The 144,179-nt window shown below is 39.1% G+C and overlaps 1 protein-coding gene and 1 long non-coding RNA gene across 2 annotated transcripts; one reads left to right on the top strand and one right to left on the bottom strand.

Annotated features, from left to right (window-relative positions):
• Positions 1–12,179: 12,179 nt before the first annotated feature.
• ext1a (exostosin glycosyltransferase 1a) lies at positions 12,180–110,318 on the bottom strand. The gene is made up of 11 exons (XM_007233718.4): positions 107,581–110,318; positions 43,336–43,429; positions 31,046–31,153; positions 27,428–27,547; positions 24,913–25,045; positions 22,575–22,693; positions 21,263–21,358; positions 19,776–19,865; positions 19,524–19,684; positions 18,392–18,563; positions 12,180–17,620 (listed from the first exon to the last, which is right to left on the bottom strand). The coding sequence occupies exons 1-11, from the start codon at positions 108,516–108,518 to the stop codon at positions 17,435–17,437; spliced, it is 2,217 nt and encodes a 738-aa protein (XP_007233780.1). The 5' UTR covers positions 108,519–110,318; the 3' UTR covers positions 12,180–17,434.
• Positions 86,043–86,937, top strand: LOC125784401 (uncharacterized). Its single transcript, XR_007427192.1, has 2 exons — positions 86,043–86,316; positions 86,819–86,937. It is a non-coding gene; the product is annotated as an uncharacterized LOC125784401 (long non-coding RNA).
• Positions 110,319–144,179: the final 33,861 nt, after the last annotated feature.

A 144,179-nucleotide genomic window follows, 5' to 3' on the forward strand; every position in this document is an offset into this window, starting at 1 on the left:
TATCCTCAAGTGCAGTCGCAAATACAATAAAAAAATGTTATGTTGAAACTGGCATTAATCAGAACCGCCCCAGGAAAGGGAGAGCAAGAGTTTCCTCTGTTGCACAGAATTCATTAGATTCATCAGAGTTACCAGCCTCAGAAACCGCAAGTTAACAGCTTAACCCCAGATAAGAGCACCTAAATAAGAGTATTTTGGTTTGTTTAACTCTTTTAAATTACTTCATAGTCTGGATCACTTCAGTATTCATTTACAATATAGGGAAAAAAATTAAAGCATAGAAAGAGAAAGTGTGTCCAAATTTTGTGTATTTCTAAGTGAGTTAAAGCAGATTATCTCTCCTTTTATTAAAAAGACAGTGCACTCCGGAGAGAGGGTGCTTTTCGTGGCGGGGGTGCTGAATTTGGCACAACACGGCATGCCCACTGAGCAGTGAATGACCTAAGTGTGCTCAGGCACGGATTGTTTAAACGTAGTGTGAGTGCAGACCAGCAGGGGAGTCCAGCACGATTCAACCAAACCGTGCTTAATGTGAGTACACCCTTACTGTATATCTACAGAGTTCCAAAGAAAAGAAGCTGCGTCTGTGGTGGAAGGAGCTAAACTTAAAACATCTTCGCAAACGTCCACACATCGGATCTTTGCATTCAGTGGAGGGAACTTGGTTATAAAGCTTTGATAAAACTGATGCTGTGGGTCCGAAGAGGCTGATGGACGCTAGAAAACGGTAGATTAAGACCTAAAGTACTATTATAAACTATGTTTAATTGGGTTGTTTAGTATCAATGTGGGGTTCAATCTATAGCAATAATCCACTGTTGCACTAAATAAACAAATGTTGTAAACTCTATGTCATCATGCAAATAATGTAAATGGGGCACCGTATCACATTTACTCCACTGGTGGAGCATTACTTCATTAGAGGAACTTCTAACTGGGCACTTCATCATGTTTTTCTCACCTGTAGGTAAACCGTATGAACTGACAGGTGTGGGGAGGGGTATAGTCTATAATGGGCCTTTAGGTTTGAGAGCAGGGAGGGGAACACTCACCTGTGCATTCACACCTACCTCATGAATATTCAATGTGTCAGCCACTGGCTTTGTAAATAGTAGTACAGGGTCAGATCAGAGTTCAAGGCCTGTTTTTGCTGGTAACTGGTTTTCAAAGGTCTAATCTTGGTCAGCTTTGGTTGGCCAAATAAGTGCACTATACTAAACACTAGACTTTACTAAACAAAACCACTACACTGCAATACAACTAAATCTAAGTGATATTTTCTCATTTTAAGGTAAGAAATCTTTTTTTTTTCTCTTCTAAGACCTTTTACCCTACCAAGATTTGTGCAGCTGTAAGATTATTTTGCTTATTTTAGGAATAGTTGATCTTAATCACTCTTACTTTACTTACTTTCACCTTATTTTAAGTCATTTCAACTCAAAATACGCATAAAAAGTCACCAATTAACCAAGTTATTCTGACTTTTGTGTCTAAATCTAAGGCAAAAAAACAATCAGTGATTTTTGCTTTGATTAAATGCTTACTTTACTCATTTTGAGACTTTGTGATTGTTTTTTTTTTAAAGAACTTTTAAAAGAAAAATTTGCTTACCCCATTGGCAGATTTTATTTGCTTAGTATAAGCATATATGTCTAAATTTACATATATTTTTTCTAATTCTGTCCAATGGATTTTTTGCAGTCCACTGCAAATAGAAATGAACTAAATCGAAAATAAAATAGAAATGAACTAAATTTTGTCAGATTTTTGCAACATGTCTGTAATTTTCTCCTGCATGTCTGTTTTGCATGAAATTTTGTGTTTTTTTTTATTTCTTTAATAAAAAAAAACACAAAATTTCATGCAAAACAGACATGCAAGAGAAAATTACAGCCATGTTGCAAAAATCAGACAAAATATACAAAATTGAGATGTATATGCTTATATTAAGCAGTAACACATTTCAACAGGGTAGACATTTTTTCTTAGTAAGACTTCTTTAAAATAAGCAACCCCAAAAAGAAGTCTCAAAATGAGTGAAGTATAACCTACATTTTTTGGCTTAAATTTGGACACAAGAATCAGAACATTACACTGCAAAAAATCCATTGGCAAAAACTAGACAAAATATATGCAAATTAAGACAAATATATGTATATTAAGCAAAAAAATCTGCCAATGGGGTAAGCAAAATTTTTCATAGTAAGATTTTTTTACAAAAAGCAATGGCAAAGTCTCAAAATGTCAAAATGAGTGAAGAAACACCTAAATCAAGCTAAAAAGTCACGGTTTTTGGACACAAGAATCGGAATAACTTGATTGCTGCTTGATTGTGCTCAAATTTTGAGTTCAAATTACTTAAAATAAGGTACAAATTCTTACCAGTAAGAATGGTTAAGATAATTAATCATAAAATAAGCAAAATAATCTAACACTTACACACAATGCTTAGTAAGATAAAAAAAAGTCTAATCAGAGAAGAAAATAAGATTTATTGCCTTAATATTGCCTAGTATTGTTTGATTTTAGTTGTAGCCCTTATCATAAGAGTTCTTCTAAATTAGCGGCTAATGCTAAATGATGTAAATTTCTATCGCCACCACTATAATCACACCCAGAGTGGCAGGCAGGCAAATCTGATCCAGTCCTGAATCAGCTCTGTAAAGCTCCTATCACATTATGTGAAACACCCAGGTTGGATTATGATGGATATCTGAGCCTAGAAAGGCTTAGCATGTTAGATAACACTCAGAGCACTGCTATCAGGGGGCAGCGATCATCAGAAAACTCTCTTATCTCTCGCTGTTTGTGCTGTGAATACACTGGATTGATTCGGTAAGAGTCGTTATATCATCCGTTCAGATTAGAACACGCAGTAGAGAGGGATTAGAGAGACGCTGAGTATAAACCTCTTCATAAAATGAACAGTTCTGACCACGAAATCTGATAGAGTCCACCAAGCCATTGTTAATTATCCAATATACACAAACATGACTGGGTGAGTTTCGAATTAAAGTGGTAAAAAGGCCAATTTTCTATTGTTTTCTGTAGTATTTACTCTCTTACCTTTACTTGTGTAACATTTCCCAACATTTCTCAACTTCTATTTATCCCTTTATTAATTAAATAATCTGTTTTGTTACTGTACCAACAAGACTGATATACACACATATAAGCAAAAAAGTATTGGGACAGTATTGGGAAAGTATTGGGGATTTTCTTTGAAAATCAAGGCTATTAAAAAAGAGTTTATCCTGCTTTTGTTGGAGTAACTGTCTCTACTCTCCAGGTGAGACGTTCTACTAGTTTTTTTGTACCATGAATGAATGAGAATGAGAAGAGCAGCATTAGTAAAGTCAGATCCGATACACCAGCTCACAGATGCCTTGTGCTGATCAACATCACCCTAGGAGTGATTAGGGTAAAGAGCGCCATCTACTGTACCCACCCAGACAGCGCAAGACCAAATGTGCTCTCTCAGAGCTCCGGCAGCTGATGGCAAGCTGCATGACCAGGATTCAATCCAGCAATCTCCCAATCATAGTGGTAGAGCTTTAGACCGCTGGACAAATCTAGCCAGATGCTGCCAGTCATGATCATTTCCACCAACTGCAATGCTGTCCACTGTGGGTGGTAATGCCTTATATGTAGGGCTGTCGACTTTAAAGCGTTAATGCATATGATTAATTTGATTAATTTAATGTAATTAATTTCGCCACCAAGTTTGACCCCAACGTCAGCCATAATCTGCTGTAAAAAGTATGTGAACCCTTTGAGATTACTTAGATTACTTGGATTTCTGCATAAATGGGTCATTAAATTTGTTCTGATCTTCATCTAAGTCACAACAATAGACAAACACAGTCTGCTTAAACTAATACCACACAATTGTTTTTTGTTTGCATGGTTTTATTGAACACAATATGTTAACATTCACAGTGAGGGGAGGAAAAAGTATGTGAAACCCTAGCCTAATGACTTTTCTAAGAGTGAATTGGAGTCAGGATGTGATGAGATTGGATGTGTTGGTTAAAACTGCTCTGACCTTTAAAAAAACACAAACCAGTTTTGAGGTTGCTGTTCTTTAGAAGCACTGCTTGATGTAAATCATGCCTCAGCACAAAAGATCAAGCTCTCGGAAGACCTACGTTGAAGAATTGTTGACTTGCATGAAGCTGGAAAGGGTTACAAAAGCATCTCTAAAACCCTTGATGTTCATGTGTCCACGGTATACCAGACGGTCTACAAATGGAGAAAGTTCAGTTCTGTTGCTACTCTCCCTAGGCGTGGTAAAGTCCTGTAAAGGTGACTGCAAGAGCACAGCGCAGAATGATCAATGAGGTGAGGAAGAATCCTAGAGTGTCAGATAAAGACTTACAGAAATCTCTGGTACATTTTTGCTGACAAATCTACAATAAGCAAAACATTAAACAAGAATGGAGTTCATGAGAGGACGCCACGGAGGAAGCCTCTGCTTTATTCGTTTTAGTTTAAGCAGACTGTGTTTGTCTATTGTTGTGACTTAGATGAAGATCAGAACACATTTATTGACCAATTTATGCAGAAATCCAAGTAATCCCAAAGGGTTCACACACTTTTTCTTGCAACTGTACTGTCCCATGACTTTTGGCATATCAGAATACGCACTTTTTAGATATGGGAACGTTGTTTATACACTCCGCTGCCTGCTGGTAATAATGACTTCACTGCCTGCCAGAAGGTTGTTTATTGCGACTGTAAGTAATAATATCAGTGAGCATTGATGTATTTGATGGCACTGTACTTTGCCGCCTCTGTAGATGCAATAAGCCGGTTATGATTGCTTTATTTCGCTCCTCAGTCAGAGTCGATGCCTCTCGAGTGTCCAGGCGGCGACAGCTCGGAGTCTGCAGCCTCGCGGAGCTGCTTTCGGAGAGGAGATGCGGGATCATGTTCTGAGCACTCAGATCCTACGATCAATTCATACGAGCTGAAGGAGGAAGCGGGGTCATGTGTACACAGCCTCTCTGAAGTGGAGAGCTAATCTGGGATTGTTTTCTTTAATTCTCACATCCCGACGTGGACCTTTGATCAGAATCCCGTAAATTGCGGAGAGATGCTGTGGATGGATCTTGCGCTGTTTCCCAGAATGAGTCACGAAGCCCAGTTTTTCTCTTGTACTGTTACTCCTTTCCTTCTGTGGTTTTTAAGCAAAAAGTCAATGAAAATCATGAGTAAGCAGTTAGCATTACAGTCAAATGAGACCATGCTAATGCTAACGCTAAATGTAGCATTGTTGCTTGTTTCAAAGATACAGTGGATCATAAGTTCAAATCCCATCAACATCAAATGCCTTCAAAGGACTCTATAGAAGTAGCACAGTGGCTTAGTGGTTTACGTATTGTTGCTGTCTAATGAAAGTCAATGGAAAGTCAATGGGAAGTCAATGTTTAAATGGAAGTCAATGTAAAAATTCATTTTGAAGTATTTCTATTGGTCCATTCATCAAGAAATTTTGTCACAGTATGAGAGCCAGTTAGTCTGTTCAAATTATGTAGTAAACTAAAAATCAACAAAAATGGAGATACTTGTTTTACATTGGATAGCGACGATATGAACCTTCCAGTGCTTGGTCCCAGGTTCAAGTCCCTATCTGGGTATAGTTTCCATGTTGTCCCTGCTTGGGTTTTCTCCAAGTCCTATAACAGGCTACTCTAAATCAGGGGTGTTCAAACTTTTTTTTGTTGGGGGCCAGAAGGAGAAATATATTTGAAGTCACGGGCCACAGACTCTGTAATAAAACAAATAATGAAATATACCACTTTAAATAATACTTTTTCCTGATTATTTCATTTACACACCATTTTACTTGACTTACTATCTTTATCTTTGACAGTGTTGTGTAAACTAAGACTTTTCTAATTGATGTTTAATTTCATGATGTGTCTTAATATTAAACTCCTTAATCACGGCAACTTTTAGACTCTTTGGCCCGTTTTTCTGCGCTAGAAATGCGCACTCTCTCCGCTTTTGGACTCTTTGCCCCGTTTTTCTGCGCTAGAAATGCACACCCTCTCCGCTTTTAGACTCTTTGGCCTGTTTTTCTGCGCTAGAAATGCGCACTCTCTCCGCTTTTGGACTCTTTGCCCCGTTTTTCTGCGCTAGAAATGTGCACTCTCTCCACTTTTAGACTCTTTGGCCCGTTTTTCTGCGCTAGAAATGTGCACTCTCTCCGCTTTTGGACTCTTTGTTCCGTTTTTCTGCGCTAGAAATGCGCACTCTCTCCGCTTTTAGACTCTTTGGCCCGTTTCTGACACCTAGCGTTCAAACTTTGAATCTCACATTATAAAAACCTGCTTAACAGCGGGCCAACTTTCATTCTATTTCTAAAATACCTCGCGGGCCGCTCCAAAAAAGGAAACAGGACGCAAATGTCCCGCGGTATCAACCAAACAAATGGACTCAAATTCTCATTCAATATTCTCCTTTTTTTGCTTTGCTTCCTACATTGTAAATGAATAATAAAGTCATCATGTAGTAACTAAAAAGTGTTAAACAAACCAAAAATACTGAAAAAGCATTTAGGTGCTCTAATCTGGGGAGCTGTTTGTTAACTTGTGGTTTCTGAGGCTGGTAACTATAAAGAACTTATCCTGTGCAACAGAGGGAGCTCTTGGTCTTCCTTTTCTGGGTTGGTCCTGATGAGAGCCAGTTTCATCATAATGTCTTTGGGCATTTTCACACCAGCACTATTTGGTCTGGTTTAAACGGAGGTGTGAAAACAGTCCTCGCACTCTGGTGTGGATCTAAACAACCCGTCTCAGTTCAGTGCCAAACTAATTCTAGATCGGTTCGCTTGTGTTGAGAATGTGATCTAGTCTCAAACTAACGCAGCTATCAAAAATACTCCATTTATTTGAGCTAAACTGCTGATAAAGCGCAGTTTAATTTGATATATTAGCCAGATAATATACTGCTATGAACAAACACTGTCTCTGCTGCTCCGTGCTGTTTACAGACTAAGAGCGTGGTCTGTACTGCATCCACTGGTAATCAATTAGACTTTAGCACAAGCATTTTTTTCATCTACTACAATGCTAATTGCTTACTCATGGTTTATGAAGTCAAGATGTTGGATGATGATTATCACCACTTCATCCAGGATTCTTGCTCCATTTTAAAAGTCAATTTTAATGCTTTTAAGACCTCAATAAACAGAATTTAAGACCCACAAATGTGGTCATAATAAATGACTGTAATGTAGAAAATAAATTACTGTATTGAGAATTACATTTCTTGATTTTTTTTTAATCAATTTTCTTTTTCAATTTTGTTCTATTGTGATGCAAAACATGTTAGCATGTTCGCTAGCTCACCACTAATGTTAGCTAGCACATCCCTAATGATAAGTTCTCTCCCCAGTAATGTTAACTAGCTCACCGCTAATGTTAGTATGTTGGCTAGCACGCCGCTAATGTTAACTCTGCTAACCTTAGTTCTCATCCCTTTAACATTAGCTAGCTCTCCGCAAGTTTTAGCTAACCCTACGCTAACCTTAGTTCTCTCCTCGGTAAGTCACCGCTAATGTTAGTATGTGCTTTTCCACCAACATCTAAAAATTTAATACCCACAGCAAATTTACAGTAAATTTTAAGCCTTAATTATCAAGATTTTAATTTAAGGCATTTTAAGGACCCGCGGGAACCCTGTCACCCCCAACCAACGTATCTCTTACGTATCTCAAAAGTACTGGATGGAGCTCCATCATTTCAGAGAACACAGTTTAACCACTGCTCAACAGCTCAATGGCATTATAGCCATGGTTCCAATAGGTACAGTGTACATAGGTACATGCAAGCTGTGTATGTGCATTTGCACATCTATGTCAGCAATGGGTGCTAGAACTTAAAGGAGCTGAATGCATTTAATTGATAGGGTGTCTGTCCACAAATATTGGGACATACTGTACACTACATACTGTATATTGAATGTAAATAAGACTGTAGTCGATAACCCAGCGTATGCAGCTGTTTTATTTGCACGATAGAAACCTAATTAAAGTTTAAAATCCTCACAGATCCTTCCGTGTATGATTTTCATAGCATGCAAAGCTTGGTTTTTGCCCGTGGTCAGAAAACACACACCAGCACACTCCGCACAAATATTAGGACATATGCATCGCACGTCTTACCACTCGCCTAATGCATTTAATCGTAAGATATTTAATTAGGATTCCTGGGGTGTTATCTCCCAGCGAGCCGCTCTCCTGCGGTGACTCTCTCTCCGAGCGGCCTCGCGCATTAGCATTTTTTTCATTAAAAACCCCCGGCGCGAGCCGAGCGATGCCCCGGCCGATTACGGTAAGCCGCAGTGGTCATGTTCAGACACCGCCGAGCCCAGCGGGCTGCCGAGGCCCACGTCCCCGGAAAAGATCAGCCGGCACCGCTGATGTTATTTATGCGTGTCTGAAGCAATAGCTGGGAGATTTGCATGCGATTCGGGTCAACGTGAACATGCTGGGTTTTTGTGATTTAGTTAGGTTCCATGCAACGCACTGAAAAAGCAGTGTAGATCCAACCAACCATGCATATATATATATAAATATATATATATATATATATATATATATATATATATATATATATATATATATATACAGTGCCCTCCATAATTATTGGCACCCCTGGTTAAGATGTGTTCTTTAGCTTCTCATAAATTGAGTTTTGTTCAAAATAATATAGGACCATGATGGAAAAAAAGAGTAAAGTCCAACCTTTAACTCAAGTAAATTTATTCAGTAGGAAAAAAATCCCACATTAAGAAATAATTATTTAACATCAAATCATGTGTGCCACAATTATTAGCACCCCTGATGTTAATACTTTGTACAACCCCCTTTTGCCAACAAAACAGCACCTAATCTTCTCCTGTAATGTTTCACAAGATGGGAGAATACAGAAAGAGGGATCTTTGACCATTCCTCTTTGCACATTCTCTCTAAATCATCCAACGACCTGGGTCCTCTCCTCTGCACTCTCCTCTTCAGCTCACCCCACAGGTTTTCAATGGGGTTGAGGTCTGGGGACTGAGATGGCCATGGGAGGAGCTTGATTCTGTGTGCGGTGAACCATTTCTGTGTAGATTTGGCCACATGTTTAGGGTCATTATCTTGCTGAAAGACCCAGTGACGACCCATCTTCAGCTTTCGGGCAGAAGCCACCAGATTTTGTTTTAAAATGTCCTGGTATTTTAGAGCATTCATGATGCCATGCACCCTAACAAGGTTCCCAGGGCCTTTAGAAGAGAAACAGGCCCACAGCATCACTGAACCCCCACCGTATTTCACAGTGGGCATGAGGTGCTTTTCTGCATACTCAGCTCTTGTGTTACGCCAGACCCACTTAGAGCATTTGTTGCCAAAAAGCTCTATCTTTGTTTCATCTGACCAAAGCACACGGTCCCAGTTGAAGTCATAGTACCGCTTAGCAAACTCCAAACGTTTGCGTTTATGATTGTGAGTGAGAAATGGTTTCTTCCGTGCATGCCTCCCAAACAGCTTGTTGGCATGTAGATAGCGCCTGATGGTTGTTTTGGAGACTTTGTGACCCCAAGAAGCTACCATTTGTTGCAATTCTGTAACAGTGAGCTTTGGAGAACTTTTTATTTCTCTTATCATCCTCCTCACTGTGCGTGGTGGCAAAATAAACTTGCGTCCTCGTCCAGGCTTGTTTACCACTGTTCCAGTTGTTTTAAACTTCTTAATAATTCCTCTGACAGTAGATATGGACAGGTGTAGGCGAGTAGCGATTTTCTTGTAGCCATTGCCTGACTTGTGAAGGTCAACACACATCTGCCTCACTTGAATGGTATGTTCCTTTGTCTTTCCCATGTTGAAGATAAATGGCCTCTGTGTCACGTCATATTTATACCCCAGGGAAACAGGAAGTTGTGAATTACTAATTAAATGTTCCTACATACTCTGATCAACTTCGTAAACTACTGTAGAAGTGACAGAAATACTTTTATTAAATTTATTTCCTAAGAATTGTTAGGGGTGCCAATAATTGTGGAACAGGTGATTTTATGAAGAATAATTATTTCTTAGTCAGGGATTTTATTTCCCCCTTAAAATTTACTTGAGTTAAAGGTTGGACTTTACTTTTTCTTCCCATCGTGGTCCTATATTATTTTGAACAAAACTCAATTTATGAGAAGCTAAAGAACACATCTTAACCAGGGGTGCCAATAATTATGGAGGGCACTGTATATATATATAAATAGGTAGAGTAGACTTGTGCAGCATGCTCTGTAGAACATGGTAAAAACAGTACGAATTGTTCATTTAAATTGCCAAAGAGCCGTCAATGATTTATGAGTCAGTGAAGTTTGGCTTTCCCGTCAACTGTACCTAATCTTTTACAAAAAAAATTAAAAAGTGAAGGTGTTCCACTAGGAGGCTGTGAGGGATCACAGTACGCTGTAGTATGCTGTACATGCTGTATGCTGTAGATTTGAGAAGGTAGATGTAATGAGCTTTAGCCGAGAGAAGACAGATGCATGTCTGAATGGTGTAGACATACGGCTTCTTCTTTGAGAAGTGAAATGAAGTTTATAGGATTTACAGAAAGTGTGCAATAATTCTTTAAACTAAATTAGGCAGCAGCATATATTTGGGCCCCAACAGAAAAATGACATCAATATTTAGTAGATCTTCCTTTTACAGAAATAACAGCATCTAAACTCTTCATACACTGTAGCTTCCAATGAGAGTCTGGTTGAAGCTTCTGGTTGAAGGTATTTTGGATCATTCTTCTTAATAAAACAATAAATCTCCAGTTCAGTCAGGTTTGATTCAGGTTTCTGATCATGAACAGCTGCTTCAAATCACACCACAAAATATATTAAAATACTATTCAGGTCTGGATTGAGGACTGAGATGATCTGAGATGATCACGTTGTACTTCTGTGTTCCTCTGTATGAATGTTTTAGTAGATTTTGAGCAGTGTTTAGTGTTTAGGGTCGTTGTCTTGTTGAAGGATCCAGCCCCGGCACAGCTATAACTTCAACTTTCTCACTGATTCTTCAACATTGTTCTCAAGAATCTGCTGATATTGACTGGAATCCATGAGATTCTTAAATTTAACAAGATTCCCAGTACCTGCACTGATCACACAGCCCCACAGCATGATGAACCACCACCAGATTTTACTGTGGGGAGCAGTAAAGTGTTTGTGTTGGAATGCTGTGTTCTTTATTTTCCACCATGCATAAATAACCATCCTCCAAATAACTCAATTTTAGTTTTAGTCCACAGAAACTTAATATTAAGAAGCTTGACCATATGTTATTTAGCATACCTCAAGAGACTCTGTTTGTGGCGCAGAAAAGTCATTAACATTATCAGGGGAGCACAAAGGTTTTCATACCACTGTATGATGGAATATGCAAAACATTTTCTCATTATTTTCCACCATTTTCAGACATGGTTTTTCATAGATTTCACATATTCTTTCTCTCTAAAATGCTCTTTTTTATCTATATAAACTTTTTGGAGATGCACTGCTGCCATTAAGTTTAAATAAAATTTATATTTAAATTATCTTATGTTTATTTTTTAATGAACAGGTAAAATATACATTATTAGCCCTTGTGCAACAAACTGAATATTTTAAAAAGGGCCATTAATTAGCCCGAATTGCATTGATACAAACTCAAACAGTCCCTTTTCTGATGGGACTGCAGAAACAGGATTGGGCTCATCAGAGCAGTTACTTATTTTTAGGCAGTCATGTGTACAGACCACCAGTGTGGACCCCCTAAATGATTGGTTTGTCTCAGCCATAAGGGCACCAGGTTGGACTGTATTCCCCAAACCTTCCCTCCCGCTTGAGGTCCAAGCAATGGGTTAATATTTTGAGCTCAATTAAAACAACTCTGCATATCTCCCCATCTCATTATTCTCCTCTAAACAGGTTTTCCATACTTACTATTACACATTACTGTGCTTCATTTTTGGGTTCATTAATGGGTTGCCATTAGGAAATAAAGTGTCTAACAGACCACCTGAATTACATGGAGTAGCTGAGTTTTGGTCAAGTCGTCAGTCAACTATCTACTTAATTATACTTTTATTGATCATGTGGTTCAGTGCTGGATGAAATGTACCTCTTTATAATGACAGAAAGGACACAAACACGAGTTTTACCAAACATTATTTAATTCATTTTTTATAAAACCATTCTTACAAAACTGTAAGTTACCTATTATTGTTCTTAGCTCTGTAAAATAAGGTCTTTTAATTACATCGGTGTCCGCACTGGGCAAAAGGGTAGCGATACAACGAGTCCACATATCTGATAAATACACAGAGAAGTATGGTCACAAAAAAGAAACTGTTAACGAAATGAAACCGAGAAAGACGCCACCCAGATAGTTTCCTACGGAACCTGGTAGGAATGTCAGATACAGCATAACATTGGTATTGAATCTCCCCCCAAAAAAAAGAAAAAAAAAAGAAAAAAGAAAAAAGTTCCAGTGTTAGACAAAGTAAACTAGAGTAAACTACTGCGTATTGAGTATTTATACTGGATAATAAGAACAGAGATCGGTCGGGCGCTCATCGCTGACGCAATACAGGAATGGGAGCATGTTTTTTTTTGTTAAAGGCGAAAAAAAATGTATGTAAAATAAAACAAAAATGAACAAAACAATAAAAAAAAACCCTCAGACGTGTCTCAAGAAAGGCACATTTGTGTAATTAAGAGATCTGTGTGTTTCCTTTTTAATGCCAGGTAACATGGTTGAATGTGAGAATGTGCAAGCTCAAGAATGACGTAATGGTGGTGTAAAACCACATTTTTACTGGATTTACTGGAGATTTTACCCCCTTTTACCACAGCACAACACTTTATAGACACTTCCAGACATACAAAAAAAAAATCTAACTCTCTCTCACACACATGCACCCTGTGCTTTGAATAATACTAAGATTCGATTCAGTTTCTGTTCGTTTTTGTTGCCCAGCAATTCATTTTCCTTGATTATGAGGAAAAGAGCATATGTTGCATTTGTGATTCTGGCAGTAAATTCAGGCTAATTTTGAGAACAGAGGGAATGGCACCATATGGACAAGAGAGGAATAAATGATGGGAAGATTTTTGAGAAAAGAATGAGCTTTGACTGGGATTCTGTTCACTGGGATGTTGCAAAATCAATGACAACATAATTAAAAACAGACAGTTAACACAATTAAAGGTTTAACAGTCTTCAGAGCTGAACCTTCAAGACACATTTTGGTTAAAGTATTTCTGGCCACAATCACAAAACGTGTCGAATTTTTCAATGGAAGTCATTCTGTACCATGAAACAGTATTTAGGATGTAGTTTTCATCAAATATTATATAGATTTTTAGATTTAATTAGAGACTAGAGCAACAGCAGCTCTACTCAATTATTGTAAATGAGGACAAAAGCTAGCCAGGATGTCCAATCATAGCACTTTTCCACCAAAAGAACTTCCTTTCAAGCTTTTCTTTTCAGTGAACCGGCCTGTTTTAGTTAAACCTACTTTTGTGGGTGGAAACGGTGGAAACACAGCGAACTGGTTTAAAACTAGGTTCCTAAACCAGGAAACGATGCCAGTTTCACATCAGTGGAAAAACGGTATCTGTAGCTGCTCTGAACTGTTCATATTTAGCAAATGCTGGATTGACGTACTCTTCATCACCCACTGTTACATATAATTTTCTGCTCACCTTGATTTAAAATGGGACATTTCTGCCATTTGTCTCCTACCTTAATCATCCATATCCTCAGTACACTTTGTACTACAGCAAAAATAAGACTAGTGTTTAAAACGTCAGCTTCACATACAGGTGCATTTAAAAAAAACAAACAATGAATATCATTGAAACGCTACTTTATTTTAGTAATTCAGTTCAAAATGTGAAACTTTTATTATTGATGATTATGGCTTACAGCTAATGAAAACCCAGCAGATGACCTGGAACTCCAAACCATCATTGACCATTGACCATGAAGTTTCCATTTTACGGATTTCATTTTCCATAAGGACTTGGCACACTGCCCACACTGAAAAGTACCAATTGGTCTTATAATATAATATAATAATCTAATTTTCTGATACACTAATTTCTGGGTTGTCATTGGCTGTAAGGCATACTCATCATCAATAAAATAAATACACTTAAAATAGATCACTATGTGTGTAATAGGTCTATATAGTGAGTTTCACATTTGTAACTGTAATACTGAAATAATGCAACTTTTTTATGATGTTCTACATTTTTTGAGATGCACCTGTATCTTCAACATGTGCAACACATCCAGTTGCGAAAGACTGGAATTTTGATATTGGGGAAAAACAATGGTGAAAAGGGGTTTGAACTAGGGCTGCAAAATATATCGTTTCATCGTTGTCATCAGAATGGAATAACGATGCGCGGCTGTGGACGAATGTCTATTTTATTAAACGCATCCGAACGGGACTAAAATTACCTTACGATCAAGGAGTTCAGCTAAAAACAGTAGATAATTCAGCCTGTAATTTTCTCTCAGAGGACGTCTGAGAAAAAACACATACATGGTCATCTGGACGGGAATAAAATCAAAGAGGACCCCCAATAAAAGAGAAAATTACCCAAGAACCCCCTGAAAAACAAATCCCATCCAGATAGGGCTATAGAAGGCTAATATTACCACCCACAGTGGACAGTAAGCACAGTGGGTGGTAACGACGGTGACCGGTGGCATCTGGCTAGAATTGTCCATGTGAACGAGAAGCAATTCTGGCAGAAATCAGTCACATCCACATCTACCTTTAATGTAGGAGATCCCACACACAAAAATCCCACAGGTCAGCGTAGTGTTCTTTAGCGTTGATGGAACATGGTGCTAACTTTTGCATTTTCTTTAAATAACTGCAACATATTTAGCATAAAAAATGACAAGTTTTCTCCTCCAATATTGTGCAGCCCTAGTTTGTACATTAAAATTGTAATAATGGGTATTGTAGTGTTTTAATTTAATAGAAAAGCACTAAAAGCACAAACAAAACAGAACCAAGGGGCATCAGGAACATCCAGACTGGATTTGCTGGTAAGCAAGTCACCAGGCTTTATGGCCATGAAGTCCTAAACCTTCATGTTTTCAGTTTAAATTCATATTAAAATGAAATAAAAGAAATAAAACAATGACCATTTCACAAACACTAAAGGTGCCATATCATAGAAGGATAATTTTGTTTCCATAGATAACCATTTAAAACTGAAATTGGTACAAGACTTCTATGGCAAGGGTATCCAATTTTATCTGCAAAGGGATGCATATTACACTATTTCCAGTTTTCATTCCAAACAACCTGCAGCACACCAGATTCCACCTGCTTGCAACCACACCGGTCCTTTCACAAATAAGACTGGATACCCCTATTGAGAGACTCCAGATTAAAATTATCCTTAAAATGATCTGGCTTATTTAGAGTATGTATTTCTCTTAATAAATGAGCATTGTTCTTGTAAATGAACAAATTAATGAAATTCTATGGCACTGTGGCTGCAAAGAAAAAAGTGTCTCCATTTTTTTGTCAACATTTATGATGATAAACCAATCGAAATGCTTAAAAATGACTTCCACTGGAAGTTAGAATGTTTCTACCTTCTATAGTAAAGTTACCATTTTTGGAGATACATTTCTCTTTGGACAGCAAAGGTTTGATTTGTGAAATGAAGCTCCATTAAAGAAGTAAAACTTTGATGCTTTCAACAAATACTATGAAAAAAGGCCAACAAAGAGTTCTGTGAGTGATGCCACTAAATAAAACAAAAAAACATTTATGGTTTCAATAAAGAGGCATTTAAACATGTTTTTAATTGGTAAAGTAATTGGTACAGTACTTCTTTATCAAATTAAGAGCTCACTTAAAACCGTTCTTTTTGTGATATAAAGATGGTTCTTTTGTGGCAGTGGAAACCAACATTATCCACTTGTGGCAGGTTTTTATTCTAAACATCATCTGATTCCACTTGATAAATCAACTGGTTAGCCTCCAAACAACTGATTGCATGTGCTTCTGATTGGCTGGAAGGAAAACGAACAGGGTGCCACTAAAAGAACGCTTTGTCGTTTTATTTTGTTGCTGCGAAGAAGAACGTGCATCTCCATTTTTGTACTTTTTTTGTAGTTTAGTTTGCTACACCATTTGAAATTTGACTACAAATCCCATGATCAATGGATCAATAGAAGTGCTCCTACTACTGAAATGTTTTAACGTTTTAAGATACGTTATTCTCTGGGCAGCAACGGTTTGTAAAAGCAAACAGAACATTTTCCGCTTGCTAATCCCAAAATAAAATTCCAGAGATGATCAGCGAAGAAGAGAGAACGAAAAAAATAAAATAAAATAAATGGAAACCAATAAGAAGAAGGAAAAAGAAATGAACAGCTTTGGGCAAATCCGAGAAACTCTTTTGACTTGTTCATGTTCATGTTACCAAAACACAAGCAGCATGAGCAAGGGTTCTAAAAGGAAAAAAAAAAGAAAAACCCTTCGGACTCCCAGACGCACTCGGTTTTGAAAGGTCAGGCACTGTGACATTGTAGTTCTTTGTAGGAGAGGCTTTGTCAGCCACCTCGGCAGGACGCGACCGTCCTGCGACTTCAGGGAGGGAAGTGCTGCTTGCAGGAGCCGGCAGGAGCCAGCAGGAGCGAGGGCGAACAGAACAAACTCGCACGGCGGGCGGGTAACCTCTGTGTGGCTCGGCCCACCGTGCCGGGTTTCGACTTTTAATAGGCCTGCCAGCATTCTGCCACAAAAGCCTTCAGTCTTTGAGCATTTTGAGCATACCGTTCTCGTGCTGTTGTGGAGGAGGGGGGGCTTGAAACTGTGGTCCAGGACCCAGCTGTGCGTGGCACAGCTTGGGTCAGGTTGACCCTGTGTTGCCTTTGGCAGAGCATTCCTCGAGAGGGGGAAGACTATGTTGTACTTGCTGTGTTATACGTTGACGACGTGCTGATGTGTACAGCAGTCAAACTGCCAAAAACTTGCCAAAAACTTGCCGAAAATCTAAAGTAGTGTAAAATCTACGTGCTCTTCCTTTGGTTAAAGTAAGGATTGTTGGTTTGGATGTTGAAAAAAGGCTAATTAGACTTTGTATTTTTGTATTTCTTAACCCAAGAATCTCAACTAAACCAATCGAAATCTGTTCAATTGGTTCAGGTACAAGTTTTTGACAGTAAGGACTTAAACATCAAGCACAAACATCAATCACACTCCTTTTCCCCACCCATTCCCCCACCCTCCACCTCCCTGCTGGCTCACTTCCCAAGGGAATCCACTGCCCCATATGCCCCGAACGCACGGCGCAAGACTCCAGGGTGCCCCCTTGTTGCACTTCCTCTTCCCGTTTCCTCAGAGGAAGAGGCGTCTCCGCTTCATCAGAGTCTCTCAATGTCTCTGTATTTCTTGCGCAGTATAGACACCTGGTCCTTGAACAGAACAGGGTCCAGCCTCATCTGGGAGTGGACCAGAGGCATGGTGCCAAACCAGCTGGCAAATTTGTTCATGCAAGTCTGCCGCTGGGCGAAGTGGTCAGGGTCCGCCCAGCGAGAGGCTCTCGACGTCTGCCGGGAAGAGAAAGAAAGAAAAAAAGAAAAGGAGAACAGTCAGTGAAGTCGCCTTGACAAAGACATTGGATTTTAATGCAAAAAAAAAAAAGGAAAAATCTTGATTTATTTTTTCTCATTCTGCTTGGAGATAAGGTTACGAGTATCTAGATAAATATTTTGCCTGTGTGCGAGAGAGAGAGAGAGAGAGAGAGAGAGAGAGAGAGAGAGGGGGCGTAATGGAAGGTGAGACATCTGTTGAAGTCATTAGTGCATTAAGTCAGATTTTGGAAAGAGAACAATAAGATGAACTTGGCATCATATCAGGGTTGTGCCCTTCCCAGAGTTTCCATGCTCAGATCCATGGAGGAAAAACAAACGTTTTATCTTCTGCCTTTAGACAAGAGGTCTAGATTTATTTCTATATGAATTAAACACTCTAAGTCACTCTTCATTCATTAATTATTGATATTACAAGAACAAGAATGTTCATTATCATCATTTCTAAATAAATATATAGTCAACATTTTGGACACACCTTCTCAAATTCAATGATTTTTTTTTATTTCTTAATGTAATTTATCTTCTACACTGTAGATTACTATTAAAGACCTGAAAACAATTAAGAGACACATATGGAATTATGTAGTAAACAGTAAAAAAAAGTGTTTGTCCTCCACATTAATCCCCTGATCTAAACCTGATCAACTGAGAGGGTGATTTAAGGTGATCTGGAATGAGCTAGCATTAAAGCATCAACTATTGTTCAGCACCTCCAGAAACTCATACCTGTCCCATCATGGTCTCCTTGTACTGCTTCTTCTGGGTGACCTTGATGGGCGGCATCTTGGTGACAGCAGACACGAGGAAGTTCATGAGGATATCTTCACAGTTTGATAGCTGGTCAACCATGCTCTTCAGGCTGGCTGGCAGGTAATTCGTATACAAGTAGTTGTAGTATCTAGGAAGAGAATGGAGGCAGGTGTGAGCTGCAACTGTGACAATGTCTCAACACTTGAGTACAAATCTATAAACTCTATAAGATTATAAGATCTTTACTCTACTTGACCCCGGACTCTACACCACAAAGATAAACTATGTTCTTGTAGCATGGCCCTGGGTGGTCACTGGATTGGCTGGTTAGATCAGCTCATTTCAAAAGACAGACAGTTTGGTCAAGATGAACATTATCTGGGTCTATAGAGTGCTCTTAAACTTTTTATCCATCTATACCGCACCAGTAAATTACATAGCATGCCGCTGGATTTAGGGGCGTGTCGGTGTGTCAAAAAATACGCCTTGCGGAGCTCGAAACTCGAAAGGCATGTACTAATTTCTTAATTAATCATGGGTGTGTTTTGGGCATAACATGAAATAAACCAATAAACCAATAAAACCAAGATACACCAGCAGTTCATTTAAGGGAACAGTAAATGTTATTTTATTCCTTATTTTGTTTGTTGTTGATGTAAAAGCTGGATTTGCACACTGCAGTGCGTTTATTTGTATGTGTAACATGCGCTGAGTGTGAACAGTGCACACGGCGCTCCTGCATGGCTAAGATAGGATTGCGCTGCTGACTGTTGTCAGGGTTTTAATCAGTCAGTGGACCTGAAATGTACCTGAACACACCTCACTCCTAGACCACAATCTATATATATGTGTAGATTTATTTCTAATTTTTAATAGCACGAGCGCAAGGTAAATAAAAGTGCAAAAATAGACTGTTGACAGGGTGTAGGATAGCAATAAGCATTGTGCTTTGCGCAGGGTGTATGATCTTTCTCTGCCTTTCTTTTTATACTCAAAAAGGCTGTCTTTCCAAGCTAAGTGGAACACTGCCAGCTTAGTTGATCGCAATTTCCACTCCATTTTTTGAATGTCAATAGAACACAAATATTTTTGCAGTTTAGTGACCAACCTGTGGTAGAAAGCAGCTCCTGTCAGCACCATTGAATAATCGTTGGTCCACTTGGAGGTGTAGCCCCACCGCTCCTTGTTGGCGTCCCAGAAATGGCTCCGAGCCGGGTAGCCCACGATCCGCTCAGGGAAACTCTGCCAAACGGTGAAGGCAAAATCCACCTGCAGGACAGAATACGATATGATCCTGATACTGTAAAACTCCTATTTTATTCAGTAAATACCAGATAAAAGCCTGAAACCTGCCACTCACCTCAGTGGTGGAGAGCACCGTGTCCTCGTCCAGGCTCAGCACAGCGTCAGTCACTATGCTGCTGTACGGCAGGAAGCGGCTGCTCATCACCTGAACACAACAGAACAGCATTACAGCACATCTGAAACACAGCCGTCCCTTCATACTAAACACCTGCACTGTGTTTCTCAACACACACAGAGAGTCTTCTCAGCCTAATAACCATCATTATGAAGATTATTTAAAAGATCATAACAGTCAAGCTACAGAAGTCTGAGAAAATCTGAGGAAGTCTGAGAAAGGAAGGAAGGAAGGAAGGAAGGAAGGAAGTCTGCCGAAGTAAGACTGAGGAAGGAAGTCTGAGAAAGGAAGTCTGAGAAAGGAAGTAAAAAGAAGTAACTCTGTGGAAGTAAGACTGAGGAAGGAGGTCTAAGAAAGGAAGTAAAGTAGTAAGTCTGAGGAAGGAAGTATAAGGAAGGAAGGAATTTTGAGAAAGAAAGTTTGAGGAAGCAAGTCTGAGCAAGGAAGGAAGCCTGAGAAATAAAATATGAGGAAGAAAGGAAGTATGAGAAAGGAAGTCTGATAAAGGAAGGAAGTCTGAGAGGAAGTTTGAGGATGGATGTCTGAGAAAGAAAGGAAGGAAGTCTAAGGAAGGAAGTAAGGTACTAAGTCTGAGGATGCAAGTCTGAGGAAGAAATGATTTTTCAGAAAAAAAAAAACTGAGGAAGCAAGTCTAAGCAAGGCAGGTAGTCTGAGAAAGAAAGTCAGAGGAAGGAAGTAGGTAAGTGTAAGAAAGGACGGCTGAGGAAGAAAGTCTGAAGAAGAAAGGAAGGAAGGAAGGAAGGAAGGAAGGAAAGAAAGTATCTTCTTTGAAACACTGGCACTCTAAACTCCCTAAGGTGGAGCTATAATGAAATGAATAGGGTAAACCTGCAGTGAAGAATATTGGTTGTTAAATTCTTTGAAAGTGACACCATTAATTCCATAATTATTGGAATTTACTTGTTTCGGGGAGAATTACCTTGCGACATATTGAGTATCATGATTTTATCGGTATTATTTGCAATGTTTTGTGATAAAATTAGTCATTATTACAAAAAAAAAATGGCTTATGAGTCCAATATTGGAATTATAGTAACCAGTAACCTGCTCATATTCATCATGCTGGTGGTGGGCTAAAGTCACTGAAGTAAAAAAGATAAACATCATTCTGATTTCTTTGTATAAAATTTAAAATTACACCAATATTACAAAACAAAATAAAAACAACTACAAGAACTCTATACACACAGACACACACACACACACACACACACACACACACACTCTTGAGAGTTCTTTAATGGTGCTTTTCAAAGGCAGTGGTTAAAAACAGAACCATAACAACTCAAATATAATAATGATTTAAGACGCACAACAGCTGGCACTGGTAACATCAAGGTGATAATTATAGGAAAATATGCCATTCTCTCCATTCAGACAAACATTCATCGACTGAAGGGTCTTACCTTACTCTCTCCCTCGATCACGACGACCGGCTGAGGCGTGGCGGGCCAGCGGTGCTTGGCAGGAAGAGGCTTGTCACAGTTCCACAGGACAATGATCTAAAACACAGAGCCAGAAATAATCAAAGACAGGAAGACACAATCAAAACAAGCATTAACTAATCATGACAAAAGAAAGATTGGGTCCAGAAAAAAACATAATGAAGACCTTCAGAGGATCTGTGGAGCTCATGTGTTTGACATTTAGTTACATAACTAACGAACTCAGACTCCAGTCTTGGACAGAAACACGACTGCTGTTGAGCTTAGGGATTTCCTTATTTCAAATCAAACGACTTAAACTAGGTAATGTATGAAAAGGGACTCAGATGAGACCAAAGTTGTACGCTTTGGCCTAAATGCAAAGCACTATGTGTGGTGCACAAATAACTCTACTCATCACCCTGAACACACTATCCTCACTGTGAAACATGGTGGTGGGAGCGTCATGCTATTGGGATGCTTGTTTTCAGCTGAAAAAGGGAAGCTGGTCAGCTAAAGTTGATGGTAAGATGGATAGAGCTAAATACAGGGGAATCCTGTAAAAAAAAAAAAAAAAGCTGTTGGAGGCTGCAAAAGACTTAAGACTGGGAAGGAGATTGACCTTCCAGCAAGACAATGACCCTAAACATACAGCGCTACAGAGCTCCAGTGGAATGGTTTAGATTCCACAAACATTATTCATGTGTTAGAACGGCTCAATCAAAGTCCTAAAGACCTAAATCTCAGTTTGTTTGCACTGTGGGCAGTGTGCCAAATCCTGCTGGAAAATGAAATCCTCATCTCTATAAAAGTTGTTAGCAGAGGGAAACAATCACTGACTATCAGCAAAATTTGCATTTCATGTGTAAATCAAGGGAGCAGAGTCTGGAGGAAGAGTGGAGAGACACACAGTCCAAACTGCTTGAGGTCTAGTGTGAAGTTTCCACCAATCAGTGATGGTTTGGAGAGACATGCTGATCATCTGCTGGTGTTGATCCACTGTGTTTTATTATCAAGTCTAAAGTCAGTGCAGTTTTGTTTTCCCACAAAATCTTACAGCACTTCATGCTTCCCTCTGCTACTGACAATTTCCATAGAGATGCAGATTTCATTTTCCAGCAGGACTTGGCACACTGCCCACACTGTAAAAAGTATCAATAGGTCTTATATGATATTCTAATTTTCTGGGACACTAATTTTTGGTTTTTTATTGTCTGTAAGCCATAATCATCAACAATAAAAGAAATAAATGCACTAATAAAATAAATTGAGATGCACTAGTATATTGAAATACCTGGGCACAGTACTGTGATTTGGCCACGGCCACTAGCAGCTTGAGGATGGGTTGAGACTGGGACACCAGGGGTGTTACTGCGTGAATCACTGCTGTGAACTTGGGGTTTGGTTTGATACCTGTGGGGAAAATAAAAAGATAATGATGTTCATGTGATTAGAAGTGAAATACAACAACAGAAACTCTTCTTTAGTGTTTCAGCATCAAAGTTTCCACATTTTATCCCCTCAGAATTGACTCCAGTCCCCATGAACGTGTAACGTCAGGAACAAAGGCATGGTAATTCTTCCTGAGAACCCAAACAGAGCACAAAACCAGACCACAGGGCTCGAAAAACACATGCTTTAATGCGTATTTTTACATCAATGAGAAGAACGGCGGTCTAGACTGTGACTCATCTGCCCTTTGGAGAGAGGGACAGCGGAAACAGCGCAGAGAGACGGGCCCTTTTCCTCCAAACACCACAGCCCAGTCCATATAATAAAGCTTTTCATTTAAGAACCGAGCACTTTGGGTAATTAAGCACAGCACAGATAGAGGGCTTAATATTATTAAAATAAAATATTATTATGAGCAGGTGGCACACTGTAACATACACTTCACTATCTGCAGCCAGGTTTAATTGGTACTGTCTCGTCTTGAGTCGCCTCATTAAAAAAAACATCCAAACACACACACACACACACACATTACACACACCATCATCACTGTTTACCTACAAACTACACAATAATTCTGCTTAAATACATTTAAACAAGTGTATTACTTACTGTGGGAATGACAATTATTATAATAATAAACCCTATTTTTAGAGATAGGAGAGATACATCTCTTATTTAGGGTTTTAATGCATCTAATTTTCTAACTTAACCAATAGTCTCACCCATTCAGCTGCTACTCTGCTGTATATCCCCCTATTACTAGTGATGCCAAAACACCAGGAGGGTAAAGACTAGCACACGCCTCCTCCGACACATGTGACACAACTGCTGCTGATGAATCATTGCCGAGTAGCATCATATCGCACTTGGAGGAAACATAAGCTCACAGACCAGCCTCGGCTGATCAACATCACCCTTTAAAGTGATGAAGGGAATTGTGCTCTCTTAGGGCTCTGGCAGCTAATGGCAAGCTGCATGACAAGGATTTAAACCAGTAATCTCCTGATTATAGTGGCAGCGCTTTAGACTGCTGTTTTTTTTTTTTTTTTAGCAAAACTCCTTCACTGAACTAGTTTTCACCATTTAGAGCTCATCCACACTCAGTAAATGAGGAGATACTTACTATAATATAAAGTTAACTTCTTATTAATAAAGGATATAGGTCTTTATGTAAATACAGTAAATTTGTTTAGTCGGGTTTTATTATGTTTGTTTGTCTGTATTTTAGTCCTGTCTTTTCAGTCAATATTTTAAAAAAAATTGCAGTAATTTAAAAAGTAAATAAGTTACTTTTAAGATACTTTTAAGATACTTTTAAGTTACTTTTAGGTTACTGCCACCTCAATGTAACAGTTTTGCCAAAACTTACTTTACTGGAAGCTAGAATACACGAACATCATTCCTCTCTACAGTGTACAGTGCAGAAGAAGGGAGGCTTGCTGTGTGCGGGGTGTGTGTCTGTGGGTATGTATGTATGTATTAGGTGAAATGTTAAACTGCTACTAAAATGGTAACTGTTTTCTGTCTTTTCAGTCAATATTTTAAACATTTTGTAGTAACTAAAAACAATTAAGTTACTTTTAGTTAAGAAACAGAAGAACGGAGGCTCGCTGTGTGTTTGTGTGTGTGTGTATGTCTGTAAGTGTGTTAAGAAGCAGAAGAAGGGAGGCTGCTGTGTGTGTGTTTGTGTGTGTGGTGGAGAGAGCGCAGGGTCGCTGTGTGTGTGTGTGTGTGTGTGTGAGAGGTGGAGAGAGCACAGGGTCTGTGTGTGTGTGTGTAATGTGCAGAGAGAGTGGAGTGTGTGTTGAGTGCAAGTGCTAGTTTTAGCATATTAGCCTGTTAGCTCACTAGCCTGTTGTTTTTTTTTGGCGTGGTTGACATCTTTCTTGTCCATACTTTCAACACGTCCAGCCGGAAGCTACATTATCTTTTTATGACAAAAAAGTAACACACAGTGACTTGAATATATAACTTTAATCTGATTACTGGATTGGATATAGAAAATGCATTAGATTTACTCGGTACGGAAAAAAAAAAAACGTTACTAAGTAACTGACATCACTGGGTAATAATCTTAACTGTTTATTAGCAATATTAGCATGTTCAGTTTTATGACTGTTTTAAAGCTGTTGCTGAAATCTTCTCGCTGGGTAAATAACAGGGTGTAGGTCACTCACCAAGTGGAGCATAATGGAAAGGAAAGTGTCCCAGGTATGAGGAGTACTGTGGCAGTGTGAAGAGACCCCCGGGGAGGCTGTTCCACATCAGATTGCTGCGCCCGACGTGCTGCAACACCCGGTCATGGATGATCTGAGAGAGGAGACACTGTGATCAGCTTCCAGAAACCCACTGACATCCAAGAAACACAGTTCTTACTAATGTAAACACACTGCTGGAGCGAGAGCTAGCAAGGGCTGAGGTTATCACAGGCTTTTATTGAGCGGGTCTTCAGGTGAAGTCATCTTTAAAGCATGCTTCCAATACGTGCCCTGCACTGAATGCCAGTCACCTTTCAATATTTGCTTTTACCTCATACTGACATTCACATTCAGCTTTCAGCCTTCACCTGAGACATGAATGTTTGAACCCAAAATACAGAGAAAAATATCACTGTTTTGGAAGGCAGGTGCTTGAGGAATAAAAAGGCTACATACTTTTACTAAGTGAATTCCAAAAAAGTTGATATATTGTGTAAAAATGTACATTAATATTTTTATTTTACTAACTGCAGAAAAAAAATACAAATCAGATGCTAAAAGTGGAAATTTTTACCATTTCGAGAAAAAAAATTCTTTTGTTTTTGCATTTTTGTCATACATTCTTTTTCAGATTATTAAAAAACACTTTATTATCAGACAAAGATAACCTGAGTAAATATAAAAAGCACTTTTTAAATGATGATTTCGTTTATTAAGTTGGAAAAAAACTATTAAAACCAATCTAGCACTGCGTTAAAAAGTGTTCAAAAAGAGTTCAATTTCACTACTAACAACAACCAGGCCTGATTACTGCCAGACCTGTAGAATCAGGAAATCACTTAAATAGAACCTGTCTGACAACATGAAGCAGATAAAAGATCTCAAAAAGCCACACATTATTATACCCTGAAAATCAAAAACAGATGAGAAAACAAAGTCATTGATCATCTATCAGACTGGAAAAGGTTATAAATTCATTTCTAAAGCTTTGGGACTCCAGAGAACCACAGTGATTCACTATTATTCACTAATGGAGAAAAAACATGGAACACTGGTGAACCTTCCCAGGAGTGACCGGCCGACCTAAGTTACTCCAAAAGGGCATGAACTACTCATCCAGGAGGTCAGAAATGATAAATAAAGTTTTTGGAGTGGCCTAGTCAAAGTCTCTGATTTGAGATGCTGTGGATGATCTTAAACAGACTGTTAATGCTGGAAAATCCAACTCCAATGTGTCTGAATTAAGAAAATTCTGTAAAAAAGAATAGAACAAAATTCCTCCACAGAGATGTGGACGACTCGTTGCCAGTTATCAGTAATTCTTGATTGCAGTTGTTGCTGCCAGGGACGGCACAACCAAGTGGATATTCTTTCCTTTAATTAATAAAATTATTATTTAAAAAGTGTTTTTTAAAAACTGTTTTTAATGCAGAGCCACCTGAGGGCCTGAAGATCACCAGCATCAAATAATGACCATTGGCCTTCAGTCCCTTAAACTGGGGATTTTTTCAGATTCTCTGATTCTTCTAATTATATTATGGGCTGTAGATGCTACATAGATGGGATATCCAAAGTCTTTAGAATTTTACGTTGAGGAGCATGAAAATGTTTTACTGCTATTTTTAACTCACTAAAATCTCTTTTTATACCCTAATCCTTTTGCACACTACCTGCCAGACTACTGTACCACTGGGGAGCCAGCTACTGCCTTACTAACTTAATATGGGATCTATATAGAGAAACTGGATCTCTGGCCTAATGGTTGTAGCGTATGTAATAAAATGCATGTATCCTGTGTAATCGTTCATGGTTAGAATTGAACAAGTGCCAAATGGCGGCTTCTTCTTCTTCTTCTTCTTCTATAAGTGTGTATAATCTATGCTTCAGTCAGCAGATCTTCTGATGACAGATGAAACCGGCCATGGTCAAACGTTCCAGACGGAAAAGTCTCTGAAAAACACTGGAGTATTCCTTTAAGGAGCTTCAATGTCACGGGTTTCCACGGCCCTGTGGTCTGCAGCTGTGCCTCCTCGGACACCTGTTCCGGCTATCTGCTATAGATCTTCATGGCAGAGCCGGGTTTGGGTGTCCCATTACTCCCCAACACCAATCCGACAGGCCACAGGGGCGTCGACGCTTCCTCTGGAGTAAAGGAGTGTGAAACTGAAGCCAGAGCAAGGCCTGCGTATGACTGTATGTCTTCTCCTTCAGGAATAGCTCAACACAGTGATTGATTGACCAGACAACGCACTGACCGATTCCACAGTATGCGATGGCGCTGTACAGTCTCGGATTGGGTCTAATGGAAACGGTCAAAGCCTGTGATGCTGCAGAGCAGCAGAGACTGAGGAGATGGAGGAGGTGGGGGAGGTGGGCTGGGCGCCATTACTGGTGGAGGGTCATGAATGTTTAATGAGAGTGTGTCTTAAGCGAAGTGAAGGATGTTCATTGATTAGGGGGTGGTAATTCAGTGGAAGGAGGCGTGTTACTGTACCTCCAGTGTAGTGAGAACGATCTTCTCCACAGAAGAGAAGTACGCCTCCCACAGGAACTGCGTCTGCTGGCGGAGAGACAGGATCTTGTCCTGGTGTATGGAGCGGACGGTGGAGGGGATCTGGCAAAAGAGAGAGAGAGAGAAAGAATGTTAAAGAAAATTATTGAACTAAAACTGAACTCAATCTAACCCCCAATCCTCAACCTCAATTCAACCCGAGGCTCAATCTACAAACCTCAATCCAATCCAACACTCAACAACATCCAACCCTTAACACAACGGTCAACCTTTAACACAATGCCTAACCTTGATTCAACCAAACCCCCAGTCCTCAACTCAAACCTCAAGCCTTAATTCAACCCGAACACTCAACCTTTAGGCCAACCCAACCCTCAACCCTCAATTCAACACACCACCCTCAATCCAACTCAAGAGTCAATCCGAAACCTCAATCCAACACCCAAACCTCAATCTTCACTTCAAACCAAAATTCAAACCGCAAATCTCAATCCAACCAAACACTCAAACCTTAACCCTTATTCAACCCAACACTCAATATAACCAATCCCTCAGTCAAACTCAACTCCAACCCTCAAATCCAACCCAATCTTTAACCCCAACACTCAATCTACAAACCTCAATCCAACATTTAACACCACTCAACACTCAACCAAACCTCCATTCCTTAACTTAACCCTCATACCAACCCAACCCTCAATCTAACTAAATCCTCAATCTAACTCAACTCCAACCCACAAAGCCAAGACAATCCTCAATCAAACCCAACCACTGACCTTCAAACCCCAACCATTAATCTGCAAACCTCAATCCAACATTTAACAACACCCAACCCTCAACACTCAACCAAACCCCCAATCCTCAATCAAACCCTTATTCCAACCAAACAAAAGCAACTAAAACTTCAACCCTCAATCAACTTAACACACCACCCTTAATGCAACCCAACCCTCAATCCAACCAAACCCGTCGCGCTAATTCAACCTACCTGTCAATTCAACAAAACCCTAAATCTAACTCAACGCCTGACCCTCAAATTCAACCCAACCCTTACGCAAACCCAACCACTCAATCTGCACATCTCAATCCAACATTTAACAACATCCAACCCTCAACACTTAACCAAACCCCCACTAAAGCCTTACTCCAATCCAACCCTGAATTGATAGATAGATAGACAGACAGACAGACACTTTATTTATCCCGAAGGAAATTTAGGAATCCTTAACTCAACACAACACCCTAATTCAAGCAAACCCTCAATCCAACTCAAATCTAACCCAATCCTTAATCAAACCCAACCACTATGTCCAACATTTAACAAAGCCCAACCCTCGACCCTCGATCCAATCCAACTCAACCCTCAATCCTCAACTCAACACACCCCCCTTATTCAACCAAACCCTCAAATCCAGCTCAACCCCAAACCTAAATCCAACCCAATCCTCAATCTAACCCAGTTATCGACCCTCAACCCTCAACCAAACACCCAACCCTCACACTCAACCAAACCACCAACAACTGATTTACATGCATACACGCTAAGGTAAACATATAGGGGCCCTATCTTAAAGTACATTCTTGATTTTCTTTGTTAAAATGAACAAATCCATATCTGGTTGAACATTAAAAATAAACATGTACAACGTCAGCATACACAAAACTTATTTATTCATTCATTTATTATTTCACACATGTCTGTTACGATTATGATCACAGTGAACAATATTGTCATTCAGAATCTTTTCAGTACCTAATCAAATTTTAATACACAGGAACATAGGAACAAAACTGAGCCCAACAGTCAGTCAGTCAATCTGGGAAACAGATTGATTATAAAGTGTATAAAGTCTCAGCAGGGACATGTCTGAAGGTCTGAAGGCTGTAAAGCATCACTCAGTCAGGTTTATATCGTCTTTATTCAGCTTGTAATGGTGCTGGGATGCAGCGTGCGGTCAGAGGCGTATTAAGTATAGAAACCTGGTACTCCACTCAGACAGATCCTGTCAGTATCGTAACCCCACAGTGTCCTTTAGCCTCACACTGTAAGCGTGAGACCTGGGTCCCGTTTCAATCACACTGAGGCGTGTTCTTAAACCTCACACACAGGTTTAATCAGCAGTGCTCTGAGTTATAACAATCAGGAGAGGCATTTTAGTATTAAATATAAAAGATTATTTTTATAGGTAAGAAACTGAACAACTGAAAAGTAAACAATGAGGTCGGCTAAATTATGTCAGCAGCTGGTCTAAACATGTATTAAAAAAATAATTGGATTTTTTTAATTTAAGGTGTGCTTGAATAGAATAATGAATTTCAGCTGTGGTCTATGGGGAAAACAAGTCTGCAGGTATTCTGGTTTAATATTGGTGATTCAATATTACCATATTTTTTACACTATAAGGTGCAAATAGAATTAATTTATTTTCCCAAAATCTTCAGTGTGTTTTATAATGCGGTGCTCCTTATGTATGAATTCTACCAGTTCGGTATTAAGGAGCAGTAAAGCCACTCTGCTGAAGTACAGAGTTATACAGGAATTTCAGTGAAGTTTCTCCAGCACCAAGACTGGAGCAGTATTAGCATTAGCCACTAAACGCGCTAAGCGCTAACACTTTCGTTATTCAGAGGCGAGTATACTGAACTGTAGTCTCTGCATGTTTACCATATTAACACAAGCTACGTCGCTCTGGCTCATCAGAACACTCAGGGTTCCTTAGTGTAGCGCTGTCAGGCAGCATTTACTAGCGCTAACAGCAGCTAGTGCTAGCAGTTAGCCGCTAATGCTAATGCTGCTGCTGCATCCAGCCTTAATGGAAATCTGGAAATTTAAGCTTACTGAAAATAAACTGAAGTGATTTACTCACCCAAATAAACAGTTTTCAGGAGAGACATCTGTGTAGATTAATATCCTGCGCTCGTTTGACTTTAAAAGAAAATGTTCAGCATTTCTGGTCTTATTATTACTATTTAATGGTTGAATTTGGCTTTTTCAACTGATTTCTATTCAGGCGTAGCAGCTTTGATGTTTAGTTAACTGAGTTCATCAACTACGCAAACAAATATGTCAAGAAATCTGGACCAATAAAAACGTTATGATGAAACTGGCTCTCATCAGGTGCGCTCCAGGAGAGGAAGACCAAACGTCACCTCTGTTGCACATAAATATTAAAAGCAAGATCTATTATAAATGTAGGCCATTTAAAAACAATCATATCACACGTTTGGCAGTGTGGGCAGTGTGCCAAGTCCTGCTGGAAAATGAAATCCCCATCTCCATAAAAGTTATCAGCAGAGGGAAGCATGAAGTGCTGTAAGATTTTGGACTTGAGATAACACAGTGGAACAAGATGCAGATTTCATTTTCCAGCCAAAACTTGCCAAAAGTATTGGTCTTATATAATATTCTGATTTTCTGAGACACTGATTTTTTGGGCTTTATTGGCTATAACCATAATCATCAACAATAAAAATGTAATACATCTATATAATATATGAGTTTCACATTTTGAACTGAATTACTGAAATGAAGTATCTTTTCAATTATATTCTACTTTTGTTGGAGATGCACTAGTACTGTGTGTGTGTGTGTGTGTGTACCTGTAGAAGCAGCCTCTCGTCCCCGATGACAGCAGCGGTGTTCCAGTCGATGACCTCCGAGAAGGGAAGCTCCCAGCCGTTACTGAGCATGACAGGAATACAGGCAGCCTGAAGAACACAAAACACTACAGTTCAGATCTTCAGGATCTCCTGTACTGTAGAAATATAAAAGCACTGTGTCTCTCTGTTATAATAGCCTCCACTCTTCTGGAAAAGCTTTACAGTACATGTTGGAATGATTTGTTCAGCTCAACTTCAGTTCAACCCACAGGTACTGAATGAAGTTCCATCATTTCAGAGAACAGAGATCTGCTGCTCCACAGCTCAGTACTTACTGGGGGGTTGGGGGTTTATACGCCCAGGGTCTGCTACAGGGTGTCCCATTCTATTAGCAATGCTTTACTGTACAGTGGTGCATGAAAATGTGTGAACCCTTTAGAATTTTCTGTATTTCTGCATAAATGTAACCAAAAATGTCAGATTTTCAAACAACCCCTATAAATAGACAAGAAGAACCAAATCTCAGGCTGCTGCTGCCTGAGAAGTGTGAGGGGGAGCACCGAGTGAACACGAGGTAACCACATGGTTGGGCACATGCTTTTAAACGTGGGCATGTGTTGAAAGCTGTGCACCTCAGTCCAGAACAGTTTTGCATTGCAGATATTTCCAGTTACAGCTGAATTCACACTTTTAATTCTAGACAAAAAAGCTCTTATTTACCTTTTAAAAAGCCATTTAAATGCCTGATTAAAAGGGACGATTACTGTAGTTTTGCTGTTTTTCTAAGGTTTTGAGAGCTCACCGCTGACTGAGCTCTTGATTGGTCCAGCCGCGAGGGGTGGGGCTGGTGACATCATGTGCCCTGCATTGTTTAACCCTGCTGTTATGTTACAGGTCAAATTGACCCAGTTTAAAGTTTAAAGATCTATGAAAAATAGTTAAAAGTATTTTTTCAGTATGAAACTTCTTCTGCTTGCCTTGATTAGAGTAATCAACATATACAGTAATATGAAAATGGTTAATCTCACATATTTGCAACCACCCCCTGCAAAAAACTAAAACTAAAACTAAATTGCAATGTTATGTTTCAATGTTATGTAGAACTAATGTTTTATATGTTGGTCTTTTAAAAGTAATAAAGTAGGGAAACAAAAAAAAAAGATTAAACGTATTTTTTTTATGAAAAATGTGTGAATAATCCTATTTGAACCATTACCTGTTAGAGGTAAGGAACACCAGTGCACTAAATATTGATATAATAATTAGTAATGGAGTTAGAAAAGAAATATTTACACTGCTTGTTAGGATTTTTTGGATGATTAAACATGCACCAGGTCAATATGACCCGGAAACAGCATTGCTGTTCCTGACAAATTAACATAATAATAGGAGGTTTAATACTGCCATATATATGGTCAAAAAATGAACTTTGCAATGTCAATTTTTTTTCCCAATATCGTGCAGCCATAACAGAAACGACAAAGATTAAGTCTCTTCTTTTTAGCAAAGCTACAGCAGAATTATCAATCACACTCGTTTCTCACATCCAAATCTAAAAGTCTCTCACAATCACAACAAAAAAAAGAGCAGAACATGCAGAACAGAAGATCAAAGTGGAGAAGAGCGATAGACTGCAGCACTTTCTACACAACACTGACTGAATAAAAAGCTGAATACAGTGAGACCGCTGAAGGCACTGAAGGACTGAAGCAGCTGAGAGACAATAGATAAAGGAGATAAAGCTGATGATACGAGAGGAATGGTGATCCAGGGGTGTTAAATCTGTAGCTGTGGGCGATGATTTTATGACTGGAATAACAGCGTGCCCATCCAGCCGGCAGACGAAATCTGCTGTAATTGTGCGGCGGGATCGTAAATAACGAACGTAGCGTGTATAACGTGCCCGTGCACAGTGCACAACACGCAACACCTGTGTTCGAATACGATGTATAAACAAAGCACTTGACGATGGACTGATAGACAGGCTGGCACGGCTCCGTCTGCAGGAGTCAGACGACTCTGCCTACCTGGCCGCCGACGTCCTGATGGACATTTGTACCGGAAAAGCTAATTTATGTCCACGCGGCCATTAGATCCTGAAACAATGCACCATCTGTCTGCAGCGGCCGTGGGTTATTACGCTGTTTTTGGAAAAAACAAACGGGTTCATTTACATGGATTTTTTTGGGGTGCACAAAACATTAAACTAGACATTTATGTCTAGACATGACACATTACAAAGAGCAATAACAGCTAATGAACAGCTTATTGTTTAGAGGTACAACAAGCATAATTTGTTGGGAAAAATGTATTGAAAATTGTACTTTCCAAAATGATTTAACATTTATTTCATTTCTGAAATAAAAGGGTGTCCTGCAACTTTTGACTCACTGGGTATATTGTAATAGTATATTGTAGGGCTAGGGATGTTTTTCACAAAAATAAACAAAGCCTTGCCCATTTCAGTGTATATTTTCTTGACAAAATACAGCTCTGGAAAAAATAAAAGACCACTTAAAAATGATGAGTTTCTTTGATTTTCCCAAATTGAAAACCTCTATAATATAATCAAGGGGAAGATGGAAGATCACAAGCCATCAAACCAAATTAAACTGCTTGAATTAGTCACCAGGAGTGTAAAGCATAAAGTTACCCAAAAGCAGTGTGTAAGACTGGTGGAGGTGAACAGGCCAAGTTGAGTGAAAAGTTCTTTGCATTATTTGAGTTCTGAAAGCTCTGCATCTTTTTTGTTATTTCAGCCATTTCTCATTTTCTGCAAATAAATGCTCTAAATGACAATATTTATATTTGGAATTTGGAAGAATTTCTGACCGTACTTAATAGAATAAAACAACAATGTTTATTTTAGTCAAACATTTACCTATAAATAGCAAAATCAGAGAAACTGATTCAGAAACTGAAGTGATCTCTTTTTTTCCTGAGCTATTGATTAATTTGTGTGTACTCTGTGACTTTTGACTTGATAAAACACAGTGGACCAACACCAGCAGATGACATGTCTCTCCAAACCATCACTGACCATCAGTAAATTTTACATTTCATTTGTAAATCAAGGGATCAGAGTCTGGAGGAAGAGTGGAGAGACACAGTCCAAGCTGCTCGAGGTCTAGTGTGAAGTTTCTACAATCAGTGATGGTTTGGAGAGACATGTCATCTGCTGGTGTTGATCCACTGTGTTTTATTATCAAGTCTAAAGTCAGTACAGTTTTGTTTTCCCACAAAATCTTACAGCACTTCATGCTTCCCTCTGCTGACTACTCACTTTTATGGAGATGCAGATTTCATTTTCCAGCAGGACTTGGCACACTGCTCACACTGCCAAAAGTACCAATTGGTTTTATATAATATTCTAATTTTCTGAGACACTGATTTTTAGGTTTTCATTGGTTTTAAGCCATAATCATCGAGAATAAAAGAAATAAACACGTAAAATATATAACTCTGTGTGCTGTGTGTTTAATACATCTATATAATATATGAGTTTCACATTTAGAACTGAATTACTGAAATAAAGTAACTTTTCAAAGATATTCAAATTTCAAATATTTTACACTCTACATTTAAAGGTTTGGGTTTTGTGAGTGTGTGTATCTGCGTACATGTCCTGCTGCTAATCTGTTAAGCTGGGTGTGAGTATGTGATTGGCCCCTTGCGTTCCCCCTGTGCTGCAGTATCATCCTGCCCCCCATCCTAATCCCCTCAGTGTCATTAACCAAGCCTCCAATCTGCTGAAATACATACACACCGATATAAACCATGGGGGGACTAAAGCTGCCACGTGCTCAGTGTGTGTGTGTGTGTGTGTGTGTGTGTGTGTGTGTGTCTCACACACACAAATTCACGTTTAAAAACATGCATAGCCAGACTGGCCAATACTGATGCTACTTTCATTGCTTTTCTGAGCCCATCACTGGCTTTATCAGTGCATTCATAAAAACAAGTTTATTGAGATGAGAGAGTATAAAAAAAAAAAAAAAAAAAAAAAAATTACCAAAAATCATCAGTGTGCCTTATGATCCGGTGCGTCTTATGTATGAATTCTATCAGTCAGGTATTAAGGAGCATTAAAGCCACTCTGGGCTTAGTACAGCGCTATACAGGAGTTTCAGTGAAGTTTCTCCAGCACCAAGGCTGGAGCAGTATTAGCATTAGCCGCTAACCGCTATTTCACCGTTCAAAGATGAGTATTATCGGTCTGTAGCCTGCTCCTAACCCCGGCTAGCACTGCTGGAGCAGCATTAGCATTACTTGGTAACCGCGCTAGCTCTTTAGTCGAGCAGAGGGAAGTATATTGGACTGTAGTCTGTGTGTTTACCGTGTTAAAAAAAGCTATGTGTGACGAACCACTATCTAATATTAACCTGGTTTACTGGAACACTCAGGGTTCCTCAGTGTAGTGCTGTTGGGTGGCTCTAGCCGCATTAGCTAGTGGTTAGCCACTAATGCTAATGCTCTAGCCTTAGAAATTGGAGAAATTTGAGAATCTAAGCTTATTGTAATGAAACAAAAGTGCTTTACTTAATCAAATAAACAGTTTTCTGTGTAGATTATCATCCAGGGCTCATTTGACTTTAAAAGAAAGTCTTTTTTATTATAGCTTTGTTGTAACTTAATTAACTACACAGCTACACAGTTAGCAATTACTCATTCTCACCAGAGAGGGCCCTAAATCTCAAAACTTACAGACATCAAAATAAAAAGCAAAAATCACCCATAAAGTCATTGCTGGTGATGCACTGCTTTTTCGTAGTTGGAACAGGATGAGAATTTCAGTAACTTCGCAGGTGAATTTAAAGCTGCAGCTACTTTTTAAACTACAGACCTAAGGTATGACTCTTTTCTCAAGTATGGAGGCACTCAAGTAGGCACGTAGTTTCATAATAAATGGCACAGGGTCTCCAGGTTCTATATATGGTGTACAGAATTTAAACCCTAAAGGACCAGCCAAAGGACTCCTCAGATGCATAAAGATTTTGACAGTTTTATGAAAGTGTAGCCTTTATAGCATTTATATTAGATTTGCGGGGTGACTGCAGTACATAAATGGAGTAGCTACTCCCATCTCAAGTGTTTAAGCTGACATTGCTTAACCTGTGCAAATCAGATATATTATTTAGAGTAAAATTACGTTAGTCCACCTCCCCTTGTGAAACTAATCCTGTCCAAATAGGGTTTATTATGTAACAGCAAGTGTCAAAACCAGTGAAATTAGTACATAATAGATGCCTTCAAATAAGCTAATTGATGATACGCTGGATGCTACAAAGATAAACCAACATGTCTAGTGTGTTCCAGAAATTTTACGGATAAGATCAGACACCAAAGCTGTGGATTATGTTCTTCTAGCCAACTGTACAGTACATATAGTAATGACACACAGTGGATTCGGCTGTGGAGGCGTTAGCTTACAGCTGCTGTATATTGTGAAGATGTCAGAGTGTGGTACAGCTATATTCCTGCCATATTGCCCACCCTCACACACACGGCTCTGTTCCACACATCCACGCTGTTACAAAAGCCACAGTAGACGCAGCCGTAGGAAGACCATAGGCACGGGTACACCCACACTGCTGGAGACCTGAGCGAACACACTGCAGAGGAAAGCCCAGCATCAGCATCACCTACAACTCAACCAAGCTCAGCCTACAGAACCAGATTCACACCCACAAGCCAGCAGCTCACACTGCAGCACCTGCACACAACGGCATTTAACAAAGCAGCTTTCTGACTGTACATCACCCCCAGCTCATGTTACACCATTACTATAGCCAAACCTCACAATTAAACCACTACTTCAAAGTCAAAGTCAAAAAGTCAAAGTGGTTTTTATTGTCATTTCAGCTATATACAGAGTACACAGTGAAACGAAACAACGTTCCTCCAGGGACCATGGTGCACATAAACACAGTGTAGACAGAACAATAAGTGCAACAGTACAAAAGTGCAGACAGACAATACAACACCATACAGACAAAGAATAATAAATAACAAGACAGTGTGCAAATTTTGCAGTGTGCAAAAAAGACCAGTGAGGTAGTAATTACCTCTATTACACAGTGTGCAATAGAGTCCAGTGAGGTAGTAGGGTTTTTGGTGCTTCCATTTTCTGGGGTAAGTGGGGTAAGAGTGTGTGTGCATGTACAGAAAAACCATCAGTTCAGTCTCTGCAGTTGAGGAGTCTGATGGCTTGGGGGTAGAAGCTGTTGCAGAATCTGGTCGTGCTGGACCGGATGCTGCGGTACCTTCTTCCCGAAGGCAGGAGGGAGAACAGTTCGTGTGAGGGATGGGTGGGGTCATTCACAATGCTGGTTGCTTTGCGGATGCTGCGGGTGGTGTAAATGTCCGTGATGGAGGGGAGAGAGACGCCGATGATCCTCTCAGCTGTCCTCACAATACGCTGGAGGGTCTTGCGGTCAGAGACGGTGCAGGTCCCAAACCAGGCAGTGATGCAGCTGCTCAGGATGCTCTCAATGGTCCCTCTATAGAAGAGTGTGAGGATGGGTGGAGGGAGACGGGCCTTTCTCAGCTTCCGGAAGAAGTAGAGACGCTGCTGGGCTTTCTTGGCTGTAGAGCTGGTGTTCAGGGTCCAGGTGAGGTTATCTGCTAAGTGGACACCAAGGAACTTGGTGCTCTTAACAATCTCCACAGAGGACCCGTCAATGTTGAGTGGAGAGTGGGTGTGTTGTGCTCTCCTGAAGTCAACAACCATTTCCTTTGTCTTGTCCACATTCAGGTGAAGGTTGTTGACTGTACACCAGTCTGTCAGCCGCTGCACCTCCTCTCTGTATGCTGACTCGTCGCCTTTGGTGATGAGACCCAGCACGGTTGTATCATCGGCGAACTTGATAAAGCTGTTAGAACTGTGTTTTGCAGCACAGTCATGAGTCAGCAGGGTGAACAGCAGAGGACTCAGGACACTGCCCTGGGGGGCCCCAGTGTTCAGTGTGATGGAGCTGGAGGTGCTGCCCCCGAACCGGACTGACTGGGGTCTCCCCGTCAGAAAGTCCAGGATCCAGTTGCAGGACGAGCGGACGAGTTGAGGACGAGCGAGCTTAGCTTCCTGATGAGGTTCTGTGGGATGATGGTGTTGAATGCTGAACTGAAGTCTATGAACAGCATTCTGACGTAAGTGTCCTTCTCCAGGTGGGTGAGGGAGAGATGAAGAGTAGTGGTGATGGCATCGTCCGTGGAGCGATTGGGACGATACGCAAACTGCAGGGGGTCCAGTGAAGAGGGCGGTTGTGTCTTGATGTTCCTCATGACTAGCCTTTCGAAGCACTTCATGATGATGGGTGTAAGTGCAACGGGACGGTAGTCATTGAGGCAGGACACTGTTGACTTCTTCGGCACGGGAACGATGGTGGTGGACTTGAGGCACGTTGGGACAGTGGCGCTGCACAGGGAGATGTTGAAGATGTCCGTGAGAACATCTGTCAGCTGGTCTGCGCACTCCCTGAGCACTCTGCCGGGGATGTTGTCTGGTCCTGCAGCTTTCCGTGGGTTGACTCTGCGCAGAGTGTTCCTCACGTCCACTGCAGTCAGGCACAACACCTGCTCGTCCGGCGAGAATATCACTAATGTGCTGCAGAATTATTATATATGTATTTTTTTTAACAATACGTTTATTGGGGTTTTATATGGAAGCCCATTCCGGCCACCTAAAAAAATAAAAATAATCCAGCACATTTTTCAGTATTATTAATAAGTAAACTGCTATCTCAATATTTTGAGATACTATCGCATTATTTTGAGATAGTATCTCAATATTTTAAGATACTATCTCAATATTTTGAGATCCTCTCTCAATATTTTGAGATACTATCTCATTATTTTGAGATACTATCTCAATATTTTGAGATCCTCTCTCAATATTTTGTGATACTATCTCAATATTTTGAGATCCTCTCTCAATATTTTAAGATACTATCTCAATATTTTGAGATCCTCTCTCAATATTTTGAGATCCTCTCTCAATATTTTGAGATCCTCTCTCAATATTTTGAGATCCTCTCTCAATATTTTGAGATCCTCTCTCAATATTTTGAGATCCTCTCTCAATATTTTGAGATACTATCTCATTATTTTGAGATACTATCTCAATATTTTGAGATCCTTTCTCAATATTTTGAGATAGTATCTCATTATTTTGAGATACTATCTCAATATTTTGAGATACTATCTCATTATTTTGAGATACTATCTCATTATTTTGAGATACTATCTCATTATTTTGAGATACTATCTCAATATTTTGAGATACTCTCTCATTATTTTGAGATACTATCTCAATATTTTGAGATACTATCTCAATATTTTGAGATACTCTCTCATTATTTTGAGATACTATCTCAATATTTTGAGATACTATCTCAATATTTTGAGATCCTCTCTCAATATTTTGAGATCCTCTCTCATTATTTTGAGATCCTCTCTCATTATTTTGAGATACTATCTCAATATTTTGAGATACTATCTCAATATTTTGAGATACTCTCTCATTATTTTGAGATACTATCTCAATATTTTGAGATACTATCTCAATATTTTGAGATACTCTCTCATTATTTTGAGATACTATCTCAATATTTTGAGATCCTCTCTCAATATTTTGAGATACTATCTCAATATTTTGAGATACTTTGAGGAGGCTGAATCTACACAATCCAGAGCAAGATGAGTTTGCCAACCTCTACCATGGCAAGCAATGATAAGTCATACTCTGAAAGTAAATCAGCTAATAAATACGTTTGGAGTATTTTTATTGTTTGCACATTATAAGCCCATCCCTAGGTGTGAAGCTCACTCGGGTTGCCAAGTTGAGGAGGCTGAATCTACACAATCCAGTGAAATCTGGAAATCTAAGCTTACTGTAAATACACAGAATTTTTTTTTTAAGAATTACAGTTTTGTATACTTAGATTAGCTTTTTAGGTCTGCAGTGAGACCTGCTGAATTAGAAGGAAAACATGGCGACACCCCTGTTCCTTACTAGTGTCACATAATGCGCCTTATATTCCAGTGCACCTTATGTATGAAAATAGACCAGAAAATAGGCATTAATTGATAGTTTGCTTTATAATCCGGTGCGAAAAATATAGTTCATATTATATTCCACAACATTTTATCCAACATGCTGTCCATTCACTGGAACATTGTGATAAGCCTTTCCCCCATTTACAGCTAATAACTCATAGACAGCCCTCTTTACAGCGATATACACACTCGAGTGACTGTAGAAACAGCTGTAGACTGGATAGACCCAGACTGGGGGAGGGTGGGGAAAAACACAGAGAGCTGAAGGGTTCACTGGGTTCATCAATGGACTAATAGCCAATAAACTGAACCCTAGCCCCAGAAGACAGCTGCTGATGTAGCAACACCTGCAGCCGCAGCCTGTTCTCCACCAGCTCAAGTGCAGCCCTGCTGAGCTGCCAGTCAATTACATGTTAGGACACTTCACGTCAGGGTGCATCACGCTACGAGTCAACAGTGCGGGGGATCTCAAACATCACGCTGTACGAGCACGCTGCTTTAACTTCAGCATGGGAAGAAAAATGTACCTTAAATACATTATAAAATACAATAGACACTAATGCAGTGCCTCTTAAACTGGGGCCAATATATACATTTAATATATCTCTATATAAAATTGCTGGTTTTGTTAATTTAGCAACCACTAAGCAATACCCAAGCAGCCACTTAGCAACCATTTAGAAACAACATAGCAACCAACACAGATACCATATTAACACCTTAGCAACCACCTAGCAACCGCTTAACAACACCATAGCAACCAACAAAGAATCAGCACTGCAATCACGCTTGCAGTTTCTGCACGACCTGTAATCTTGCTCAGACCTCATTTTTATAAAAATAATTCAAATAAAAGTTTTAAAATACACAATAAGAAAAAATTATCTGATTCAATTGTAAATTTGGTCTGGACTATAAGTTAAGAAAATGCTGTAATAATTTTCTCAATTATGTAATACATAATTAAGGCTGTTAATTTAAAGACACTTTTAAATAATGCAACATCTTAACATATTGGGATATTGTATTTTTAGGAAAAAAAAAAAAGTAAAGCCCCAAAAAGTAATAATTGCATAAATAACAAAAATCATGTACTAACCCTTAAATATGTAATAAAATCCAATAATCTAATTAAGAAAATATATAAAGTGTTGCATCTGATTTTCACATATGTATCACAATACAATAACGTTGTAATTTACTACAAATAATTCACCTTAAAATGGAATAAATTCACAATATTGTTATACTGTTTTAAGGTATTTTAAGTATTGGTAAGCAAGTTTTTTTTTTTCAATATTATTCTACATCATTAGACAAATTATTATGTTACTAGGTTTATTACAGTTTTGACTGTATGAGCAAAGTGCACAGCTGTATTACATCCAGTATCTTATACATTTCTGGTAAAAATACATTAATGGTACAATACAGTTTATTCTAATATGCTCACAAACTCAAAGCAGTCAAGTGTATTATCTTTAATAACTTTACATTTAAGTGTTATTATTACATTATGCAGAATTTATTATTACAATATTAGGAGCTTCTATAGCACTACTTCTGTGAATTTTGTAAAAATGTAAAAAATAATTAGAAAAGTGCAAAAAACTTTTTTTGCTTTTGTGTTGCCTTATTTGTCAATATTGTGTTGATGAATAAACCTACTAGTTTAGCATTATCTATTGTATTGTCTATACTGTATAAATATATATACTTTTTTATAATGTGAAACCATAACATAGATAGATAGATAGATAGATAGATAGATAGATAGATAGATAGATACTTTATTGATCCCCGAGGGGAAATTCTTGACTACACTCTCCTCCTCCGCTCTGTCTCTCTCTACAGACATACTTACATATTGGGATATTGTAAGGAAATAAAAAAATAGTAATAAAGCCTTAAAAACTAATAATTTCCGTAAATATAAAAAAATTATAATTTTAAATTACATTTCCTACCACCTTCATACAGCCTGTACCCGTTTTACTTAGCCTTATTTATTATTAACTTTTATTTTTATTTTATTTCTTCTTAGCTCTTCATTTCTTTTTTTATACTTATTTAATAGTTTTGTACTATTGCTCTTTAACTTATTTTGAGTTTCATTTATTATTATTATTATTATTATTATTATTATTATAATTATTATTAGTTCATTTATTTATTTGTATTTTTTTATTGTATTATGTAAAAGTTAGTTTTAGCTTAATTTTAACATTTTTTGTCTTTTGATCTTAATTTCTTATCAATTAATTATTATTATTATTTTTATTATTAATATTATTATATTTCATATTTTATTTATTGTTATTTTAAAATGATAAAATATAGTTTATTAATTATAGTTTAACAGTTTAGGGTTTTTTTTGTCATGTCAATCCCTGTTTTTTTGTAAATGCTACACTGAAAATGAGGGTTGCCCTTAATGTCGTCGTTGTCGGCATTCCTTCCGTCTCGTGAGCCGATGGTGCAACTCCTGGGACTAACTGCACTTCCGAGAATGGCTGTTTAGTCCAATTCGTGAATGAGTCAAAATAAAGGTTGACTGATTGATTTCCGAGTGTTATTACATTATGCAGAAAATGCTGTGACAATATTAGGAACTACTATAGCACTACTTTTGTGACATTTAAAAACCTTGCTTTGCTTTGTAAAAATGTAAAAAAAAAAAAATGTAAGTGCAGACAACATAGTTTTTGTTTTGCTTTATTTGTCAGTGTTGTGTATCTACCAGTTTATATGTATCTACCAGTTTATGCTGTCTATATTTTTATGGACAGGAATGTTTGAAAATATATCTTCCAATTATCTTGTATATTCCAAGAATTACAGCTTTAAAATGCAGACTGATGCAAATAAAATAATGAAAAGTGAAATTGAGTTAAGAGTTGTATCCCTGTGAGCCGTGGTGTGCGGGCTGTGAGGTGTGCGGAGTGTGGAGAGGAATCCTAACACAGTGATGGAGGTAATCACCAGTCTGTACCTCCATGCTGAGCTCTGGCAAAGGGCAAAGGCCTGGAAGGTGACCAGAAGTCTGCAGTATCAGACACATGCCCACCGGGACGAGGAGGTTTTACTAATTAAGGGAAAATGAAGAGCAAGTAAACTCCATACTAGAGGCAAATCAGTGTGTGTGTGTGTGTGTGAGTGTGTGGTGAATAGTGAAGAGCAGAGAGCTCTACACGGCTGTATCTGATCCACTGAGAGAGGAGGAACAGAGGAATTACCTGCAGAGCCTCGAGGAAGCGGAAGGAGCCCAGGCGGCGTCCTCTAGGCACCAGACAGAAAGTGGAGTTGTGCAGCATTTCTTTATAGTCATATCTTCAGGGAGAGAAAAAGAAAGAAAGAGAAAATAAATGAGTGAATAAAAGAATCTCATCTTCTAAAAAGGAGTAAATTACAGCTGTTTTAGCTAGTTTTTCTGAGCTGGATTTCTCACAGAAAGTTGATGACAGGCCGAGTAAGTCTGTAGGTTATTCTGTACCTGTGTTATAAACAGGTTATATAGAATAATGACCAAGCTGCTTTTAGCCATGCTGCGCTGACTTTGCTGATGCAGCATTGTCAAGTAGCATCACAGCGCACTGGGAGGAAAGCGCAGCGACTCGGTTCTGATACATCAGCTCACAGACGCAGCCTTGTGCTGATCACCATCACCCTAGGAGTAATGAGGGGAAAGAGTGCATCTACCCACCCAGAGAGAGAGAGCAAGGCCAATTGTGCTCTCTCTGGGATCTGACAGCTAAGGGCAAGCTGCATAACCGGGATTCAAACCAGTGATCTACCGATCATAGTGCCAGTGCTTTAGATTGCTGGACCACTCTTTGCCCTTATTGTGCACTTTTGCAATAGCAATTACTAACAAACAGTGAACAGTTATATGTGTATTTTAGACAGTCATGCTTTAATAACCAATCAGTGTTTTAATAACTGTGACTTCATACACACAGTGTGAACTGCAGTAAGTGAAAAATATATAAAAGTTAATATTTTTTTTTATTTTCCGATTTTGATTTTTAATTGAATTTCAAATGAATGAATGATACACGGATTATTGTCCATATTGATGTATTGTCCCAGAAATGATTGCGATATATGATATTATTGTCATTTTAACACCATTAATTGCCACTGATATAATTATAATAGCATAGCATGTTTATATAAATCATACAATTGGGAAATATATACTTTATTCTTCACCTACTGCAGTCAATTCACACTGTTTTTGGTTTTATATTCAAAAATGAAAAAAATATTATTTTTTTCTTCAATTGAATATCAAAGGAACGAAGGATACATGGATTGAAAAATATCACAAAATGATAAGAAAATGGCAATTATACACAGGAAAAGCCACACAAGAAGAGTGAGAGACCGAATGTAACCAAGTTAAATAGAGATGAAAGGCACTAAACAACATTAATAGCCTGTAGAATACATGTTAAAATGCACAAATGCAGAAACAACAGAGTGCTAAAGCCATTAAACTGAAGCCCGCAGACCCCCGTCTCCGTCTAACAGAGGGTAACAACCATACGAGAACAGAAACACGGGGAAAATCTCTTTCTTCTGAACCCCAGGGCACACAGAGCCGTGACCCCGCTGACCCGGCCCCATTCCCCCTGCAGGCAAGGGGGGAGGAAGAGGAGACTCCGGCAAGGAGCGAAGTTTCACTCAGCACTCGGATTAAGAGGCTGTTTGGAATTCCTAATTTAACATTCCTTCTCTTTTTCAGTGCCGGGACCTGTGTGCTTCAGACTGCTGCTGCCCCTCCCTCTCCCCCCACACAGCCTTAAAGGAGCAGCTCCACCACATACTGGTTTCAGTAATTCAGTCACAAATGTGAAACTCATATATTATATAGGTGTATTACACACAGAGTGATCTATTTTAATTTTTTATTTCTTTTATTGTTGATGATTATGACTTACAGCCAATGAAAACCCAAATAACATTATATAAGACCAATTGGTACTTTTTTTTGGCAGTGTTGGCAGTGCCTGCTAGAAAATGAAATCCACAAGTTAGTGGAAATTGACATCTGTAGCCATTTCACACAAACCAAACAATGGATAGAGTTTTCTGTCCCACCCACTCCTCCCCAGATGAGAAGCTCACATAGGTTGCCAGATTGACACACAATGGCAATATATAGGGAGATATATAGGAAGCGAGAGAGTGAGATAGAGAGAACGATAGATTGAGTGAGAGAAAGAGAGAGGAGAGAGATACAGAGAGAGCGAGAGTTAGAGAGAGAGAAAATGCAAGCTATATAGAGAGAGTTAGAGAAAGATAAAAAAAGAGTAATAGAGTAAGTGCGATAGCGAGCACAAGAGAGAGAGAGAGAAGGAGAGATATAGAGAGAGATACACAGACAGAACAATAGATTAAGAGCAATTTTCAAAATGTGGTAATCAACGTTGTACATATTTACACACAAAAAAAATCTTAGAATATTAATGAAAAGTTATTTTATTTCAGTAATTCAGCTGAAAATGTGAGACTCATATATTATATAGATGTATTATTTTAAGTATTTTAAGCATTTATTTATTTTATTAATAATTATTATGGCTTATGGCTGATACTTTTTTCAGCAGTGTGGGCAGTGTACCAAGTCCTGCTGGAAAATGAAATGCACATCTCCATAAAAATGTATCTCTCCAAACCATGACCACCACTAGTGTAGTAGAGATGGGAATTTTGGACATTAAAATATATATATTCACTGATCAGCTACAGAGTATGACTCAACGTTGCTTGCCATTGTGTTTCAATCTGGCAACCCATGTGAGCTTCGCATCTGGGGAGGAGTGGGTGGCAGAAACTCAATATCCATTGTTTGGAAACTGGACTCCTGTAGCCAATTCACATACTAATTCACATATTCACGTTTATTACTGATTGTTCCTTTCATTTAATATTTTTTATTTAGTTTTTTCCAGCTCTGATAAAAGCATTCTGATAGAACTTATGGCAGCTTCTACTTTTAAAGATGTACAATCTCGATTATCCCATTTTTGTAAAATCATTTAATAACAGTAATTAATCAAATTAATTCGATTAATTCAATACATTTCCCAGCACTGTGTATAATTATCAATATTTTTATTAAAACATGGGCTCTCTAACTTTCCTAATACATGCTATCTGATTTGGCGTACTAAAGCTACTGCTTCATTGATCCATGTGGTGGCGCTAATCATATGAATAGGGTAAACCCTGAGATAAATGGGGAAATCTGGAATAATACCAAGCTATAATCAAGAGTATTCTGCTGGTCCTGTAGGACTTGACTTGTTTCTTTATTTTTTTGGTTGTTTCACTATAAATTGAGAGAATACTGTTGTGTAAATGTCCGTCACGCTGCTGTGCTCTCCTTCAGACGCTCTGAGGGCTGGAGAGCTCTCGCTGTTCTGCTGGAGTTTGGCAGAGCAAGTGCAGGTCAAGTCCTGTTGTTCTATAATGTTTCAGAGTAAGGCTAATGTATCACAGCTCGCCGCCTCCGCAAGAACACACACACACACACACACACACACACACATACACAATGGGGGTAATGTGTACGGCTGATGTTTCCACCAATAATACACTGTATGAGAGCAAAAGCGAGAGAATGAAAAGATGGCAGAAAACACCAACTATTCATCTGGTACTCCAGCAGGGTTATCTGAAGCCACACCACCCAACTCAGAAAGAGAGAGAGCAGGAGAGAGTGACAGAGATACAAAGAGAGAGAGAGAGAGTGAGAGAGAGAGAGCGAGAGAGGGAGAAAGTGAGAAATATAGTTAGTGTGAGAGAGAGAAAGAGAGCGGGAGAGAGATAGGGAGAGAAACAGTGAGAAATATAGGTAGTGTGATGGTGTGAGAGAGAAAGAGAGAGAGAGAGAGAGAGAGAGAGATAGGGAGTGAAAGAGAGAAAGAGCGAGAAATATAGGTAGTGTGAGAGAGAGAAAGAGAGCGAGAGAGAGGGAGAGAGATAGGGAGAGAAAGAGTGAGAAATATAGGTAGTGTGAGAGAGAGAGAAATATAGGGAGCAAGAGAGAGACAGAAAGAGAGAAAGTGAAAGATAGAAAAATAGATTAAGTGAGAGCAAGAAAGAGGAGGGAGAGAGAGAGAGCGCGAGAGAGACAGAAAAAAAGAGAACAATTGATTAAGAGAAGGAGTGAGAGTTACAGGGAGCAAGCGTGAGAGAGAGAGAGAGAGAGAGAGATAGAGAAATATAGGGAGCTAGAGAGAGTTGGATAAAAAAAAAGATTGAGTAAGAGAGCAAGAGAGAGGGGAGCGATAGAGAGAGAGTGCGAGCGAGAGGGAGAAAGTGCCAGTTATAGAGAGAGAGAGAGACAGAGAAAAAGTGAATAGAGAGAAAGAGGGAAAAAAGTGATAGAGCAAGAACGATAGAGAAAATGAGAGAGAGAGCTAAAAGATAAACACACACAGAGAGGGAACGATAGATTGAGTGAGAGCAAAAGAGAGAAGGAGAGACATACAGAGAGAGCGAGAGAAAGTTAGAGAGCAAGAAAGAGAGAGAGATCAAGGGTGAGAAAGAGAAAAAAGTACTAGAGGAAGAGCGATAGAAAGAGCAAAAAAGAGCGAAAGAGAGAGTGTGAGAGAGGGTATGAGTGAGAGCCCACGAGAGAAGGTGTGAGAAATAGAGAGAGGCAGAGAAAGAGTAAGAGAGAGTGAGCAATAGAGAGAGAGAGAGAGAGAGAGAGAGAGAGAGACGGGTGCAGCAGCTGCTGAAACACCAGCACATCCAGCACCTGTCCAATTAAAACTATACACCTGAAATCCAGCTGGACAGACAGAGGGAAGACTGAAGGATGGGGGTCTGAAAAAGCGAGTGGAGGGAAATTTCTAATGTAAAATATTCCGAAGTGATTCGGACTGTGTTAGACTGAGCAGAAACAGTAAGTGCTGCAACGCATTTACAATGGCTTCTACTATAGCAATCTGGCAACCCTACTCTTAGAGCAAGTTCACGTTAATATTTCCACTCTATTTTTATGTATTAAATTAGGGCTGCAACAACTAATAAATAATGATTATTAGAATAGTTGGCAACTATGGTCTACGTTAGTATACACATAAATAATGTTGCTACCCCCTAATGTGTGGCAGTAAAGCACCATTAGCCTGGATGCATGATGGAACCATGGATAAAGGAGATTCAAGGTAAGTTAAAAGTAAATTAGCATTAGCATTCCCTCCCAGAGTTTTTCCTTCCACCTTAAATTCCACCTTAAATGTGGACTCTTGACCAGTTTGTTCCAGCTTGTTTTAGTCAAGCTAACGTTATAATATATACTTTTCACTTTTCTGTTCCACCTTAAAAGCAGCGGCAGATGCTTTCATAGTAAAATCAATCCAAACATTTTTTTTATTTATAAATTTAAAACCTTTTTTAAGGTCTTTTCAAAGTAAATAAAAACAAGTGATTTACCTTCTCTAACTCAGCAACCTTGCTATATAAGACTTATATAGGCTAAAATATGAAAATACATCAACAGGCTCTAAAAAAAGGAAATTATGGCCAGACGTCGAGGCCAAAATTGGTCAAAATATGAATCTCTAGCATAGCTAAATATACAGCATTACACATGATGTAAATGTCACAGTGTCGTGGTTAAGCTCAGGGTCACAGTATTGACCCATAGCTTTGTCACATGCAACAAAGCCAGTAATAAACAGATACATATAGAGACTGCCCTAACTGCCCGGGAGTGTGTGCAATGCATCTGTGTGTGTGTATATGTGTCGGTGTGTGTTTGAGTGTATTTGTCTGTGTGTGCGTGTATTTGTGTGCGTATTTGCATGTCTAAGTGTATGTGTGCGTATTTGCGCATATTTGTGAGTATTTGTGTTTATGTATGTGTGTGTATTTGCGTATATTTCTAAGTATGTGTGTGCGTGTATTTGTGTGCGTATTCGCATGTCTAAGTGTATGTGTGTGTATTTGTGTGTATGTGTATTTGTGTGTATGTGTATTTGTGTATGTTTGTGAGCATTTGTGTGTATATATATTTGTATTTGCGTACATTTGTGAGCATTCGTGTGTATGTGTCTGTGTATTTGCTTATATTTGTGAGTATGTGTGTGCACTCGTATTTGTATTTGTATATTTGCGTGTCTAAGTGTATGGGTGTGTATTTGTGTGTATGTGTATTTGCGTACATTTGAGTGTGTGTGTGTGTGTGTGTGTGTGTGTGTGTGTGTGTATTTGCGTATATTTGTAAATATTTGTTTGTGAGTCTATGTGTATGTGTGTGTATATTTGTGTGCGTATTTGCGTGTCTAAGTGTATGGGTGTGTATTTGCGTGTATTTGTGAGTATTTGTTTGTGTGTGTATGTGTATATTTGTGAGTATTTGTTTGTGTTCCTGTATTTGTGTATATGTGTCAGGGTTCATACACTTTTCAACCAATAAGTTTTCAGAACTTTTTCATGCCTTATATGTTCTTGAAAACATCAGTATTGACATTGCAAGAAACAAAAATCAAAAAATGTCATGTCAAAATTGTTATAGTATGCCTATATTATCTCACTTAAAATGAATTACTAGTATTTATAGTAGTGCTGGACGATATGGCCAAAATTTATATCACGATATATTCCATAATTTCGGTCGATACGATATAATTTCGATATCGACATAAATATTTTGAAGGCCTAAGAAAAACTTAAGTCTTTAAAGCCTCCTTTCACAAAAACTATATAATACTTTAGAAATAAAAAATGGTCAAAATAAACCAATGATCACTTTTAATCACTTATAGCAAAATAAAAACATGACATCTCTGTCAAACACAAGCCTATAACCTATATACAGTACAAGCCAAAGGTTTGGACACACCTTCTTATTCAATGCGTCATGAAATGAAAGAGTCATTAAAATAAAGAAAACGCATTGAATAAGAAGGTATGTCCAAACTTTTGGCCTGTACTGTACATATTACCAATATAAATAACTTTACATTTACAACAGAGGCAAAGCTTCTTATTCTTCCTTAAACAAATTTAACAGATCAAAACAAAAGTGCTTCAACCAGGATAAGGAAAAAAAGCCTTTATATACATAAAAGGAACATGATATCACAGTCAAATAAGCAAACCTGTAGGCTTTTATAACTATAAATAACTTAGATATAACATAAACTACAAAAGTGTTTCAGCCAGAATAAAGAAATTTAGGAGATTCTAAAAGGAGATTTTATATGCTGACCGGAGCGCGGCCGAGTTTCAGCGCGAGAGATTTTCAGCGCGAGAGATTTTAGATGCTGACCGGAGCGCGGCAGAGCTTCAGCGCGAGAGATTTCAGCGCGAGAGGTTTTAGATGCTGACTGGAGCGCGGCCGAGTTTCAGCGCGAGAGATTTTCAGCGCGAGAGATTTTAGATGCTGACCGGAGCGCGGCCGAGTTTCAGCGTGAGAGATTTCAGTGCAAGTTTCAGCGCGAGAGGTTTTAGATGCTGACCGGAGCGCGGCCGAGTTTCAGCGCGAGAGATTTTAGATGCTGACCGGACCGCGGCCGAGCTTCAGCGCGAGAGATTTCAGCGCGAGTTTCAGCGCGAGAGGTTTTAGATGCTGACCGGAGCGCGGCCGAGTTTCAGCGCGAGAGATTTTAGATGCTGACCGGAGCGCGGCCGAGTTTCAGCGCGAGAGATTTTAGATGCTGACCGGAGCGCTGACCGGAGCGCGGCCGAGTTTCAGCGCGAGAGATTTTAGATGCTGACCGGAGCGCGGCCGAGCTTCAGCGCGAGAGATTTCAGCGCGAGTTTCAGCGCGAGAGGTTTTAGATGCTGACCGGAGCGCGGCCGAGTTTCAGCGCGAGAGATTTCAGCGCGAGAGGTTTTAGATGCTGACAGGAGCGCGGCCGAGTTTCAGCGCGAGAGATTTTAGATGCTGACCGGACCGCGGCCGAGCTTCAGCGCGAGAGATTTCAGCGCGAGAGGTTTTAGATGCTGACCGGAGCGCTGACCGGAGCGCGGCCGAGTTTCAGCGCGAGAGATTTTAGATGCTGACCAGAGCGCGGCCGAGCTTCAGCGCGAGAGATTTTCAGCGCGAGAGATTTCAGCACGAGAGATTTTCAGCGCGAGTTTCAGCGCGAGAGATTTTAGGGGCCGAACGGAGCGCAGCTGAGCCGTGTTTCTGTAAATAATACATATCGATATGACACGAAAATGATATCACCGTTATTGAAACATTTCTTATCGCGATAAATACCGTTATCGAATTATTGTCCAGGCCTAATTTATAGTATATAGTATTTATGTTTGTGTGTTAGTGCTGGGGGGAACTTGAACTGGTAGGCGTTTTTCTCATACCACCATACCACTAGAGGGCGCTGCAGAGAGCCGTGCGGAAACAGCACCGTCAGAGAAGAGACTCAAACGCTGGTCTAACTCCTGTATGAGTGTTTTTATCCCAGTAAAATAGAGCAGTAACTACAGCCCTTTAAAATATATTAATACTGTTGCTTGAAGGATGAATGTATTTGTTAACTGGAGAAAAAAGGGAATTGTAGATGATTTAAATACTGTAATGCCTCTAATGGCTTCATAAATAACATATAATACGTGGATATTAAACTGTATCTAAGTTGTGCAATAGAGCTTTTAAGAAATATCTCTTTGAGTACTTAAACATTGAGCATTTTAGGTTTGTTTATAGTTTTTATGGAACTATGTATTAAAATATTTAATTTTGTAAAGGAAGTTGTGTTAAATTCGTTAGCGTATCTATTTTTAAGGTCCACTGTTAACATTCTTTAGGTATTTTTTTGATAATAAAGTCTGACTTCATATAGTCTTCATAAAGTCTTCATATATTGATAATTTTTTTGACACAGTAAATCCAATACTAATCAAAGCAGGCACGTGCCTACTTTGTATCGTACGTGATATCGCCAAAAAATTTTAATATTGTGAACGATATTATACCCTGAAATATCGTGCCATATCACTTTACAATAATTATCACATCAGGGTACTACTTTTTTGCCCTTTTTAGCAAAAGAAAAATTCAAACTGTTTTCATTTCTCATAATATATCTACTAGAGACAGAATAAATCTGTCCAGTGTCATTTATTTTACTTTAATCCTGAATATAAGGAGATATTTGGAGTGCATTATTATTAGTATCATGACATTCTGAATCATTGACTTCTGTTACAAATCTGATAAAATATATTTTTTTAATATCTCAGTTAGCCATATCATATTGCATGCCATAAAATTCTATATAATTTTTCTAATTCAGTGTTTTGTCATATCGTTATAGTGAAAATACCATGAAATATCGTGATATTATTTTAGAGCCATATCACCCACCCCTAAATCAAAGCCTTAATTTAAAGCCTTGGTGTTTTATATTATATGTACTCCTAACCGTACAGTAACTTACAAACATATGTTAAAGCTCAGTCATGCAAAAAATAATAATAAAAAAATAAAAGATATTGTGATATACCGTGAAACCATGAGAATTTTGAAAAATACCGTGATATGCATTTCGGACATACTGCCCAGCACTATTTTGAGGGGGATTTAGTGATATAAAATGTGCTGCTAGTCTGAGGTATGCAGACGAGTCTTCAGCGTGCTCTCTCAGCGGTGGGCCGGTGGGTTTAAATCCTCTTACTCTGATGAGCCGGTGAATGGAGGAAGTGGTGCTGAGTAATGGGCTGATCACATGATCTGAGAAAAACGAAAATAAACCACGAAAAGGAAGCAGAAGAGCTCCAATAGCGTCTGCTTTGTTTATAGTTGGCACATTGTTACCCTCGCAACCAGCAGTCGTTGGTGGCATAGCATAAATCAGATTATCGGAAATGAAGACTCACTTGGCAACTGGTGGGCTCACCACACACACACTCAGAAAAATACACACACACACACACACCCAGGCACTACTGCCAACCTGTTTGTAATGACTGTGTAATTAGAACAAGATTAAACCCACACTTATCTCCTCAGCAGCACTAAAGACATGCACACACTCCTGAAGAAGAAGAAGACACACTCGTGATGCACTCCCGCTCACCCCACCATCATTATCCACGCTAACACACACCAACATGACTGAGACAAAGCCAGGATGGCACACATCATCTCACCACAGCCATCGCGACACATTCTAAGTGAAATTACAGGCTATGAAATTGGGGGTCAATGGGAAATTTAACACATACATGTCAGACCTGCAGTGTGGGCAGAAGCATGTGGGCCTGCTCCATTATAATCAGCCATAATGATGATTCTTCATGCTATGGGTGGATAGAGAAACCAGTTCTTACACTAGAGCCTCCCTTTAGCTCTACTGAACGAGAAACACTGTACTTATTTATGCAGTAGGCTGTTAGTTTATACAGCAAATGTGTACTGTAAACACTAGTGCATCTTAAAAAACATTAATATCATTGAAAAGTTGCTTTATTTCAGTAAATCAGTTCAAAATGTGAAACTCATGTATAATATAGATGTACTACACACAGAGAGTGATCTATTTTAAACGTTTAGTTATTTTATTGTTGATTGATGATTATGGCTTACAGCTAATGCAAATCTAAAAAAAACAGTGTCGCAGAAAATTTGATTATTGTATAAGATATGCAAGTCCTGCTGGAAAATGAAATCCACATCTCTATAAAAGTTGTCAGTAGCAGAGGGAAGCATGAAGTGATTCTGTAAGATTTTGTGGGAAAACAAAACTGCACTGACTTTAGACTTGATAATAAAACACAGTGGATCAACACCAGCAGATGACATGTCTCTCCAAACCATCACTGATTGGTGGAAACTTCACGCTAGACCTCGAGCAGTTTGGACTGTGTGTCTCTCCACTCTTCCTCCAGACTCTGCTCCCTTGATTTATAAATGAAATGTAAAATTTACTGATGATCAGTGATGGTTTGGAGAGACAAGTCATCTGCAGATTTCATTTTTCAGCAGGTCTTGGCAGAATGCCCACACTGCCAAAAGTACCAATTGGTCTTATATAATATTCTAATTTTCTGAGACACTGATTTTTGGGTTTTCATTGGCTGTAAACCATAATTATCAACAATAAAATATATAAACGCTTAAAATAGATCAATCTGTGTGTTTAATACAGATATATATAATGTATGAGTTTCACATTTTGAACTGATTTACAGAAATAAAGCAACTTTTTAATGATATTCTCATTTTTTGAGATGCGCTAGAATACAAAGAGAGAGACATATTGGAACACGTAACGTTTGTTTACTGTTATTGCAAAGAAAGGTAATATATATATATATATATATATATATATATATATATATATATATAGCACGGTTATGAAAATCTGAAGTAATCTAGAAGTGAAATGTGTAATTTTGTGGCATTATTATTTTGTATAAAATATTTAATTTTACTGTAGTAACTTTTATACATGTAGTTGTAACGTTCCTCCTCAGTTTCTTTAAAACAAATCCTTTTAAAATCACTTTGCATGCATATGTATGTTTAAATGGGTTTTTGAATGCTATTTTTTAAAAATACATTTGTTTGGTTTGTATTCTATTGAAGTGGGTCGTGACTTAATAATCATGAGAAAATGTGGGTCCCGGTCTGACACCAGTTGAGAAATGAATGAATGAATGAACGAATGGATGAATGGATGAATGGGTTATTGATCCCAGAGGGGAAATTCTAACAAAAGGATTCCTTGCTGCTCAGTATATTTATGCTAAAAATATCCTTAGGATATAAATAAAATGCAAACAACACCTTTAAATGTAAAACTGTAGAAAAATCAGTATTCTAAGATGAGTTAAATTTCTAATGCCAATTCAATGCTTTCCATGTCAAATACTGCCCTGCCATCAGTTCCAGCTCTGAAAGGATTCTTGTTCTGCAATGTTTAGCGTTTTCTCTTCTACCCGACTCAACTCACGGCCGGGTAACTAGCTGTTTGTTAAGAGTTGTGCGTTTTCAGTCAGTTGTGTTAGAGCAGGGAAACCACTAGAGCGTAACAGAGAGAGTAAAGCCCAGCAGAGCTGAGAAATAAAGAAGTGAAGAACAGCGAGAAACAGAGGAGCAGAAATGATGGCCGTGTGTATCCATGCGCTTCCCCCAGCAAGCATCAATACACTCAATAAAACTGCAGGGCTGATGCCATTTGGCATCTAGACAAAAGCAGCTTCCGACTCGGCGGCAAATGATCACAAATCTTTCTCTGTGATATAAAGCGTTCGTATTTTAGTCCGCGTCCACTTCCCTCAATTCCCCTGTATCCAATAATCCCTCTCTCTCCTCTTCTGATAGAGAACGAGGGGAAAAGGCTTTTCAGAAGCGCACGCAGCTATTCCAGTATTCCAATAAAGCTGAGTGAATAAAGGAGGACAAATCAGAACGCTCCGTCTCTGCGTGCTACAATCATACATCACCATTATACTAATTAGATTTTTGCAGAACCTATATATACAGCTCTGAAAAAAAAATGTAGAGAGCACTTCAGCTTCTGAATCAGTTTCTCTGATTTTGCTACTTGTAGGTTTATGTTTGAGTAAAATGAACATTGTTGTTTTATTCTATAAACTACAGACAACATTTCTCCCAAATTCAAAATAAAAATATTGTCATTTAGAGCATTTATTTACAGAAAATGAGAAATGTCTGAAATAACAAAAAAGATGCAGAGCTTTCAGACCTCAAACAATGCAAAGAAAACAAGTTCATATTTATAAAGTTTTAAGAGTTCAGAAATAATCAATATTTGGTAGAATAACCCTGGTTTTTAATCACAGTTTTCATTCATCTTGGCATCATGTTCTCCTCCACCAGTCTTACACACTGCTTTTGGATAACTTTATGCTTTACACTCCTGGTGCAGAAATTCAAGCAGTTCAGTTTGGTTTGATGGCTTGTGATCATCCATCTTCCTCTTGATTATATTCCAGAGGTTTTCAATTTGGTAAAATCAAAGAAACTCATCATTTTTTAAGTGGTCTCTCATTTTTTCCAGAGCTATATACAAATATACATATGTGGTTTAATATATGTAAATTACATTATATACACTGGCGTGAAAAAGTATTTGCCCCTTACAAATTTCTTTTGTTTCTGTATTTTTGTCATACTTACATTTTTCAGATTATGATGAAGATTTCATTTATTAAGGGTAGGGGTGGGTAATATTGTAATATTTAATGATATTTTCGTGATAATGACAATCTTGGCGATATGACAAAACACTGATCCAGAATGTCATGACACTAGTAATGCACTCCATATATCTACATATATCCAGGATTTTTTTTCTAGCTTCACCTATATATATATATATATATATATATATATATATATATATATATACACATATACATATATATGTATATACACATACATACACATACATACATACATATATATACATATATATACATATATGTGAAGCTATAAAAATGGACAAAGGTTGGTAATATTATGGCTGATGGATGTGTCTATTAAAAATATGCTGAAACGTGATTCATATTTACAGAACAATACAATGATAATATGTTCATTCACTGCAGTTGACCCATACACTCATATATATAGAGGTACTGGGATAAAGGTAATTAACTTCCCAAGGTCCCCTTCCTCTCTCCCCAGCTGTGCTTAAAACACTACCTGAGGGTCCGAACAGTTCAAGGGTGAACTTCGGCAATTAATCATCTACTCTACTGTTAAGCCATTCATTAATCATAACCGCAGCCAGACACAGGTTCACCCAGAGTACCACAGGGAGCTGGAGGTCCTGTGGGTGATAACCGGCCACCAAACCAGAGGCAAGCCTCACCAAAGCAAAAATCAATACCGACCTTTCAGCAGTGAACAACACTGCTGAATTTCTTCCATGCATTTCCTTTTATGCAGAGACTTAACTGCATGTTTAATATCTTTTAAAAAATGTGTGATTCTGCGATATTCAATCTTTCGTAGTGTTGGGATTTATACCGGTACATCTATACTAAAACACTGCAAATCAAGCATTTTTCATATACTGCTACAGGCACTGCGTAGCGCTGTGTAGAATAGCAGTGCCAAAGAAGCAGATACAGCTTGCTAACTAATGCTAGCCAACTAGCATAACAAGCTAACACACTACAGTAATGGTAGTTTGGCTCTGTGAAGTCGTACTGATCTCGCTCTGTCCTGCCTGGAGAGAAATGAGAACATCACTTTATCTGAGGAGCTCCTGCTGCTGTTCCTCACTGTATGAGTGATTTTATCCAAGTAAAATAGAAAAACAACAGCAAACAGCAATTGTTCAATCCAATCAATCCACAGAGAAGTTCCTCTCGTGCCCCATTTATTCAGTACAAGGGATAAAACTCACTAAAACTGCAAACTATACTATACTAAACTTCAACTATAGCCTGATTAAATACATTAAAACTGTAACTGTAGCTCATTTTAACTGGAGAAAGAAGAGAATTGTGGCTGATTTTAATAATCACATGCCTCTAATGGATTCAATAATAACATATTGTAAATTGATAATAAATGTGTGTCCTACTTGTGTAACAGAGCACATGAAAATGAGCCCATTAACAGACTTTTTAAAACAAACACACAGAGACAAAGTTAAAGAGGAACTAAACCCCTTGATTTTAGCTGGCTCCACAATCAGCTTAAATTTGAAAACAAAAAAAAGGTGGGTTGGGAGGGGCACTGGGTGATGTATGGGTTTAGAGGCAGGGCAGGAGAGCCAATTGGCCGAGCTGCAGCAACAGCAGTAGTATGTTTGACTCTAATTACTTCAATGGAATATATATTCGAGCTATTAATGGAAAGAATATGGTTTAAGGTTTATTGCCTCTTTAAGATCAATTTTGTGATAACAAAAGTTACAAAAAGCACAACAGCATTATTAAGTTTATAGATTTTTATAGAATAAGCTTGTGATTCTCGTATTTTCTGACAAACTAAAATAAGTTTCACGAACAAAACTGTATGTGTTCATACACTGAAAACGGGTTTCAGTACAAAACTGAGGTTATCTAACAGATTTTTCTATAAAAAAGTGTTTAGAATAAGAATTTACAATATTTTAGACACATAAAGGAACAAATTGAATAATTTATTCCATTTTAGGAGCTTCTAATGGATCTCTGGTATTCTTAAAAGCAAGTAATTGCATTATAATGCCATTACATTACAATGATGTTGTTTTTCACAATTATTTCTGGGATGGCCAATTTTTGTGATTGTCCATTTATAGGACTTTCAATCTGTCTTTTTTTTCAGAACAAGTGTTCTTTCTAAACATAAAGGGATGTCAAGAAGATTTCCATCACAACAGAGACAAGAAAATAGCCAAACAACGCTCTCTTCAAATGAAAAATCTGTCCTACATTTCTGTTCAAAAACATTTATAAAACAGGTCCCAAAACAAACAAAATGACTTCCATTAAATTTTTTATGTTTTATTCCAAATAAATGCCAAAAAGGACCCAACTATGTTACGGTTCATCGAAAACTACCATCTGATTTGCACTTGAGAGCAGCTTCAGACCTTCAGACTTCCATCTCCAAACCTCCTGCAGTGAGAAAAAGCCAAAAACATGGACTGGTGCTATTTAAAATTGGCTCGAGCTCAATTAAAAAGCAATACGGCGAGCGCTGAAAGAGCAGCGGTTCAAAGTTGAAGCTCAATGAAAGTGATAAATGGACACTTAAACCAGAGTAAGTGCTAAAAACCCTCAACAACTGCCTGCTAAATGTAAACCTCACAGACTATAAATGGCACTCCACTCGCTTCACAACGCTGATGTTTAGAGTAGAGCTGCCATTTGGAATCCACCTGTAACCATGGTTTAGTCACCGAGAACACCGTCCACTTTCATACACAAAACAGACCTCAGGACCGTGGAGGGAGTGGGACTGTTGGATAAGTGAACTTTTAAAGGGAATATTCATTTCTTTACAGAAAGCTGGATAAAACTCTGTGAATGTCCACCATCAAAAAACTCTTTCCACCATACCAAGAGGAAGATGGATGATCACAAGCCATCAAACCAAACTGAACTGCTTGAATTTTTGCACCAGGAGTAAAGCAGCATAAAGTTATCCAAAAGCAGTGTGTAAGACTGGTGGAGGAGAACATGATGCCAAGATGCATGAAAACTGTGATTAAAAACCAGAGTTATTCCACCAAATATTGATTTCTGAACTCTTAAAACTTTATGAATATGAACTTGTTTTCTTTGCATTATTTGAGGTCTGAAAGCTCTGCATCTTTTTTGTTTTTTCAGCCATTTCTCATTTGCTGCAAATAAATGCTCTAAATGACAATATTTTTATCCAGAATTGGGGAGAAATGTTGTCTGTAGTTTATAGAATAAAACAACAATGTTCATTTTACTCAAACATAAACCTATAAATAGCAAAATCAGAGAAACTGATTCAGAAACTGAAGTGGACTCTTAATTTTTTCAAGCGCTGTATATATAAGGTTTTAAAGTTCTGCAAAAAAAAATCTAATTAGTATAACGGTGATGTATGATTGTGGCACACTGAGACGGAGCTTTCTGATTTGTCCTCAATATTCACTCAGCTTTATTGAAATACTGGAACTGTAACTGCGTGAGCGTCTGAAAAGCCTTTTCCCCTCGTTCTCTATCAGAAGTAGTCTCTTTATTTTTTCCAGAGCGAATGATCACAATATTTTGTGATTAACTGCGATTAATCGCACTTGTTTTTCTTAAGACAAAAGTTTTTATAGTGGATATTTAAATGCTTTCGAACAGTGTTTTCAATGGGACGTGCAGCGCAAATGCATTTAAATTTGCGTGGCTGCGAGCAGTGCACGCTGCACATACCTCGCACTTAGTGTGTAAACAACATGGAGCAGCAGCAGAGACAGCTTTGTTCATAGCAGTATATTATCTGGCTAATATATATATATATATATATATATATTAGATTAAACTGTGCGGTATCAGCAGTTTAGCTCTGATCACTCGAGTCAGATAGAGACCAAATTACAGATTGTGAAGAAAGTTGGGGTCAAACTTTCTGCCGTAATTAACTGCATAAAAAAAAACGACGCTTTAATGATTGCTTCATCTTCCTTCCAAAATGATGTGAAACGATTTGTGCAAAATCTCTTTCCCCTGAATCCAGTTGGGTTCTATCAGGATTGACATTTCCACAGCTGTCAGAAAGCAGCTGTTTTTAGACGCGGGGTGAAAAGGAAACCTGGAGAGAGCTCGGGGCTCTGAGAACTCTCGTCTTAATTAAAAGCCCCGGGAGTTGAGGGGGGTGTGGGAGGGCGAGGGCTGGGGGTTCAGTGATCCCTACAGCTGGAGGATAGCAGTCTGCCTGGAGGAGGGCGAGCCGGGTCACTGCAACTGCCTAACGAGCTCACTCGTCCTGTTGGGCCAACAACTGGGGCCAGACACCAGTAATGGCTCTGCCAGCACACATGGAGCTCAGCGCAGGAGCCTCAATTAGGAGCCTCGAGATGTCTGTGGTGCTGTGGATCATGTGTCTGGACGCATGTCTGTGCTTATCATTATAGAAACAGAAAATTCCTGAATGCAGTCAACCAGCCAAGACAAATCTGGCAACCAAAGGGCTTTTTTGGCTTATTTCTTGTGTAAATGAGAATTTAAACCATTTTAGCTAATATATAATGCTAAGAAATAGTTCAAATCATGAATAAAATCCAGGATTGCTCTTTTACCAGATACTGGATGTGCCTAATAAACCTTTTCCCATGATTTCTCAGCCCTCATTGAACAGACAGTATAATACTGACATTATTCAAATAATATTTATCATACCACAGTTAGATCCGACCCTGCAATGCGATTGGCTGAGAGGCGTTTTTTATGAGTGACATTATCAGCCGATAACGCACTGTAACCGAAACTCTCCATGTATCACTCCGCCACATACAGATAAAATACTAGCAATGATGCAGCGCTTACAAACCAAATACAAATCAAATGCGATGTCATTTGTCCCCTTTAACTCAATCTTTTAATAAATAGCGATAGTTAAACTCTTTAGATATTTACTTAAAACTACACAGAAAATTGATATTTGAAAACAAATCATTAAGGTGCTGCCACTATGATCGATCAGTAGATCCCTGATTCGAAACCCAGTCGTGCAACTTGCCATCAGCTGTCAGAGCCCTGAGAGAGCACAATTTGCCTTGCTCTCTCTGGGTGGGTAGATGGTGCACTTTCCCCTCATCACTCCTAGGGTGATGTTGATCAGCAGAAGGCTGCGTCTGTGAGCTGATGTATCAGAACCGAGTCGCTGCGCTTTCCTCCGAGGGGGCTATGATGCTACTCGGCAATGTTGCATCAGCAGCAGTTGGAAAAGAGGCGGAGTCTGGCTTCATATGTGTCGGAGGAGGCATGTTCTAGTCTTCACTCTCCTTGTGTTGTGGGATCACTAGTGATAGGGGATATACGGCAGTAGCAGCTAAATTAGTGGTGGGAAATAGAAAAAAAGAATATAAAGTATAAAATGTATAGTATATATATTCTGGTTTAACACTTTTTGTTTAATCTGTGTCCCTGTATAGCTTTAAGAAGTCCTCAATATTAAATTTGCAACGTAGAAAATAATAAAAATAAAGAAAACACATTGAATTGCAAAGGTGTGTCCAAACTTTTAGATATATTTGAGTATTAAATTCATAATCTGGGTGGAAAAATTCAAGATCCTAGTACAAAAATGTACTAAAATTGCATTTATTCCAAAAGCATTGCTTAGTGTGACTGTTAAATGATTAAAGACTGTAGGTATTTTGTTTTACAGTAAATAAAAAAATAATTATGTCTCTAAATAAGGTCCAAAAAAGGAAAATGTTAAAATTCTGTTCGTTCAATTAGTCCTTAAAGTTTAACATTTTTTATGGTAAAGTGAGAGGGAGAGTAACAGGAAAAGAGGAAAAAAGACAGCAGGGGAGGACATGAGTTTCAGTCAGTGTCATGACCCATGCTGCCCCACGCCATCTGCTTTCCTCATATCATTTTTTTTTTTTGCACTCTCTCTGCACGAGACACGAGGCTCCTCAACCTAGAAAAGGTCACGGAGTTCAAGCTATATTACATCATGCATCAAAAACCTGTCTACTTTAGTTTTTTTCCTTAATGTGTTTGTTTTCCAGTTCAACACAAAGAGATGAAAAATCATATTTGGGACACTATCTATCTTTGATGAGCCACAGCTATGTGTGAAAAACTGACAGGGAATATATAAACTCTTTTTCCTGAGAGACAGTCAGTCAGGTCCTCAATTACATTACATGACACGACACGTGCCATCCATTTGGGCTGGGCTGATAATACTGCATATATATATATATATATATATATATATATATATATATATATATATATATATATATATATATATATATATATATATATATATAATCTGTAATTAGTTGGTTAAGTGTTCAATCAGAACTGATGAAGTATACTGTTGCTGTGATAAGAAAATTTTGCCCAATACAATAAAATATCATATTGGCCACCCACAGGTTGGGCAATATATTGTAAATATTGATATATTTAAAGCCATTATTAAGTAGAAACATTGTAATAAATAAAAAAAAAAAACACAGCATGACAATTTTCTATTAGCTATTGTATCATCTGTCTGGGAAATAGGGGTGGGCGATATGGCTCTAAAATAATATCACAATATTTCAGGGTATGTTTGCGATAACGATATACTTGGTGATATAGGAAAACTAAAATAATTAATTAATTTCGGGAATAAAGTATAATAGTATAACAGAATAATCATAATGTGGCAAAATAAATAATATAGCATAACAATATAATGCAGCAAAAAATATTGCAGAATATTTAGTGCATGCATATAAACTGCAAACTAAAACAATTATACAATAAATACACCTAAAGCTTCACAGTAAATAATAGACTACTTTTAAGACAGAACAGCCCTATTATCACGATATGGATTTTTAATATCATGATATTTCTGTGTCACGATATATTGTATATGATATAACATTGCCCACCCCTACTGGGAAACTGACCCAAATTTTTTTATTTATGGTATTACTAGTACATACTGACACTGTAATATTATACTTTGTTAGGGTTTATCATCATATCATAAAAGATCAAATCCAGCCTGTTCTATGAAACGCATTGAGATATGAGTTTTTATTCATATTGATATTGTTATGATTCCGTTATTTCCTGGATTTAAAAAAAAAAAAAACTCGTTCCTTACAAATACAACCCTATTTAAACTGTTGGGACATAAATATGTTTAAATGGTCCTGAAACAATTCCATTTAACTGGGCTAATCCACCAGCTGCAACATATCCACAGCATTTTAGTCTTGAGAGAGAGAGAGTATACAGCACATTATAGAAGCACTACATGATGATGCATTACCTAGTTTGCTGCCCCTCAACCACAACTGCCAATTGAGTTAAAAAGCAATCTCCCCCCAAAAAACATTGATCGGGCAATCTTAAAGAACTACAAAATACAAACAAAATTCAAGTTTAACCCCTGACAAAACACACCTTTTGCTTTTGACCTTATTCCTCTAACTGAACTAAACTGCAATGCTCACTAAAAGGTTCATTTCAATATGAGGCGGCAGTAGAGGTGAGCGATGTAAAAAATACTAATATTAATAATCTCGATATTCTTTAAATATATCAGCGATTCTCCATTATGATTTTGAACTTTAGTTCTTACATAGCAATCAATTTTTATAGTTTTTATTTGTACACAAACAGCACCATTTAAAGCCCCACTGGGTAGGATTTTTTTGTTATCATTTTTTTAAAGAAGTAAAATTACAGCTTGAAACTCACTGCAGCGCTGCATTGAGGCGGCCACGACCAACGTTCACGAGAACTGCGACCTGCTTTCCGACCTTTAGTTCTAACAGTTCTACAAGGACTACTGGTTCATTCTTTACAAACTAACATCGAATCGAATCGAATATGTCTGTGAAAGCCAGAAAACAAGAAAGAGAAACTAATCCGCCTGAAACATTTATTACACTCTGCAACTGTAGGGGGAGCCCACGAGCACAAAATCTCAATCCTACCTAGTGGAGCTTTAAAGTGGTGAGCAAGCTATTGTTCCCTTTACATTTAATTTCAATCTACCATGTCTACCAACCATGTCTAGCAACCCTATTAGCATCATGGGAAGAAATCAGACTCCAGCTATAGACAAAAATGCTTGAGGATGACCCTTCTTCCATTTACATGGGTATCTCTCAATCTGATGCCCTCCCTCTGGATTTATATATAATCATCATTTTCTCAGTATTTCTTAGTGTGACTGGTGTTCCAAAAATTCAGTCAGCTCTTCCCCAGCCATCTAAACTGAACTGATTCCATTTGATCACGCTGGGAGAAGAACGGAGTGAGCAGCTCTTCCTCAGATGAAGGAATGAAGTCTCTCTGCAGGAGACATCATCTTTAGGGCAAACCCTACGATTAGTCACGCTGCTTCCCCCCGAGGGGAACGGAAACAAAGCAGAATCAGACACAGTCCTTCGGAGGCTTTTGTGACGAACATAGAACCAGCCTGCCAAACATCAGACCCTGTGCAGCTAAAAAAATAACAAAGAACGCTGAGGATGTGAGGAAGAAATTGGGATGGAAGGCAATTGTGAAGTTTTTAAAACTTCCCCAAGCCTTCCCCAGCATTAGGCTGGCAACCAGCCAGGGCCGGTTCTGGAGGGGTGGGCTGAGGGGGGCATTGCCCCCCCAAAAATTTGTTTTTGCCATTTCATTTTTGTATATACATAGATTGTTTGTTGAATGTGCTCTATATGTTTTCTATATACTTTAATTTACTAATCCTATTTATACTCACTTTTTCCTATTTCCATTACATTAAATATTATATTCTCAGCCTATGTCTAGATACTTTTTTACATAAAAGTTGTTCTATTAGTAATTAAGAAAATAGAAATTAACCACTGTTAGATCTTTTTTTTCTTAATTTTTAATTTACAAGTAGGCCTGTCACAATAACTGCAATATCGATTTATTGTACAATAAATGAACATGAATGAATTTTTGAAAATCTTGCATTTTTGATATCATCTATTGTGTTTATTTAGCATGTTTGTTCACACACATAACAGTGAACAGTATTTTAGCCAGTCATGCTTCAATAACTGTGACCATAACATTACACACTGTGTGGACTAAAGTAGGTGAAGAAATAAGTATAGAATTTCCAAACTATCTAATTTTGTTGTCTTTAAAAAAAACTGCTTTTTTATGCTATTCTGTTATCATTATGTCAGTGGCCTTTAATATTGTGTATCGCAATCATTTCTGGGACAATATACCGTTCACAAAAAAATATTATCGCGTCAGGCCTATTTACAAGCAAAGTACAGGGGTTGGACAATGAAACTGAAACACCTGTCATTTTATTGTGGGAGGTTTCATGGCTAAATTGGAGCAGCCTGGTGGCCAATCTTCATTAATTGCACATTATTGCACCAGTAGAGCAGTAAGAGTGTGAAGGTTCAATTAGCAGGGTAAGAGCACAGTTCTGCTCAGAATATTGCAATGCACACAACATTATGGGTGACATACCAGAGTTCAAAAGAGGACAAATTGTTGGTGCACGTCTTGCTGGAGCATCTGTGACCGAGACAGCAAGTCTTTGTGATGTATCAAGAGCCACGGTATCCAGGGTAATGTCAGCATACCACCAAGAAGAACCAACCACATCCAACAGGATTAACTGTGGACGCTGTAAGAGGAAGCTGTCTGAAAGGGATGTTCGGGTGCTAACCAGGATTGTATCCAAAAAACATAAAACCACAGCTGATCAAATCACGGCAGAATTCAATGTGCACCTCAACTCTCCTGTTTCCACCAGAACTGTCCGTCACCACAATCAATTATTGTGGTCTAAATCCAGGTGTTTTAGTTTCATTGTCCAACCCCCTGTATACTCTTTAATGATTATGCTTTAGTATGAAGTTGCAACCAGCACAGGAATATGAGGTCTATCGTAGACAGAAGCAATCTCAGAAAAAATATCAAACATCAAGGACGAAGACAACGGCGGCTGGAATTAAAGCTCAGCGTTCTCTAAAACAAAGTGAAGAGCTGCATTTTAACGCCCTGGGCTGTTCTGGGAAGAGTCCTCACGCTGAGCCTGTGTGTGTGTGTGTGTGTGTGTCAGGCCAGCAGTGCTTTAATCCCTCACAGAGCTCTCTGCGTTGCTAAGAACATGAGATCCAGCCAAAGGAATGTCCGCCTCAAAGGGAAACACTGAAAGTGTGTGTCATCGGTGCGGCAGTCAGCAGACAAGCACACACAGAGCGCTGACAGTCACCCACCGCCACCTTCTCCTCAGCCTGCAACTCAGATTTATTACATTTACAGCTTCAACGCTTCGGCCTTCCTCTATTCACCATCACTTTGTATTTTTTATTATGAATGTTTTTGGTTGGCAAATATTTAGCGCAGCTTTTTAAAGTGTTAGTCAGTTTTATTTTCTTTCTAAACTGAAAGCTGAAGCATTTCTGAGTGGTAAAAGTATAAAATATTGTGTTTAATGGTACCAGTGTGCTGAGAACGACCATCCCTGCTAAGCCTAATACTGTATATTGTCGCTGTCCTAGGGAAAAAAAAAAAAAAAAAAAAAAAAAAAACCTCCATTTTTGTCAATTTTAAGTTTACTACATAATTTGAACAGACAAACTCTCCCTGACACTGTGCCAAACTTTCTTGATGAATGGACCAATAGAAACTCTTCAAAATGACCCGAAATAAACTCTTTTTACATTGTCTTCCATTGAAAGTTTACAAGGTTTTTTTTTTCTCTTCTGTAAACCTGATGTTTTGGAGATAAGTGTTTTTCATTGGACAGCGACGGTATTCATTCTAAAAACTGAGGTGTCGGGTCACTTTTCGAAGTTCTTCAAGTTCTTCTTCTGAAAACATCACGCGTCTTTACGTACTTATGTCACACGTACAGCCTCTAAAAAAAAAAAGGATCTGGCTCAGTTTTACTGAACGCGAGCGGCTGGTGGAGCAATGGAGACTTCAGAAGAGGAAACTCAGAGCTCAGTAGCTCATTCACTCATAGTAAATAAAGTTTGTAGTTCAAATTAAGTTTCTGACTGAGCGTTTTCTCTCTCTCTCTCTCTCTCTCTCTCTCTCTCTCTCTATGACTGAACATAACCTGGAATCAGATTCATCCGCTCTAAAAAGAAGACCGCATCACACCCGCCCAGTTTAAAATTATTCTTCCGCATGCTCTGTGCAATTACCTATTCCCACCAAAAAGGGCTTTAAAGTATGTTCTCATTTTAGCTGATGTTTAATAATATATAATATCACTGCCTAATTTTGACTAACTCCCTTATTTTAAAGAATTACCCTAACTGGGCAAGTCAACCGGATGGAACACATTCACAGCATTTTCATTCAATATATTTCTAAAAAGTAAAACACATTTAATACTGAGAGAGTGTACAGCTCATGATGAAGCCCTGCATGACGATGCATCACCAAGTGTGCATGGAAAGTTTCCTGTGGAATCTAGTCCCACCCTTGATTACAAAATGCGATCAGCCAATTGTGTTACAAGAGGATAAGCCACAAATAAACTGATCAGTCCATCTCTAATTTAAACAAATAAAACATTTGTATATCATTAAAAATACTACCAAATATAAACAAAAACAAAATAACAACTAAATCCATAAATCCAAAATTTATTAATAAATCCTCTTCAGATTTTGATGTGATTTCCTTCATTGAAATAGAATTAATGCAATGCTTACTGAAAGGGTAATTTCAATATGAGGCTGCAGTAGGGCTGGGCAATGTTGCAAAAGGTAAATAACCTCAATATTCTTTAAATATAAAATTGAGTGATTCTCAATTATAAAAAGTCGATCATCCTCAAATAAACTTAGCAGTCCATCTCTAATCCAAACAAACAAAAAATTTGAATAACACTAAACAATATTATAAAAAAGGAACAAAACGATACAAATACAAACAAAATCATTAATCATTTAAAAACTTTTGTTAAGTTGCTGTAATATAAACGTAAATCGAAAAACTAATAAAGAACCTTCACAAGCCTTTAAAGATCCTTAAGGAAAAGTACATGGAACCCTGAATCAGCGTCTCCAAACACAATACAAAGATCTGTACTCATTTCAGCTGCTGTTGCTTCAATAAACACCACGTCACTATCATTTTCCTAAAACGAGGACGGAGGGGAGTCTCTAGTTTCCGAGATTCAAGGTTTTGGTATTTTCCCAAGCTCTGAGTCTCTGGAACGTTACAGTCATCACAATAGGAAAAATCTTCCCTCCATCCAGTCGGGTGGGAGAAAAACATTTCCTGTGGGATATCGAAAGAAGAGAAAGTGGAAAAGCAGAAACGCCAAAAGATAACCTGGCAAAACAATACAATCTCAGCTAAATCACTATTCCTCCTCAATCTGCTAACTGCAGGCCAACTGTTAGGGCTGGATAATAGTTTAATATCAATATGCTCTACCGCCTGCTGTTTAGTAGTTCAGTAGCAGTGCTGTATGACCCAGACAATCTGCTTTCTTATTTTCTCATATTAACCACTTTATTACTGCTCAGATCTGTCTCTAATTCTTCTCTTCACTGCTGAAACTGAGAGATGTTGCCATGTGGGTCAGCCAAACGAGACAAACAGTTCCCAAGAGTCTTTTGAAGGTGTAGGAAACATCTAAAATCCTTTAATTTTCCCAAAATCGCCAGTGCATCTTATGTATGAATTTTACCAGTCGGGTATTAAAAAGCAGTAAAGCCCCTCCACTGAAGTACAGAGTTATACAGGAGTTTCAGTGAAGTTTTTACAGCAGTTTTTTTTCGTCATTCAGAGGTGAGTATATTGGACTGTAGTCTGTGTATTTACCGTGTTAAAGCAAGCCATGTTGGACGAACCGCTAGCTGATAGCACCTTGGCTTACTGGAACACTCGGGGTTCCTCAGTGTAGCGCTGTCGGCTGATGTTTACTAGTGCTAAGTGCTGCTAACCGTGGATAGTGCTGCTGCTAACCGCGCTGTTAAAAAAATATTCGAATTCTAAGCTTACTGTAAAAAGACTAAAGTGCGTTATTCACCCAAATAAACAGTTTTTAGAGAAGAAACCTCTGTAGGATACTGTGCGACACCTTTGTTCCTTACTGTAGCCGCTTAAAATGCGCCTTATAAGCCACTGAGCTTTGTAGTCCAAAAAATATTCTGTAAGAGTTCTTTTACCGTTCAGAGGTGAGTATAATTGGCTTGTAGCCTGCTCCTAACCCGACTAGCACTGCTGGAGCAGCATTAGCATTACCCTCTAACTGCACTAAGCGCTAGTTTGCTCTTTCGCCATTCAGAGGTGAGTATTATTGGACTGCGGCCTTCCCGTTTACAGTTTTAAAACAAGCTACGTGAGATGATCCACTAGCTAATATCACCCTGGCTTACCAGAACACTCAGGGTTCCTCAGTGTAGCGATTTTGGGCGGCATTAGTGGAAATCTGGAAAGCTAAGCTTACTGTAAATAAACAGAAGCACTTTACTCACCCAAATAAACAGTTTTCAGGACAGAAATATGGGTATATTTGCACCCAGCACTCGTTCGACTTAAAAAAATAATAACGCGCCTTATAATCTGGTGCGCCTTGTGTGTGAAAATAGACCAAAAAAAATAGATGTTCATTAACAGTGTGCTTTATAGTGTAAAAAACATGGTAAATGCTGCAGTAGAGGGTGCAGTAACACAATCTTCCACCACAGTTCCACCACCGATTTACTACAGACAAAGGCTTTGAACAGTCTTATTTTTACTGCATCCATTCTCAAAGCTCAGTTCATTTCCATTTCCAGTTGTAAGTAGTCATTTAGTTTGCTTCTTTTTTTGTAGTTTTTATTGTTAAAAGCACTGACAGTTAACTGCTAACTTTTGTACCATTCAAGTTCTCTGAACTTTGTACCAATTTCAGGTTATTTTTTGAACCGAATTTTTTGAAAAAAAAAGAGCAAAAGCAAAACTGGGGGTGTTTTACCACTTTTGACCTGTAGTGTAAATCACAATAGAAATAGTTCTATGATTAAGAGGCTTGCAGGTCCTTCAAGAAAGACAAAGCTGAAGCTTAAAGCTGACCACTGCAAATATTGTAATAAACAGGAAGTACACAAATATTTTGGCTTCTACACATTGTAAGTAATAAACAGGAAGTACACAAATATTTTGGCTTCTACACATTGTAAGTAATAAACAGGAAGTACACAAATATTTTGGCTTCTACACATTGTAAGTAATAAACAGGAAGTACACAAATATTTTGGCTTCTACACAAAAAAACCCACAAGAAAAAACAAAACAGATTTGGAATATATTAAATCTAAAACCCGTTATGGCTTAATATCATTTACAGCTCCCCAAAATGAAAATAATCATAAAAGAAGGTATCAAAGCTCTCTCTGAGCGGAGAGGTCCCGGGTTCCTGGAGCGCCGGATGAGTTCAAAGCGGGATTCATCAAATATTTAGAGCAGCTCAGAGCCGAGGCCCTCCCTGCCGCTCTGTTCTCTCTGACCCCGGGTTAATTTATCTAATTGCAGCACAAAGGAGTCGCATTCGCCTCTTTCAGCGTTCCCTCAATCCAGCACTGATTCATCACTGCTTTCTTCCACTTCCAGCTTTCTCTGCCTGAGCAGCAGCAGGTTCAGCTCGGAATTAACAAAAAAAAATATCTTAAAGTAACAATTTGCATGCAGATTAGGGAAGCGGAGAATTAAACATTTTTGGCCGAAACCAAAAGCAAACAAACAAAAAATAAATAAAAAAATAAACTGAATACTGAGCACATTTTCCCCTGATTAACTTTTCTTTAATTTTGCCATGTTTTCACCACTGCAAAAATATATTTATGCCTTGCTTTTCAAAAGGCAAAACAATTCCATAACCAAAATTCAACAATATTTAATTGATTATCAAGTTGGTTTAGATTTGATTGAGTCAAAAAAAATAATAAAAGAAAGCATCATTAATCAGTTAAAGACATTTAACAATTTTCACTTTTCTGGCCGAACACTAAGTGATTTTTTGGGATATTTCAAACAAATAGTTTTAACGTCGTCACATATTCAGTCCATCGCTAAATGCTAATCAAATGTTAGTGAACTAACCAACAGATACATTTGTGGTTTGGTTGCATTCAAACTGCAAGCATGAACAATCAGTTTAAGTCTTTAATTTACCATATTTTTATGATTATAAGGTGCGCTATCAATAAATGTCTATTTTCTGGTCTATTTTCATATATAAGGCTTACCTATTTATAAGGTGCATTAAGCGACACTAATAAGGATGCCTAAATCGAAGTGAGCAAGGGTGTCGCCATGTTTCCCTTCTAATGCGGAAGCTAGGGGAAGCGCCTAAGCCAACAAAACTGTAATTCTTAATAATAAAAAAAAACATTTTGATGTTAATCTACACAGATTTCTCTCCTAAAAACAGTTTATTTGGGTGAGTAAAGTGCTTCTGTTTATTTACAGTAAATTTACATTTCCAATATTTTGTTTAAGGGTGAGTTTTCAGTAAAGTTTCTCCAGCACTAAGGCTGGGTGCAGCAGCAGCAGCATTATCATTAGCTGCGTAAATGCCGTCTGATAGCACTAGACTGAGGAACCCTGAAGGTTCCAGTAACCAAGGGCGCTATGAGCTAGCGGTTCGTGCCATGTAGCTTGTTTCAACACTGTAAACATGCAGGCTACAGTCCAACATACTAGCCTCTAAATGGCGAAAGAGCTAGTTAGCGCTGGTTAGCAGCTAAAGCTAATTCTGCTGCTGCTGCACCTAGCCTTAGTGCTGGAGAAACTTCACTGAAAACTCACTCTTATAACTCTGTACTTCAGCAGAGTAGCTTTACTGCTCCTTAATACCTGACTGGTAAAATTCATACATAAAGCGCATCAGATTATAAGACGCAATGTCGATTTTGGGAAAATTAAAGGATTCTAAGTGCATCTTATGGTGCGAAAAAAAAACAGTATGTAGAGGAGGACAACACTCTTACTGTACGTTCACACCGAACGCGATAAAATCGCTCTGTGTCGCCTGTCCAACAGGCGACGAGTCGCTTGGGGGCGTGTCTCACTCAGAACAAGCTGTCGCTGGTGGGCGTTTTCCAAATACGGCACGTACAGAAACAAGGGTTCAGCCTCTCTACACAATTCCTAAACATTAAAAACTTTTATAACTATTTTAAAGTACAATTATTTAACATAATCATTTCATATTACAATAAATAGGTTTACTTAAATATAATACATTATTTTCCTTAATGTAGTAAATCATTCTCTTAATTTGTCCATAATTTCAAATATTGTTAACTTAATGTAATAAATAATTTCTTGGATGTAATTAATATGTTTACTTAAATATATTAAATCATCCTCTTAATTTAATAAACAGTCTTTCTCTTAATTTAATAAATAATTCCCTCAGTTTTAATAAATCTTTCTGTAAAATGTAATGAATAATTCCCTCAGTTTTACCTAAATCGTTTCAAATTCCATACCTCAGTTTGAACAAACTGTTATATTAAATGTATTAATTACTTTCTTCAGTTGTAATAAATCGTTATGTTAACTTTAATAAATAATTCCCTTTGTTTCAATAAAAGGTTCTGTTAATTTAAAAAAAATCCCTTAGTTGTCATAAATCGTTCTGTTAATTTAATAAATCATTTCCTCAGTTTAATATATAGTTTTCTATTAAATAAGGTAATTCTGTAAGGATAGTACTATAGTGGGGTAGCCGCTGGTGTAGTGGAGTATTTTACCTCAGCTCAGTTCAGTTCAGTTCTGTTCTCTCCGTTTTGCTGGCGGAATAAATCTTCAGTAGGAACCGAAAATCAGAGCAGCGATTTCAGGCCGGACATATGAGAATCTGTTTCTGATTGGTAGTCGCCGCCGCGCGTAGCTGCTCATTTGCATAAAGTTAAGTTCTGGTCAACTCTCTCGCGTCGCTCAAACCGCCCACTTCGCATCGCGTCGCGCCGCGTCGCTGCTTGTCGCCCAGTGTCGCTCGCTCTCATTGAAAATGAATTACTTCCGGCACCGTGTGGACGCACGGTCAGTGGGGAATCCGCCTTTTGTGTACTGGAACAAGCCAACAAATACAATATACTGTTTTGTTTATTACTAATCCAAGAGCTATAAACTATTCATGAGGTGTTTATCAGATGTTATCAGTGATTAAAATGTTTCTGAAATAGTTATTTGACCTTTAATTTCCTAAATTTTGGAGTCTGTTCTTGTGTGACTGGAAATAACTGTGCACCAAACTCAGTCTGACCATCGACATTCATATGACAAGCTTAAAAATTAGCGTTTTGAGCTGCGCGTTAAAGTAAGTTAAATACGTCTAACTGGCTATACTGACAAAACCTCAATTAAATACATAAAATCGCAGCTTCTCAGCTTTAATTTTAATCAAAACACAAAAACCACGAGGAGAAAGGAAAGCCCCGCGCAGAGAAAGAGGACAAACGAGTTGAAAAAGCTTAATCCAGACTCAGTGAACTGTGTGAAAATCTCTTCCTGAAAGAGATAAGTTACTCTGGACAGATAATTACAGAGCAGGAATTCGTCTGTTCCTGGGCCAGCAGGGTCGTGGGGAACGGCTTTCAGGAGACTCTGAGCAGGAAGATAAAATGCTCAGAAGACTAATGATCTTTAAAGGCCTGGTTAAGGACACAGCTGAAGCACAGAGGGAGCACTGGGAAGATGGAGGAGAAAGGTGTAAAAGTATTGATATTTATTACTCTGTAGGTAGAAGTATAGATACTAGGGTTTAAAATACTTCTGTAGAAGTACAAAAAGTATCGCACGTGTCTGTCAAATAACGTAAAGCAGCGCAATGTCACAAAACCACATTCTAACTTTATTATCACTTATATAAACAGAGTTTATGCAAAGTGACCACGCCAATACCTTTTATCTTAGCCTATTTTATATATTTGCATAAATAATTAATAAAATTACTGTGGAAACGATAGAAGGTAAGTAGCACGATATTTTATTATTTTTTCTTTTTTTATTCAGACAATTGTATTTTTCCCCCAGCATTTTATTTTTTACTCAGTAATTGGGAGTTTTCCAATTTAGCAAAGTAGATTACTTGTGTCAAAATGTACTTTAGTAAAAGTAAAATTACCTATTTTAAAAACTACTTTAAAAATGACAAATTACTCATAAAATCTACTCAATTACAGTAACTTGAGTAAATGTAATTCATTACTTTCCACCTCTGGGTATATCTGAGTGTGCAGACAGACAGACTGACACACTTGCCCAGTGAGGAAGAAGAAAGCGTCCGATATTAAGAATGGGTGAAAGGAATGCAGGAGTGAAGCCCGTAATCCTCCGGGGTCAGGCTGAGGGCATCAGGGAGGAATCTAGAACCACAAGAACAATAAATCTCCTACTGAGTGAGATATGATGAGTCCTGACCGAAAAACAAACTTCACATACTCAAGAGCAGGGGAAGCAATCTCGAGTTCACCGATACAGCCTCTCTGAGACGCTCCGACTGGCTCCAAAAAAAGGAGGAAATTAGCCTAGCGTGGGATATAATGCCCCAATGCGATTTTTAATTGCCTCCAATTTCATTTGCACCCCGAACACACAGAGCACTTAGGGACGTCCATTTTCACTTCAGCTTGTGAGCGATGGCGCGAGGAAAAGGCACCAGGGTCCCGAAGTGGAAATTAGAGGACAAATCAAGCCCAATAAGGCTGGGTAATGCTTTCCCAGGCCGGCTCTGCAGGCAGGTAATTAGTGGAACAGTGGGGAAGACTGGAAGAGCGGATTTCCTAGCGAGCGCTCGGGTTATGAGATCGCAAGGGGAAGTCAAAAGTTTCACAGAGGTGGAAGGAAGAGCCTGGCATTTTTATGAAGCAGAGCCAATACAGTAAAGAAAAGGGGCTCAGAGTCTCAGATTGGAACACCGTACTGAAACTTAGTACTAGAAACAACTCAGTAATAGAACTTTTCAAGAACTTATATTACATTACATTACATTACATTTGGCTGATGCTTTTTTCCAAAGCTTCTTACAATAGTGAAGTAAAAAAGTAAAACATCTTTATATAGGTAAAACATCTTTATATAGGTCCTAAAGGAGGTCAAAGGGAAATAATGGGATAGAGGAGTGATGGAGGGGAAGAAGGAAATGAGGTTAGAAGTAGTTTGTAGTTAGTTAGAGGTGTTAGGAGAGTAAGTGCTCTTTGAAGAGCTCTGTCTTCAGGAGTTTATTAAAGATAGTGAGAGATTCTACTGATCTGGTAGTGGAAGGTAGTTAGTTAGAGGTGTTAGGAGAGTAAGTGCTCTTTGAAGAGCTCTGTCTTCAGGAGTTTCTTAAAGATAGCGAGAGATTCTCCTGATCTGGTAGTGGAAGGTAGTTTGTTCCACCATTGTGGAACTCTGTATGAGAACAGTCTGGATTGCTTTGTGTGAGTGTTTGTTTGGTAAAGCGAGGCGACGTTCATTGGAGGAGCGCAGCGGCCAGGAGGTGGCGTAAGCCTTAAGGAGTGATCAGTGCAGGTAGGAAGGAGTCTGTTCTGTATCATCTTGTAGGCGATTGTAAGAGCTTTGAATTTGAGGGCACAGCGTCATTACAGCCAACGAGGCAAAGTAAGGCAAATTTTTAAACGAATTATATCATTCAGAGCACTTTTTATGTTTATTTTACTGTTTTACTGAATGGCCTGTGAAATATAAAAGTCAATATCGAACTTAAAACAAAAAATCTTACAGATTTGCAACGCAATGGACATAAAAAGGCAATTAGATCTTTTAATTAATTGGATTTAATTTTAATGTAGATTTTTTATTTGAATGTCTATCAAGCCAGACGTGATTAGTTTCTTAGAGAGACGTCTTTGAAAAAATATTTCACACTTCTTCTCAATAATACAACTCTTGCATCCGGCTGCAATTGGGGAAAAAAAAAAAAAAAAAAAAAAAAAAAAAAAAACCAGTGAGGTTTTTAGGCTTTCTCGGTCACGTGAAAGTGAGTTTTCTCGGCTTTCCACTCGCTGTTGTGTTTTAACGTGGATCTCCATGGAAACGCGCGCCCAAAGAGTAATTATGGTGCGTTATTTTGTATTATTTATCATTTCATTTTGCTATACTTGGTGAAACTTTTGGGAAGAGAGTAACATTATTTCAATTATCTGTATGTCCTCTACATATGCGGTTTTGAGTGAGTTTACATACATTCAAAAATCTGTTCGTTATCAGATTACTGCAATTTTCGAATTATTTCACACATGGTATTTTTCAGTGAATGTAAACTCTTAACCGAACAGTGTTTTTCTAATAAGCTTCCTGTGCACTCAAAGTTCTTAATGCCTCATTTTAAATGCCAGAGCTCTGAGGTGTGGAGCTACTTTGAGCCTGGATAACGGTGTAAAAAGCGATTTATCTGCAAGGGCAAAATATGCCCCATATCATCCATTATATCCACACTAAAGCATGTTTTGAGAAACTGCAAAAATTACAGGATCTCGGAAAGCTGCAGGAAACCGGAGGTGAGCTATTCAACGAAGGTTAGTGGTCTTCATCATGTTTTACCACACCAAAAGTCCATTTTACACCGGAGTTCTCCTTTAAATTACAATCTTGCACAGCTCTGAGCAATCTTTCCAGCTTCTCTATCGCAAAAGATGCAATCCTAGTGGCAAGATAACCTCTCCTGGTGGCACATGGTGCTTTGCAAAAATGTGGCACAGATGCCAGGCAAATCCAGCATGATGTAGAAGGTAGCATCATGATCTCCAGAACATCACGAGTGTTATCAAGTGGACAGAGGCTAAGGCAAGTCCTTTCAAGCCAAAAATCCTGACTACACGCAATGACGAATGGTTCCCACACAGCTCCTTTTGCGTCACAGTGATCCCCCATGATTCGACGGCCAGCAGGTAACAATCAGAACATTACTTTTGATCAGGCACTGGAGCAGCCCACCTGCTGACGCTGAGGTATTTGTGTACAGGGGGCTGGGGACGGAGAAGCCCCTGTTAAAAGGTTCTACCAGCGTCTAAAAGAGAGTGAAGAGGGAGCTCACTGATAAGACTCTGCCAGTGTGAGCTATCTCCTCTGATGAAGTGGATGATCCGGGAGCGAGGGGTTGGGGGTGGTGGGGTGGTGATTGGGGGGGTTGATATGGATCTGCATGTTTAAGTGTGGAGGAGTGTCTATCTGCACATCAGTCAGGGGTTCACCTTGCCACGCGATGGCTTTGGTAGCTGGGAAAGACCCAGCCAAAGAGAACACACTTTTAACCTACACCACACATTTCAGGAGCATGTAAAACTGTTACGACTCTTTTAATGGAAATCAATTAAAGATGGTTTAATTCCAAGTCGATTTGAAGCATTTCTATTGGCCCATCCACTATGAATTCCAGACACAATATAAAGAATAATAGCCAGATTAACATAACTGTAAATTATCAAAAAAAAAAAAAAAGATACCATGTTTTTTAACAGCAAAGACAGGCTACTTTAAATAAAAAAGGCAAAAACGCAATTTATAATTCAGAATTTGATGAATTTTCCTATGTTAGTTAAAAAATTACAAAAAAATAAAACAGAAAGGTAGATTAAATAAAGCTAACGCTAATTTAGGTAAATTAGGTTTTATTACTGAAAAGAACATTTGCAATGTAGTGTAAAAGGAGCAGGCATATAAAGAGGCTTTTTAGCATCAAAGCTAATTCCTGCTAGCATTGTGGCTGTAGATTCTGGCTATTATCCTGGGTATCTGCAAAAGAACATTTGCTACAACAACAAGAAACAACAAGGAATATTTGGATTTACTACTTCTGATATATTATAAAGAATAACTGCCAGATTTACAGTACGTTACTTTATCAGAAAGACAGATTGCTATTGATCATTCAGAATCTTATGAAATGTTATGAAATTAGAACTGGGCGACACAAAGTGCAACAAGTAAGACTTATGAAGAAGAGAAAAGATAGATTAACCAACAAATTTCAACACATGTCAAGGTAAAAAAAAATCATTTTGGAGCTTTTCTAATGGTCTGTTTGTCGTTCAGCTTGGAGAGAATGTAAAATACATCCGTCAGACTCAAATTACCGCATTTTATTGACATATTACAATGCATGCTATCAATCAATGTCTATTTTCTGGTTTATTTTCATACATAAGGCAAACCAGATAAGGTACATTTTAAGTGACAATAGCAAAGAACAGGGGTGCCGCTATGTTTCTCTTTGCTAGTAAATGCCGCATTACAGCGCTACACTGAGTAACCCTGAGTGTTCTGGTTACCCAGGGCAATATTAGCTAGCGGTTGGTCACATGTAGCTTGTTTTAACATGGTAAACACGCAAACTACAGTTTGATATACTCACCTCTGAACAGCGAAACACCTAACACAGTGGTTAGCGGCTAATGCTACTACTGCTGCACCCAGCCTTAGTGCTGGAGAAACTTCATGGAAAACTCACCCTTATAGCTCTGTACTTTAGCAGAGTGGCTTTACAGCTAATTAATACCTGACTGGTAGAATGTATACATATGGTGCACTGGATTATAAAATGCACTGACGATTTTTGGATTAAGCGAAAAATACAATATGTCGACAAAATCAAAATGGGAGATAAAGGGTTTTTTTGCATGACAGCATGCCATGAAACATGTACCATAGCAGCAGCTATTAAATGTCATATCATGCAGCTCTAGCATCCATCGATAAAATTATATCATATACATATATATATATATATATATATTTTTTTTAATCTAACTGACCGGCAGTACTCAGGATGATCACTACAGGCAGTAATCTCTGGATCAGGAAGGCTATGACGACACGTGTTTGGGGCAGGGACGTGGCAGGATTTTAAGGCCTGGGATTTGCGTTAGCTCGGCTTAAATCTTAGCTGTAGCTTTCAAAACATATTTCACTGAACAAGCGGGATGATTGCGAAAGCCTCATCACGCCGGAGGAGCGAGTTATCGCCGGCCGGGAAGCAGTGGAAAGAGTGGCGCTCCGGTCACGCAGAGCGAGCAGGGAAAACTCTGCTCTCAGCATTCCACGTCAAATACATCACCTGCTCCCAACTGCCAAGCTCCACAAATATACATCATCCTGCCTCAGCACCCCGAGAGCCGGCTAAACAAACGACAAGCATGTACAGCCTTTTCTCCTGATTCTGCAGCAGCGGGTAGCCTGAGGCGAGGAACCGGCTCACGGCCAGCACACACACAATGGCCTTCACACTACAGCGCACACTATAGCACACACAATCAGAAGAAAAGGCCATACATTGTTACCTGTTAACTTGTTACCTGGGCAAGGTAAGGTACAGCCTAAATATGAGGGGACCACCTATTTCAACACTATTAGTTTCTACAGACTAATGGACAGTACTTGACAAAAGCCATTAGGGTGGGTTTAAAAAGTAGGTTCTCCTAGCCAAACAGATTCTAATTTTAAATAATCTGATATTGATTCACATAATCCCAAGATCAATCTTTAAAATTAGCCTTATTCTCCAACGTACGTCAATGCCATCCATCTGCAGAACCGAGGTGCCAACTGCACCTATAGAACCGCAGTTCCAAGCCAAGACGTAGTTTTAGAGAAGCTAAAGTTAGGGGACAAGTTTTATTCTACTATTCTACTATTTTACGTTCCACCTTAAATACACTAGAACTACACCATGTTTTGGAACTGTTGGTCTAGAAGAAGAAGCTAACCCTTGACTAGCTCTATTCTTTTTACATTCCACCTTAAAAGCACTAGACCAGCAGTTCCAAAACATTCTGTAGTTTTAGAAAAGCTAATAATTTTGACTAGTTTTATTCTTTTTACATTCCACCTTAAATTCCACCTTAGAAGCACTAGACCGGCAGTTTCAAATTGTGATTTGGTTTTAGAGAAACAAAAAATTTTTAATTTTTTTTTTTTTTTTTTTTTTTTTTTTTTTTTTTTTACATTCCACCTAATGTAGACTAGCAGTACCAATACATGCAGTCATGACAGCAGTATGTTTTATTTTGTTTACATTACACCTTTTCCACCTTAAATGCACTAGACCAGCAGTTTCAAAACATGTTTTAGAGTAGCTAACATTTTTGACTAGTTTTATTCTTTTTACATTCCACCTTTCCACCTTAAATATACTAGACTAGCAGTTCCAAGATATGCAATATTTTTTTAAAGAATCTAATGTTAGACAAGTTTTATTCTTTTTACATTCCAACTTTCCACCTTAAAAGCACTAGTCCAGCAGTTCCAAAACATTCTGTAGTTTTAGAAAAGCTAATAATTTTGACTAGTTTTATTCTTTTTACATTCCACCTTAAATTCTACCTTAGAAGCACTAGACCGGCAGTTTCAAATTGTGATTTGGTTTTAGAGAAAATAAAATTTTTTAATTGTTTTATTTATTTTTTTTACATTCCACCTTAAGTAGACTAGCAGTTCCAAGACATGCAGTAGTTTTAGTGATTTAGTCTAATGATAGCAGCATGTTTTACATTACACCTTTCCACCTTAAATGCACTAGACCAGCAGTTCCAAAACATGTTTTAGAGAAGCTAACATTTTTTGACTAGTTTTATTCTTTTTACATTCCACATTTCCACCTTAAATGTACTAGACTAGTTGTAGTCTTAGAGAAGCTAACATAATCAACTAGTTTCATACTTTTTTAAGTGCACCTTTCCACCTTAAATATACTAGACTAGCAGTTCCAAGATATGCAATATTGTTTTAAAGAATCTAATGTTAGACAAGTTTTATTCTTTTAACATTCCAACTTTCCACCTTAAAAGCACTAGACCAGCAGCTCCAAATTGTGGTGTAGTTTTAGAGAAACTACCTTTTGACAAATTCTATTCTTTTTAAATTCCACCTTAAATGCACTAGACCAGCAGTTCCAAATTGTGGTTTAGATTTAGAGAAACTTATGTTTGACTAGTTTTATTCTTTTTACATTCCACCTTAAATGCACTAGACCAGCAGGGCCAAATTGTGGTGTAGATATAGAGAAACTTATGTTTGACTAGTTTTATTCTTTTTACATTCCACCTTAAATGCACTAGACCAGCAGGGCCAAAACATAGTGTAGTCTTGGAGAAACTAACTTTTGATAAGGTTTATTCTTTTACATTTCACATTTCCACCTTAAAATGCACTAGACCAGCAATTCCATAATACAGTGTCATTTTAAATAAATAAGCTAGTTTTATTCTTTTTACATTCAACATTTCCACCTTAAATGCATTAGACTAGCAACATCTTTTTGTTTTTTTAAGCTGGACCTTACCTGTTAGCATCGTGGTTCCAACCCTACTGAGCCCTGCATTAGCATTGCGGCTAACCTGGTCTAACCCAGCAGATCTAACCTGCTGGCATCGTGGCTACCTGCTTCAAAATTACAAAATGTTTTTTGGTATAGGATTATTTTAACAGTCAATAAGGAATAAATAAATTGATGCTCCACTGCTTTTTAACATAAAATTATTCTGTACCTATCTCCGAAGTGGCGTTACCCAATCAAAGGTAAGAAAACGATCATGGGTAAAAATTCTCTTTTTATTGAGTTAAACCAATGTTTTGAATTATTGACTTTATTAGTTTGAAAAACAAGTGTCTGCACAACATGCTAACAGACAGTGGTTGTCCTGATAATCAGCCTTTCCGCAGTGAAAATGCTGTAAAAGCCACAGTGCTGAACCTGGCCTCATGCACACTAACACACACTAACATACACACTCACTCTCATACATATATATCTATACATAAACAAGCAACACACAGCTGTGTCAGAGTGCAGCCTTTAAGAGTTCTGAGTGTAGGGTTTAGTGTGTTCCTGCTTTGGACACTTCTGCTTCTGCTCATCACACAATTACCAATCCCTTCATTAACCAAACCAGCAGACTGCAGCCTGTTCAGAGCTGCTGTAACTGCTCACTTATTCAGTCTTCTGCTGGAATCACTTACCAATTATAACACAAACACACAAATACATGACTGCACACACAACACACATATACTGTAATTTGAAATAGGCCTGTCTTGATGCATTATGTTTTGTAGATGATATTCTGCCACAGAAATTATTGGAATAAATTATATTATATTAATGGTATGTTAAATATCCTTTTACAGCACTGATAAAACAATAATAAAATAATATACCTATGCAAACACCCTCTCGTAACGAGCAATGAACATTTAATTATTAGGAATATTCAGTCATCTGCTCTGGAAAATACAAAATGTTTGCATTACCCACTTCAAAAATTAATCAGCGAAGTCAACATATCAACTTAGGCACAATTAGAATGTGTGTGCAATATTAATATACAAATTTTATTCTTTTTACATTCTACCTTAAATGCACGAGAACAGTTCCAAAACATGTAGTTTTAGAGAAGCTAATGTTTTCAACTAGTTCCATTCTTATTACATTCTACCTTAAATTCCACCCTAAATGTACTAGACCAACAGTTTCAAAACAAGAAGTTCTAGAGAAACTAACACTTTTGACTAGTTTTATTCTTTTTACATTGTACCTTAAATACCACCTTAAATGTACTAGACCAACAGTTTCAAAACATGAAGTTCTAGAGAAACTAACACTTTCAACTAGTTTTATTCTTTTTACATTGTACCTTAAATACCACCTTAAATGCACCAAACTAAAAGTTCCAAACATGGCATAGCTTAAGTGAAACTAATGTTTTCAACTAGTTTTATTCTTATTATACTTATTTCCACCTTTCCACATTAAATTTCAACTTAAATTCCACCTTAAATGCACTACACCAGTAGTTTTAAAAAAGGGAGTAGTTTAAGAGAAACCAGAGACTGTAAAAAAAGATGGACGCCGTGTCGCCGTTCCCATTCATTCAATAAAAATGAAGCCAAAATCTTCCGCCATGTTGGTGATCCTGAAACCCGAGTCTGCGCAGTAGAGACCAGAGGAGGGAGAAAGACTGTGGAGAGACAGCCTACTCATTTAAATAACCCCGCCCCTGAGGGCTGCCTCCACAGAGCTATACACAGTCATTGGCCCCACCCCGGCTAGGTGTAACCCAGCCCTTTTACAATAACCACACCTTTTGAATAGAGCTGAATAACGTTTTAAGAATTACAGTATAATAGAAAAAAAAATGTGATTGAAAGTTGTCTGTTTTGCCATTGAAACCTATGGGAATGCGTGGAGTTACACAGCTTTCTGCAACCGAACAGCAGGGGGCGCCCGACCTGTGGTGGCTTCACTTTTGAGAGACGATGCTCTGTCCAGATATACACAGTCTACGAGAAAAACTAACATTTTTGATTGTTTTTTTTTTTGTTTTGTTTTTTTTTTTTACTTTCCACCATTCCACTTTAAATTTCACCTTAAACACACTAGACCAGCAGTTCTGAAACATGGCATAGTTTTAGAGAAACTAACTTTGACTATTTTTTTTTACATTCCACCTTAAATGCATTACACTAGCAGTTTTGCAAACACCTTCTTTAAAAGATAAATGTTTGCATAACCTAGTCAACATACCAACTTGGGCACACTTAGCAAAATAAAGTGTGCAATATTAACAAAAAATATTAGCAAAAAATACTGTTTAAGTAATGTTTTGTACAATAAATCAATAATGTAATAGTGACAGGAAACAATCACTATCCCGCCACAACCACGCCAAGCCCACCTGCACTGGCTGTTAGCATTGCGGCTAATCGACAGCAACCTTTCAAGTCTGGCTGTTGTGTCTGTTAGCACTGCGGCTACAACATTTAGTGACCAACTGTTGGCGACTCTGCTAACCTGCCTGAACCCTGTTAAGTCCAGTTACTGTGTCTGTTCTATATGTTTGTATATATATATTTAGGATTAAAATGTGGAAAAGTTAATGTAAAATTGATAATAAAAATAAAATGATTGTAAAGTAAAGCCTTATGTTTGTTTGGAGTTGGTAGCCATAGAAACAGCAGCATTATTAAAAAAAAAAAAAAAAAATCACTGATGGCTGAAGTAACGTACCTTATTAATAAGACTGGCATTTAAATCCAGTGCATTTATCACACTGTAAAATATTCTAATGTGAGGAATAATTGAAAGGCAGCTCTGGCCTCAGGAAGTGTGCTTACCAACCGAGACAGCATTGTGTGGGAGGGGTCTTTGTTCCTGTAGCTTCCAGCACACTAGAACACAGCTCTGAAGATTATATTGCATTCAATGATTTCTGCTGCAGGGCTAGTGCACAAATAAATAACGTACAGATATGAAGAGGAACATATCAGAGCGGGGATATTAGGACAGGGTCGGGTAAGACAACAATCTGGAGAGCGTATAATAGAGCACAAAGCAGAGGTGTCAATCTGAGACAAGTAAACTGGACAAAAGTATTGGGACAGCTTTTTATTTTATTGTTTTTTTCCAAATAAAAGAAAGGTAATTCTGCATTTATTTGAGCAACTGTGCACTAAGATCACTAAGCAGTAAAGGCTTTCACCAAAAACTTAATTAAAATACAGCGACAGAGTTGTCAAGTAATGAAATACAAATACTTAGCCACGTTACTTAAGTAGAAATATTGGTTATCTATACTTTACTGGAGTAATTTTTTTATTTTTTAGACGCATTCTCACTTGTACTTCTTACATTACCACACAATTATCTGAACTTTCTACTTCTTACATTTGTTTTCTAAGATTTATTTAGAATTTTCTTACATTTTCCCTCCCCAATTTAGCTATAGGTCGATTGTCCCACCCATTCAGTTGCTACTCAGCTGTATATCTCCATCACTAGTGATGCTACAACACAACACAAGGAGGGTGAAGACTAGCACATGCCTCCTCCGACACATGTGAAGTCAGACTACGCCTCTTTTTAAACTGCTGGTGATGCAGCATTGCCTGAAAGCATCACAGCACACTCGGAGAAAAGCACAGCGACTCGGTTCTGATACATCAGCTCACAGACGCCTCGTGCTGATCCACATCACCCTTTGGAGTGATGAGGTGAAAGAGCATAATCTACCCACCCAGAGAGAGAGCAAAGCCAATTGTGCTCTCTCAGGGTTCTAGCAGCTGATAGTAAGCTGCATGACCGGGATTCAAACCATTGATCTCTCGATCATAAAACAATGCTGGACAACTCGGCGCCTCAAAAACAGCCTTGTTACTCCCATTTAATTTCAGCTCGTTAGAATATCATTAAAAAAAAGTTAATTTATTTCAGTAATTCAGTTCAGAATGTGAAACTCATATATTATATAGATGTATTAAACACAGAGTGATCTATTTTAAGTGTTCATTTCTTTTATTGTTGATGATTATGGCTTACAGACTATAAAAATCAGTATCTCAGAAAATTAGATATTATATAAGAACAACTGGTACTTTTGGCAGTGTGGTCAGTGTGCCAAGTCCTGCTGGAAAAGGAAATCCACATCTCTATAAAAGTCGTCAGCAGAGGGAAGCATGAAGTGCTGTAAGATTTTGTGGGAAAACAAAACTGCACTGACTTTAGACTTGATAATAAAACACAGTGGATCAACACCAGCAGATGACAGACATGACTCTCCAAATCATGACTGATCATCAGTAAATTTTACATTTCATTTGTAAATCAAGGGAGCAGAGTCTGGAGGAAGAGTGGAGAGACACACAGTCCAAACTGCTCAAGGTCTAGTGTGAAGTTTCCACAACTTTTATGTATATGCGGATTTGGCACACTGCCCACACTGCCAAAAGTACTAATCGGTCTTATATAATATTCCAATTTTATAAAACTCTGATTTTTGGGTTTTCATTGGCTGTAAGCCATAATCAATAACAAAAAAATAATTGGACACTTAAAATAGATGACAATAGCTGCGGTCCAATCTGAAGGGAGCTGCCCAACTAGGCAGCATTTGCAGGCAGCATAGGCGCGCTCCCGAGAAAAGGACTGTCCCATTCGGAAGGTAGCATGTGCTGCCTACCTGGGCAGCTGCCTTATTTTACCCCAATTCTGAAGGCAGCGTGAGATGTATCCTTCACGGCGAAGGCAATCCCATGATGCATTTCACCAGCTCAGAGTTCCAGCGCTCAGATTTAAAAACATGGCGGACGGAGCCGGCCTGCCACGGAGTTTCTGTACAAATGTAAGTAATTCCCGCCTGTATTTCCACTCACCGCTGCGTGGGTTTATCAAACTAGCATATTTTAGACTGTTTTAAGTTGTTTTCCATCGTTGTTTTCGCCTGTACTTCATTTAATGTAAGACCTGACCGGCGGAAGCTACCGTTAGCTTATCGCGCTAATTTACCGGGTAAGCTAACACGCATCTAGCCGACTTACAGAGTACCAAACGCGGCTGCAGCGCTGAGGAAACCCCCGCTAGGAAACAAAGATACCCTGGCCGTCCAGTATAAAAAGTTTTAACTGTTTTAAGTCACTGTTACGTATAACTAAGTGATTTACTGTGTAAATAGTGTAAACGTGTAGAATAACCTGTAATTTAGTGATTTAATGCGTAAACAGTTTAATTGTTAGAGGGAATAACTAGATTTACCTGTAACTGAGTGATTAATTGTGTAAATAGTGGAATTATGAGCGTGTTCTCCATAAACCACTGTTACTAATTCAGATTTATTTTTTCCACAGGGATGAACGTGGGCCGGGGAAGGTGAACGCTGGTCAGACCGGCTGGAGGCAGCGTTAGCTCCCTTTATGAATATATATTTTTTTCTTTGAATGTAATAAAGTTTTCTCTCTTAACATTATTATTTTTGCTTGCTGTGTTTTATAGTCACTATGCTTATTGTAGTATCACATCTCAACTAGTGGGTATGGGTAAATAAATAAATAAAAAGTTTATGAATCATGTGTTTTATGCAACTAAAAGGTAAAGATAAATTAGCTGACTGTGTATGAATGTACTATTGTGTGAAACGTAGCTTAGTTTGATAATTTAGCTCTGATGGCTCATACAAAATATTTATTATATTATGGTTTCATTACTCATGCATTTCTATGAAGCATCTAATCAAAAATAAATTAAATACATAAATAAAACTGACCATACTCTGAGAATTAAGTGAGGAAAAGTGTAGAATTAAAGTAAATCATGAATATTTAAATATATGTAATATTTGGATGAGTAAAAGAGAAATAGCTGCCGCTCCATTTTGCCACTGATTTATCCCGAGGTAAGTGATCATTAACTTTAGTTATTTATAAACAGCTCACGGGCACAGCGCGCTAGACGTGATGACGTATGCTGACTCCAGAGCGTGTCCCGAACGCGCTGCCTTATAAGATCCCTTATGGGTGAAAATGCTGCCGAACGAGGGAGCTGCCTTTGAAGGCAATGACTACCTAGGCAGCTCCCTTCAGATTGGACCGCAGCTTGTGTGTTTAATACATCTATATAATGCATGAGTTTCACATTTTTAACTGAATTACTGAAATAGAGTAACTTTTCAATGATATTCTATTTTTTATTATCTGCACCTGTACTGTTGACTGCTATCCCATGACAAAATCTCTGTCTAGTTGTCTAGTCTAGTCTTTACTTCATCTCCTCTCCAGCTAAATCAAAGAGCATGTCTGCTGTATCCAGCTTCCTGTGAGAGTCTCTCAAACCGAGGTCACAAGGGAAAGTCCAGACATCTCAATCACAGTGGGAAAACATGGAGTTTTATTGGCAAACATCTGGAAGGTCTGTAATTAGACCTGTGGACTAGTATGACCTTTCATTACCACCAGAGAGTGTTGCTCAAGTCTTGGTGCCTGATACCACAGTCCAAGCCTCAAATGGGACCCACATAATACTCTGAATTAGCCATAATTGCTAATTTTATGGCTGATTGTTGTATTGACCTAGAATTATTTTGATACCCAACCGAGAGCATTCTGTGAGCCTCCTGACCAATCACAGCTTGAGATACAGGGATTGGACAACGAAACTGAAACACCTGGTTTTAGAGCACAATAATTTACTGTGGTTCTGGTGGAAACAGGAGAGTTGAGGTGCACATTGAATTCTGCCGTGATTTGATCAGCCGTGGTTTTATGTTTTTTTTGGATACAATCCGGGTTAGCACCCGAACATCCCTTTCAGACAGCTTCCTCTTACAGCGTCCACAGTTAATCCTGTTGGATGTGGTTGGTTCTTCTTGGTGGTATGCTGACATTACCCTGGATACTGTGGCTCTTGATACATCACAAAGACTTGCTGTCTTGGTCACAGATGCTCCAGCAAGACGTGCACCAACAATTTGTCCTCTTTTGAACTCTGGTATGTCACCCATAATGTTGTGTGCATTGCAGTATTTTGAGCAGAACTGTGCTCTTACCCTGCTAATTGAACCTTCACACTCTGCTCTTACTGGTGCAATAATGTGCAATTAATGAAGATTGGACACCAGGCTGCTCCAATTTAGCCATGAAACCTCCCACACTAAAATAAAAGGTGTTTCAGTTTCATTGTACAAACCCTGTAAGTGTTAAAGTGAAGATATTTATGCAATTCAACAAATGTGCATTTTTGTTGAGTTACATCATTTTTAGATTAAAACACACGTGTTTTCCTACCTCAAAAGGAACCGATAAACATGAAAATAACCACATTTGAAAAGTGCAAAATGCTATGTTTAAACCAACATTGTATTTACTGTTTGGGGAATTTTTAAGACATTTAAGAAATTGATTGATGACAATTTTAAGATACATTAAGTTTTTTTTCGACAAATAAACACATTAAGATTTTTTACGGATCTGCACAGAAGGTATCTCAATTACAAAACTCAACTATTTATCCCAAATGGATAAAAACAAACATTGAAAACATTGAAAAAACAGGAATACGGCTTGATTCTTATAAAAATGCTCCTCACAGACGAAAAAAAGGGCTTTTACTCTGTCAAAATGTCAGCTTTACAAAAAGACCAGCTTCACTACGTCAACATCTCCCTTCACTATTCTACATGAAATAAGCTCCAGCACGGATGGTGATTTTGCAGAGGCATGAATCCCAAGCAAAGCCCTTTAGAAGCCCAACCACAGAGCCCAGGCTCAAGACTTACAGCTAAAAGAGAGAGCGAGAAGTAGAACGAGAGAGAGCGAGAGACAGAAAGAGAGAGAGAGAGACTCTGACTGACTGCTGGCCGGAGCCGGAAGGGATCAAATGCCAGCCGTAACTCTGAAAGCTCCCAGCACGTTTCCAATTAAGAAGCGCTGCCAAAGGACGAAGGAGAGGAACGCACGCGGGCCGTACGACGCGAAAACAGCCTGACGTCACGCCACCCTGCAGGATGTATTTATAGAGCCGTTCTAAACCCTGCTCCTTGGCTTAGCCGCACAGTGAGGGGAGTTAGCCTGGTTCCTTCTGAATCCTGAGCTGATGGAGATGGAGGACTGTGGGTGGAAGATGAAGCGGATGGTGGGCAGAAAGATACGTCTATGTGACAAAACATATCTCCAATATCTGCTGGTGGAGGCATGAATAATCAAAAGCAATATCATATCCAGGAGGCTGCTATATTGTTACATAAGAATGGCTGGTAAGCTCTGGTGAACTTGTGCCAGCGGTGGATGGAATTTATCATTAGGGTTTTACATTAGCAGAAACCTGGCAATATAGAGCTCTGAAAACAATTAAGAGACCAATTAAAATGTATGAGTTTCTTTGATTTTACCAAACTGAAAACCTCTGGAATATAATCAAGAGGAAGATGGATGATCACAAGCCATCAAACCAAACTGAACTGCTTGAATTTTTGCACCAGGAGTGTAAAGGCATAAAGTTATCCAAAAGCAGTGTGTAAGACTAGTGGAGGAGAACATGCCAAGAAGCATGAAAACTGTGAGTAAAAGCCAGGATTATTTCACCAAGTACTGATTTCGGAACTCTTAAAACTTTATGAATATGAACTTGTTTTCTCCAAATAAAAGCTCTAAATGACAATATTTTTATTTGGAATTTGGGAGAAATGTTGTCCGTAGTTTATAGAATAAATCAACAATGTTGATTGTCATTTTACTCAAACAAACCTATAAATAGCAAAATCAGAGAAACTAATACAGAAACAGATGTATTTTTTTTAACAATACTAAAATAACATTTTTCAGTTTTTAGTTCATTTTTGTTCCTTAATGGCCCTGCAAAAATGTGTATACTGGTTTTTGTACCATTTCTGGTTATTGACTTGAGCTCAAGAGCTTAAACGGCAAAATAAATGGGGGACAATAGAATAAAAATTAGCTTAAAAGTGCCACTAAACCCTAAATCTTAAAAAAAAAACCTTTTATTGTGGTCATTTTCGCCTCTGCTTGCTGCTTACATTAGTATATAAGTTAGCTCACCGCTAATGTTAGCTAGCTCTCTGTTAACCTTAGTTCTCTTTCCTGTAACATTAGCTAACTCACAGCTTCAGTTAGCATGTGTTTTTTTTTCCATCAGCATTAAACACGCTGTCTGAAAATGTAACACTTACAGCAAATTTACAGTAAATTTAAAACAATTTAAGATTTTAATTAATTGAATTACCCTGATATAATTCTAATATCACTGTGCATCCCTAGATTCCATTATACTTTAACGTCTTTTTCAAATTCAAATTTTTTAACTTTAATTAAAATAAAGTTAAGTATTACACATTTTCCTTTATTGTGAGGCATAGACAATCAAACGTGCGAGAAGTGGTGAAGTGCACGGTTTAATAAATAACCAGGAAAGTCCAGAAAACAAGAACCACAACAACCAAACTTCACCAGTAAAAGGGCCACAGGGCCTCAATCTTCAGACAGGGAAAATAAAGAATATATAACCTTTGGGCTCCTCCTGGCTGTGTTAATAAAGCACACTGAACTACAGTGTAGTGAACCCTTATGAAGCAGTGTATAACAGCAGGGCTGTGTGTGTTTGTGTACGCGCCCGGCCGCTGACCCCGTACGACCTGCACCAGATTCTTTGGCCCATTTGAGAATCGGAGCAATATGCACTCTCTCTCTCTCTCTCCTATAATCTGCGCTCGACTTCACCCCACTTCACTCTGATGCAGACAGACAAGTTCATGTCTACATAAACTCAGCTGAAATCAGCCGGATACAAAACATAGCATAAAAAAAAACAGAGGGAGAACTGAATGACTGCAAAATTCATATATTATATAGATGTATTAAAACACACAGAGTGATCTATTTAAGCCTTTATTTCTTTTATTGTTGATGATTATGATCATTAAAACGTCAAATATCAGTGTCTCAGAAAATTAGAATATTATATAAGACCAGTTGGTACTTTTAACAGTGTGGGCAGTGTGCCAAGTCCTGCTGGAAAATGAAATCCGCATCTCTGTAAAAGTCGTCAGCAGAGGGAAGCATGAAGTGATTCTGTAAGATTTTGTGGGAAAACAAAACTGCACTGACTTTAGACTTGATAATAAAACACAGTGGATTTTCCAGCAGGACTTGAGTCCAGGGAGTCCTGTTCTATTGGCAATACTTCTCTACAGGGACGTTTGCTGAGCTACACATCATTTTGAATAGAGATTCTCCGCTAAAAAGAGCATATAATCTATGACACTCAGGGGTTCACTTTCAATTAATCAATGTTGGTTTATTTAATAAGAAATTAATATTTAAAAAAAAAGTCCAACAATCAAATTTTTTTAACATTTTAATTAAATATTTAAAATGAAGCTAAAACTCATCATTCAATAAAATAAAGTTAAAATAATCAAAAATAACCAAAACAAGAGATAATTATTTAATAATTTTAGATTATATAGAGATCACTGATATGGACTATAGGACTCTGTGGTTCAGCCTAAGCTTTTGTTCTTAATGGCTTTATTTTTTCTCCTTATATTACTTTTATTTTTATACTTTAATTAGTTTTGAAAGCAGTACTTTTACACTTTTACTTAAAGAGTAAAAAGCTTGAGTTGATACTTAAATTTCTATAACAGTATTTTAAACACTAGTATCTATACTAGTTGATACTTTTGACACTTTTGATTAATGTTCACATATGAGTGAGTTCAAATTATTTTATATCCAGATGTTTGCTCTATAAGCACAACAACAAACAGCTGCTGAGTTTCATCATCTCCTCTTTTGATAAATAAGTGTGGAGAAAGCGGTTTACTATGTAGTTACCAGTCTATAAACCAGTCCGACAAGCTAATCTGTGGTAAAATCTTGGCACACTTTCAGAACTGTACTGTATCTTTCCACAGCTAACACACAAGCTGAGTAAGAAGCTGCAAATCGCTAAATAAATCAAAAGCTATGAATCATTCTTATATGGGTGGATGCCATCCGGGAATTTCCACAAGAGCTCAGGCATCTGCTGCAGCTTCAAACAGAATCAAAATCAACCCAGTCTCTGATTGACGGCCTGAGACGAAACAGAGAATCGAGAGGGTGGGGGAAACCTCTAATAGGCGTTAAACCCCCCAGTTAAACTTCATATCTGGCCTAATTTAAGCTATTCGTATTCAGGCTCGGTCCGAGAGCTCGCCGTTATCAGATTGAGAAACAGGTTGTTACCATTGCCGTCATCATTTTCTCCATTCTAGCACCATCATCAAAAGGTACTCCAGCAGCGGTGGGGGCTGGAACATGGCAAAGCGAAGCGCCTCACGCTTTTTCTTCTCATAATCAGCCACTAAGGCAGGGGTGGAGAGCCCATTGATCTGTGAATAGGCTGTTATCTTTTGAGCCCCACTATCTCATTAAATCCACTGCCGTGTCTGAATGCATGATTACAGCGGGGCGAAAGTAGCCAAATCTGCCATTACGGGGAGCGAAACAGCTGCCTGCAAAAAATCACAGCTCACTTTACAACCAGGGATGACTCCAGGTGACTGTCAGCGTAATTATACATCCAGCAGGTAGACCTGACCTCGGACTGGTTTAATGGAATTACGTGCGAAGTTACAAGGGTAGGAATCTGTGTGCATCATCATGTATATCATTAAAAATGCTTCTCCCTTTCGGTTCTATAGAGAGGGTATCTACAGGTATGGTATAATGTATTAATACCACTCAGATAACATCAAGGTCCAATCCCATTTCTCTTTTGTACCCCTACCCCTTGTTTTGGAGTGTAACCCTTCCCCTTGTAACTCGTAACTTGTGAAATTCTCCCCTAAAAGCAGCACTAGGTAGGATTTTCTTGATTTTGGATCCTTTTAAAGAAGTAAAATTACAGCTTGAAACTCACTGCAGCGCTGCATTAAGGTGTAATAGGAGGAATAGCGGTGCTCTCCTGTCTGTGCTGGAGCTCCTCTGAGCTCAAACCAGACTCTGTAACTTTTCCGAGGCGGCCGCAACCAACGCTTGCGAGAACTGAGACCTGCTTTCCGACCTTTAGTTCTAACAGTTCTACAAGGACTACTGATTCATTCTTTACAAACTAACACACGGACACTCTGGCAGAAGCTGGAAAGAGACCGAATATGTCTGTGAAACCCAGAAAACGAGAAAGAGAAACTAATCCGCCTGAAACATTTATTACATTCTACAACTGTAGGGGGAGCCCAAGAGCACAAAATCTCAATCCTACCTAGTGGAGCTTTAAGTAACTTGTTTGGTGAAAATGACGGTGCAAGTCCCAAAAGCAGATCTATATTTTTTTCTATAAAATTTCAGTTGTATAAACAAGGTGTACTTACAGACCTGGCGCATGGTTGATTGAGAGTGTATATCTAGCCAGTTAGGTAGTGTAGATTGGGGTGTAAGAAAATACTGATATTGTATTGTGATCTTTTGATTTGCAATACTAAACCATACGGACAAAAGTACTGGAACGCCTCATGTTTACTTATCTGATCAAGAAACTCTTACTCTATTGGATAGCTGTGTGTGAGCACGCTTTTACACTGAGATCTGTATCAGAAAAGGATGCAACGTAAAGCATCTGAATGCATTAGTTTGAAGGAGTGTGCACAAACATTTAGACATACAGTATAAAAGTACCCCAGTTAAAATGTATTAAAAAATAACAGAATAATACAAATACAGAAACACTTTCCAGTGCCCAGCACTATGTGAACACTTTTGAGTTGGGTCGACCTTTACGTTAGCAGCCATAGCGCTCGCTAGTTCATACACAGCCAGTGTTTTCAAAGCCTGAACCCAGACAATCACAACTTCCTTGTTATTAGTGACTGAGAAAGATGGATTTGCTCCACAATGGATGATGGAGAGGCGGGTAAAAAACAATTACTTCCACCTTGTTTAACCAGACAGACTGCACTGTCTAGTGCAGCCCTATGCAGGCTATAGCTCAGGCCAAAATACAGACACAGTAAAAGCAGAACATCCCTTTTATTACAGGCAAATAAAAGCAGATAAGGGCGTTTTCACACCTGAAAGTCCGGATCAGAGTCCAAACCAAGGTTCGCATGTTGGTTACATTGTATACTGTATATTTGTTTCAGTTAGTACTGATTTTACACTGCAGTTTAGTTAGCAAACAATATTACTTTGCTGCATCTCCCTATATGTCACACTGATTAGTTTGTAGAATGTCATAAATTCAGCTTGTTGCATTATCAGATGTTGTGCCAAATTTCCTAAGTCTCGCTGCCAGAATCAGAACTTTCAGGTTATGTGGAAGAATGAGTGTAACAGATACCCCTCGGATTCCTTCAATCTCTGTTGATAAATAAGGGTTAATCTACAGTTAGAGTAGATATAGAATCACCAGCACCGTAATCTGTTGTACCTCTACTACAAATAGGGAGTCGAATTTCAACACTACACCAGTTGTTTTTCTTCTTCTATTGTTTAATGGGTAATTGTAGCCTGCCTTAATGTAATTGTTGCCTTTTTGTAATTTTTCTTAATGCCTAAACCATCCAAAAGTGTTATCACACTGCAGAATAACTTAACAATGGTTTAGATCATCCTTTCATATCTACCTTGTTTGGTCTAGACCTTCAGATCCAAAATATCAGGTGTGAAAGGTGCCACAAACCAAGGTACAGATCAAAAGGACCAAAATCTGGTCAAACCAAAAGAGGATGCAGGCATCAAGTGGTCCAACGGTCTAAATCGCTGCCACTATAATCAGGAGATCGCCGTTTCGAATCCTGATCATGCAGCTTGCAATCAGCTGCCAGAGCCCTTAGAGAGCACAGTTGGCTTTGCTCTCTCTGGGTGGGTAGATGGAGCTCTTTCCCCTCATCACTCCAAAGGGTGATGTCGATCAGCACAAGGCTGCATCTGTGAGCTGATGTATCAGAACCGAGTCACTGCACTTTCCTCCAAGCATTAGCTCTGTGAAGCTACTCGGTAAGGCTGCCACAGTAACAGTTCAAAAAGAGGTGGTGCCTGACTTCACATGTGTCGGAGGAGGCATGTGCTAGTATTTACCCTCCTTGTGTTGTGGATATAGAGCTGACTAACAGCTGAATGGGTGGGACACTTGGCCTAGCCAAACTGGGAGAAAATTGGGCAAAAAAGAAGATTAACTTCTGAACCATTCTTGATGGTTCAAAGTTTCAGACCAAAGACAATGGCATGGATAAAGGCAATCTGTATCCATTCAAACAATAAAAGAAAAAGTGTTGTATGGGTACAACATATTTTGCTGGTGATCCTTGTATCTACTGTAACTGTAGAATAACCCTTATTTAAACAGAAGTGCAAATAACTGAAGGGACACCTCTTTCTACAAATAGGACTACATGACTACAGGATGTAGCAAAGTACTTTAGGCCATTTACTAAACTGCACAGTGAAAACTAACCACATTATATTTACGTATAAAATACGTCAAATACATGAACACTGTTTCAAACTCTGGTCTGGACTTGTATGTGTGAAAAAAATCCATTCGACTCCATTAACTTGGCAAAATGACTCATCAACAAGTCAACAGATAAACTAGCTGGAGAAAAAAGTAGCAGCCAATTCGGTTCCCCACTGCAGGTTCCTCCAGTCGGTTCCAACATGTAAGCCACGTCCTCTGGGTCCTAATTAAGCAACAGCTTCACAAAGGATTGGGAGCCATTTAAGGTGATTAGGCGCATTAATAGGGCAGCACAAGCGCAAATCCAGCATTACATAACCCAACAGCCATCATCTGCTGGTACCACACTAGGCTTCAGAGAAACTAGGCCTATCCGTCTCGCAGCCTTTACATTATGGATGGCAGATTTAATAGGAGATTTAACACGGTGGGAGGCGATGGACGTGGCAGTGGTGGCGTGATGTTTAGATGAATTTAGATTGGTGGATTCATAAAGGTGTTTTATGCAGCAGCTTTCAGTGATATTTATGCAAGGGTGAAGAGGCTGTAAACCTGAGTGCAGTGCACATTACCTTTTACAATGACTGGAATAAAGCGTGTGTGTGTGTGTGTGTGTGTGTGTGTGTGTGTGTGTAAAATCGTTAATGTTAAAACAAATGGGAAACGTCTGGACCACTCATTACCATTCAATAAATTACTTCTGCAACAATACCAAAGTCATGGGACAGGAAAAAGTATTTGACAGTTCTTTAGCTGCGGAGCACCTGAATTTAGGACATGGTCAATACTAGCCAGATGTCACAGATCACAATCATTCAGGGTTCATATGGTCATGAAAAACCTGAAAAATTGAAAATAGCAATTTCCAGGCCTTGATAAGCTTTGAAAAAATAATAATATCAATGTCAATTGATTAAAAGATTAATCTCATTAAATCAAAACATTATTTTGTTATTATTCCTAGGAATGCAACAATGTGGGAATTGTGAGCCAATGTCGAAATCACACATGTACATACCTGCAGATACTGATGACACTGTCAAAATACATTTATAAGACTACCTTTACTTTACTTCAGTTTCTGAATCAGTTTCTCTTATTTTGCTATTTATAGGTTTATGTTTGAGTAAAATGAACATTTTTGTTTTATTCTATAAACTCAGACATTTCTCCCAAATTCCAAATAAAAATAGTCATTTAATAGCATTTATTTGCAGAAAAATTAACCTTTCATACCTGAAATAGTGCAAAGAAAACAAGTTCATATTCATAAGGTCTTACGAGCTCAAAATCAATATTTGGTGGAATAACCCTGGTTTTCTGGTTTTTAATCACAGTTTTCATGCATCTTGGCATTATGTTCTCCTCCACCAGTCTTACACACTGCTTTTGGATAACTTTATGCCACTCCTGGTGCAAAAATACAAGCGGTTCAGCTTGGTTTGATAGCTTGTGATCATCCATCTTCCTCTTCTGGTAAAATCAAACTCAATTTTTTAGTGGTCTCTTTTTCCCCAGAGCTGTATATACATAAATACATACATAAGTAATCTACGTTCTGAACTCAACAGCATTGATTAAAACTAGCAACTCATCACCAGACTCAAACAGACTACAAAAAAGTGAATTATGGGTTAAAGTTGGTGCCAAATTTGGCAAAATGTATCAGAATTCTACACACAGCAAGTTCAGCATGTTTTTTTGGATGCTAGCATGAGACACACCCCAAACCTCTAAACCAGTTTACCAATTACAAGTTGCACCTATCAGTCCAACAGATCCACACTGAAACCAATGAGCCAGGTTAACTCACCCTTAATCATCATTTAAAGGTAAAGCCTTTCAGACAGCTCAGGGACTGAACCAAGAGTGAGCAACAGTCTGAAATTCCTCAGAACCATTACTTAATTTTCCAAAGTAGCCTTGCCAGTGGCAAAGCACTAGGAAGGAGCGCTGGAGATGATTTGGTGCACTCATGAATAAAATATGAACGGCTCGAAATTTTTCAAGAGAAGGAGGGGGAAAAAAACATGAATAAAATACAGGCGATCAATTATTCATCTCCACAGCCATCAGCATCGCGCGTTCACATGAATGGTCATGTACCACGACTTCAGCATCCGTCCTTGTAGAGGCAGAGGGGGGGAAAATGGCCCATGGCTAGAGAGGAAATGAGAACAGAATGAGCTGCCTCTTCTACTGAAATGTGCCATACATTTTTTATTGTCATGGAGCACTAGGCAAAAAGCATGTCAAGGCTAAAATATATATTCACTCAGTGCTAGCACGCAACCAAAATATACTGTACTGTACAAACTCTCAAGAATGTGTGTGAATTGTGTGTATATTTTCATAGGAACAGGTATATAACATGGGCAAAAGTTTCGGACATCTGGTCATTGATTGATTCACTGATTGTTTCTTCTACTGTTACAAAATGCACTTATACTAACTAACTTAAAGAAACATAATAACGGCACAATGCTGCTCTAGCTGCTTAACTTTACTGTTTCTTAGGTTTGTGTTGCCTCAGCCTTCCATTCACCAGCAGGGCATCTCTCAAACAAAGGACGAGGCAGGGGCTTCATGCCAGTCCAATGCGGGCCAGCTGGGACAGACCGGGGCTGCATAATTTGGTGCAGTTCCAAAATGATGTGCGTGAACAGATATGTAAAGTTTATTGCTAAGTTATTAGTGCCAAATAAGTGGTCTAAAAATTAGGGCTGGCCCGAATAGCGTTTTTTGAGCTCCGGATATTCGGCACTGATTCGAAGCGAATATTCGAATATTCGTTTTTAAAAAAAGAGGTAAAAAAAAAAAAAAAGCAAATCACGGCCCCTTTAATCCACTGAAAAATGTTCAATTTGCTCTGACCGACGAGACATATTCACCCCGGATTTTTGGTGTTTTTATCCCCCATATTTTTGTGTTTTCACCCCATATTTTTTCTGTGTTTTTAGCCCAGATTTCTTTGTGTTTTCATCCCGGAATTTCTGCTGCCCCACACGCGGCTTATCCGCTGCGTAAGCAGGCTAGGAGGCTGCTGCACGGTTTCTCCGCTGCGCAAGCCAGCCCAGTAAATTGCTGTTTGTGTTTTCACACTTAGGCTATTTGCTTAAAAAAACAAACAAAAAAACGTTTGTTCAGGAAGTATTTTATATTCTTAAACATTGTTAATTATATTAGAGGACAGTCATTGTAAACTGTACTTGGTCTATTTCGGTTAAAGGATTGTGCAGGGCATATTACTGATTTTGTATTTTTGCACTTGGGCTATAAGCTCAATATTAAATATTTCGTTTGTTTAGAAATTATTTTATATTTTTAAACCATGTTAAATTATATTAGAGTAGAGGAAAGTCATTGTTAATGACGTTATTGTACTTGGTCTATTTCGGTTTAAGGATTGTGCAGGGCATAGCCGTATTACTGATTTTGTATTTTTGCACTTGGGCTATAAGCTCAATATTAAATATTTCGTTTGCTTAGAAATTATTTTATATTTTTAAACCATTTTAAATTATATTAGATAAGAGGAAATTCGTTCAGACATCATTTTTGTAGGCCAGGCTTTTGTAACCGATTTAGCCCCTACTGTTGCCACATTACGTTTTATTATATAAATCAGTTTCGAAGAGCCTGCATTTTTTTTTATCATGTATAATAGAGGTCTGCGCGAGACTGATTTTTAAACCCACTCTTCCACGCTCCCGCGTTTCTGTCTCGTTACCGCTCCGCAAAAAAATTGCTTCTTTTAATCCCGCGCCCGCCCGCCACATACACATTTCTGCCGCTCCCGCCCCACGTTCCTAATATATATTAAATAAACTACATTTAATGCTTCAAATTTACTTATATATTTATTAAAACAGCAGCGCTGAATAGTGTGGTCCCGTTCCTTACCCCAGTCCAAACACCATCGGTGTGTGCGTGTGTGTGTCGGTCCATCCTGTGCGTTGAGAGTTTTCTTTAGGTTTTCTTTTTTACAATTATTACAGTTTTCTTAACTATTTATTAATTTGCTCCCGCATCGTCTGGATTAAACTCCCGCTCCAGCCAATAACAGTTCAGTTCTGTCCGCGCGCAAGATATTCTGACGGGACCCGCGAAAACAGAAGTGGTTAGAGTGAGGTGGAACTCTGGAAAGGAGAAAAAAAACGAATATCCGAATACCAAAATTAAAAACCGAATACCTACTCAACGAACGAATATCCGAATACCCGAATATTCGGGTCCAGCCCTACTAAAAATGCCAAAAATATCGCTTATCGCAATAATTTCTGGGACAAAACTCGTACGCCAAAAATTATTGTGACAGGCCTAGGCCTAGGACTCGTATATGTGATACAAAAGTAGATGATACAAAACCCTTTGTTTCTGCAGTAAAATAAGTTATTTTACCTTCTGAAAACTTTAAGGCCTTTAGACAAGACCCCTCCTACAGGACACTTGGAGAAGCTGATTGTCCACTTTCTACTCCACGTAATAATTTCAGATCATTAAAAGCAATTAACACAAATTCTGCATGTTTGAAAACAGACAAACTAAACTAAACTAAAGGTTTTGAGGAAATTCAATGTTTGATTTGTATTCAGTAAAACATTGATTTTAAAATGAAGTTGAAAAGCACAAATGTTATGTTTTTTAATCAATGTTTACTTAAGTTTTTTACTTTAATTTTCTTAACCAAAATGAAACCTTTTTACACAATGCTTGAAGAGAATTCCTTAAAATATGGGCGAAGGTCTTGTTAAAATCAGAGCTGATTTATACAGGAACATTTTCTGTAACTATCAAACAATTGGAGACCCCACACATCCCTAGCAACCTAGTGTCCATAGCCACATTATTATCTGATTTATGCAAATACATTACTTAGCAACCACCTAGCAACAACCACAGATACCATAGCAACACCTTAGCAACCACCTTAGAAACAACATAGCAATCAACACAGATACCATAGCCACCACTACGGATACCATAGCAACACCTTAAAAAAACACCAAGCAACACCTTAGCAATAATCAAGCAACACCATAGCAACCACTATGGATACCAGTGGCGCAAAAAGGGGGTATGCAGCCTATGCGACGCATAGGGGCGCTGCACTAGAGAGGGCGCCATATCAAAGCTCCAAATAAATTTCCTCTCTGGAGAAACAGCCAATCAGCTTGCTGGTTTGGGGAGCGCGGTGGGAAAGTAATGGCAGGACGCTGACGATTTTAAAACTTATTATTGAAACGCATCTCTCCCCCCCCCAAAAGTATGTAGTTGCGCCCCTGATGGATACCATAGCAACACCTTAGCAACCACCGAGCAACGCCTTAGCATAGGAGACCATAGCAACTAGCCAGAACGCACATGAAATCTGATACTTGTAAATCAGATCCAAACCACATTTCAAAGCAGTTTAAAATGCAATGTGACCAACAACAAACTCATCAAATCCAGAGTGAGGAAAATGCTGGTCTAAGAAGAGCAACCAATGCAGATACATTTGTGATTCTCACTGGCAAATCCAATCTGATCACTTGCAAAGAACAGTGCAGACTGAATATAGCTTTAGATACAGTCAAATATTTCACTTTTTAAATAGATATCATGCTGTATTTTTAGGTTACTATTAAATACTAAATATCTGAATGTTGAACATTGTTTTCCTATCTCCCATTTCGTATATAACCCTTACCCTGAACATATCAACAGACAGAGAACCAAAGTGTAGATATGACCCAATTTACCCTAATTATTAGCCTCTAGCTATGCCTCCATGCCTTCACAGTATGTTACCACACTTGCACCAAAATTAGGTTTCAAAGGGTTTTTTGAGCAATTCCACAGAACAACCAGTTTTGGTTCCAAAATTAAATCTGTTTGCAATAAAGAGTTAAGAGTGTGAAGAAATGTTACATTAATAAGAGTTTGATTTGTATTTTTAATGCTTTATGTGTCTAGATAATCAGAATTGTATCTGTATAAGACCTGTGACTCCTGTGAGCCATGATATAGCAGTATAGACACATCCATCTCCTTTCCACGACACATTCAACAGACAAAACCCCTCCCAGTACCAATGACATATAGCATAGTTTTTGTTTGTGACACACTATCGATAAATGGTGTCACATATCAATATTTTTATTAAAACACAGGTGCTCTAAACTCCTTAAGACTCGCTCCTCTCCAAATTAGTCTTTTAGTTACTGCTTCATTACTTCACATGGTGGTGCTAACCAAATGAATAGGGTTAACCTACTATGAAGAACATTAGCTGTAAAATTCTGTGAATAAATTTCTGGTATTTTATTGTTTGAGGGTATTTTATCACGAAGAAACGTAGAGTATAGTCTTGTGATATATCGAGTTTCGCAGAATCAAAGTATTCTGTATAAAAGAATCAATCAGTCCCAGTATAAATGTATCAATCATTCTAAGACACTAAACAGCCAAAAACACACCCAGTACAACCAAAACACTAGTAATAACTGTCACACAATGAGCGAATTTGCATATTCCATCCCACACAACAAATCAGATTTCATCATGGAACCAAAAGTAGTGCTTCAAGTGCATCAATCAATGTACACCAAGTCACACAAAGCCAACCTTTTTAAACTGTCACCAACTCAACGCCATTAGACAGCTCAACACGCTTGAAGGAGAACACTAACTTCCATTTCTGTTAAACATCAGCTCACAGACGCCCTACAGGCTGGTAAAAAAGCATCACACTGAGTCCAGGTGGGAGGGCGAGCCATTCTAACCACCCATAGAGAACAAGGCCATAGAGAACTCTGTTGGAATCCTGCAGGCAATAGCCTGGGGCATAACCATGGGTAAAGGATCAAACTGGACTGAATAGCCCAGAGCTAACACCTAGGTTTTGATAGTTAAATTGGTAACAAACAAAAAACACACCTACAAAACAATGACTACAGTAGTGGTAGCTAGGAATGCATCATTATGGCATTTCTTGTGGGTTAAACAACTTATTTATTAAGCAACAGTTTTCACCAGACAAGGATTAACCATAGAAAGCAACATACAGTCCAAGACTAGGCTTAATCCATGTTTGGAAAACTGCCTCTTAGAGTTGCGCATCATAATGCCAAACTACAACATATACAGGTGTTGTATATGTTGTAGTTTGGCATTATGATGCGCAAACACCCACTTTAATACTTAAATCCATGCAAGTCTTTTCACATGTACGTACACTTACACAATTGTATTTATTGTCTATTATGTACCTTATATTGTACTTGGTCTACTGTCCTTGAACTAAAGATCCACATCTCTTATCTCGTACTGGACTGTTAATAGAACAGTGTTCTATTGTTCAGTATATCCCTGCAATAGTATGACTACAGTTAGACCGACCTGAACTAACCAAATGACGTTAAATAATGCAGTGAAAACTAAGAAATTAAACACGAAACAACACACTGGCTTATTGCTTTAGTAATTGCTTTTGTTTCATTTTTTGTTACCTAAATAGGCAACTGACACCTTTTAGGACCTAATTTTGGTTTGAAATAGTACAACTTTATTATTTTAACAAATGTTCCCATTAAGATTTCCCCAAAAAATTAGATATCCTTTTGCATCCCTGGCCGAAACTCTACAGCTGTCTACAGGTATTATATCATTATAGTGTGAGGTCTTACGATTCCCACCCCTAGTAGAAATGCATCAATCAGTCCAAGACACATTCAACAGCCAAAAATGGACCCAGTACAACAAAAACACCAGTAATAACTGTCATGGAATAAGCAAATTTGCATATTCCATCACACACAACAAACTAGATTGCTTTATGGAACCAAGTAGTGCTTCAATTGCATCAATCAATGTACAAAAGTCCCACAAAGCCAATCTTTAAAAACTGCAACCAATGCAACGCCATCAGACAGCTCAACACACTTGCAGGAGAACACTAACTTCCATTTCTGTTACACATCAGCTCACAGACGCCCTTCAAGTATATTAAAAAAGCATCACACTGAGTACAGGGGGGAAGGCGAGACATTCTACCCACCCACAGAGAACTTTTTCGACTGGTTTATCAAAAAAAAAGAAGGGAAATGACAAATGAAAAAAGAAGAATAAAGATATAAAAAAACAAAAAACAAAGCCTTCTTAAAATGTTCAAATAGAAGTCAAACAATCATTATGAAGAATTCCAACTGGTCCATTCATCATGAAAATGTGAAAAAAAAAAATGAAATAAAATACTGGCAGATTCGCATTATGCTCAAAAGTTGGCATAAAACTTTTTTTTTGCATGACAGTGATCATACATAAAGCATGTCAAAGCCTGTCAAATATGTAGATAGGTCCTAGCGTGGCGACTGCGATGTGCTAGCAGATGTACAGCTGTGTTGCGGTACCACGACATTGTGTTATTATGCTGAGTGGCATGTGAACATCTCAGTAAGTCACCCATGACAGCCCATCAGCAGGAGAGTTGAGACTGAGGTCACGTCGCCAGGGGCGAGGGGTCACGCAGTGCGCAGTCACTCCGTAGTGATGGAGTGGGGTTTGGGAAATGCCTATGCAAACAGCAGGAAGGCCTGCTGTCCCCCACTGGCACCAAGGGTATTGTTCCTGTTAATCCATCAGAGCACCCCGGGTCCGGCGCACACAGTTGCCTAGCGGCCCCCAGAGAAAACACAGCAGGGAAGCGGGGCCCGCGGCGCTCTGAGACACGGAGCCAGACGGCTGTTTGTTCATCAGCTTCAGCAAGGTTAAAAACAGAGGAGCTGGGCTGACTGACCACTGCCAAAAGCCTCACTGTTGCTGCTTCTCATCTTCCTGACAGTAAGAGCTGGCAAAACATGAAGAGGTTGGAGATAAGGCATCACGCGTATCCATATTTAGATTTTTAATAATTAACAAAAATGTTGGAGCTCACAAAGTTTACCAGAAGGGCCAAATTTACCAAAAAGAAAGCCTATTAAAGCCTATTAAAGTGACCAACAAGACAATAAACTGGCATTCAATCAGTTTAACAGTTACTATACAACTAGACTGAGGGTTTACAGTCTCTTTTTATTTGGTCCAAATCACTGACAACTGACAGTTATCTAACACAAACTACTGTGGCAATTCATCACAGTCCTCCACCATTGTGTCCATCCCTACAGACAAGCCACAGAGGTGCATTTGCTGCTGTTACATGCCCATACTTTGAAAAATGAAAGGCCAACAAAGGGTTATGTAAGTGATCCCATATTAGAACCATTAAAATAACTAAATAACCTTAAAATCAAAATAGTTTAACCTCAAATTGGTTCGGTCACATTGCTCAAGGAACCCTCTGAATCACATTTACTTAGCCACACTCTAAAAAATTAAGATCACATAGATGAATTATTTATTAAAAACAAATTAATGTGTAGAACCTTTAAATAGCTTAAAAATAAATAAATAAAAAAAAACCTAAAACATCCTCTAATCAGGTTGTTCTCAAAGTATCCTTAGCCACATAAAACTAAGATTACGCAAAACAATCCTTTATTCAAACCAGATGAATAAACAACTTTTAAATCCAAATCTTTAAGCCTTTAAGTTTGGATCCTTATGAATTAAAAAATGTTTTTTCTGTGTAGTCACTTAAGAAACACCGTAAGTGTAGGGGAATTAAAGTATGCTACAAAAGGTTTTTTAAGTGGTTCAATAAAAAAATATATAAAGGAGATTAAGGTGAAGAATCTTTAAACAGGTGAAAGATCTTTACAACCATGTCTTCAAACCTTTAAAAAGTTGGTCCTGCTCGTAACCAATAGGTTTCTTGTGCAGAAACACTGAAGGAACCATTTGTAGCAATGTTGTTTTTAAGAATGCGTGCACCTAAAAGGTTATGGAGAGAGTTCTTTGAGCAAATCCACAGCAAAATCTTTTGATTTTCCACAGAAAACATGTTTGTAAGCATAAAGAACGAACTGCCGTTGAAGGACCACTTTTATAAAGATGATAAAGATGAATGTAATCGAAAATGGATGTTCATAAAACCAAAAACGGTTCTATGTAACTGATCAAAGAAACCTTTGTAGAAACTTTATTTTTAGAAAAGTGGGCGCCTAAAGGTGCTGCAAAGAGTTCTTTTAACAATTCAACAGAACAGTCATTTCACATCCCATAGAAAACATGTTTTCAAACCTAAAACATAGAACAAAACCAACACTGTCACAAAGCACCAATTTTTTAAAGATGTTAATATATGAATGTTAAAGTTCTTCACCTGTTTAAACATTATTTTCTAGCACCTAAAGATTGTACACAAGGGTTTTGTAAAAGTATGTGAGTGCATTGGGACAATTTATTACAGTACACCATACTGCCCATCCTTACAGACAAGCCAGAGAGCTGCATTTGCTGGTGTCAGGTGCCCACAATTTAAAAAATGAAAGGCCAACAAGGGGTTATTTAAATGGTCCCACTTTCAAACCACTTTGCAAGAACCTAAAAAAATTACTTATCATCCAAATTGTTAAACCTCTAACAAGTTTTTTCCTTAGAGAAGCAAAACCTGGTTCTGTAAAAACCTTTGTCTCAGAAAATTTTATGTAAGACCAATTGGTACATTTGGCAGTGTGCCAAGTCCTGCTGGAAAATGAAATCTGCATATCCATAAAAATAGTCTGACTTTTGACATTTTATTGGTTTTAAGATATAATCATCAACAATAAAAATAAATAAACACTTAATATGAGTTTCACATTTTCATCATAAATATTACTGAAATAAAGTTTTTTTTTCCAATGATATTCTATTTTTTTGAGAAGCACAAGTATGTACACACCCTGGATGCCAGGTTTATTTGGTGGTGACTGTGCTCTTTCAAGCTTTTGACAAACATAGCACAGTATCCTTAAGTCATATGAGGCCGGGCTTAAACGGCGACACCGGTAAATTTAGGAATTACACCATTCACACACAAGCCAAAGTTTTTGATCTTGATGTCAGAACCACATCTGATACTCCGATACTCCAGGCCTGCTGTGGGCAGGAGTAAAACTGACACCGGCTGGACTGTAAGTCATGTAGACTTCGCAAAGTCATGTGAGGGGTGGCTTTAAGCAACAAGAAAAGCAACACACACTCGCGAATGTGGAGAGCAGACTAGGTTATATATGGCCTGTATGTGGTCTGACTTGTGGTCTGGTTCTCACAGATTATGATAAGACAATGAATCTCTTGTGAGGTCATGCAAAATATGGAAACTTTTTACAGGTTAAGGTAAAGTCTTTTTAACTTTCCATGGAAGTTTAGGCAAAAATATTTGGTTAAAAATGAAAAGTTATTTTGGAGCATTTTCACTGGAGCATTCATGATAAATCTGGGCACAATGTAAGGAACAACTATGCAATAAATGGCAAATATGGGATGCAAGGTTTTATTTTGTGCACCAGTGTCGACATGCAAGCCATGCAAGCTGTACATTAACTTGAAAGAAAAAAAAACACGTTAAATTGACTTATTAAAAGCACCAGATTTGCTTTTGAGGGCATCAGCACTACTAGTAAATGTTTCATGAGCTTCTCGGCCTATATATCAACAAGACAACACACTGACCCACATTCACAAAACTGCTGCAAGTGTACGGGTCCACACGAAACTTAAAAAAAATGAATAAATAAAAAAGCCAACTTACCGGTCATACTCTGCGTTGTCCTTGTCACAGCGGGCATCCTTGTGTTTCTGCCAGTCTTTTCCATGCTTGCATGTTGTGAGAAGGACCACATCCTCAGAGTTGTGGACGTGGTACAGGGCATTCCGGGTGTCCGACCCGATGCCAGTCAAGTATCGCTTGCCCTTAAACACCAGCACATATTTCCTAAAAGGGGGGATGGAGTTGTACTTTAAATATCCCCTGTCCCCTCCGGTCCTTGGGTGGTCTTTAGAAAAAAGAGGAATGGACACGTCAAAGTTAGGCCTAAAGTTCTCCGTGCTGATGCTCGCCTTTGCCAGCATAGCCTGGCCAATGTCAAATCCCAAATCCTCCGTGTAGTCCGGCCATGTCCCCGAATACAGGTTAAATATGAGGTGGTTGCGGCCTCCGTTCCAAAGGCTCAAGCTTTGGACCTTCGCCTTCAAATTGTGCACATACTGAGGCGAAAGCTGGTCCCGGTCCAAAGTGTCCAGGCTCAGCACGAATAAGCACGCCTGACCTGGGTCAGACGTATAGAACCTGGAGGCCTCAATTGAAGCCAGGATGCTCTGGTAGCTCTCTGAGATTTTGTCCCCCTTTTGCTGAGGGTACACGTAAACTTTGAAGCCATACTTTTCACAAAGAGAAAAGTCAAAACATGAGTCCATCCGGCAGCGCCTGCCCTTGTACAAGCCAGAGTTGGCATCCCTCTTCTGCCTCGGGGACATAGGAGCACTGAAGCCCTCGCTTTCTGACTGGTCCCAAGGAACAAAAGGCTGCAGGTGCTCTGAGTAGCGGGGCCAGTGGGTACCAGGACGGTGGCCATCCCGTCTCCCCAGGCCCCCTCTGGAAGCCGGCACCGGAAGCCCACCAAGACAGAGCAGGAGAAAGAGGCAGGTGCCGGCGGAGACCAGAATCAGGTAGCGCTTCTTGGCCTGCATGGGTCCTCCGGTCCGGCCCTGAGGGCTTGGCTGAGAAATCCGACTCGCCACCAAGTTTGGGGCTCACAGTCCCAAGCCGGGCAGCGCGGCCATCTTTCCCCAGCCTGCAATAAGTGTTTTCTAAAGTCTTCTTTGTCGTCCTCCTTCTTCTTGGTCTTCCAAGCCCGTTCCCCAAGCCAGAGCATGTGGGCGACTTTTGTGGACCATCTAACTTACCTCTGTCCACTTGAGCATTAAAACAAGGGAACAGGGGAATTGGGGCAGCAGGAAGGAGCAAGAAGAAGCAGCAGCAGCAGCAGGAGGAGGAGGAGGAGGTGGTGGTGATTGTGGTGCTCCAGTGGACTTTGACCTCAGGATCTCAGTCCAACACCAACTCCCAGGGTCTAATAAAACGTGTGTGCGCTCTATCTAGCCAAGAGTCTATCAGAAAGCAATTCTGGTGAGAGTGATAACTTGCTCAGGAGCTTCTCTCATGCCAGATACTGAAAATTCACCTCAAGATCTTAGTCCTAAACCGTTTAAAGACTAATAAAGCATGTGTGTGGAACTGTGTGCATGTGAGTGCTAGCTAGTGTGCTCTAAGGTTGATGAAAGAGAAATTCTGGTACAAACTAGCCTCAGTGTGGTACCTGAGGTAGTGTTACCTCAGATACCTCCAAAAGGTCTCATCCTGGTCTTATGGTTCCTCAGAAAGTTATCTAATAACAGATACTAGAAACTTATCTCAAGATCTTAGTCCTACACTCTCTTAGAAAGCAACTCCGGTACAAACTACTATCCTCATAAATGTCTCATCCTGGTCTTCTTAGGTGGTGTTCTACAGGCCGGGAACTTAAAACTCATCTCAAGATCTTAACCCAACATCTTCATGAGCCCAAAAACATTTATTAAACGTGTGTGTGTGTGTGTGTGTTTGTTAGAATGCTCTATTGTTGATGGAGAGTCTCTCAGAAAGTAATCCTTAGTAGAACGTTAAGTTCCCTCAGAACCGTCTAATCCTGCTCTTAAATGTTCTTCTGGCCAGGAATTTAAAACTCAGCTCAAAATCTTAGTCCAACATCTTCCAGAACCTAAAAACATTTGTAAAACGTCTGGTACAAACTATCCTCAGAAATGTCTCATCCTGGTCTCCTCAGGGGTACTTCAGCAGGTTCTTTCAGACCGGGAACTTGAAACTCAGCTTAAGATCCTAGTCCAACATCTCCTAGAGCCTAAAAACATTTGTAAAACGTGTTTGTATTTGTGTTTAATAGAGTGCTCTATTGTTGCTGTAGAGTCTCTCAGAAAGTAGTCCTCAGTAGACCGTTAAGTTCCCTTAGAACCGTCTAATCCTGGTCTTAAACGTTCCTCAGCAGGTTCTCACGGGCCAGATACTGGAAACTAACACCGTCCAAAACATTGAGGCAACGTCTAAGCCTCTACTTACCTCCTATCTACGGCATACCAACATCCTCCGCGCTCATAACGTCGCGGGGAGCGCGATAAACAAGCGGCAGCCGAACAAATCCCTGCATTTCCCGGCGCGGTGAAGCGGAGCTCTCGGTACGGGAGTTTGAGTGGAGCTCAGGCGGCTAACGACACTCTCTCTCCCCGCGCTGAACCGCGGACTCCCCCGCCTCTCCGAGCGGAGCCCCGCGCGCCACAACTACTCCCAGCACTGTTCCACGCGCTCCGGAACCCAACCAGAGCCTCGGTACCGGGCCGAACCCCGTCCCTGAACTCCGGACCGGGGGGAAATGCGTGAACGCGCCTCGGTAGCTCTGTTTGTCTCCGCGTTGCACTCCAATCCCCGCACGACGGCCGCTGACGTCACGCTCCTCCACAAGCCCACGGAGCCTCCCGATTGGTCACCGTCACGTCCGCGAAGGAGGGGCGGGACCTGCGCCCCGGCCAATCACAAAACAGGACGGTTAACCCGTTAGTTCCCTGCAGAATCCGTGCAGCGTTTATTGTCAGCGAGTTCATACTGTACTGTATTTTATTTTATATTTAATTATTTTATAATGTTTTAGAGTATTTTTTACTTATTCATATTAATTAGAAGACGTAAAATCAAATGATAACAAATAATAATTTATATCTAAATAATATTACAATTAATATTATTAAATATCACTGTATATTATATATTTTGCAAATAATACTACCGATACTTCACTTTACTATACTACAATAGTACTTTTAAGTTACTTTTACTACTTCTACTATGCCTCCTTTTCTTACTACTACTACTACTACTACTACTACTACTACTACTAATAATAATAATAATAATAATAATAATAATAATAATAATAATAGTAGGAAGAAGAAGAAGAAGAAAAACAACAACAACAATAAACAACAATTATTTTATCTATAATAATAATAATTATTATTATTATTATTATTATTATTATTATTATTATTATTATTATTTGTAAAATATATATATTTTTATTAATAGTATTTCTGATATTGTCAATCAATCAATTAATGAATCTTTATTTTTAACTCAGCCGAGCCAATACACAGGCAAGGAACTGCCAAAGAAAAGAATAAATAAATAAATAAATAAATAAATAAAAAGACCCAGCATTTTAATAAGACATAAGACACTTTAAAATAACATATTAAACATATATTAAGTCATAGGTAAGAAAATAAAAGGTTATAAAAAATGATAAGAATGCAACCACAGATAAACCAATAAAAATAAGAACATAAAGGACTAAAACAAATAAAAAATAAAAAAAGAAAAGAAACAAATAAGTAAAAGAAACTCTAAAAGGAAGAAAGAAACCAAAATACTCTTTGAAGCATTTAGGTGCTCTTATATGTGGTTTGTGATGCTGGTAACTCTGATTAATATATCCTGTGCAACAGAGAGAACTCTTGCTCTTCTATTCCTGGGGTGGTCCTGATGAGAGCCAGTCAAATAGTTGCTTTACTCAGCAGAGGTAAAGAAAATGAATGAAAATGCCACACATTGCCACATCTGGCCCATCTCTGTACCATCATTACCAAGTGATATGTGAGCCACTAGAATATATAACGTGACCCATGTTAATGTTGCTATCAGTGACTATAGTGATGCACACTCTTAGAGAACAGTTGTACGGGGGAAGTCCGTATCTCCAGGTCTCACTCTTCTGTGGTTTTCCTGCTCAAGCACACTTGATGCAGCTCAGCCATGCTTGCCAAATTTAGTCAGTGTTTTTGAGCAGCCAAATCTGCAACAGTGCTTAACTTTGGGCCTTAGTTCCTCACCATTGCTCTATAATGTGGAATAGGTCTGAAGGGGTTAAAGGATCAGTCCTTATATGACTTTATAAGTTATACTTTCAGAACAAAAATACAGTTTTACTACAGCTTTTGTTCTTGCAGTACTTCTGACCGAGCAGCCGCTCTGAATCCTCGTTTCATGTTCTCTTTTGATGTTCTCGTTCAACGTTTAGATTCAGACCTCCATAAAATCAGGAGGTCAAAGCTGTGCTGGAAATACTGCATCTGAAACTAACACTTCTTAAAGTGCTAGTAGACAAATCACATTCTGTCCAAACGTTTGTGTACATCCCTCTAATAATGAAGAATTTAACTACTGTAAGGTTCCTGTCAACATAAATCTAAATTTTCTGTGTACTGTATTTTTCGCACTATAAGGACTATAAGGAGCATTTTTCGCAGCACTAGTAAGGAACAGGGGTGTCGCCATGTTTTCCTTCTAATTCAGCTGTTCCCTGCTGGGTGGTGAGACCTGTAAAGCTAAGCTAAGTTAAAAAGTCAGACTCCGCCTCTTTTCCAACATTGCCGAGTAGAATCACAATACGCTTGGAGAAAAGCGCAGCGACTCGGTTCTGACACATCAGCTCACAGATGCAGCCTTGTGCTGATCATCATCACCTTTTGGAGTGATGGGGGGGGGGGAGAGCGCCATCTACTGTACCCATCCAGAGAGAGCAAGAACAAATGCTGCTCACTCAGGGCTCTGGCTGCTGATGGCAAGCTGCATGGCTGGGATTTGAACCAGAATCTCCCGATCATAGTGGCAGTGCTTTAGACCACTAGACCACTCAGAGCCCCTGACAAATCACTTGTTTTACTTTATTTAGAGTTTTAAGCCTTTCTTTCCTGTGCTTTGAATAAATGTCCAGAAGAAGCCCAAAAGAAGACAATGGTCCAGAAATGATGGGACACCAGTCTAATGAGACCTGTCAGCAGGTGGTCACAGACCTGCCTGGCGGATTGTTTTGGCAGCTGCTGAGTCGCGCGAGAGCAGGAGGTTTTGTGGGGCAGGATTGGAGACGGAGGCAGAGAGGGAAGGAATTTGAAGCCGCGTTCCTCGGAAGCTGCGGAGCCGAGTGTGTCTGTGACCACCACCACGGGCCAGTGATCAAAGCCCGGCCCCTACCTCCTCTTCTTTCTACCCAGCATTCCTTCCACCCTCTCTCCCTGTCTTTCATCTGCCGGCTGGGGGCTCCGCTGAATGCTCTCAGACCTGCTTTTCAAGAAACAGCTTTAATGTATTGGAATCTTGAATGCTTCTCATACAGGCGGAAAGGAATGCGCAATTCAGAATCTGAAATTTCCCTTATAAAGTTTTAATGAGAGCGAAACAAAGTTTGGGAAAAATGCCATTTTTAAGGTATGCAGTGAGAAAGCTGTGTGGAAATGTAGCGATTATTTTATTATCTTATACCTACAACTGCTGCTTTTAAATAAAAGACAAAAAGTTGATTGTGTATAAGGGCATTTTTCGACACAAGCACTATTTGGTCTGGTTAAACTGGACTCTGGTTTGTTTGTACTCTTGGTGCGTTTAGTTTGAGCAGGTGTGAAAACAGTAATAGCACTCATGAGCAAATCTAAATGACATGGTCAAAATATCTTGAGCCCTATCATACACCCTGTGCAAGGCACATCGCAATGCTCATTGCTATCATACACCCCGTCAACAGTCTATTTTTACACCTTGCTCCAGGTGACTGATTAAAACCCTGACAGTCAACAGTCGGCCACCCAATCCTTTCTTAGCCATGCAGAAGTGCACAAAACACACCCATAATTAATTAGGAGTAGTGTTCATTTTGACAACAAATTTTGATTTAGTTTTAGTCATAGTCTTTTGAAGAAAAAGGCATTTAGATTTAGTCATAATTTAGTCATCTGAAATGTAGTTTGTTTTAGTCGACTAATTTAGTCGACTAATTATCAGAAGAATATAATCTAATAAAACTACAGTCAATTTAGCTGACTTAAATGTAAAGGGTGTAAATGTAAATGCTTTTTCATCAGTTCCCTTGAATTATTAACTATACACTTATACAAAATTAAACATTTATTAACCAGTTGTGTAATATTTTTAATGTTTGAATGTGAAATATGTTTATATTTATATTTGATTAAACGTACATTATTATCGTAGGTATGTGACTGTAAATTTAAAAATTTGTTATAGAAATCAGGTCATAATTAGATGTATGGAATGTAAAACCCTTAATTAAAGCATTTGAATTGTTAAATTATAGTTTTAACAGAGCTGTAGACGCAAAAACACAGCTTTTAAAGGAGCTAGTTTTATCTGCAGCACTAATCCGGCACACCTACTGTAGCTACATTCTATAAATGAGCTTAAAAACACACAATTACACACTGTCCTGTAGAGATGCTCTCAGCATGTACTTAGAGACTTCATGAGTTTAAGTGAGAAATTTATGAGAAAGAACTTTACACAGACTTTTAGATCCACTTATTTTATTGTTATTTGTTTGCTACATCTTTTTTCTGCCCCTTCTGGTGCTCTTATGACTAAAAAAACAGCATTACTAAAGAGGAGCCAGCTAGAGTGGTTAAAAAAGTTCCCTACTGGCTGCTCTTCTTTTTAAAAAAGTGATCTAGGGTCCCTCTAGGGTGCCATTTTTAGCAATTACCATTGCTAATTATGATCATGTGCCCTCTAGATCAAGACATTCTGATAATGTGTCTTATGTATGATAATGTGCCACTTTAGCCCCCTCTCTTCTTACCCTAATGATCTCATCACTCTAGAACAGGATAAGTCTGGAATCCTCAGACCACATGACCCTCTTCCATCGCTTTAGAGGGTAATCTTTAAGCTTTCTAGAAAACTGAAGCCGTTTTTGTTGGTTCCTCACTGATAAATGGTTTTCTTGAGGTTATACAGCTGTTTAGTCCCAATCCCTTGAGTCCGCTTTGTAATGTGCATGTGGAAAAGCTCTTACTTTCACTATTATACATATCTCTGAGTTCTAGTGTTATTTTTCTACCAGTTGATTTTGTCATGGTCAGAACAGAATAGCAGACAAGCGCAGATACTGATAAAAACAAAGTAGGTTTATTATAATAATAAACAGATGTAATCAGGGTCGATACAGAAATATGGTTGATCACCAGTAGACAGAGCAATGCAGACAAAACCATACCATAAACGAGAGACAGTCCAGAGTTCATACACAAGCAATCCAGTATCAGAGATAATCCAAGAGGCGGTGGTGAAAGTACAGTCCAGGTCATACACAAACAATCCAATATCAAAGGCAGAGGCAAGAATCGGCGTAGAGAAACAAAAAGCAAGGTCATACACAAAGTAAACTGAGACAAGAGATAAGTAACGCTTTGTATGAGGATAACCTACAATACGCGGCGATGAAGTCTGTTTGGCGTGCACCTTTATAGTGCCAGTAATCAGTATTCGGGGCTTCCTGGTGGAAGCAGGTGAGGTGTCACGTGATCAGGTGAGTGCGTGATGTCAGCGGGTGGTGCATTCTGGGTAGTGTAGTTGTTAACCTGAGAACCTCCGTTAGAGCTTGGTGTGGAAGGGACAGAGGAGCTAACAGCACCAGACGTGACAGTACCTCCCCCCAAGGGAGTCGGAACGGAGCCGGAACGGGGACGACCACGACGACGTCCACCCGACGGGCAGGGAGTACCGGCGGGAGGACCAGGCGTAGCCTCAGAGGTGACGGGCAGGCGGGGGTTGCGAGACTGGGAACCCCTACGCACCGGAGCCGAAGAAGAGAGTGAGCGCTTGGGACGCCCACGGGGTCGAGGAGCAGGCTTACTAGGGTGACGGGCATGAAATTCGGCCAGTAGAGCAGGATCCAGCACGTCACCGGCGGCAACCCAGCAACGCTCCTCAGGGCCGTAACCCTCCCAGTCTATGAGGTACTGGAGCACACCGCCACGCCTGCGTGAATCCAACACCTCTCGAACCGCATAGGTAGACGAATCCTCCCCCTCCACTGCCGCGGGCGGCACGTCATCTGGAACACCCTCAGCAAGCGGACCTGGGACAAGAGGCTTGAGCAGAGAAACATGGAACGAGTTATGCACCCTGTACTGAGCCGGCAACTCGATCTTATAAGTCACCTCATTAACCTGAGACAACACTTTAAATGGGCCAATATACTTAGGCAGCAGTTTCCTACAGGCCCCTTCAAACCTCAAGTCCCGGGTCGACAACCACACCCTGTCTCCGGGTTGGTATTGGGGGGTGGTACCACGGTGTCTGTCGGACTGCTCCTTATATTTCCGTAAAACCTCCGAGATTTGCTGATGCGTCTCCTCCCACACCTGCTCACTCCGCTTCATCCAGTCGTCGACAGCGGGGATCTCAGTGGATGATGCTGTCCACGGAGCTAACGGAGGCTGGTAACCCAGAATGCACTGGAATGGAGTGAGACCAGACGTGGAGTTAATCAGGGAATTCTGAGCTATTTCAGCCCAAATTAAATACTGAGACCATTCTGACGCATGCTTAAAACAGTACAATCTTAAAAACTTTCCCAACTCTTGGTTAACCCTCTCACATTGACCATTACTAGTGGGATGAAACCCAGAAGTGAGACTCACGTGTACACCCAAATGTTCAAAAAACGATTTCCATACCCTAGAAGTAAATTGAGGACCTCTATCTGACAAAATGTCCTCCGGGACCCCATAATGTCTGAAAATGTGTGTGTATATAGCTTGGGCGGTCTGCAGAGCAGTAGGAAGAGCAGGAAAAGGGATAAACTTAACACCCCTAGAAAATCTGTCTACAACAGTAAGGACAGTAGTGTAACCTTCAGATTCAGGTAAATCAGTAACAAAATCTACTGCAATATGTGACCATGGTCGTTCTGGAACAGGTAGAGGACATAGCTTACCGGCTGGAAGGGTTTTGGGTGTTTTGCATTGTGCGCAGATAGAACATGAAACCACGAAAGTTTGAACGTCAGCTCGCATGGTTTCCCACCAGTACCGAGCTGAGATTAGTTGTAGCGTGCGTGTAACGCCTGGATGACCGGACGTAAGGGCAGCATGTGCCCAGCCAATGAGCTGATCGCGAAACTGCTCAGGTACGTAAATCTTGTGAGGAGGGCAACCCTCCGGAGGTTGTGTGTTAGCTTGACTCTGCTGAATAAGGTCATCGAGTTCCCATCTAATAGCTGCTACTTTCACAGTGGGTGGCAGAATGTGTTCGGGTTCGGAAGCGTGGCATGTGTCGTCTGGGGCACTGAAAACACGAGATAAGGCATCAGCTTTAGTATTACGGTTACCTGGACGAAACGAGATCGAAAAATTGAAACGGGAGAAAAACAATGACCAACGAGCTTGACGGGGGTTTAGACGTTTAGCAGTACGGAGATACTCTAGGTTCTTGTGATCAGTAAGAACGGTGAATGGATGTGCAGCACCTTCCAGCCAGTGACGCCACTCCTCTAGAGCTAGTTTTACAGCCAGCAGCTCTCTATCCCCTATCCCATAATTACGCTCCGCTGGTGACATTTTCTTTGAGAAAAAGGCTATGGGGTGAAGCTTAGGCGGTGAACCGCTGCGTTGTGAGAGAACTGCTCCGATGCCAGTATTAGAAGCATCGACTTCAACAACAAAGGGTAAATCTGGATTAGGATGTGTGAGAATGGGGGCAGAGACAAAGGCGGCTTTTAACGCTTGGAAAGCTTGGTCAGCTTCAGGGGACCACTTGAGAATTTTGGTAGCATTCTTAGTTAATGCTGTAAGGGGGGCAGCTATGGTACTGAAGTTGCGTATGAAACGCCTGTAGAAATTGGCGAATCCTAAGAAACGTTGGAGATCTTTGATAGATTGGGGAACAGGCCAGCTAGTAACGGCGTCTACCTTCGAGTCATCCATAAGGACTCCCTGGGAGCTGATAACATAGCCGAGAAATGCGACTCTCTGAAGGTGGAACTCGCATTTCTCGGCTTTAGCATATAGATTGTTCTCCAAAAGTCTCTGGAGAACCGAGCGCACGTGCTGCACGTGGGAATCAAGGTCTGAGGAATAGATTAATATGTCATCTATAAAAAGTGTAACATACTTGCCAATCATGTCTCTAAAAACATCATTCATAAATGACTGAAACACTGCGGGGGCGTTAGCGAGACCATAGCTCATAACTAAATATTCGTAGTGGCCATTGGTGGTGGTAAACGCTGTTTTCCACTCGTCCCCCTCCCTAATGCGAACCAAATTGTACGCACTACGCAGATCAAGCTTGGTAAAGTAAGTAGCCGTACGCAGTTGCTCGAGAGCACAAGGAATTAAGGGCAAAGGGTAAGCAAATTTCTTTGTTATGGCATTCAAACCTCTATAATCAATACAAGGTCTCAGTCCCCCGTCCTTTTTCTTAACAAAGAAAAACCCAGACCCGACAGGGGACTTCGACGGCCGAATGAAACCCTGGGCTAATGCTTCGGTGACATAATCATGCATAGCCTTTTCCTCATCGAGTGTAAGGGGGTAGACTCTAGCTTTGGGTAGGGTGGCACCCTCCACTAGGTCGATGGCACAATCATAAGATCGATGCGGAGGTAATTTAGTAGCGTTTTCCTTGCTAAACACTTCTAAAAACTCTGAATATTCAGGGGGTACAACAACGGGATCAGAAATTTCAGGACTCTCTACAGAAGTAGACTGAATAACTAGACTATCCAGAGCTAAACAATGTTCATGACAGTGAGCAGACCAAACCGTGATATCCCCATCGCGCCAGGAGACAGTGGGATCGTGAGTCTTCAGCCATGGCATGCCCAGGATAACTGGATGCTCGGTGCAGGGAAGCACGAAAAGTGGTAGTTCCTCAAAATGAAGAGCGCTGGCTTGTAGAGTGATGGGCAGAGTCTGTAGGGTAACCGGCTTGGAGCGGACAGTCTTTCCATCAACAGCATGGATGGCCAATGGACGTAGAATTTCTCTGGTGGGCACTCCATGCTCCTTAACTAGGTCCTGGCTGATGAAGTTCCCCTCCGACCCGGAATCTACAAGCGCTGGGACAGAGAGCATACCAGTAGGTAACATAATATTAACAGGCAAAGTAAAACATTTAGAGCGAAGGATTGTGTTGTGCTTACGTACCACGTTAGCGCGTGGAGAGCACTCCACGCGCTGTCCCAGGGCTGGAGCTTTCACAGGTCGGGTCAGGAGACCACACTCAGCCTTGAAATGCCCGGCCTCTCCACAATAAAGGCATAGGCGAAGCCGGATTCGACGCTGCCGCTCCTCTGGAGTTAGCCGGGTTTTCTGGATATCCATGGGCTCTGGGGCAGGCAGCGCAGCTTTCTCTGGAGTGGGAGCGCGGGGCAGAGACACAGGAGTGTGTTGAGTGCGAGGACTGATCTTGGGTCGGCGCGAGAGAAGTTGATCCAACCGGATCGACAGTGAAATGAGCTGATCCAGGGTCAGGGAATCATCTCTGCAGGCTATTTCCCTCTGTACATCTGGATTAAGTCCGCATCTAAACACGTTGATCAAAGCAGCGTTATTCCACCCACTACCAGCCGCGAGAGTGCGAAACTCCAGAGCGTAGGAAGCCACCGGCTTCTGACCTTGCTTAAGAGCCAGCAAAAGTTCTCCATTAGACTGTCCATAACGCGAATGATCAAAAACTGAGCGGAAAGTAACCAAAAAGTCAGTGTAACTAGCCCCAGAAAGGTCTTCCCAAATAGCTGTAGCCCACTCGAGTGCCTTACCAGAAAGCCGTGAGATAATGAAACCGATCTTAGCTTTATCGGTTGTAGGCGGTGAATTACTGAAAAACACGGAGCATTGTAAAAGAAAACCGCTGCATTTTTCCGGATCCCCATCAAACAACTCCGGTTTAGAGACAGAAAATCCAGGCACAGAAGAGTTAGCGTTAGGCATACTGGGGGCAGCTAACGGGCTAGGGCTAGGCTCAGTTACGCCTCTGAGGTGAGCTAGCAGCTCAGCTAGTTGTTGCTGCTGCGTGGTTTGCTGGCGGGCTAGCTCAGAAACAGCTTGGGTCACACCAGCGAGCGTTTGCTGGTGCTGACCGAGTAGCCTCCCCTGGTTGGCTAAACCAGATCTAATAGCCTCAGTATCTGCTATCTGATTTAGTTCGGCCGCGTATTCTGTCATGGTCAGAACAGAATAGCAGACAAGCGCAGATACTGATAAAAACAAAGTAGGTTTATTATAATAATAAACAGATGTAATCAGGGTCGATACAGAAATATGGTTGATCACCAGTAGACAGAGCAATGCAGACAAAACCATACCATAAACGAGAGACAGTCCAGAGTTCATACACAAGCAATCCAGTATCAGAGATAATCCAAGAGGCGGTGGTGAAAGTACAGTCCAGGTCATACACAAACAATCCAATATCAAAGGCAGAGGCAAGAATCGGCGTAGAGAAACAAAAAGCAAGGTCATACACAAAGTAAACTGAGACAAGAGATAAGTAACGCTTTGTATGAGGATAACCTACAATACGCGGCGATGAAGTCTGTTTGGCGTGCACCTTTATAGTGCCAGTAATCAGTATTCGGGGCTTCCTGGTGGAAGCAGGTGAGGTGTCACGTGATCAGGTGAGTGCGTGATGTCAGCGGGTGGTGCATTCTGGGTAGTGTAGTTGTTAACCTGAGAACCTCCGTTAGAGCTTGGTGTGGAAGGGACAGAGGAGCTAACAGCACCAGACGTGACAGATTTCACCAAAAATAATTACCCATGCTGTAATTATCCAGTAGGCGGTTCTCGTCTATTTAACATATTTTTTAAACTTTAAGGCACACTTAAATCCTTTATTTTGTGCACAAGAAGCTTATTAAAAAACCTACGTAGTCTACGTAGACTCCACATAGCGTGGCAGCCGGCGCTAGGACTAATGGCGGCTCTTGGGCTGAAAGCTAGCATTATGGGATGTAAACAGTGTTTTAATAAGCTTCTTGTGCGCTTTTTTAAAGTTATTAATGCCTTGTTTTAAATGTCAGGGCTCTCCGGATTCTAGCAAGGAGGTGTGGAGCTACTTTGAGCTGGATAACCGTTCCACTCTTCTTTACAGAATTGTAAATCTACTGTAAATTTGCTGTAGGTATTACATTTTCATTGTGGTGCATTTAATGCTGATAGGAAAACACAGTGGAACATCATAAACATCAAAATCCGGGGAGACATCTAAGATTAATGAAAAGCTAGCAAACATCAGCGGCGAGCTAGCTAACAAACTAACTAATAGTTAGCTAAAGCGAGATAAGATTAGCAGCAAGTTAGCTAACATTCTAACGGTAGCAGCAAGCTAACTAACGTTAGCAGCATGTTTGCTAATATACTAACTTTAGCTATCTTAAACGAGCTAGCTAACGTTACCAGGCATATAACTAAGGTTAGCAGAGAGCTAGCTTACGTTAGCGACAAGTTAGCTAACATACTAACTTTAGCGGTGAGCTAGCTAACATACTAACTTTAGCTAGCTAAAGCGAGCTAGCTAAATTTACCAGAGATAAAACTATGGTTAGCAAAAAGCTAGCTAATTGTTACAAAGAGCCAAGAGTTGGCCCAAAGACTATCTTCAGGAGCTAAATAGCTCCTCCACTGAGTCACACCCACAGTGCATGCAACCCTCATGGCTCCGCTTGTTTAGCCAATCAGAGCGATGCTGAGACTGAGGGGCCTCAGTTGGGGGCTTGCTTACCAGGGGTAGAGACGACTTCTGTTGAGGAACAGTGGAGATACTGGACGAGCTAGCTAACATTACCGGGCATATAACTAAGGTTAGCAGAGAGCTAGCTTACGTTAGCGACAAGTTAGCTAACATACTAACTTTAGCTAGCTAAAGCGAGCTAGCTAAATTTACCAGGGATAAAACTAAGGTTAGCAGAAAGCTAGCTAACATTTGCGGCAAGTTAACTAACATACTAATGTAAGCAGCAAGCTCACTAACGTTATCAGCATGCTAGCTAACATACTAACTTTAGCTAGCTTAAACGAGCTAGCTAAATTTACCAGGGATAAAACTAAGGTTAGCAGAAAGCTAGCTAACATCAGCGGTGAGTTAACTAATATAAACTAATATACTAACTTTAATGGCGAGCTAGCTAACATACTAACTTTAGCTAGCTTAAACGAGCTAGCTAACGGTACTAGGGATAGAACTAAGGTTAGCAAAAAGCTAGCTAACATTAACGGCAAGTTTGCTAACATAATAATGGTAGTAGCAAGTTAACTAATGTTAGCAGAATGCTAGCTAACAAACTAACTTTAGCTAGCTTAAATGAGCTAGCTAACGTTACCAGGGAGTCACTAAGATTAACGAAGAGCTAGCAAACATCAGCGGCGAGTTAGCTAACATACTAACTTTAGCGGCAGGCTAGCACACAACTAACTTTAGCTAGCAAAATTTACCAGGGATAAAACTAAGGATAGCAGAAAGCTAGCTACCATACTAACATTACCAGCATGCTAGGTAACATACTAACTTTAGCTAGCTTAAACGATCTAGCTAACATTACTAGGGATAGAACTATGGTTAACAGAGAGCTAGCTAACATTAGCAACAATTAGCTAACATACTAACATTAGCGGAAGTTAGCTAACTTTACTGGGGAGAGAACTAAAAGAAAATTGGGTTTTAAATTATATTTAATGAGGTCCTAAAAAGTTTTAAATTCAAAAAGCATTAAATATGACTTTTAAAATGGTGCAAGAACCCCTTTTTAATTCAGACACATTGGAGAATTTTCCAGCATAAACATCCTGTTTAAGATCATCTACAGCATCTCAATAATCCATACTTTAACTAGACCACTCCTCCAAAACCTTCATTTAGTTTTTTTAATCCATTCAAAATTCCAGGTGGAATTTTTGTGTTTGTGTGCTTTGGGTCATTGTCCTGCTGCAGAACCCAAGTATTCCTGAGCTTGAGGTCACTAAAGAACAGATGGCCGGATATTCTCCTTCAGGATTGTCTGGTAAACAGCAGAATTCTTGCTTCCATCTATTTGTTGTTTAGAAGTTGTTCATTAAACAGAATACAGAATAAAAATATAACATTGCTGTTCCCATAAATGATCTGCTCACGCATCTTCACAGTGTGAACAAGCAGCTCAGTTTCATCCACTGAGAAACGCAGAAGCACTGCACTGTTAAAATAGCAATCTGCCAAAGTCAGAGAGTTTCTCATCACATCCCAAACACACACATGATTAATTAAAATAATTAGTACATGCACTTTGCACATTTCATAATGTAATAAAGTTGTACTTTTCCCATCGTTATGATAGCAAAGACACACTGACATGCCCTAAATCAAGCTGCATGGTGTACGGATGATGGATCACCTATAAATCACTAAAATAGGGCTCTTGATGTTCCAGTGATTTCTCAATCACTGTAGAATAATCTACATTGCTGTTCATCATTTTACACGTTTGTCTTCAGCCATATTGATTTTAGATAATTGAAAACATTGATTTTAAACTTTTGAATGGTCATGCACACCTGGGACTCTCGCTGTGCTTCAAATTACAGCCGGTGATGATGGAACTCGCCGTGCGTTTGGAGGGGATTGCTCTGCTGGAACTAAGCGCTTCATTAAGTCTCGGTTTCCAGGCCGCAGTTGGATCTGTTTCTCTGTGTAAATTGAATTGCACTGAGTGCGGCGCTGACAGAAATTGATTCCAGTGGCCTGAGAGATAGAAAAAACAATCCTCTATAAATTTGACAGAATCAATCAGAGTCGAAGCAGTCGGCACTGCACGGCTCCAGTGGGATTATTAAAGCAACGGCCTGACCGAGCATGCTAATGTGCTTTACGGTAAACGGAAGCTAGTGTTCACCATTTAGCCTTCAGTTTCCCAATAGAAAAGCAATAGAAAAAAAATATATATATACTGTAGACTGGGAAAATTCAATAAGAAGTACATACAAATGTTTAATATGGGTTAATAATTATAGTGGCATAACATTGACTTAGGGCTAAATGAGAATTCTCAATCCACAAGCTAGCTATTTTTACCAGCTGGTAAAATCCCATTAAACTATACTTTTATTAATTTGGTGTCTGTAGTAAGCAGTTCTCAGATAAGGGTTAATGAGAGAAAACAACCTATTTTCTTAGCAACACACAAAAGCAATGAATATTTTTAATATAATATTTTTTCTTTGATTCACATTATATATATACTCATAGATACAAATATGCATAAAGAAGGAATTTTAAATGTGTGAATGTAATGATTATACAGCTCTGGAAAAAAATAAGAGGCCACTTCAGTTTCTGAATCAGTTTCTCTCATTTTGTTATTTATAGGTATATATTTAAGTAAAATGAACATTGTTGTTTTATTCTATAAACTACAGAAAACATTTATCCCAAATTCAAAATAACAATATTGTCATTTAGATACAGCGCTTTCAGACCTCAAATAAAGCAAAGAAAACTATTTTTAAGAGTTTTAAGAGTTCGGAATATATCAATATTTGGTGGAATAACCCTGGTTTTTAATCACAGTTTTCATACATCCTGGCATCATGTTCTCCTCCACCAGTCTTACACACTGCTTTTGGATAACTTTATGCCTTAAACCCCTGGTGCAAAAATTCAAGCAGTTCAGTTTGGTTTGATGGTTTGTGATCATCCATCTTCCTCTTGATTATATTCTAGAGGTTTTCAATTTGGTAAAATCAATGAAACTCATCATGAGTTTCCACCCTGCACTGTGAATGTTAACATGTTGTGATTAATCAAACCATGCAAACATATATACTTTTTTGTGTTATTAGTTTAAGCAGACTGTGTTTGTCTATTGTTGTGACTTAGGGTGCTTTCACACCTGCCTCGCTTGGTCCGGACTTTCGGACTGCTCAGTTTAGTCCGAACCAAAGTAGCACGTGTGAAAGGGGCCATGAACCACAGTCCGGAAGAAAGGACCAGAGTTTGGTCCGACCAAGAGAGGTGGTCTCGGTCCAGATCTTCTGAACCATGGTCCGGTTCACCTGCAGTGTGAAAGCGCTTTTCTGGATGGTTCGAACTTTCTGCCCAATTACAGGAAGCTGAGCAGGTGTTCCTCGACAACGGCTAAAAATAAAGAAAAACAAACATTTTTTCCTCCTTATCTGTTGGCGGCGACACAGTTGCTTCAGGACAAGTACATTCGTTTGATGAATTTGAACTAACCTGTGCCTGAAGTTGCTGCTGCTGGTATTAAAATCACAATAGCAGCAGCACTACTATGGAGACGAAATGAATCTGTTAATTTATTTTATCCTGATCCTGGAAATGCTTCCCACCGATTGAACCACCCTCTGAATTGTCAACACGCCAGCGTCAGATGCATGTCCTTCTAAAACCAATCAGCTCCAAGTTAAGGAAAACGCATCGATACGTAAGTGATGATGAAAGGATGTAGGAGTATCACACAAAGGTATTTGGTGCGCTCCCAAAACTGCAATGTTGAAACATTAATTAAGCGGACCAAATATATACAATGTAGCAAACACATGAACCTCGGTTTGGACCACGGTCCGGACTTTCAGGTGTGAAAACACCCTAAGATGAAGATCAGAACACATTTAATGACCAATTTATGCAGAGATCCAAGTCATCCAAAAGAGTTCATATACTTTGTCTTGCAACTGTAATAAATTGTCCAGTTTGGGAGTCCATGTTTGCTCGCTTCTGGACTGCACAGTTCTTCCAGTGTACAGATAACCAAGGCCATTTTTAATATTTATGTTTTTTATTGTGAATGCATTTCCTCTCCGGACTCCAGACTCTTCCTGCGAGTGTAACCTCTCTAAATGCTTGTTTGGCTCCAACTGAGCGCGAGCAGAGCGGTGCAGTGATGGAGAGCAGCGTGTTTCCACTAGCCCAGGCCTTTCTCATTTTCTCAGCTGGTTGATTCTGATTCAGCGTGACAAAGACCTGATGCTGAGCACCACACACACACAAACACACACACACACTCACACACACTGCTCCCTTCAGCATTCAGTGATTTTTTTTTTTCAGATAGCTGCGGAGGATACTCTTACAAAAAGCCAATAGTGGCAGATCACTGACAGCGAAACAAAGTCGATATGAAACTGAAACAGTGTCTCACTCCACATCCATTATACTGCGTACATTCATTACCCACCGCCTGAGAACCTCCGCTGCGCTCGTTTTTAATAGGAAATGTGTTCAGATCAGAGGCCACACTCTCACCTTCACTTATTGGCCCTTTTATCAGAAACACCTACTAACTGTGGCCCATCTGCTACTGCATGCTTTATCAGCCCCCCGCCAAACCATTCAGCACCAGAATCAACCACAACAGGACCATTGCTGACCAGATATTGTGCATCAAGAATGGCTAAGGGGTTGCTTGTAAAACTATACACAGGTATGCCAAAAGTCAAGGGACAGCAGCATGCCAATTGATAATGAAGTTTTACCTCAGGGAATGGCTTGGGAATGCCCACACCTGTATCATGTGCAAGGTTGAACACTGGCCAGTGTGCTCATGGCAAGGCTATGTGAATTATGGGAGTTGGAGTGAGGCCTAATAGTAAGTGATAGGAAGTCATCTGACTTGAAACACATGCTCATTCAATGCAGGGGACCAAACACATACATACAGTACCAGTCAAACGTTTGGACACACCTTCTTATTCAATCCTACATTGTAAATGAATACTGAAGTCATCCAGACTATGAAGGAACACATAAGAAATCATGTAGTAACTTAAAAGTGTTAAACAAATCAAAATACCCTGTTAAGAAGCATTTAGGTGCTCTTATCTGGGGAGCTGTTTGTTAACTTGCAGTTTCTGAGGCTGGTAACTCTGATGAACTTATCCTGTAGTACAGAGGAAACTCTTGTTCTTCCTTTCCTGGGGCGGTCCTGATGAGTGCCAGTTTCATCACTATGTTTTTGATGGTTTTGTGACTGCACTGAAAAGTTTCGGATTGCCTTATCTTCATTTCTTGACCTTTCCTGACCATTTTTTCTTTACTTTTTTTATTTAAGAAGTTCTTGCTATACAATCTCTGCACGGATATCGTCGTGTCTCTCTGATATATCCTATTGGATGAAGGAGCATCACCTTCGATTAAAGACTGAACTTCTGGTCATACCAGCTAAACCATCTTTTCAACACAACCTCTCTATAAGCATCGACTCTCTCTCTCTCTCACCGACAAAGGTTGCTAGGAACCTGGGTGTTATGGTTGATGACCAGCTCTCCTTCAGGCACCATGTGGCCTCGGTTGCTCGATCCTGCCGCTTCGAGCTTTATAACATCAGGAAAATTAGACAGTTTCTGACGCAACAGGCCACCCAACTCCTGGTACAAGCTGTCGTCATCTCACGCCTCGACTACTGCAATGCCCTGCTAACTGGCCTCCCGGCCTGCGTAGTAAAACCACTCCAAATGATCCAGAATGCAGCAGCACGTCTGGTCTTCAACCAACCAAAACGGGCACATGTCACCCCGCTGCTCATTGAGCTCCATTGGCTACCAGTTGATGCTCGCATCAAATTCAAAACTCTTACAATCGCCTACAAGGTGATGACAGTACAGGCTCCTTCCTACCTGCACTCACTCCTGAAGGCTTACGCTACCTCCCGGCCGCTGCGCTCCTCCAATGAACGTTGCCTCGCTTTGCCAAACACTCACACAAAGCAATCCAGACTGTTCTCATACAGAGTTCCCCAATGGTGGAACAAACTACCTTCCACTACCAGATCAGGAGAATCTCTCGCTATCTTTAAGAGAGTCCTGAAGACAGAGCTCTTCAAAGAGCACTTACTCTCCTAACACCTCTAACAAACTAACTAATTCTAACCTCATTTCCTTCTTCCCCTCCTTCACTCCTCTATCCCTTTATTTCCCTTCGACCTCCTTTAAGCCCTATCTAAAAATGGGTTATCTAAATTCCTATTACTTTTGTACTTCATTATTGTAAGTCGCTTTGGACAAAAGCGTCTGCCAAATGAAATGTAATGTAATGTACTGTAATGTAATATGGATTAGAACATTAATCAAATAGTGCTATTTACTGTATACCAACTCTACATCTTCACAACTTTATAACTGATGCTCTCAAACACATTAAGCACATCTGTTAACTGAAAGCATTTCCATGTGACTGAAAAAATCCAGCCAAGATGTAAAAAACAAGACATGTAAAAAAAAAAGTTAAAACTTTTTTGTTTACTAAATAAATCCAAATGTTTTTGTTCATAGTCTGGATAAATTTAGTAATAATCTACAATAAAGAGCATTTTAAAATAATGAAAAACAACACTGAATTTAAGGTGTTGACTGGTACTGTATCCCACAGGTCAGTGCTGTATTCTTTAGCTTCTTTAGTGGGACATGGCAAAAGTCCCAAGGTCCCAAAAGATACAGGTTCATGTCCCATGATATTTGATATTTCTTCTCATGATTAGATTAACCTATTTTAAGTTGCACCCATTGCCTGTAGAGATGTTCTGCCAATTTCTAGAGCAGTTCTGACTCTAGAGCAGATAAACAGAGCTGTGTTTTTTAAAATGATTGAGTTCTATCCAGTAATTTTGGGATGATCTGTAGAGACGGAGTTGATCCAACATCCTGACCATACTAAAGCTGTTGACTCCTGCTCTTAAATGCAGTCAGATCTTCTTAGCAATGCTCTCAAATCTGGTAGAAAGCCTTTTCTTGTCAGTAGAGAGAGTTACTCCAACAATACCCTTAATTTCAGAAGAAACAATGTATGAACATATGTCCCAATACATTGGGTTAAACTCAATGGCAACTTCATTAGAGCCTCCTCTACACAACTCTATTGCTCTGCAGGTCATCTGTGGATCCACAGTTTGTGTTAGCTGTCCTGGAACGGTCCTCTACTCAAAAAATGTTTGGTCAGCGGTGGTCCAACACTCTTAAAAAAAGGTCTGTGTGTGTGGCAGGAGGGCACAAAGGTCCTTTGAGTTATTTCACAAAAGGAAAACGTTCACTTTCAGAAAGAAACATGGCTGAAAAGAGATGTGTGTGAGGGTGAGGAACTTCTACAAGGTTTAAAAGAACTACTGTGTAATGTAAAAGTTCTTCCAAAGCATTTTCTGTCGTTCAGAGGTCCTTTACAAAGAATTTGGTAATTAATAGAAGCATCCCCATCGTTTTTCAATCCATCTTGTCCAGTTAACGATTCCATGTAGACCTACAATGAGAGATAATCAGAGGGTCATAATCCATAATCCTATTTTTTTTTAGAGACCACCATATAATGTTAAGTGAATGGGATGATAAAATTGTGCTGAAACAAATTGAGCCTACACTCTAAAAAGTAATTCTGTGTTTTAGTCAGGTGAACTAATATTATTAAGTTGAGTGAACTTACGGGCCAGTACAACTCAATAAAATGAGTTCAGAGAACTTCAACCTGAAAACTTAAAAATGTTTGTTGAGCCAATGAAAAAATATGATTTGAACCAACTCCTGGCATCATATATTTGCATATTGGGTGTGGCCTCTCCCTTACTTACCATCTTTGTGTTGTCTGTTGCCCAAAGCTACCTTATCCTAGTCGTACATTAGAGTAATATATGTGTTGATTGCTAGGTCTCAGTGTTGTAGGCTATAAGAGCACATTAACTTTTTCTCTGTGTTTCTAGTGATCACAGTATGCTGGCTTGGAGTTCACTCATATACTGCTCCAGTATTATTCTGTTAGTACTGCCAGTTAAATAATAATAATAATGTACTACATTTTTTGAGAATACCTGTGTGTGTGTGTATGTGTGTATATATATATATATATATATATATATATATATATACTAAATAAACTGAATTATTTAAGTCCACAGAACTATTAACTATTGAGTAATAATCAGTTGCTTTAATATGTAAAATTAGTTGCATTGACGTCAAGTTTTTGCATTAAACCAAATTGACTATTTACATTACATAAATAAAGACAATAGATATTTTTTTTTATTTGGGACAATTCAAAATAATTGAATTGTCCCAATCTAACAGAATAGCTTGCACGGAGTAAAAATAATCAGGTTGAATCAAATTTTTTTTTTATATATTGAGTCAATCTAAAATATTTAGTGTGATCCATTACTTCAATTTTTTTAGGTTAAGCCAATGTTTTATTTTTTACAGTGTATACATTGGGTGTTTCTGATAAACTGGCCATCATTTAAATACAAAATGACTGTAGTAAACTGCAAGCTGTGTATAAAGTATAAAAGGCTCTAAACTGAAACTAGAAAAGTGAATGATTGTACAGTTTAGATGGCTGTTTTAGTCGAGGTTCTTCAATAGGGAACTATGGAGGAACCCCTTAAGGTGCTTTGATGGGCCCTCAAGAAGGTTGAAGGTGCTCTAATGAAATCTTTTGCTCTAAAACCCTTTTTGTAAGGTTCCTCAAAGCAACGTAAGGGGTTTATCTGCAGTTTTATGTTAATTTTGAAACATATATTTTAAAGTGCATGCTGTTGCTAAGTGGTTGTTGTTCTCCTAGGTGTTTAATTTGGTTTTGATGGTATTTCAGGTGGTTATTTATATGTTAGGTAGGTAGGTAAATATAACAGTAGAACGATGGATGGATGGATGGATGGATGGATGGATGGATGAATGGATGGATGGATGGATAGATGTCACCAAGTGGTTGCTGTGATACCCCATTTGAAGCTTGGGTGTTTTTTGAGTATTTGTTTTCTTTGGTGCATAAGAACTGAGCACAAACTTTAGCATTCTTTTTATTACTATGAAAAACTAACAAAATAATTTGCTACACAGAATGTTGGATTAAAAAACTGCAGACAAACCCAAACCGAAGAAGTTGAAACATTGTTAACATTTCAAAGCAATGAGAAAAAAAAAGAAAATTTAAGAAAAATACAGCTCTGGAAAAAATTCAGAGCCCACTTCATTTTCTGAATCAATTTCTCTGATTTTGTGAATTTATAGGTTTATGTTTGAGTAAAATGAACATTGTTGTTTTATTCTATAAACTACAGACAACATTTCTCCCAAATTCCAAATAAAAATATTGTCATTTAGAGCATTTATTTGCAGAAAATGAGAAATGGCTGAAATAACAAAAAAATGCAGAGCTTTCAGACCTCAAATAATGCAAAGAAAACAAGTTCATATTCATAAAGTTTTAAGAGTTCAGAAATCAATATTTGGTTTACATGCATCTTGGCATCATGCTCTCCTCCACCAGTCTTACACACTGCTTTTGAATAACTATGCTACTCTCTCCTGGTGCAAAAATTCAGGCAGTTCAGATTGGTGTGATGGCATGTGGTCATCCATCTTCCTCTTGATTATATTCATACTTTTTAAGTGTCCTGTTATTTTTTTGCATGTTGTATGTTAGGACTACAGACATATGCCCTGTTTTCTGCATTCAGACTTTAAATGCACACTGCGCGTTAATACATAAGCACCGAATCAGTGGCCTTCGTTATCTAAGCGACCTCACAGTGCAGTGAGCACATCAGATTAGTTCTTCCTCCTTGGCCGGACAGCACTGTGGACATGTAGCGTGACCGAGGGTCAGGGAATGCGTCCCGCTGCTCTAACCCGCCTCCCGGCTCTCGGCGAGTAATCGGAGCGCTGTGAGGAGAACAGGCTGCTACTTGTAGCGACTCCAGTGACATGACTGATGGGAGAGCAGATAGAACGTATCTGGTGTCTGTCGGTAGGATCTGCAGGCCTGTGAAAATCACAGCCCTGCAACCGAGGCCAGGAGAAAAGCCAGGACCCGCTGAATAGGAAGTGAAGTGACTGTTTACATTACACTTATCTGGAAATTAAGGAAAGCAGATTGCAGTTGGCTGCGGTTGCATCAGGAGAAAGTCTTTTATTTGACTTTTATTTGATTTGAAGCCTGAGAAACGGGAATTTGGAGACCTCTATGGTGAGGATGTGTAATTGCACAGAGCATGCCAAAAAAAAGTACTTTTAAAACGTGCATTGTGGTGCAGCCTCCTTTCAAACAGGGTAAACCTGGTGATGCAGCAAGGAATCTGCTGTGGTTCTAGATCGCCAGCTTTCTATAGTTGTAATTCTACCTCACTCTGCCTTATTCTACCTCACTCTGCCTCAATCTTACCCATCCTTCTTTACTACTCTCTACTTCTCTCTGCCTTATTCTACCTCACACTGGCTTGTTCTACCTCACACTGCCTTGTTCTACCTCACTCTGCCTTATTCTACCTCACTCTGCCTCAATCTTACTCATCTTCCTTACTACTCTCTACTTCTCTCTGCCTTATTCTACCTCACTCTGCCTCATTCTACCTCACTCTGCCTCAATTTTACTCATCTTCCTTTACTACTCTCTACTTCTCTCTGCCTTGTTCTACCTCACTCTGCCTTGTTCTACCTAACTCTGCCTTGCTCTACCTCAATGTGCCTCTCTCTACCTCACTTTAAGTTGCTCTATCTCACGCTACTTTGCTCGAACACCATCTAACTCTTTCTGCCTCATTCTGCCTTGCGCTACCTCATTCTGCCTTGCTCTACCTCACTCTGCCTTGTTCTACCTCACTCTGATTCTTTCTATCTCACTCTACCTTGCTCTAACACCCTCTATCTCTTTATGCCTTATTCTACCTCACTCTGCCTTGCTCTACCTCAATCTGCCTCTCTCTACCTCACTTTACGTTGTTCTACCTTGCTCGAACACCCTCTACCTCTTTCCGCCTTATTCTCACTGCCTTGCCCTACCTCACTATGTCTTGTTCTACCTCAATCTGCCTCTCTCTACCTCACTTTACATCGCTCTACCTCACTCTACCTTGCTCTAACACCCTCTAACTTTTTCTGCCTCATTCAACCTCACTCTGCCTTGCACTACCTCACTTTACCTTGCTCTACCTCGCTTTACATTGCTCTACTTCTCTCCACCATGGTCTACCACCTTCTACCTCACTGTACCTCTCTCTGCCTCTTTAACTTATAATACTTTTTCTCGCCTTACCCAACCTCACTCTGCCTTGCACTACTTTATTCAACCGCACTCTACCTCATTCTGATTCTCATCTTTCTTTACCTCACTCTACGTCACTCTGTTTTTTTCTCCTCTGCCTCACTCTGCTTTACTGCGCTACCCCTCTCTACCTTGCTCTACCTCTCTCTACCTCACACTGCCTCGCTCTAAAACCTCTTCCTTTACATCACTCTACCACCGTCTACCTCTCTCTGCCTCACTCTACCTTTTTATACTTTGTTCTACCCGAAATTGCCTTACTTTACCTCTCTCTGCCTCACTCTACTTCACCCTCCCTCTCTGCCTCACTCTACCTCTCTGCCTCAACCAACCTCACTAAACCTTGCTCTGCCTCCTTTCACCTTAAGTGTTTATCGCTCTACTGTGTTCTACCTTACTCTACATTGCTTTACCTTGCTCCACCACCCTCTACCTCTCTTTGCCTCACTCTCCTCACTCTACTTTGCTGTACTTTGTTCTACCTGGCTCTGTCTCACTTTACCTCTCTGCCTCACTCTACCTCTCTGCCTCAACCAACTTACTAAAACTTGCTCTGCCTCCTTCCACCTTATTTTGCCTCAGTGTTCATTGCTTCACTGAATTCTACCTGATTTTACCATCTTCTACCTTACCCTGCCTTACTCTGTCTCAATCTACTGTGCTGTACTTTGTTCTACCTGACTCTGCCTCACTCTACCTCACTCTGCCTCTCTCAAGCTTATCTTCCTTTACCTGTTTTTACCTCAACCGGATTCGGTCTGCCTTCAGTTTGTTGCTGTACTTGGGAAATGCAGTTTGAGTTTGCTGGATTTCACAATACTATTGCAACTCTTTTGATGTGTTTATCATGAAAACAATTTATCTTACATCTCTAATGCAGCATTTTTACCTCAGAAAAGCAGGTTTAAATTTGTATAATGCTCCACTGACTATAATATTGAGAATAGCCTCTCCACTGTTGCGTGAATTCTATTTTTTCCCTATTTTTTGGCTTGCTTTGACACAAACAACCGCCTGTACCGGCTACAAATAGAGCAAATAGAGCATGCATAAATAAATGCGCTGTGTAAACAGCTAAACATCAACAAGCATGCTACTGCGCTGACCTGTGCTTCAGCAAATGAACTCCCGACATCCCGTCCAAAGCAAACCAACAATACCGGCCCCATTGTACGACAGCGCAAGCTGCTTGTACACGGCAACCCGTACAATAGAGACGCAGCCAAGCCGGCTGTGCCAACACCCGCGGTCTCCGCAGGCCAGAGAGACCATTTATATGCAAATCCATCTGACAGTTTCAATGAGTTCCCGTAATAAAGACAGCTGCTTGATCAAGACTAATTTCAGCCACGGGGCCGCGAGCCTGTATCTTTTCATCTGACACTCCTCTAATTGCTCGGCTCTGTCTCGCTCGGCGTCTCATTTCCGACGGTGTCTACGCCGTGAGAAATCTGACAGACCGTGCGTTTTCTGACAGCGACAATAAAGGAACAAATGATTGCACCTGTACAGAGTATTATGCATTTATATACCACATTTAATGTATCAATCAAGAGTGATGAGATAATCAAGATTACGTGTCAAATATAAGTGTATATTGAATTGCATACTGAGTTGTGTGCTTAAGTCACAATATTCATTTACTATATATTATCTAATCCCTGCCGGGATTATATATTATCTTATCCCTGCCGGTGGCTGTATTAGAGCACTATATATTATAAATCAGATAAACCACTCACAGTGGTGAGATCTAGCCAGGGTAAAAAATCCAGTCTCCACACCGGGGGGTTAGTTAAACACGCTGTTTCAGCTTAGACCCCCAAAGTAAACGATCCAAGAACCACTTAAAGAATGCTCCAGCATTTTCCCACCTAATAAACATTAAAACCAATGTTTAAATATTAATATATCAATATGTAGCTCTAGACAAAAGTAAGAGACCACTTAAAAATGATGAGTTTCTTTAAATTTTACTAAAGTGAAAACTTCTGGAATATAATCAAGAGGAAGATGGATGATCACAAACCATCAAACCAAGCTGGCCTGCTTGAATTTTTGCACCAGGAGTGGCATTAAAAAAGCAGTGTGTGAGGCTGGTGGAGGAGAACATGATGCCAAGATGCATTAAAACTATGATTAAAAACCAGGGTTATTGCACCAAATATTCATTTCTGAACTCTTAAAACTTTATGAATATGGACTTGTTTTCTTTGCATTCTTTGAGGTCTGAAAGTTCTGCATCTTTTTTTGTTATTTCAGCCATTTCCCATTTTCTGCAAATAAATGCTCTAAATGACAATATTTTTCATTTAGAATTTGGGAAAAATGTTGTCTGTAGTTTACATTCATACATATACCTATTATTAGCAAAATACTGATTCAGAAACTGATGTGGTCTCGTATTTTTCCCAATTTCCAGATTTCTACAGCAGTATTAGCATTAGTGAAAAAAGTCTAGATCTGCCCGACAGCACTTCACTAAGGAACCCTGAGTGTTCCGGTAAACCAGGGCCCTATCAGCTAGTGGTTTGTCCCGTGTAGCTTGTTTGAATACGACCAACATGCAGGCTACAGTTCGATATACTAGCCTCTGAATGGCAAAAGAGCTAGTGTTAGCAACTAATGCTAATGGTGCTCCAACAGTGCTAGCTGGTGTTAGCAGCAGGCTACAGTCAGATAATACTCACCTTTGAACAGCAAAAGAGCTTAGTGTGGTTAGCGGCTAATGCTAATACTGCTACAGTGTCAGTGCTGGAGAACTAAACTGAAACTCCTGTATAACTCTGTACTTTGTACGAGTGTCTTTACTGCTCCTCAATACCTGACTGGTAAAATTCATATATGAGGAGCACTGACGATTTTTGGAAAAATTAAAGGATTTTAAGTGTGCCTTATTGTGCAAAAAATCTGGTATATTTTGGTCTTTTTTCTTGTGAATGTGTCTACCCCGATGGGTGTGATGGTCTTAAAATGAAGTTTGATCAGGTAAATATCTGGTTTATTGCTATCTTGGCAGTGAAAACACAGACGCTCCACTGACTGAACACAACCTAGACAGACATCAACAGTCAAATGTTTATTGCTATCTTGGCATCATACTGGCACACCCTTGGACACGTAGCAGCATCAACATGCAGCTCAGGTTCCTTTGCTGAGAAGTGCACTGATTTTGCAATCTGCCAAAGTCAGAGCACACCTGGCTCTTAAAGTGAATGGAAAGTGACATCTGTCTAATTGATTAATTTTATGTTACGCCCAAAACACTCCCATGATTAATTAAGAGAATTAGAACATGCCTTTAGTAAATTTTGAGCCTCACAAACCATACTTTTCCTGGTGTTATGATAGCGAAGACACACTGACATGCTCTAAATCAGGCTGCACAGTGCACAGTTGATGACTCAGAAGCCTATAGATCACTAAAATAGGGCCCAATGTCCTCAGGTTTTTTACTCCTCATTTTTTTTACTATCTGTGATGAGGTTTGTGATGTTGAACAGAATTAAATGATTTTGACTGATATAAGAGTCTTATCTCTCAGTTAAATCTGAAAAGATGACACAACACGAATGTTCCCACTTCATTAAAAAAGGGCTACACTCTTAACTTCTTAAAAACCGCAGGCAAAGTTCTCTATTCATGACTGAACATGCAAATACAATGAGAAAAGCACACACACACACACACATGCAATTTGGAGACCTGCGACTCTCAGAATCTCAATTGTATCAGAACCTGAGAGGAATTTAAAGTGAATAAGGGCGAATCAATTCTCCGGCTGTGTTAATTTGCACATTTGGATGAGGCCTGTAACTCAGCTCGGCTCCGGCTGAATCCAGACGGAGACTGATATGCTAAACCTCACTTTAGCTTTAATCTCATTATCCTACTCCTCAGAAGAGAGGGAGAAACAATGGAGCGCAGGATGAGGATTATCTCAGAGCAAACATTTGGCTTTGGCTGAATCGCTCTGTGGATCATTATTGCATTATTTTAATGCGCTGTGTAAAATTCATTCCTTTCATTAGCTAATCTGAATACACTGACAAGCCAAAAGTCATGGGAAGGCATGTGTAAGTGTATTGTAAAGTGCTACCTCAGGGGATGGCTTAAGGACAGTTAAACCTGTAAGTTATGAGGTGTTATCTTGTGAGAGAGACCGAACACTGGCTAGTGTGGGGGATGGACTGATAGTGGGTGCAGATGCCCTAGCTAACAGAAGATGTTATAAGAACGTTTAGCAATGTTTTAAAAAGGTTCCAGGAAGGTTAGACTGTAACATTACAGAAATAAGGAGATAACCAGCATTTCTACTTAAGGAAGAGAGCAAAGTATTTGTACTTCTGCCAATAGAGCATTTATGGCACCAGCTAGGATGCTAACTTCAGCAGCCTACGAGTGTAGAGCAGGATCTACAGGCCCAGCTGCAACGTCAGTGGGTAAATGTGCTGCAAGATGCCATCTATATACCCAATCAACGTATCTCATCTTGCATCCAGACTAGAGGCTCCTTTAAACTGTATACATTTCCCCAATAAACTAGTGTATCTTTATACTCTAATATTGTAATCAATCAGATTTATCATCAGTACACTCACACATACTAGTTCATCTAAAAAAATATAATATAATTGGAAAGTTACTTTATTTCACAGGTTCACATTTTCAACCGAAATGGCTTACAGCCAATGAAAACCCAAAAATCTGTGTCTCAAAATTTAAAATATTATATAAGACCAATTGGTGCTTTTAGCAGTGTGGGCAGTGTGCCAAGTCCTGCTGGAAAATGAAATCCGCATCTCTGTAAAAGTTTTCAGCAAGATTTTGTGGGAAAACAAAACTGCACTGCACTCTAAAAAACAGAGGTACGATATGAGTACTTTTTTGTACTCGAAGGTACATTCTTTATAATTGTACCCTCAAAGGTACAATATTGGTCTTTACAGGGTCAGATTTGTTCCCTCTGAAGTACAAAGTCATTTCTAACAGCAATAAGTACAGATTTGTACCATTTAACCAGCCAAAAGGTACATTCAGTATTCTGCATCACTGTACTAATGAACAGTATATATTTAAATTGCACATTTTTTATTTGAAAGCCAGACAATTTTGTATCATCAAGTTTTTGAGCCATTTTTAGTTGATGATAATGTTTATAATCTTTATAATCTATACTGGCACAAAAACCATGGGTACAAAAAAGTACTTTCACTGAAAGGTACTTTTTTGAACCTTAATATAAGGTACAGCCCCAGCGACAAGCTTTGTACTCTTTTAAGTACAAATCTGTACTTATATTTCTTAGAGTGTGAGTTTAGACTTGATAATAAAACACAGTGGATCAACAGCAGCAGAAGACATGTCTCTCCAAACCATCACTGATCATCAGTAAATTTTACATTTCATTTGTAAATAAAGGGAGCAGAGTCTGGAGGAAGAGTGGAGAGACACACAGTCCAAACTGCTTGAGGTCTAGTGTGAAGTTTCCACCAATCAGTGATGGTTTGGAGAGACATGTCTCTCATCTGCTGGTGTTGATCCACTGTGTTTTATTATCAAGTCTAAAGTCAGTGCAGTGTTTACCCTTTTATGGAGATGCAGATTTTATTTTCCAGCAGGACTTGGCACACTGCCCACACTGCCAAAAGTAATGATTGATCTTAAATAATATTCAAATTTTCTGAGACACAAATTTTTGAGTTTTTATTGGCTGTAAAACATTAAAATAGATATAAGTTTCACATTTTGAACTTTTCAATAAAATTAAATTTTGAGACGCATTAGTATAAAGCTTTACCGTATTGCAACAATGAAAGCCTTGGTGTGATATATTTCTTTAATTACAGTATGTAGCTTTTCTGAAAGTGAAAGCCATCACTATATTTGGAAGACCCATAGTGAAAGACCATTCCAGTTGACTGACAAGCTCACGCTAGTCTAATATAATACCCTCTGAGGGAAGGGTTAATGAATATGTCCAGGCAGGAATGGAAATCTAATTTAGTCATGCTTTTCTGTGATGGCCGCTCCAGATCAGCCTGGAGCTGAACTGGCTCTGATGCTTAAGGAAACCCATGGTTCTGTAGAGAGCCAGTAATAAATCTGGGCTCCCCGGGGGCCCGGTGGTCACAGGTGAGCAGAGGAGGGGTCAAATAAAGGGTCAAGGACTCAGGCCCGGGCCTGCCTGCACTATTCCCTATAGACACTTAACCACGCAGATAACCGCCGCCAAATCAGATTACCAGACAGCCATGTGGGAGCGTTCTAAATCCAGCCAGCTATAACTGGAAGAGGAGCAGCTGTGTCACTTTTCTCTCTCACATCAAAGAAAAAACAAACGAGCCAGGGATTCTCACTTAAATAAAGCCTGTATATAAAGCACACGGCATACAGCTTCATTTAGTGACAAAAAGGGCGTGTGCTGTTGTGCTGTATCTGTGAATACATTTGCAGTACAGCATATTTGCCAGGAAAATTAATAAATAAAATTAATTCTTGTACAATTTAAACAACAAATGACATAATACATATTTCATAGTATACAGTACCAGACAAAAGTTTGGACAAACTTAATGTAAAATGTAAAGTTTTCCCACACTTTACATTTTTGGTTTAATAAATAATTCCACATTTTTCTTCATAGTTTGGATGAAAATAAGATTAGTCTATAATGCAGAAAATTTGTGTACAAATTTTTAGTAATGAATAATAGCATTTTAGATTAGACTATACTATTTTAAAAATCTACATAATATATATATAACTATACATTATTTCATTGTTATTCATTATTTCATTGTTTCATTGTCTTCACACTCTCCACGATTGACATTATTAATTATTTTATATCAAACTTAACTTACATTAAAAGTTTAAAATGCTTTCCTGAAGAAAATGAGTTGTTCCAACAAAAAACACACTAAGGGAGCTGCACAAGGGGTATCTCGATGCTCTTTGCTATCTTACACCCCATCAACAGTCTATTTTCATGCCTTTGCACCTGCGCTGTTAAAACACGAGTCAGAGTTTAGGAATAAATCTACACTGATGGGTGTGGTGGTCTGGAAGTGATGTGTGTTCAGGTACATTTCTGCAGTGCTGCTTTTTCAAAAAACTCAGGAGCTCCACTGACTGAAATTAACCTAGACAACAGTCAATCATCAGAGTCAATTCCAATAAGTGCTCCCAGCACTGCGTACACCTTGGCCATTGTGCTGTTTTAGGCTGTTAGCAATCTATTTATAGCCTAGTCCTTCTTTGTGGAGAGCAGCAATTCTGTTCCTCACATCCTCAGAGAGTTATTTGCCATGAGGTGCCATGTTGAATATCCAGTGGCCATATTTAACAGGCCTGCTCCCATTTCACACCTGAGACCTTGTAACACTAAGAAGACACATGACACAGAGAAAGGGAAAAATGCTGATTGAGCACAGTTTGACCATTTTCACTATTTTGTACTAAGTTGTACTCACTTTTTCTTGCAGCGGTTTAGACATTAATGACTGTGTGCTGAGTTATTATGAGGGCATAGGAAAAATCACAAGGCAGTAATGCGACACTAGAAAGGAACAGGGGTGTTGCCTTTATTTGCTTTGAATTCAGCAGGTCTCACCACTGGGTAGTGATGGGGAGGTAGCATAGCGAAGTAAACAAAACTGTAATTCTTAAAAAAAAAAGTAAAAAATGTCAAATGAAAACAAATGAGGATGTTAATCTACACAGATTTCTCTCCTGAATTTTTTATTTTATTTTGGTGAGTAAAGTGCTTCTGTTTAGATTTCTACGAAGGCTGGGTGCAGCGGCTAGCTGCTAGCACTAGCGGGGCGTAAATGCCGGCCAACAGTGCTATACTGAGGAATCCAAGGAGATATCAGCTAGTGGTTCGTTCCATGTAGCTTGTTTTAACAGGGTAAACATGCAGACTACAGTCTGTTTATACTCACCTCTGAATGGCTAAAAAGCCAGCGCTTAGCACGGTTCGCGGCTAATGCTAATACTGCTTCAGCAGTGCTAATCGGGGGGAGCAGCAGGCTACAGTCCGATTCGCTCACCTCTAAATGGTGAAAGAGCTAGAGCTTAGTGCAGTTATCGGCTAATGCTAATACTGCTCCAGTCTCAGTGCTGGAGAAACTTCACTAAAACTCATTTATAACTCATTTATACTTCAGTGGAGTGGCTTTCAAAAAAAAAAAGGATTCTAAGTGCACCTTATAGTGTGAAAAATACAGTACTGCATTTTCTCTGATATAACAGTAGTGAGATTAAAAGTAGGGCTAATCTATTTTAGGATTAAGGCAAAAATGTCTGAAAGCTCTGTGATGAACATCCCAGCGCAGGCCGAGTCATGTTCCAGCTCTTCTCCCTTCAGGATAAATCATGTAAACCAGGCATAAACTCGCTAATTGCTTGTGTTAGCAGAGGCTGGCATGCTCTGTGGTGCACCTGGCAATTTCAGCAACCTCTTAGTGGTTAAATAAACAAACAAAACAAAAACACGTCAGTCTTCTCCTGCAGAGCGTCAGTCCTGGGTCTGAGGTTAAATTCAGCGCTGCAGCTGCACTGTGTGGGGTCTGGATGAGCAGCAGGGCTGCGTGGGGTAAAATAAACCCCCTCCTGCTGTGTGTTAGGTGGCACAGTGCACAGTGTGGTGGTAGTGATGTTAGTTTGCCCTTATTTCCCCCTTATTTTACCCCACTTTCTACACAATTTGGATACCCAGTTACACAATACTCCCATTCACAAGAACTGCTCCAATCACTAGTAATGGTCCCAACACTAGGGGTGCTATTTTAGCGTTTTATAGCACATATGTCCTTTGTGGCAGATTTCATTTTCCAGCAGGACTTGGCACACTGTGCACACTGCCAAAAGTACCAATTGATTTTAAGCCCTATCCAGACGGGATTAGTTTCTCAGGGGCACGTCTTTGTGAAAATATTTCACACTTCTACTCAGTGGTAAAACTCCTGCATCCAGACTGGAAATAAAAAAAACAGGAGGACCAGTGAGTTTTTTGGCTTTCTCGGTCACATGACATCGAGTTCAGTAGCTCCTCCATTTCCACTCTCTGTTGTGTTTTTAACATGGATCTCCGTGGAAACGCGCGTCCAATGTGTAGGTACGGTGCGTAGCAGTGGACAAATACTTATTTTATCAAACGTGAGGTGGTTTTATTAAACGTGAGGTGGTAATTTTGAGACTAAAATTACCGGAGGACCACATAGTTTCAGGAAAAACATTAGATAATTCAGCCTATAATTTTCTCAGAGGATATCAAAAAGGTTGTACAATACCAGTCTTTTTTTCTTGTTTTCCTACATTGTAAATGAATACTGAAGTGGTCCAGACTATAAGAAAACCCATAAGCAATCATTTGTTAAACAAACCTAAATACAGAAATATTACTTTTGTCTGGTTCTGTAAATACCACATGGATAACTAGTAAATTCAACTTCAATTCGTGTGAGTGCTTATCTGAAGATCCATCCACTAACAAAGAAGATCTGTAAGATATCTAAAAAACAAGACTTCCAGGTGTCCATAAACACTGTACAATATATATTTCAAAATAAAATAATGTTAGTCAGTAAAACTTTGTAGTATAGTGATATAAAATATGATTAAAAAGAAAAACAATAAAAATAATTATAAAAACAAATTGTTGGCTTCTATAGTTTTGTACTTGCATGTTCTCCTCCACCAGTTTTACACACTGCTTTTGGATAACTTTATGCCACTCAAAAATTCAAGCAGTTTAGATAAGATAAGATAAGATAAGATAAGATAAGATAAGATAAGATAAGATAAGATAAGATAAGATAAGATAAGGTAAGACTTTATTGATCCCCCAAGGGGGAAATTGACTTGTTACAGCAGCAAGAGAAAATCAATGTGCATATTCAGTAATTAAAAAGTATACTTCTATTTAAATAAAACATAAAAGGGCAAATTGTGCAGCAGAGGGCAACATAACAATTACTAACATAATTTAAAACACAATCTGAATACTAATATACATAAGAACCAGAGAAAATATAGAATTTTATATATTACTGTAGGCTATTATTGTACAGTCTCACTGCTGCTTTAGCTTGGTTTGATGGCTTGTGTACACAAATGTGGAAAAAAAAACAACCATCTGTAGTCTTTTTTAATTCAAGACTGTAGTGAACTGAATTTTGGAGTAGTGAACAATTTGAAACTATAATATGGCTGTGCTCAGAAAATCACAGCAGCAGTCACTACAAAATGCCAGGGTCAGTTACAGAAAATAGGCTTAGAAAATGAAATGCATTTCCTCAATAAATCAGCTACTTACAGTTATAACAGGCCTCCGGGGAGCTGTGGCTCTGCGCAGATGCTGGTATGGTCACCCAGCAGTTCTTCTCAGAGAAGGGTACATCATTTTTACTATTTACTGCAGAATAAATTGATTATATGCACTTTAATATTAATTGTATAAGTTTAGGTTTGTGTGTGTTTAGTGATTAACCTGCAGACTCTGTATAAAAGCCCACACTTCAGAACAACAACCTCATAACTGTAGAATTACAGTGCATAGTAAGTAGAAATGCGTTTTCCATCTATTCCTTACATTTTCACACAATTATCTAAACTTTCTACTCCTTACATTTTAAAAACAGCCTCGTTACTCAGATTTCATTTCAGCTCGTTTTCATTCCAGCTTCTCATCCTTCAATAAAACCCCTATCCAGATAAATCTCTCCATCCAGATAGAGTGAATCTGATTGTGATTGGATGTAGAGAAGTATAAACACATACCCTTCTGACTCCCTATTGGTTTATACTGTGATCCATCACACCTGCACACGCCCCCCCCCCCCCCCCCCCCCCCACACACACACACTCCAGCAAGAACATAGCAGACGTATGTAGTCTAGTATGAAGATGATCCGTGCAGAGACTCAAGAGAACTCCAGCTTTACAAACTCCAGCCCAACTAAACTCCTTTAATATATTTACTTTATTCTACTAAAATACATTCATTTACAATCAGCATATATGCAGCTGAAACAGGGAACAGCCTAGTGCATCCCAAATTATATTATCAACATTAATATTTAAATAATAGAACATTATAGTCATTATGGCTTTTAGAAAATGTGTTTTCCACTTATATTACTTTTACTTTTATACTTTAAGTAGTTTTGAAAGCTGTACATTTTTAAACACCTTTACTTAAAGAGTAAAAAGCTTGAGTTGATAATTCAACTTCTACACAAGTATTTTAAACCCTAGTATCTATACCTACAGAGTGATGGATGTAGATAATTTTCACTCCTTTGTTTAGTGCACAAGCCTTGCACTAAACTAAAGTTTTCTATTATTTAGTACTGAAACAAACAAGGCCAGACCTTTTAATCATTAGTTTCTATTGCCCTCTAGTGTGGGTTTAGTGCATTAATCAAGAACTT

Source organism: Astyanax mexicanus, chromosome 1 (genome assembly GCF_023375975.1).
Source record: "Astyanax mexicanus isolate ESR-SI-001 chromosome 1, AstMex3_surface, whole genome shotgun sequence".
Lineage (NCBI taxonomy): Eukaryota > Metazoa > Chordata > Actinopteri > Characiformes > Acestrorhamphidae > Astyanax > Astyanax mexicanus.

What these genes read in the sequence shown, in the direction of transcription:
- ext1a (XM_007233718.4), bottom strand. Translation starts at nt 108,518, where the DNA reads ATGCAGGCCAAGAAGCGCTACCTGATTCTGGTCTCCGCCGGCACCTGC. An exon ending in TCGTTCTCACTACACTGGAG is followed by an intron (nt 25,046 to 27,427) that starts GTACAGTAACAC and finishes CTCCTCTCTCAG; the next exon opens with ATCATCCATGACCGGGTGTT. An exon ending in TTTCCATTATGCTCCACTTG is followed by an intron (nt 22,694 to 24,912) that starts GTGAGTGACCTA and finishes TTTTCCCCACAG; the next exon opens with GTATCAAACCAAACCCCAAG.